The 120,000-nt window shown below is 50.4% G+C and overlaps 1 protein-coding gene across 1 annotated transcript; it reads right to left on the bottom strand.

Moving 5' to 3' along the window:
* Positions 1 to 12,354: 12,354 nt before the first annotated feature.
* LOC144946673 (lysophosphatidylcholine acyltransferase 1-like) lies at positions 12,355 to 83,663 on the bottom strand. Its single transcript, XM_078875751.1, has 12 exons — positions 83,301 to 83,663; positions 75,888 to 76,030; positions 52,566 to 52,780; positions 34,305 to 34,417; positions 32,999 to 33,059; positions 32,471 to 32,529; positions 27,562 to 27,596; positions 23,842 to 23,896; positions 21,690 to 21,772; positions 19,860 to 19,982; positions 17,308 to 17,443; positions 12,355 to 12,793 (listed from the first exon to the last, which is right to left on the bottom strand). The coding sequence occupies exons 1-12, from the start codon at positions 83,472 to 83,474 to the stop codon at positions 12,629 to 12,631; spliced, it is 1,362 nt and encodes a 453-aa protein (XP_078731877.1). The 5' UTR covers positions 83,475 to 83,663; the 3' UTR covers positions 12,355 to 12,628.
* Between the last annotated feature and the right edge of the window lie 36,337 nt (positions 83,664 to 120,000).

The raw sequence follows: 120,000 nt of genomic DNA, 5'->3' as shown, positions 1-120,000 counted from the left end.
CGACCCCCCCCCCCTGGTCTAGCTCCTGCCATAGTAATGTGGAACTTCCATCGCTGGCTCAGGGCTGTCGCCCTCACCCCCCCATGCTCATTTGAGTGGAAACCAACTCTCGACTTTTTAGGCATGAAATGATGATTTCCGCCCACTATTCGAGCGTCACGATTGCAGATTACGATTCGATCCAATGACAGAACAACTCTTTGTTTGGCCAATGCGCGTGTGTGTTGGTGGCTAAGAAAAATTTCGCTCAACTACATAGACCCCCACAGGCAGCGTACGGACACAAGACTTAGATTATTGAGGTGGCCAGGCGATCAGAGGTCAACAGTGCGGAGCCCACACAGCTGAATAATCAGGTTTCGAATCTGGGTTCCAGGCGTCTGTGATGAAACTGGGTTCTCAAGGGCAGTGAGATGATGGGTCTCAGGCCAGTCACGAATGACTCGCATAGAGACCTACAGACTCACACAGAGACCCATAGACTCACACAGAACCCATAGACTCACACAGAGATCCATAGACTTACACGGAGACCCACAGACTCACACAGAGACCCATAGACTCACACAGAGATCCACATACGCAGAGACCCAGAGACACACGGAGACCCAGACTCACACAGAACCCATGAGACTCACACACAGATCCATAGACGCACACAGAGACCCAGAGACTCAAGGAGACCCAGAGACTCACACAGAGTCCCATACTCACACAGAGACCCATAGACTCGCACAGAGACCCACAGACTAACACTGAGCCCCACAGACTCACACAGAGACCCAGAGACACACGGAGACCCAGAGACTCACACACAGACCCATAGACTCACAGAGGCCCATAGACTCGCACAGAGACCCATAGACTCGCACAGAGACCCACAGACTCACACTGAGGCCCACAGACTCATACAGAGACCCATAGATTCACACAGAGACCATTAAGACTCACATAGATCCACAGACTCACACAGAGACCCATAGACTCACACAGAGACTCAGAGACTCACACACAGACCCATAGACTCACACGGAGACCCATAGACTCACACAAAGACCCATAGACTCACACAGAGACCCATGGACTCGCACGAAGACCCACAAACTCACACGGAGACCCACAGACTCACACAGAGACCCATAGACTCACACAGAGGCCCATAGACTCGCACGGAGACCCACAGACTCGCACGGAGACCCACAGACTCACACGGAGACCCATAGACTCACACAGACAAGAGTTGTGATCAAACCGGGTTCACAAGTGCGGCGAGCTGACGTTCTCAAACTGAGTAATTCGCGGTCTCATTTTGCGACGGCCCATCGCGGCGGCACGCAACGGCATCCTCGTTCCGAGTGACGTGGCGGGGGACCTTGAACGTCCACTTCGAGTGCAGCAGCAGCAGCAGCAGACGGCGGCGCGTGGTGCAGAATCCTGCGACGCTGTCTGGACTCAAACCGCGAACCTCTCGCAGCGAGTGCACCACAGCTGCACCGCGTCGCGCCATGATGAATGACCCCGGAGAGTAATGTCATGAGAGGTGTGCCCCCCCCCCCCCCGACCTGGCGTGGGTAGGAGATGCATGTGTCCAAAGCGGCTTCAGAAGTAGTTCTGTAACGGCAACTTCCGGGAGCTGTTCAACCAGACACCGGGCGAGAGGCGCTGCCACGCTGCGCCGTTCCTACTTGGCGCCGATAGGAATTAAAACGTGGGGAGGGAAATTGTTTTTTTACTGATAAAATAGTTTTTTTGGGTTAGATCGCGTAATTATAAATGTGTCGTTAAACCCGTCACCACCCGACATAGCCAATTAGTAAGGTTTGTGACGTAGACAAAACGTGCCAATTCGTTACGAGTTCAGCACCACCGGTGTGTGTTGGAGAGTAAACCCAATACAACATTAACGATTCGACGACTGTTGTTGTTTTTATAGACGGGGGGGGGGGCGGGGGGTAAATGTGACGTTGTCACTTGTGAGCCAATATGGTGCGAAGACCATAGGGGGGGGGGGTTAATGTCCATGAATTAGTGTACTGTATATCTATTATTGATTGGGTTATATCAACATACACAACCGTGTGTACTTCACGCATGCAAATGATGCATGCGCGTTAAGTATGTACATTCTGCCGTGATAAAAATAATTTTACCCAAATACACACGCGATTTTTAACGTGTAACCCCATCACAGGAGCAGACTTCAATCAACTAATGATCACATGCCGATGGGTAAAGGTGCAGTCCTGCAAATGCACGCTCACGTCACCGCTGTGACGGAAGGTTTTCGAGAGGGAGCTCTGGAGAGAGCCTCCACGGGATGTAATTTGGCCTACTCTTCCACGTTGGCCGATACTTTTTCTTTAGGAGAGGTGGGACTACACAAAATCGGTTATTATATATCTTGCAGGAATCCGATGAGCAATGAAGCTCTTTTTCACAGATATCCAGTAGTGGCGAGTCAGAAATGTTTCCCACCACCTCACATTTTACCCCACCAGTGACTTATCGTGTGGAAATTAAAGCTATGCAAATACTCTTGAGGGCGTGTTCATTCGAAATGTGGAGGGAAAACCCGGAGAAAAATCCACGTGACCACGGGAAGAGAGAGATGCAAGCTCCAAATATACAGCAGCAGGCGTCTGGGTTGGAATAGAACCCACGGCCTCCTGCATACAAGGCGAGGGAGTTAATATCCCCGCACTCTCAACGTCACAACCCAGGGTCCCATGAGCGTCAAGATGCATCCAAGGATAGAACGCCGCGCTTTCCGATCGTGATGATGATGATGATTTCCCGACACCAATAATGCGACACCGCCTTTGCCTACAGACACCTTATTTATTTTGTCACCACAACAATTCCCTTTAGCCGCGAAAAAAAACAAAAAGATACATCGTCGCGTAAAAAACTGGTAAGCACAGACTACACACGGACGAAACATCGAAAGGTATGCAAAAGGAACTCGTCACCGAAAATGGAGCTGTTTTTTTGTTTGTTGCACGGGTGGATGGGGGTGGAATTTTAAGGGGTTCAATAAACGAGACATGGAAGCAGTGGCACTTCGTGGCTCCGGGTTGAGGAGGCGACGAAATCCGTCTCGGGGTTTTTTTGTTTCGTTCCACTCACAGGTGACGAGGCGTGCGGGTGGATTCACGGACCAGCTGGAACGCGCTAGCAGTGGCTTCATCGATTTAAAGCTTCTTTCGTGACTGCAGGGATTCATCTTCTTGGTTCTTTCGGTAAAGTCACGTAGAAGGGAAATAATAAAATAAAAATAAAACATAATTCACAAGACATTCAGACTCTGTCTTCTCGACAGACCTGTTCTTCACCTGAGGACGGCTGCTTGCGTTGTGGCCGAAACGTCGTGAGAATTATTTTATTGTTTTATTTTTATTATTTTATTATTTCCATTCTACGTGACTTTACCGAAAGAACCAAGAAGAGTGGCTTCATCGTCCGTCTTGCACGGAGACCCCGCGGGCTCGCATGGAGACCCAAAGCCGTACACAAGATTCTAGATTTGAAGTTTTCGTGACTGCAAGGATTCATACTCTGTTTTTTTTGGTAATGTCCTGTAAGTAAATTTTTTAAATAAATTAAATCACGACGTTTCGGGCGCAACACAAGCGTGACACACTTAAGCGTTTGTGCTTTCGCTAAGGTGTCCCCACCTGCAGAAGGATGCTTGTTTTGCGCCCGAAACGTCGCGACTTAATTTATTGTGATTTTTTGCCTACATGACTTTACCGAAAAAACCAAAGAGTACGTACACAAGAGAAGAACCACAACTCATGCAGGGAACCACAGATGGACACGGCCTCGCACACAGACAGGGGAACCAGAGACTCGCACAGAGTAACATACGACTGCAATACACTGTGCCTTATCATCTGCACTCTCCACAACAGTTCAGCACCGGTGCGTCATCATCCCCACCACCACCACCAAGTTGCATTCATTCACATTGCGGCGACTTCATGAATCCATCTGCCCGTGTTGATCACCTGCGATTGGAACCCCAGCCAACCACCCACCCTCACCATCCATCCCCTCCAAAAGAAAGAAACGCCAATCAGCTGCTGCCTATTAACACTGCAGCAGTAACGGCGTGGCACCTGGCTGGCTGCAGACGCGTGTGTGTGTGTGTATATCTTTGTCTCTTTCTATGTATCTCTGTGATATCCGTCTGCTTATATGTCTGTCTATATGTCTCTGGTTCTGTGTTTTATCTCTCTCTGAAATTTAGCATTCTCAGGAAGAACGTAATCAACCAGGTAGGGTGTTGACTGTTATGTTATCCGACTCTCTGTTGTATTACATTCCATTTCTAAGTATACTAGATTTGTGTTTCTATTTCATTTATACCTGATGACGATTGCTTGTGTTGCAATCGAAACGTCTATGCTAGTATTTAATCTGTTATTTTCTCTTTATACCTGACTTTACCGAAAGAACCAAAGAGTAATTCCTGCAGTCACGAAAGCTCCAAATTAAGTTTAAGCTGCTTGGGACATCGATCCACGGAGTGTGAAGCAGCCCAACCCAACCTAACACCAACCGAGCGTGGAGGATTGGAGGGGGCTGCTTCGGCCGGTGCTGTCATCGCCATTCGGGTGGCGAGAACCTCCCTGCGGCTCGGGCACGGCCGCCACCACCACCACGGCTCCTCGTTTTCCCAACGCCGTGGAAAATATAAGAATAAAAAAAACAACGTTTACAATGAAAGTCCAGAGAGGGATAGAGAGATGAGAGGGGGAGACAGAGCACTGCATTCATGCGCCACAACAACATCGTCCAGGCACACACATTACGCGGCCCTCACTAAATAATTACAACCCCACCCTCTCTAATAGATAGATATAAAGAAACAGAATAATAACGCAAGGAAGCTTAAAAAAAAAGTTCATAAATTTTTTTGTTCCCTTTTCTGTTCGTTTGTTTCTGTTGTTGCATTTTTAGAGCGATACAAAACACGACACGTTGGACTGCCGACGGACGACACGCGGAGCCGCGTGTGACGTGCGCAGGAAGACGCGCGGAGCGCGGGAGACGTGCAGCGTGGCAGGAGGCGACAACAGAGCCGTCATCGCCATTCCAATCACGGGAAAACGAATTTGAACGAAAAATGATCACGAAAAATGATCACGAAAAACGATCGCGAAAAACGTACGCCCGTCTTAATAAGCGAGGGCAAATTCACGCGAGGACATCGTCTGCGAACGGCGTTGCTTTCCCCAAAAGTAAAAGTTCGGGCGTGGCGAACGAACCAAGACGATTCGTGTGCTTAGGTTTTTTCGGTAAAGTCACGTAGGTAAAAAATAAAATTTATAAAAGTAAAATAAAAAATCACGACGTTTCGGAGGCAACACAAGCTTCCGTCTTCAGGTGGAACCGTCACAGCACGATTGCTGTATCAAGTAAAGATATTTTTTTGATACGGCAAACTTGATACAGCAATCGTGCTGTGACGGTTCCACCTGAAGACGGAAGCTTGTGTTGCCTCCAAAACGTCGTGATTTTTTATTTTACTTTTATTAATTTAAATTAAATTTTTCACCCATGTGACTTTACCGAAAAAACCTAAGAGTATGAATCCTTGCAGTCACGAAAGCTTCAGATCTAGAATTAAGACGATGTGTCCGTGTAATATGTTAATGGCAATCACTACCAGCCCTTGTTCCACCCACTGCTGGGTGACCGAAGGACTAATATGTAATTGTTTCACAGAGGGATTTGTTTTGAGCGTACTTCACCAGACCAGGGCAGTGTGGGTTTGCTTAAGGGAAGTGCTGAGCTAGCAGCTGTTCAAATGCCACTCGCCAGCGGTGTTGGCCGTGGCCAGGAATCGTTGGGTTCATATGGAGTGTGCTGACTGCATGTGGATCGAAGTGTTTTATAATTGTATATGTTAAGTTTGCCGAACATATCGCGCCAATGAAATTCACTCTGTAATAACATCTAAGCATCCCTATGAGGTCAAGGGCTGTGTGTCACCAGCCTAAAAGTCTACCGCTCGTTTTCCACGTAACTTAAAAAAAAACTAAACTGTTATTAACCAGGTAGAGCCCGAGGAGCTACTATGGCTCGATTTTTAAATGCGACCTGGCCACGCATGATAGCTCCACTTAGTGGCTTATGTCATCATCGTCATCACATGTAGGAAGTTATAGCAGCAGCCAAATAATCTAAAAACGCACGTTTCTAAATGTGAAGGGGAAAACCGGAGGAACCCAGAGAAAAATCCACACGACCACTGAAAACAACATGCAAATTCCAAATACACAGGGCATTGTCAGGGTCGGGATTGAACCGACGACCTCCTGCATACGCGGCGAGGGAGATGACATCTCCTCGGGATACAAAGCCCAGTCGGAAGGTCGCCAGCATAACGCATTCACTGGCGACGAAATAGTTCACAATTTTCGCATCAATCCGGATAATCCAAAATTCGAGAGCAGATAAAAAAAAAATTAAGACGCTTCCCAAGAAAGTTTTCGAATCGACCCAAAGTCGTGCCGTTCGCACACCCCTCCCCCCTCCATCGAGCCTCGCGTCACGTGGTATCGGGTGACGTCACTTTTGCGAGCACGACGAACATTTTTGTTACATTAGCACGCGGTGGAAACGGTCCGGGACGCCTTCGTGAAATAATGTCAGGAACTATATCCATAGAATTCCCCTTCGTGTGTGTGTTTTTAAATCCAAAACTCATCCTTCCCCCACCCCCCCCTCCCCGTGTGCTAGTCAACGAGGACCCCCCCCCACCCACCCAGTACCACGACAACCCATGAGGTCGGTCGCACGCAGAGGTCGCAAACGGGTTTTGATTCCTTACCCGTACCCAGCCGCACCAGGGTCGCAAACGGGTACCCGTACCCGGCTTTACCCGTACCCTAACCGTATCCGGCTGGGTACGGGTAGGGTACAGGTATCGGGTACCTGATTTCGACCTCTGGGATGAAGCCATGTTGTAGGCGCGGATGGGTTGATTCTAGGAACTTGAATTGTGAGAAGAGACAAGATGTTGGGAAATGAGTGACAAACGGTTACTCACTGGTGACTCACGGCCTACCCGTACCCGTACCCGGCCGCACCAGGGTCGCAAACGGGTATCGGGTACCCGGTTGCGACCTCCGGTCGCACGCCATCAAACTCGAAAAACCAAAACAAATGGCACACGGGGCCCGGTCGAGGAGTGCGTTAAAGGTCAAGTCCACCGTGCGAAGTTAAAAAAAAGATGGCTCACTCTGCAGGAACACGCGTTTCAAGGTGATACCAATAAATACACTTAAAAAAAAGGATAAAATAATGTCACGATCCTTTTAAAGTGCTACATAAAGTTGGATTACATTTCCACCGTTGGCGACGAGTCCGTGAGCAACGCGTCAGCACAACGCCGTAAGTGCTGTAACATTGGGAGGTAAAACAAAAGGAAGAATTTAAACGAGAAATAAACGGCGCTTCGGAGACGAAATGCGCCGCGATATTTTCACGCCGTGACGCCGGCTGCTGCTTAGCGGTCGTCCTCATCGCACGTCCGCGGAGGAGAGCCGCCCTCAATAAATACGCCAACGCGGATTCGATCTCCGCTCGAGGGTAGAGGAGTCATCCTCTTCAAGCTGACGCCAACGGGCGCAACTTTGTTTAACACGTAGAATTAGTAGGAGGCGGCTTTCGTGACACACATGATGAATTAAAAGTTTTTTTTTTTGGGTTAAATCGCGCAAATATAATTGTGTCGTTAAACCCCGCTATAATGGTGTGCTGAAGTAGTAACTAATTAGCACGTTTAAGTTATCGTGACAGACCTTACTAATTCGCCGTGTTGGGTGGTGACGGGTTTAACAACACATTATTATTTACGCGATCTAACCCAATTTTTTTTCATTATCATTATCACAGCTTTCACTGCAACGATGTTGCCGAGTTAAAACGTCTCGTTTGCTTGTGCCGTTCTGCCCGGCGCGGGTCGCTGCGGTGCTGGGATCGACATTATCAAAGGTACAAAAAGGGCGCAGCTCCGTAATTGCTTGCTCAGGGTTCTGCTAGGGCAAAGACCTCCAATATTTGGCCTACTTCTCCCTAAGCCACTCGAAGCCAGACATCTTAAGCGGAGCGGGAATACCCACGCTTTTACCCACCACACGACTCGCTCTGGTGTAAGGAATTTGATCAAACAAATCGACCCCTGGATTTAAAGTTCAGCGTGCTACTAAAGCATTGGCCCAGGGGGTTAACAATTCACGGGAACTTTGTTAAAGATGATAATGTTGCCGTCATTTTGGTGGCAGCGTGCACAACAGCGTCGATCGACTAGATAAGGTCAAGTGGGGGGGGTCACCGATGACAGATTCAGAAATCACTCCCCACTGATGTTAGCCGGGACCTGGGAATCATCGGTACACACTGGTGGGACAGGTTTAGAGCGCAGTGCGCCAAAGACTGCAACAACCACTCCATGCCATCATGGTAATATACGAAGGCTAAAACTCCAACATGGAAGAATGTTGTTGTGTATCAACTCGGATATGTTGAATACGAAATCCGAAAAAAAGTAATAACACGTGTACATTTTCTTATTTTCTCCTGATTTCTATAAAATGCCTTTTTGTTTTCATAGGCCAAGCAGGGCTTTAAGGTGGCTAGATCTTATAGCAATGGATTCTTGAATCCATCCGTGCGGGGCTCTGAGTTTCATCACCTCGTACGCGGTGGGTTTTCTCTGGTTTTTTCCGATTTTCTCCCACACGAAGCCAAACCCTCTCTCACGGAATTAGAAATGACATCCCAACGTAGCACCGTCCCCACTCCTAAAAATAAGTCTTGAGACTCAGTGGACGCATGAAAGGCCTTGCCATCACAGGTGCCCATGCCCAGAGGTCGCAACCGGGTACCCGATACCCGTACCCTACCCGATACCCGGCTACCCGTACCCGGCCGGGTACGGGTACCCATTTGCGACCCTGGTGCGGCCGGGTACGGGTACGGGTAAGGAATCAAAACCCGTTTGCGACCTCTGCCCATGCCCTTGCCCGAATCGAGTGAGCTCCATTGGCTGGGCCATTCAGGAAAAAGAGGCCTTCTCCCCAGCCTCGACTCTCACGAATATACAACGCTCCGCACTGCCGACGATTCGGTAACGTGCAAAGCTGCATTCAAAAATAAAACGGCGACGAATTGACGGTTGGGAAAACACGCGATGTCGTGCAACGTTTCATTCGAATAGAAAAAAACACACCGCTGCGTGCAAGAAAGCCGGGCCTTTTCACTTCAGCCTTGTACATTAAAGATGCAACTTGGTTTAAAAAAAAAAAAGGGGCCCAAACTCGTGCTGTCAGAAAAGGCATTTTATAGAAAAAATGTCCCCCCCCCTAATTTTTTGTTTACATCCCCAAAAAAAATCACCAATATCCATAGTCCTGACAACTACCCCAACAAAAAAAGTATCAACCCGAGACTTATATATGTAGCGAGCTCCGTTTTAAAAACGCATTCCCATTTTCGTAATAAAAGTGTCACACGTCCCTTTTTCCGTAAAACGTTTTCGTAATTAGGCTGTATTTTATTGTTGCGCCGACCCAAAACGTAAGGAAGGCCGCCAAAGTTAAATTCGTCAATCGACCACGGCCGTATATAATATTTATACACGTGTAAAAAAAATGTTTCACGTACGTTCGAGATCACTGGGAACAGAGCGAAGGAAAGCCGTTTCAGCTTACCAACGAAAATAACCAACCACATGCATTTGGTCACTTTTGTTTTTGAAATTCCACGCTGCAGCCCGGCGCATTTACGACACGAAGCAACAAAGGGGGGGGGCAGGCTGCAGCAGCGCTGGGGAGTTCCGTGTGCGAGTCCAGTGTTGTGGGTTCCCGTTTGGGGCACGAGATAGGCTGAGATGTAGATTGAGGAATGTGTTAAGTTAGCCGGCTCATGTGTAACGCGTACAGCTTCCATTGTTTTTTCTCTCCCCTTTTATCATTGCTGGCTCACAGTTTAAGAAGGTAATCGCGTCTTAATAGCAAAATAAATATCTGCCTCCGTTCTGTGTCTCCAAATATATATTATTATTATATAAACGCTTCTCCGACGTTTTGCATCGCTGGCCCAATGTGGCGATGTTACTCGTGACACTGAATTTACGTCGAAAAGTTTATAGAGTGCAGCGCTGCAATCGCTTTGGGTCTTCTCTTCCATGCCAGCCAACCACTTCGGAGGAGTACCCTCAACGTTGTCCACACCAACACGTTGACCCGAGCCCATTAATACCGCTGGTTGGACAGATGCCGCGGGAGGAGGGGGGGAAGGGGGGTAATTTAAGAAACTAGCCGCGTTCGTTGAAACTGCCGCGCCGGGAAATTGAACCGGCGGCGACCTCCCAATTGCCGCTAACGCCGCTGCCGATGACTCAAGTTCATCGGCGGAATTTGCTAAAGCGGCTGAAAATATGGACTGGCTTTGCCATTCATGGGACTCGTCAGCAAACAGGTTTGTTAAATACTGTTGGCTTATTTTGCATAATAATTATTGTCATCATAATCGTATTTTGCCTGCAGCCAAGGCTTTCAATTAAAGCCGCCAGACAATCGAAGTGGGGGGAATGGGGGGGGGGGGGGTCGCTCCTTCTCCTCTGCTGCCCCCACATCTACAACTCCCTTCTGCCCCCAAGCGACACGTTCTGCCGACTCCCAGCCCCTGTTCAGGCTCAAAGAACCTTCATTCTTTTCCTCCGTCTACGATTGACTGCAGCCGTCGCTCGACACAGCGTCCTGAGACGGGAAAAGCGTTCAGACGCCGTTCGCGGCTGTGTTGCATTGCATTTGTGTGTGTGTGGCGACACAGAACGGAAGTTGATTTCTCTCAATATCAACCTCTGTAGTACATCTGGAGTGTAACTAGGAACGGTAAGAATCGGAGCTTCTGTTCTTCCGCGTAGAAAAATCGCCAGCTTGGTTACAATGCTGACGAAGCATTTTGTATTTCACTGTCCGTTTACTTTTTGTACATGGCATTTGCAGCAGCAGACACCTGAGGTAAAAATTTAATCCAAAGTCGTCGAATACGCGATCACGATTTGTCTTTGAGCAACCTCGAAACGAGCCGCTCGCGATCACGCACGCGCACACGCGCGCGTGACGAACGACAACGTCACATCACGTTCCGCAATCGCTCCCCGAGCAATCGTGCGCGGGCGTGCACGCGCTGCACGGACTTGCTTGCGATGCTCAAGATTTCGAGCGTACGTTTCATTGCAAACGTACGTTTAAAATACAGACGGAGTGGTATCGGTTCCCCTCCACAGCGAAACCCAAGCTGCGCATCGGGCGCGTGGCATTGGGCATCGCGCGTTCCAAGTGGTCTCCCTGAACCGATTAAACTATTAAAACTAAACTATTTTTTATTTTTACCAGGTAAGGCCCAGCGAGCTAAAAAGCTCTCTTTCAGAAGCGACCTGGCAACCACAAATGAAAGCTCAACTAAGTGGCTTATCATCGCGTGCAAATTTTTATAGGAGCCAAATACCCAAAATGCGTGATGATGATGATTCTAAATGTGAAGGGGAAAAACCGGAGGACCCGGAGAAAAATCCATGCGACCATATATAATACAGGCATCAGCGTCGGGATCGTATCCACGACTTCCTGCATACCAGGCGAGGGAGTTAACATCTCGCCATCGCGGCTGAGAGCCAGTAGGAAAAAACAAGCCATGCCGAGTCAGCCGTAGCTCCGATTCGGCTCGGATGTGCCAGTGGAAAAAACATCAGCGGTGGTCGGGATGTCGAGCCTCGGCGTAGGCCTCAGGTTATGAAAAAATAAAACGAAGAATTAAAAATTTAAATTGCAGACATCGTCGGTTTGCAAACAGGACCAGCCCTGGGAACATCAGACACGACGGATGAGAGTAGTAAAAAAAACGGCAACTCCAAAAACATCAGCCGGGTGCAGGAGATAAATCGCTGCGAAGCATCGCATTCCGGACAAAGTTTGGGACTCGATCCTGAACTGCGTAATTTGCCATTGTACAGCTCTTGCCCGCGTCGTTAATATAAGACCGTCCAGAGTAGGAAAACCTATTCTTTTAAAATGAATCCTTTAAGCAAAAAAAAAAAAAACTAAAAAACACAAAGGACTCGGTGGCGTTTGCACCTTTGCGTCATCGTCGCCGCTGCCGCTGTTGTTGTCGTTGTTGTCGTTTGACTCTTTAAATGAGAGCGAGCGCTCCCATCTGAAAGTTTAACAAACTTCGCGAGCGACGTTCAACGTGTAACATATTTCCATCCCCCGCCCAAACCCCCACCCAAACCAGCATCACCCCCAAACCCCCCCCCCCCCCCACCCCCATCGTGTAATATTTTTGCAAATTCCAGCAACAATCATTTTGCTTACAAATATAGAAGTACTGCAGATGTTTGCAATAACTAATAAATACGAATGAGACAAACGCGCGTCCCACTCGGCGCGCCCACATCTCCGTCTTTCGTCTGTCCAGCACGCACGTACGTACACACGCACGTACGTAAAGACATACACACATACGTACGTGCTTGCTTAACTACCCACGCACACCAGCTTTACGGCGATCGTGTGCGTGTACGCGTACGTGCGTGTGCGCGTGTGCGCGGTCAGACGGATTTCTTGTCGTCGGAGGGAGAGAAATCGGCGCAGGTGGTGGTCGAGACGCCTGGTACCCCGTCGCCAAGGCCCCCGCCGCCCCCCGTCTCCGTGCAGTCTCGGTGACCCCACAGACGGTCCACCGCTCGCAGGAGGTCCACCTTCCCATCGCCGTCCTAAAAGTGCGCACACCAATAACGTCATCATCACCGTCATCACAATCGCCATCATCATCATCATCACCATCACCCAAGTCATCATCACCATCGACACCAATGACAAAGATTCCCCGTATAGCCTTAACAGACTCTAGGGGCAAGTGCTGTTAGCGAGCACCTATGAAGGCCGGAACGGCACACGAGGGGGTGGGTGGCCAGCACCACGCCCGACCGCCTTTGTCTCCCCAGTGGCGATATTTACACAGTGCACAAGGTACTAATTTCAGGCTGAGTCGACCTAGGGGAGGCCCGGGACCGGTTCAGATAATCGTCACTGGTGTTGGCCGTGAGCGGGAATCGAACCCGGGTCGCCAAGTTCATAGCGCAGCGTAGCGCTAACCGCTACACTACCGCTCCCACCACTATCTTCACCATCACCATCATCACCATCATCATGATCACCACTGCCAGCGGTAGCGCGTTCGCCGCTCGTTGTTTAGGGGCCGCGCGATTCCAATCCGGCGGGCCGCCCTGGTTAGTACTGCGGGGTGTGCGTTAACCATGTGGTACGTGCTTCACACCGCACACTGGACATCCCCGTGACATCATTTGAACGGAGAAGGCCACTGCATTGCCGGCGTCACGGACAAACATACCAACATTTTAAACATTCCACTTCAAATTACTCAATTTGGATTACGCACGGCAAACGTTGCTCCCCACCATTAGAATGGTTGCGAACGCTAAACGTAATCACTAGCCATCATCGTCATCACCAGCAGCATGTGTTCTTTTCTGAGAATTGTTTTAAAAAGTTATTTGTCCGAGCCAACTTGTGTAACAGGGATTGCATTTTATTTCACATTGATTTGTTTTTATTATAATTACAATACTTGTTTACCCCCTATCATGGGTAAACAAGACAACGTATGTTCGTGCACCGTTTTCGATTTATTCTGACACGCTGTTGTTTTCGCTCTTACCTCCACTTCCCTTCACCGCCGTACTTATTTTGACGTAACCCTTGAAAATGAGACTCGTCACGTCCTGCATGCAGTTTCTCGCCGGGTTAAACCAAATTTCGATTCAAAGCTTTCGTGACTGCAGGGATTCATCTTCTTGGTTCTTTCGGTAAAGTCACGTAGAAGGGAAATAAGAAAGTAATAGAAATAATGATGTTTCATTTTAATTATTTTATTATTTCCCTTCTACGTGACTTTACCGAAAGAACCAAGAAGATGGTTAAACCAACACAAACTAACATACAGCACTCCGACCGTACTTCACCATGCCTTTTCGCATGCACAGGCCCTTTCTGTCAATGCCAGTGGCCTCCATCCACACCGTGCAGATCACGGGGGGCCGTCTGACCATACTTCACCATGCTGGTCAGGGCAGGAGATGAAGGCTGAGAGCATAGGGCTTGCAAGGCCTTACAAACACTGGCCACTCGAATGGTTTTAAACTAAACTTTAAAAATATATATATTTTACCAGGTAAGGACCAGTGAGCCATATAGCTTCTTTTTCGGAAGCAACCTGGCCACAAATGTTAGCTCAACGGAGAGGTGTATTATCACGTGGACATGTATGGCAGTCAAATACTCTGAATGCACGATGTAGACCCGAAGAAAAATCCACGCGACCACGGGGGAGAGACAGACAACGCAAACTTCAAATATACAGCAGCAGGCGTCAGGGTCGGGATCAAACCTACGACCTCCTGCACACCAGGCGAGGTAGTTAACATCTCCTAGCCACCGTGATGATGATGATGATGAGAAAGAGAGAGACACCGCAAACTCCAAATATACAGCAGCAGGCGTCGGGGTCGGGATCAAACCTACGACCTCCTGCATACCAGGCGAAGTAGTTAACATCTCCTAGCCACCGTGATGATGATGATGAGAAAGAGAGAGACACGCAAACTCCAAATATACAGCAGCAGGCGTCAGGGTCGGGATCAAACCTATGAAATCCTGCACACCAGGCGAGGTAGTGAACATCTCCTAGCCACCGTGATGATGATGATGATGAGAGAGACAGAGACACGCAAACTTCAAATATACAGCAGCCGGCGTCAAGGGTCGGGATCAAACCTACGACCTCCTGCACACCAGGCGAGGCAGATAACATTTCCTAGCCACCACGGCGGTTTGAAGGTCAACGCTGCCCTCTAGTGACCGAAATAGAAGTGACAACAGCAATCGATTCACGACGCTCTCAACCAGGGACCCGTAGCGTCTCTGCGGGTCGGTTGCCAACCCGTGGTCCTGCGAGCCTCCACGGGGGTCCGGGAGGACAGAGAAGACAAATGATAAATCATCGCCGTCAAGGCAATGTACCATTTCAAACAACTCGTGGCACATGTGGTGGTCTGCGAAATGTCTGGAGGTTCAACAGGGCTCGGCACGCTCAAAAAGGTTGGGAACCGCTGGCATCGCGGATCACACGCACGCCGAGACAACGCTCATCACCTCGCCCCTTCCGCTCCGAAACCAGTCGTGGAAATTCCACATTCCCACGGTAAGGGGGGGTGGGGCAAAGTCCGACCTATCACGTGACCAACTACTACAACTCTTGGAACCTCCCAGTTCAACCAGTCTACACAACAAAGGCTCATTCCTAGCAGCGTGCTTCAGCCGCACCGAACCTCACAATAATAATAATATCCAGGGCCTGCCTTGGCTCCTCCCACCCTCAACCAGTATATATACAAGGACTGTTTTCTTGGAATTTCTCTCACTTGATACAGCTATCGTGCTGTGACGGTTCCACCTGAAGACGGAAGCTTGTGTTGCCTCCGAAACGTCGTGATTTTTTATTTTACTTTCATTAATAAAAAATATTTACCTACGTGACTTTACCGAAAAAAACCTAAGAATACTACCATCCACCCTCATCCTCCTCCTACAAAGTGGCACTTAATTCCATCGACCGTGCTGCGACGATGCGGGTCGCAGCCGAGGGCCAACGACCGGCGCGCGACATTGACCGGCGAGTCTTGGCGCTTGTTCTGGGGACATTGATCGCGAAGCCACCCGCACAGCGCCGGCGCTTTAATAGGTGGCAGCGGAAGAGTAATTGGGATCGATCGAGACGAGGGGAGCGTGGAGATTTGATTTTAGATGAGGGGACAAACCAGCGAAGGAGTTGCAACATGCCGGGGAACGCGAGGCTTTCGTTTTGGTGTGCCGCCAGCGTGTGTAGTTGTGTGTGTCGGCGTGTAGGTGTGTGTGTAGGTGTGTGTGTGTAGGTGTGTGTGTAGGTGTGTGTGTAGGTGTGTGTGTGTTGGTGTGTGTAGGTGTGTGTGTGTAGTTGTGTGCAGGTGTGTGTGTAGGTGTGTAGGTGTGCGTGTAGGTGTGCGTGTAGGTGTGCGTGTAGGTGTGCGTGTAGGTGTGCGTGTAGGTGTGCGTGTAGGTGTGTGTGTGTAGATGTGTGTGTGTAGGTTTGCGTGTAGGTGTGTGTGTAGGTGTGTGTGTAGGTTTGTGTGTCATGTATAGGTGTGTAGGTTTGTGTGCAGGTGTGCGTGTTATGTGTAGTTGTGTGTGTCGGCGTGTAGGTTTGCGTGTAGGTGTGTGTGTAGGTGTGCGTGTTGTATGTAATTGTGCGTGTAGTTGTTTGTGTCAGTGTGTAGGTTTGTGTAGGTCTGTGTGTCGTGTCAGTTTGTCTGTATTTGTGTTGTGAGCAGTTGTGGGGAGCGTTAGTGTAGCAGTTATCTAGGAACTCGGCGACCCGAGTTCGATTCCCGCTCACGGCCAACACCGGTGACGATTATCTAAAATGGTCCTGTGCCGACTGTACGTCGACTGAACCTCAAATGAGCTCCTGGTGCAATGTGTCAACATCAGCAACGGGTAGAGACAACGGCGGCCAGTGCTGACTAACAGCACTTGCCCCAACAGTCTGTAAAAGGCTATTCTGGGAATCTTTGTCTGTGCGTGCGTGACACTGGCCTCACCGCGTCGTGCGTGCGTGACGCTGGGCTCACCGTGTCGTGCGTGACGCTGGGCTCACCGTGTCGTGCGTGACGCTGGCCTCACCGTGTCGTGTGTGCATGACGCTGGGCTCACCGTGTCGTGCGTGACGCTGGCCTCACCGTGTCGTGCGTGCGTGACGCTGGGCTCACCGTGTCGTGCGTGACGCTGGGCTTACCGTGTCGTGCGTGACGCTGGCCTCACCGTGTCGTGCGTGCGTGACGCTGGGCTCACCGTGTCGTGCGTGACGCTGGGCTCACCGTGTCGTGTGTGCGTGACGCTGGGCTCACCGTGTCGTGCGTGACGCTGGCCTCACCGTGTCGTGCGTGCGTGACGCTGGCCTCACCGCGTCGTGCGTGCGTGACGCTGGCCTCACCGTGTCGTGCGTGCGTGACGCTGGCCTCACCGTGTCGTGCGTGCGTGACGCTGGCCTCACCGTGTCGTGCGTGCGTGACGCTGGCCTCACCGTGTCGTGCGTGCGTGACGCTGGCCTCACCGTGTCGTGCGTGCGTGACGCTGGCCTCACCGCGTCGTGCGTGCGTGCCGCTGGGCTCACCGTGTCAAGGGTGCTGAACAGCTGCCGGAGGGCCTCCGTCACGGGCCGCTCCAGGAAGCGGGCAAACTCCTCCACGCTCGCCGGGGGAGCACGCGACGCCCGCGCGCGCCGCTCCACGCCGTTCTCTGCACCCAGGCTGACGGGCACGCACCAGTCATCGTCGTCATCGTCGCCATCATCACACGGCAGATGTCGCCATCTCCAACACCGATGGGAGACTGCTTGAGAACGACCCCAAAGGGCGATCGCGGTCGGCAGTCTCGGACGCTACCGCCTACGGTAGTCGCGCAGCTTCAGTCGGACCCACCGATTCACGCGGCTAATACGACACAGCCCCCTACGATGCTTCGGAAGCCACTTTGTTGAGCTATCGTTTGCGGTAGCCAGGAGCTGTGTAGCTCAGCGGGCCTCAGCTGGTAAAATAAACATGTATGTATTTTTTACGTAGTTTATCATTTCATTGTTACCGGCCACAAGTTGGAAGTCCATCTCGGACGGTATCGACCAGTCCAAACGTCTGCTCTGAGCTCACGGACGAGCAACGTTCGTCGAACTTGTTTCGCGCCGTACGCAGCCAACCGTGCCCATCGGAGGCGCGGGGGTGGGGGGGGCAAGGACAATAAACTAAACGCACAAAGCCACTCGTCCACTTTCCATCGTTGGCTGGCGGCGGTTCACGCGAATATCGCCGTGCTACGGCTCCGGCCGGTGGGACCTCCGCCCGCGTCGTCCCTGTCCCGGACAACTCCGCGATTAGATCGAGTGCCGAGGGACAACCGCTTGACCATCTGCTCTGGCCTGGTTTAGAGCATCTGCTGAGCTGGTAATCAAGATAATTGAGGCGTAATTCAACACTGGACTGTGGCGGTTAAGTAAATTATCGCATTAAATTGCGTTGGTGAGATGGAGGCAACGGAGGTGGGTAACAGGGCAACGGCGACGGAGCGCCGCTGTCGTGCGGCGCCGTCGCGGCCGCGTGTTAGAGTTAAAGTGCCGCAGCCAGGGTTAACCCCCGCTGGCTCCCAATACAATCCGGATCAATTTCAAGATCGCACGCATCCTCTGCTAGATCCTCCCATGGAATGCGTGTAGGTTGAACTTCTTTTGCACCGTACGTAGCCAACCGTGCTCATCGGAGGAACTAAACCCTGCCCCTACCTTTCCCCTCTCTCATCTCGCCCGACTCCCCTCCACGCACTCCCCTGCCTCTCCCATAGGGATGATAAAAATAAAGGTGTGTTACGTGCGCATCAGGGGCCTGTCACAGGCGCAGCGGAGGTGCGTCACTGGTGTGTGCATCACTGGTGTGTGCGTCACTGGTGTGTGTGTCACTGGTGTGTGCGTCACTGGTGCGTGCGTCACTGGTGTGTGCGTTCCAGGTGTGTGCGTCACTGGTGTGTGCGTCACAGGTGTGTGCGTCACTGGTGTGTGCGTCACTGGTGTGTGCGTTCCAGGTGCGTGCGTCACTGGTGTGTGCGTCACTGGTGTGTGCGTCACTGGTGTGTGCGTTCCAAGTGTGTGCGTCACTGGTGTGTGCGTCACTGGTGTGTGCGTCACTGGTGTGTGCATTCCAGGTGTGTGCGTCGCTGGTGTGTGCGTCACTGGTGTGTGCGTCACTGGTGTGTGCGTCACTGGTGTGTGCGTTCCAGGTGTGTGCGTCGCTGGTGTGTGCGTCGCTGGTGTGTGCGTCGCTGGTGTGTGCGTCACTGGTGTGTGCGTCACTGGTGTGTGCGTCACTGGTGTGTGCGTCGCTGGTTTGTGCGTCGCTGGTGTGTGCGTCGCTGGTGTGTGCGTCGCTGGTGTGTGCGTCGCTGGTGTGTGCGTCGCTGGTGTGTGCGTCGCTGGTGTGTGCGTCGCTGGTGTGTGCGTCACTGGTGTGTGCGTCGCTGGTGTGTGCGTCGCTGGTGTGTGCGTCACTGGTGTGTGCGTCACTGGTGTGTGCGTCACTGGTGTGTGCGTCACTGGTGTGTGCGTTCCAGGTGTGTGCGTCGCTGGTGTGTGCGTCGCTGGTGTGTGCGTCGCTGGTGTGTGCGTCGCTGGTGTGTGCCTCACAGGTGTGTGCGTCACTGGTGTGTGCGTCGCTGGTGTGTGCGTCGCTGGTGTGTGCGTCACTGGTGTGTGAGTCACTGGTGTGTGCGTCGCTGGTGTGCGCGTTCCAGGTGTGTGCGTCACTGGTGTGCACGTCACTGGTGTGTGCGTCACTGGTGTGTGCGTCACTGGTGTGCGCGTCACTGGTGTGCGCGTCACTGGTGTGTGAGTCACTGGTGTGTGCGTCACTGGTGTGCGCGTCACTGGTGTGCGCGTCACTGGTGTGTGCGTTCCAGGTGTGTGCGTCGCTGGTGTGTGCGTCGCTGGTGTGTGAGTCACTGGTGTGTGAGTTCCAGGTGTGTGCGTCACTGGTGTGTGCGTCCTCGGTGTGTGCGTCACTGGTGTGTGCATCACTGGTGTGTGCATCACTGGTGTGTGCGTCACAGGTGTGTGTGTTCCAGGCGGGCACGTCGCAGGCGTAGCGGAGGTGCGCCCCGCGCCAGCCATCCGGCGAGTGAGCGTACCGCAGCGAGCGGAGCAGCGCGTCCACGTCCGCCGTGGCCACCGTCTCCCGCGAGGCCTCGTGGCGGTCTCGCTGGCCCAGGTAGCTTTCCAGGGTCACGTCCGAGAGCGGCACGCGCAGCGCCCTGGCACGTGCGTACGCGGGCACGCGGTGACGCGGTGACGCGGTACACAGCGCGTTCGACAACCGTTGCCGCACGTCGCACGGGTTCGTAGTTCGAATCCAGCGGCCGCCCCGGTTATTAACCGCGGGTGCGCGTTAACCGCTTCGCAGCGGACGACAAAGATTCCATGACGTCATTCGCAAGGGGAGGGCATCGTGTGCCGGCATCGTCGGGGGTCCACGTTTGCCAAATTCGGAAATTCCACCGCAAATGACTCAGTTGGGGATTGTACAAAGCGTAGCACAGTACTCGGCACGGAGGAATGCATCACACAGCATGCAGCACATTGCACGGCACACAGCAGGAATCACACCGTACTCAGCACGGAGTGATGCAGCACATTGCACACAGTACACAGCGTGAATCACACAGTACTCAGCACGGAGTAATGCAGCACATTGCACACAGTACGCAGCATGAATCACACAGTACGCAGCGTGAATCGCACAGTACTCAGCACGGAGTAATGCAGCACATTGCACACAGTACGCAGCGTGAATCACACAGTAGACAGCACGGAATAATGCAGCACATTGCACACAGTACACAGCATGAATCACACAGTACGCAGCGTGAATCGCACAGTACTCAGCACGGAGTAATGCAGCACATTGCACACAGTACGCAGCGTGAATCACACAGTAGACAGCACGGAATAATGCAGCACATTGCACACAGCACACAGCGTGAATCACACAGTAGACAGCACGGAGTAATGCAGCACATTGCACACAGTACACAGCATGAATCACACAGTACACAGCATGAATCACACAGTAGACAGCACGGAGTAATGCAGCACATTGCACACAGTACACAGCATGAATCACACAGTACACAGCATGAATCACACAGTAGACAGCACGGAGTAATGCAGCACATTGCACACAGTACACAGCATGAATCACACAGTACACAGCACGGAGTAATGCAGCACATTGCACACAGTACACAGCATGAATCACACAGTACTCAGCACGGAGTAATGCAGCACATTGCACACAGTACGCAGCATGAATCACACAGTACGCAGCGTGAATCACACAGTACTCAGCACGGAGTAATGCAGCACATTGCACACAGTACGCAGCATGAATCACACAGTACGCAGCGTGAATCACACAGTACTCAGCACGGAGTAATGCAGCACATTGCACACAGTACACAGCGTGAATCACACAGTACTCAGCACGGAGTAATGCAGCACATTGCACACAGTACGCAGCATGAATCACACAGTACGCAGCGTGAATCGCACAGTACTCAGCACGGAGTAATGCAGCACATTGCACACAGTACACAGCATGAATCACACAGTACGCAGCACGGAGTGATGCAGCACATTGCACACAGTACACAGCGTGAATCGCACAGTACTCAGCACGGAGTAATGCAGCACATTGCACACAGTACACAGCATGAATCACACAGTACTCAGCACGGAATAATGCAGCACATTGCACACAGTACACAGCGTGAATCACACAGTACTCAGCACGGAGTAATGCAGCACATTGCACACAGTACACAGCGTGAATCACACAGTACTCAGCACGGAGTGATGCAGCACATTGCACACAGTACGCAGTACACTTCACACAGTACGTCGGCGCACGCACACAGCACACAAACAAACATGCACTCGCGGCGCGCGTCAGCTGCCCTTACCTGGCCATGATTCTCCGCACGTTGCTGCCGAAGAGGGTGGGGTCCCGCTTCTCCTCGTCGCTCGGGTAGTAGACGGGCAGGAACTGCTCGCAGCGACAGCACACGGTACAATTTCGATTTAAAGCTTCTTTCGTGACTGCAGGGATTCGTCTTCTCGGTTCTTTCGGTGAAGTCGCGTAGAAGGGAAATAATAAAATAATAAAATAATAAAACGTAATAAGATAAAATTCTCAGCTTAAATGTACGCTGCCAAGCTTGGTGGTGTTCATTCGGACGCTGTCTTTCCGACAGACCTGTTCTTCACCTGAGGACGGCTGCTTGGGTTGTGGCCGAAACGTCGTGAGAATTTAATCTTATTATCTTTTATTTTTATTATTTTATTATTTCCCTTCTACGTGACTTTACCGAAAGAACCAAGAAGAGCGCACGGCAAGGCACGCAGTGCACAGCACGCGATACGCAGCGCACAGCACAAGCCAGAGGGGTAACACTGCACGTGACAGCACACAGACAGGTCACAGCAGCAGCAGCACACAGCAAGACACACAGCCTGGTGACAGCAACAACACCAGCACATAGCAAGACACACATCACACGATGGCACACAGCCTGGTGACAGCAACAACAACAGCAGCACACAGCAAGACACACAGCCTGGTGACAGCAGCAGCAGCAGCAAGACACACAGCCTGGTGACAGCAACAGCAACAGCAGCACACAGCAAGACACACAGCCTGGTGACAACAGCAGCAGCAGCACACAGCAAGACACACAGCCTGGTGACAGCAACAGCAGCACACAGCAAGACACACAGCCTGGTGACAACAGCAGCAGCACACAGCAAGACACACAGCCTGGTGACAGCAACAGCAGCAGCACACAGCAAGACACACAGCCTGGTGACAGCAGCAGCAGCAGCACACAGCAAGACACACAGCCTGGTGACAGCAGATAGGCACACATCACACGATGGCACACAGCCGGGTCACAGCAGCAGCAGCACACTGGTGCTTGCGATGTCGCTTTCTGGTATTCCCACGGTGTGGTGCGTGGTTATGATTGTGGAGGAATTCATAGTGTGAGCCATTCGTTGTCGCCATGCGTAAATCCAGGCAGTGCAATTGAACCGATGAAAACAGAGGAAGTCAAACACATCTGTGTGGTGGGGGTACCACTCTTCCGGATTCATTAGGGCTACAATTTCGGCGAGATGATGAAAATGGTGAATTTGAACCCAAGGCCATGAAAGCTTGGACATGGAGATGCAATCACCACCTTAGGTCATTGAGACATCTGTGATTCAAGCCAAAAACTCGGTTATAATAAAAAAAAAACCTGTAAATTAAATGATAGTCGCAGTGCCAGTTTCAGCAGAGAAAGCTACATCGTATCAGATTTTTGGTCCAAAGCAAACAATTTAATTTTATTTGTTTAAGTTAATTTCACCTTCCCAAAGCTGGACAAATTAGATTCGTTTTGCTGTTGCCGGCGATTGGGCAACCGAGATCGCGACGTCCAATCGGATCATGGACAGAGGTCACGTGACTACCAGTGCGCAGTCAACCACTCAACGTTAGTGAAGCACACGCTTTTCAATGTTAATCACCGTTACTTGAAACTTAGAACTAGTTTTATTTTGCCAGCGACCAGGCCACAAATGATAGCTCAACGGAAGGAGCTCATCACGTGGGAAATCATTCTGTGTACGATTGAAAACGGGGCGGTGACTGCTCCCACCGCCAGCAACGATTGCCGGCAACAATGCAACAGAGCAGGAATAGAAGTAACAAAGACCTCCCTTGACAGAAATGTGCTGTTAGCCAACACCTAATTAAGGTCGGTACAGCGCACGAAGGTGGTGGTGTGGTGGTGTGGCCAACACCACGCCCGGCCGCTTTTGTCTCCCCAGTGCTGATGTTTACAGACCGCACCAGATTCAGAGATATTCTGTTTCTGACAGCGAGCGAGAATCGAATTAGGGTCGCCGGGTACGCAGCGCAACACGCTGATCGCTGTGCCACCGCTCCCTCCACAGCAGGGGCAACGCAGCCACGCACAGACACAGCCACGCACACAGACGCAGCCACGCACACAGACGCAGCCGCACACAGACGCAGATTGAGAAGAAGCAATTAAAGTGAATGACACACACCTCAATTTCAATGCGGTTATGTGGCTGGCAAAGAGTGAGCCACAATATCTGCAGGCTGCAAAGATCACGAGCCAAACACAACACGTTAGTGACGCGGCAATCACGAGTGCAGACGGTTAGACGGGGGCGCGTCGTTTTTAACAAAATAAACCATACATTTAATCGAAGCAATTACAGCACTCAAATAATATCAACATCGTGGTTTTCTCTGGATTCATACAGCATCTCTCCTGTTCACAGCAGAGGTCGCAAACGGGTTTTGATTCCTTACCCGTACCCGGCCGCACCAGGGTCGCAAACGGCTACCCGTACCCGTACCCGGCCGGGTACGGGTAGCCGGGTATCGGGTAGGGTACGGGTATCGGGTACCCGGTTGCGACCTCTGGTTCACAGCCCTGAGTGAGTCGTGGAAATTCTCCATTACTATGGCGGGGGGGGGGGGGTCAGCCTATCCATAGAACCACTGAAACATTTTTTTGGTATTTGCGGCATTCATATAGCACACGGTGATCATTAAAGTTTTTCACAAACGTGGATCATCTGCCAGTAGGTGGCGATCTTGCTGCATGATGTAACGCAATGAAACGCACAATGCGGTACTCGTTTAATTGAACCGGGAGTGATGATGGGCGAGGATTTCGGGATCTCACAGCCGAGTTGACACCGAAACACCAAACTCGAACCAATCGAACATGGCGTTTAAATTTAGTTTTCATATTAATTAAACTGATCCCTACGCAATAATAAGATGCAATTGAGCAAAGCATTGTGGGTCCGAATCGGAGCGTCGCGATGATTTGTGAATGCCGAATGGGAAAAGAAAAACAACTCGGTTTTTGGCAAGGCATGGGAGGAACTAAGTAAACTATTTTTTTATTTTACCAGGTAAGGCTCACTGAGCTATATAGTTCTTTTTCGATTTAAAGCTTTCGTGACTGCAGGGATTCATCTTCTTGGTTCTTTCGGTAAAGTCACGTAGAAGGGAAGTAATAAAATAATAAAAATAAAACATAATAAAATAATTCACGCTGTCGCCTCGACAGACCTGGTTTCACCTGAGGACGGCTGCTTGCGTTGTGGCCGAAACGTCGTGAGAATCATTTAATTATGTTTTATTTTTATTATTTTATTATTTCCATTCTACGTGACTTTACCGAAAGAACCAAGAAGATATATAGTTCTTTTTCACAAATGATAGTTCAACAAAGTGGCTTATCACGTGAAAATTTACAGCAGCCAAATACTCTAAATGCACGATTCTAAATGTGGAGGGAAAAACCAAAGGACACGGAGAAAAACCCACGTGACCACAGGGAGAGAGACACGCAAACTCCAAATATACAGCAGCAGGCGTCAGGGTCGGGATCGAACCCACGACCTCCTGCACACCAGGCGAGGTAGTTAACATCGCCTAGCCACCGTGATGATGATGAGAGACACTGCAAACTCCAAATATACAGCAGGCGTCAGGGTCGGGATCGAACCCACGACCTCCTCCATATCAGGCGAGGTAGTTGACATCTCCTAGCCACCGTGATGATGATGAGAGAGACACCACAAACTCCAAATATACAGCAGGCGTCAGGGTCGGGATGGAACCCACGACCTGCTGTATACCAGGCGAGGTAGTTAACATCTCCTAGCCACCGTGGCGCCACCTATTGCTGCAGCATACCTCTCTACACTCCCGTGTGTATAATAATCATCATCATCATTATAATGACTTTTATATACAGATATACCCAGGAAAGCCTCACCGAATCCCAAGACTTTTTCAGGAGGGTCCCGCTACATTGTGAAGTCGTGGCGCGTGTGCGAGCACGCTTTTGTTTTATAGTCACAGGAGGGAAACCGGAGAACACCCCCCCCCTCCCCGAGGAAACCCACACAGGAGCGGAGTCGGGGGTCGACACGACAATGTCAGCACCCCCCCCCGCACCAAACCACGCCAACGAGCGCGGCGAGGTACAGCCAAACAACCGCTCTACGACCGTGCATGGGTGCGGGAAGGCCTTCTCATCCAGCGGTGGACTGACAAAGGGGCTCCCCCCCCCCCCCCCCCCCCCATCGCATGACGTGTTACTTGACCCGGCCACCGTTATTGACCTCGTAGGTTCAGGAATGCCCAAGTCAGTGCCGGAATGGACCAGGTAGAGTCACGCGAACTTTCGTTGCGTTACAAGCGAGCGTGCCGAGTCGTGCCGCGTGTTTGTTCAGCACCACGTCCGACGTTTCGCCCCCCCCCCTGCTCCCCCGTTCTGGGGCATTCATCAGGAAATTAACTGACGAAAGCTCCCACCCAGCATGCGGAGTGAATCGTCCGATATAATCGTGCCAAGGCACCGCATCCATACACATCATCACATTAGCTTGAATAGGCTGTTGAGGAAAGTGCTGTTAGCGAGCACCTATTAAGGCTGGCGTGGTGTACGAGGTGGTTGTGTGGCCAACACTACACCCAGCAACCTTTGTCTTCCCAGTGCTGATGTGCTATACACGCCACACCAGATACTCATTGAAGCCTGGGTCGACTTAATGGGTGGGCCCAGGACCGATTCAAATATTCGCCACTTTAATCGGTCCGGAGCAGGAATCAAACTCGGGTCGCCGGGTTCGTAGTGAGGTGCGCTAACCACTACGCCACCACTCCCCAAAGACATAGGCGCATGCTCACGCACACTTAAACACACATGCACACATACCTACACACGCACACACGCACAAACACGTGTTTGGCACAATGTCCGACGTTTCGCTCCACGTGCTGGGAGCTTTTTCAGGAAATTAACTCACGAACCCTTTCCGAGACACGTGCAAGTCGCAGGGCGGGCGTCCCGTTCACCGCCGAATCTCGGAGCACGCGGCTCGGCGTTCGATTTGATTTAGAGAGACGTAGCAGCAGCAGCGCCGTTGTTTTTAAAGACGTTGTTACTCACCGCAGAGAACCGCAGCGACACGACCGCACTCCTCGATAGCTGGCGCTGAAACTGGGACACTCCCTCCCGCACGGCCTTTTACATCCGATTCCGGGACGTCGTCGGAATGGGAAAGACTTCAAACTCCCAGGACGCGGAGCGAAACGTCGGACATCGTGGCTGTATGAGCCGATGAAGTGATCGGAGAGCTGAGAATATTCTCAGTTGTTTACGGGAGTGGCTGGGCCCTCACATCCCATTGATATTCACAAACACTTCCCAACGATCAATGTTATTCAATTACGCACTCACAATGTATCGACTTTTTGTGGTTGTTTTTAGAGCGTGTGTGTCACATTCAGCCCTTCAGCGCCTGAGTCATACGCTGTCCAGGCTCAAGCTTGCTTAGCTTGCGAGACTTCTTCTCGGTTCTTTCGGTAAAGTCTACTCGACAGATCTGCTCTCCACCTGAGGACGGCTGCTTGCGTTGTGGCTGAAACGTCGTGAGAATTATTTTACTATGTTACATTTTTATTATTTTATTATTTCCATTCTACGCGACTTTTCCGAAAGAACCAAGAAGATGAATCCCTGCAGTCACGAAAGCTTTAAATCGAAACTTGCGAGACTTGTTGATATCGGGCGCTACCACGGGCGATTTGGGAACGGCTAAACATTAGTCGTTCTCATTGCGGTGCATTTGTGGCTGCGTAACTGCGAGTCTCCGAGTGGTACGGACGTGCAGGCTAAATGTGAACAAGTTGGCGCGTTTTGTGGGCGAGCAGTAAACATTGTTAAAACTCACGCCGTCGGTCCATGCCAAGTCCAAGTTATCGTGTCCTGCAATTAACACGCGCACACACAAACACACGCACACACAAACACACGCACGCACAAACACACGCACGCACAAACACACGCACGCACAAACACACGCACACACGCACACACGCACACACAAACACACGCACGCACAAACACACGCACACACAAACACACGCACACACAAACACACGCACGTACACAAACACACGCACACACAAACACACGCACGCACACAAACACACGCACGCACACAAACACACGCACGCACAAACACACGCACGCACAAACACACGCACGCACACAAACACACGCACGCACAAACACACGCACGCACAAACACACGCACGCACAAACACACGCACGCACAAACACACGCACGCACAAACACACGCACGCACAAACACACGCACGCACAAACACACGCACGCACAAACACACGCACACACAAACACACGCACGCACGCACCGGCGATTAGCTACGAAAGAAGTTCAACACACATACAAACAGACCAATACAAGTTCGATTTAAAGCTTTTGTGACTGCAGGGATTCATATTCTTGGTTCTTTCAGTAAAGTCACGTGTAGTTTTATTTGTATTATTTTATAATTTCCCTTCTATGAACCAAGAATATGAGACCAATACAAGTTGCGTAACGAGCACCCATTCAGGCCGGTACGGCACACGAGGAGGATGAGTGGCCGTCACCACCACGCCCTTTGTATCTACGCTGCCGATGTCTAAACATCGCAACAGGTACTCATTTGAGGCTGAGCTGATCTAGGGGAAGCCCATAAACCGGGAGCGGGAATTGAACTCGGGTCGACGGGCTCGTAGCGCAGCGCGCTAACCGCCACGCCGTCGCTCCCCTCCACACACGCGCACTTCGACGCACCGCTTACAAATGTTTTCACAGCAAAGGCAATACACGAGTGTGTACTAGATTTAACCACACACACGCAGAGAGCTGTTGTGATGGATGTTCTCATCAGTTACACGGGCCGTGGGTTCACGGGCTGTTCACAGGCAGGCTATTTGCGTCGACGGACGCAAAGCCATTATGTCACGGATATTGATGCGGGATCGGGTTTCTGGATTCCAAAATTACACCTCCCGCGTTTGCTCTTTGGTCGATGGGATTACGGTGACTACGCCACTCAATAATGCAACATCCCGGCAGCATCAGCAGCAAAGCCCCTTTGTCAAATCCACTGCTGGATGGAGGCTTTGCCTTACCATACTTCACCACGCTGGTCAGTGTGGGTTGGTATAAAGGGGGCGGGGGGCAGGGAGGGCAGGACCAGTTTTGACATTCACAAGCGGGTTTCTCTGGGTTAGATCACGTAAATATAAATGTGTCGTTAAACCCGACACAGACAATTAGTAAGGTTTGTCACGTAAACAAAACGCGCCAATTAGTTTCAGCACCAGCGGTGTGTTGGGGACTAAACCCACTACAACATTTATAATTCGAGTACTGTGACGTTTCGCCGGTAATTGCAACAACCAGCATCGTCAGGCGACAACCGGAGTTGTGGAGAGATCCTCATCCTGTTGCGGTCTTCAACAGAGAGGAGGGGGGGTAAATGTGACGTCATCACTTGCGAGCCAATCAGGTGCGCAGATGGGGGGGGGAGGTTAATGTCGTCATCTATATGACAATAAATATCTATCATTAGTTGGGGTCTTACTCTTTGGTTCTTTCGGTAAAGTCACGTAGGTAAAAAAATAAAAAATACATTTTTTTTTTTACTTTTATTTATTTAAAAAAAGTAAATTTACTTTTATTTTATTTTTCACCCACGTGACTTAACCGAAAGAACCAAAGAGTATGGATCCTTGCAGTCACGAAAACTTCAAATCTAGAAAGTTGGGGTATTCACAGTTAAGCCACATACATAATGTACCTTAGGTACGTGACTAATTTTCACATCGCTCACCGCTCATGTTAGCCGTGGTCAGTAAATCCAACTCAGGTTGTCGGTGTTCATAGCGCTCTGCACTAACCACCGCTCCACCATGGTAGTACTTACCCGTGCTTTATTGCAGTGAGCATTGAGCCGCCTAGGCTTATGCAGTCTATTTATTTTGCAACCGTGTTGACACTTAATTGTCACACAAGTGCCGGGCGCCGCTGACTCTCACTGCCAGTGTGGCCTGTAACCCAGCACTGTTGAGCAGAGGTCGCAATCGGGTACCCGATACCCGTACCCTACCCGATACCTGGCTACCCGGCCGGGTACGGGTATCTGTTTGCGACCCTGGTGCGGCCGGGTACGGGTACGGGTAGGCCGTGAGTCACTGGTGAGTAACCGTTTGTCACCCTTCTTGGTTCTTTCGGTAAAGTCACGTAGAATGGAAATAATAAAATAATAAAAATAAAACATAATAAAATAATTCTCACGACGTTTCGGCCACAACGCAAGCAGCCGTCCTCAAGTGGAGAACAGGTCTGTCGAGAAGACTTTAAGAAGATGAATCCCTGCAGTCTCGAAAGCTTTAAATCGTTTGTCACTCATTTCCCAACGTCTTGTCTCTTCTCACAATTCAAGTTCCTAGAATCAACCCACCCGCGCCTGCAACATGGCTTCATCCCAGAGGTCGCAATCGGGTACCCGTACCCGTACCCTACCCGATACCCGGCCGGGTACGGGTATCCGGGTATCGGGTAGGGTACGGGTACCCGTTTGTGACCCTGGTGCGGCCGGGTACGGGTAAGGAATCAAAACCCGTTTGCGACCTCTGCTGTTGAGGCAGCGTGGGGGGGGGAGGGGGTGTTGGATCGCACATAAATTCGTGAAACCACCTAAAGCGCTAGCGTGCGGGCTTCCTTGTGCAGGCGTTAAAAAACAACCAGGGAGCAGCTTTGATCTGCGATTCGAAATTAATGACGCCGTATTAAATGTAACATTATCATGATTATTATTATTCATCATCTCCCTAAACTTTCACCGTCTGACACTGTCTTTGCGCGATGTATGAGCGACCTGATGAGATAGGGTTTCTGTGCTGGGTGATGATGCGAATCTGCATTCAGATAGGCATCAGTGTGCGTTCACTTTCGGTAGACGCTGCGGGTTATTTTGCCATTTTGACCGCGTCCAAGAAAAATATCCAAGAAGGGGGGTAATGTTGTTCACCTCCATTTCCATGGTGAACTGAATGGCTGGGTTTTTTTTTACTGATTTACCATGTTGGGTGGTGGAGGGTTGCGACACATTTATAAATAACGCGATCTAACCCAAAAATCTTTATTATGAAGCCATTCTCTTTAAATTTTGATTTAAAGCTTTCGTGACTGCAGGGATTCATCTTCTTGGTTCTTTCTGTAAAGTCACGAAGAAGGGAGACAATTTTTTTGCTGTGGATTTCACACCTGATGATGATTGCTTGTGCTGCAGTCGAAACGTCGTGAGAATTTGATCGTTTGATATTTTTATTATTTTATTATTTCCCTTCTACGTGACTTTACCGAAAGAACCAAGAATATATAAGCCATTCTCTGTTAAGTTTTCCTCTCTTTCCAGTTCCTTCCATTTTTCCGAACAACAACATTTTAAATGTTCCTGTTGTTATTGTTGTTGTCCATCCTACGTAGATAGGTGTCCAAATCGTGCCAGTTTCCTTTTCATCGCTGCCTGCAACATCGGGTCGTCTTCTTCCACGTGCAAACCTTTTTCTGACTTACACATCGGTCACTCCTCTCAGTTGCCCATCGTATACATCACCATTAATATTATCGGTTATAAATACCTCACCGCACCCCCCCCCCCCCTCTACCAGGGCGCGCGTACACACAGCCGGTGTTGGTATCGCGTGTCGCGGACCCGTGGTGGCGCCAGAGTGACCACAATCACCGGCACTTCCCCCGCCTCTTTCGTTCGCTCCTCTTTCTTTGGCAGTGCCACCCACTGATTGAGGATCCGCTTCGAGGAGGACGCGAAACCCTCGATCGGCGCTGTGCTCCGAGACGAACGAAGGGCCCAGTGGGAGACCCACTGCTGGTCGGGATGCGTGTAAACGTGTGCGTGTGTTGAGAGATCAATTTAACACGTAGGCTTTCGCGACCAATATTATTCATAATATAGGTTTTTGGGTCAGATCGCGTTATTTATAACGACACATTTATAAATAACGCGATCTGACCCAAAAACCTATATTATGTGTTGAGAGATGTTGTGTTATCATGCTTCCCTCTCTGCTCGAGCGTTCACTCGGTGATCCTCGCGTGTACGCTCGCATGCGGACGCATGTTGAAATTGTTATGCACCGTGTGTAGCCAACCGTGCTAATTGGAGGTACGAGGGGAAGGAAAAACTAAACAGAAAAAGCAGTTTTAAATAAATGAGTTCTCTATCTGGATGATTTAAAAGTGCAAAGCTCCAGCGGCTTCCTAATATCGGAAGGAAGCGCGTTCCAGACGGACACTGCTGGACAACTGCCTCTCTCAACATCGTGTCGGTCGTGGATGGGGGATTATGTCACCATACTTCCCCACGCTGGTTGCTGCTGGTCAGTAAAGTTGGTGAGCACAGAAGTGCAGTGCGCTGCGACGGGATTGTGCCACGTAGCCCTCTGCTGCCCACGAGACGGGACCTGTAACCTATAGCACCTATTATGCATTGGCGGTGTCGAACGAAAATCCTTCAATTGTGGACGAGACCTTCCGGGGGGACATTCTGTACTCGAAGTGTGTGAACTTTATAGGCGCGGGGGGTTGATAAACGGATGAGTATTACGTGTCCTATAAAACACGCGCACACACACACACACAAAACAGGCACTGCACAAACGTATTGCGTTTCATATCACGCGATACCCACGGCGACAATGCACCTCGCTACAGAGGCTGCCTCTTGCCAGCGCGTCCGGAGATCCCGGTTTTCTCACCATTTTGTTTCCGTATCGCAACACCACCGGCTGGATCGGCACACCAGGAATGAAAGCGCCTGCACCAGAGTAAACAAAAGCATGAATGAATGAACGCATCAAAGGGTCAAACAAGTACTGTGAATAAAGAAGTAGAGCGCTGGCAATTGCAATGGTAAGAAGACAATCAATCAGATATCCTCATCATCAGCAGCCATGGTCAATCCACTGCTAGATGAAAGCTACCACCAAAGGCCCCCCCCCCCCTAACGCCACTGACACCACCTCTCACGATCCTGCGATGGATGCAACAGTCCTATCTCGTGTCAGCAAACGAGACAATTTGTCAGCTCTGGCAAGAATGGCCGTGTGGTGACGAGTGTGCTCAAACTGGCAACCCCCCCGCATCAACCCTTTGCAGCAGCGTGTTTACATGCATTAACCGCCTTAGACAAGCACTCACTATTTTATCATTATAAATTGTTTGGCACACGATGTTCAGCTGCCGTTCGACTCGTGGCAAGCGCGTGAATCGTCGCCACCCCTCACCTGGTTTGAACTTGATCAGGCAGGTCCTGTTGGTGCACGTTCCCTCTGGGAAGATCATGATCTGCGGCGAGAGGGGACAGAACAAGTTTCGAACAACAAGGGTTATTTATTTCCCATTTATTTATTTTAATCCGCACAGCTTTACTCTGCACCGAAATGCACAGGGGCGATCCGCTCTCTTACAGGGTTATTGTGCGCAAGATCTGCTCTTTCTTTGTCCTGACCTGTTTTTTTTTTTACAATTAGACGATCCTAAAACTCTGCGATGCGCGTCTGGATAGTCTCTTTAATAGTTCCCAGATTCTGCAAACAATTTGGATTGAATGTATTTCATGGATTCCCAACTAAGTTTACCTTCTCTCGGCAACTTCGTTCTGCCATGTCTGTCCTCGCTTAAACCGACTCCGTTAACGTCACTCAAAGTTTAAGCGTGTCATTTTTTGCAACGTAATTGCTATTGTCAAGTTTGGTGGGATTTTTATTTTTCAATCTGTAATCGTGGATTGCTTTGATGTCGTCTGCTGGTTGCGACTCCCTTGAAAGAAAGCTTCTTAGCACAATAAATGTTCTGACTCTACATCTCTGGCCTCTCTCTCTGCGTGCGTGCTGTGAAGGAGGGCCGTTGCCCGAAACGTCGCCCATTGCACACTTCCTATTTAAGGCCGCAGAGTTATTGCCTGTTCACGCCGCTGCAGGTGGGAAGGCCGGTAACCACTAAGCTCCCCCTGTGTTGTCCATCAGAGGATGATGAGGGGTGAGGGGAGGGGTAAGGAGGAGGAGGGCTTTGCGCTGTCGCGTAAAAAGGCCAAAAAAAATTCCAAAGCGCTTATCGGCTTCCAAACATTATTTAATGACCTGGGTCAAACGTAGGCAATTCCGCTGACATTTTTCCGGGACCACACAAGGCCGAGTTGGCAGCGGTACACTACTTTCGAGCGTATGTTTAACAGCGGCTTATGCCATCGGGTGTAACGGCTGCGTCTGATGAAAAGAACACGGTGAAGGCGGCGCATACACAGTCGTGGGGGCGTGCACGGGTATGGCTTTCCTGGCAGGAATCTATGCACTTTTTTGTTTGCATTGTTTGTTTGTTGTCGTAACTCGCTGACCCATCGCTACCGGAGATTCGTACCTCATTTGATTCCTCCATCGGCGTCCGCGCTGCCGATTCAACACTTGAACGAGGACAAACGCACGCGGGAAAGCGTTACAGAATCCACGTGCGTGCGTCGTTTTTCTTCCTTTTCTTTTAGCTTTTGGAGGTCGTGGTGGGGGGTGGTGGGGGGGGGGCTTGAACTCGACTCACCGGAGGCCACTTCCCCTTGGTGGCCGCTCGTCTCTTGATCTCCTCCACGGTGTTCCGCCGAGAGTTGGGGTCGTCGCGGGACACGAACACGGGCTGCACGTACTTGATGAGCGCTGTGGGCACACGCGCGGATACACACACAAGGGTACACATGAGGGTACACACAAGGGTACACACAAGGGTACACACGCGGATACACACACAAGGGTACACGCGAGGGTACACACAAGGGTACACACAAGGGTACACACGCGGATACACACACAAGGGTACACACGCGGATACACACACAAGGGTACACGCGAGGGTACACACAAGGGTACACACAAGGGTACACACGCAGATACACACGCGCGGATACACACGAAGGTACACACAAGGGTACACACGAGGGCACACGCGCGGATACACACGAGGGTACACACGAGGGCACACACAAGGGCACACGTGCGGGTAGAGAACACAGGCTGATATCCATCCAGCAGAGGTCGCAAACGGATTTTGATTCCTTACCAGTACTCGGCCGCACCAGGGTCGCAAACGGCTACCCGTACCCGGCCGGGTACGGGTAGCCGGGTATCGGGTAGGGTACGGGTATCGGGTACCCGGTTACGACCTCTGCCGTCCAGTGCTCGCAGAGCTGTATTGGCTTCCGGTTGCGGAGGGAATGCGTTACAAGTTCGCACTCATTACACACAAAGTGCTTGCCACAACCAAACTTGCGGATCTCGTCAATGAGCGTAGATCGTCTCGTGAACTCCGGTCACCCTCGCAGCGGCAGCGGCGGCTTTTGGCGAGCCATCGAACAACGACGGCCACCGCATCCGCGTGGCGCTTTCAGTTGTGTTTCTGCGGTCGTCTGGAACGCTCATCCGATATTAGGAAGCACTTATAAATCATCATCTCGTTGATTTAATATTATTTGTTTCTTTCGGTTAAGTCACGTCTAAAGATAAAATAATAAATTAAATTAAATAATAATTAATTTATTATTTTATCTTTAGACGTGACTTAACCGAAAGAAACAAATAATAATTCCTGCAGTCACGAAAGTTCTAAAATTAATCGTTGATTTAAACCTGCTTTTTGTGTTTAATACGCTGTCCTTTCTCCGCACCTCCGATTAGTACGGTTGGGCTTACGTACGGTGCGAAAGAAGTTCGACTTACACACATACACGAGGGTGATACAAGAAGATCGCCGAGTGAGTACGCGAGCAGAGAAGGAAGAATGACAGACCACAATCGAGGCAACGGACAACATCTCCTGCACGCTGCAGCGCTGTGAACCAAACGAGCAGAGTTCGATTTCTGACCACGACTAACATGACACGTTTAAGTCGCTCATTCATTATTGTCCGTTGGGTCAGATCGTTAGAGTAAAATACGTTGTAAACCCTCCTCCGCCCGACACGGGAAATCAATCAAGTTGTCACGTGACACAAACGTGCCAAATTTATTGCCGCTTCAGCACCCCGCTGGTAATGTTGGTGAGCAGTCTCGCAACATCTCGCTGCCAGTTACAACCAAACGGGCACCATCAGGCAGTCGCCGGAATTGTGTACAACACGCATTTTTCTGAGGCGATGTGACAGAAAAATCGATCCTGAATCACAATATCGCAAGGCTTCGTGTTAAATTAAAGTTGTTGTTGTTGTTGTTGCAATTTTGGCACCTGGCTGGATACATTTCACATCTTCCATCCCCCCAAAGCTCCTTACGGACGCGGAACGGAATTTGGCAGCGTCGAGTGACGTCCCATCACAGGGCGTCCGTCTCGCACAGACACAGCCGGGCTGCTCAAGGCAGCCGTCAGCAAGCCGCGCTGACCAGCGTGGCCAAGTGTCGTCACATAGCCCTCACGACCTCATTGGGGAGGGGTGGGGGGGGATGGAGGGGAGGGGTGGTGGTGGGGGATGGAGGGGAGGGGTGGTGGTGGGGGATGGAGGGGAGGGGTGGTGGGGGATGGAGGGGAGGGGTGGTGGAGGATGTAGGGGAGGGGTGGTGGGGGATGAAGGGGAGGGGTGGTGGGGGATGGAGGGGAGGGGTGGTGGGGGATGAAGGGGAGGGGTGGTGGGGGATGAAGGGGAGGAGTGGTGGGGGATGGAGGGGAGGGGTGGTGGGGGATGAAGGGGAGGGGTGGTGGGGGATGATGGGGAGGGGTGGGGGGGGATGGAGGGGAGGGGTGGTGGTGGGGGATGGAGGGGAGGGGTGGTGGGGGATGAAGGGGAGGGGTGGTGGGGGATGAAGGGGAGGGGTGGTGGGGGATGGAGGGGAGGGGTGGTGGGGGATGATGGGGGAGGGGTGGTGGGGGATGGAGGGGAGGGGTGGTGGGGGATGATGGGGGAGGGGTGGTGGGGGATGGAGGGGAGGGGTGGTGGGGGATGATGGGGGAGGGGTGGTGGGGGATGGAGGGGAGGGGTGGGATGAAGGGGAGGGGTGGTGGGGGATGGAGGGGAGGGGTGGTGGGGGATGATGGGGGAGGGGTGGTGCGGGATGGAGGGGAGGGGTGGTGGGGGATGAAGGGGAGGGGTGGTGGGGGATGAAGGGGAGGGGTGGTGGGGGATGGAGGGGAGGGGTGGTGGGGGATGGAGGGGAGGGGTGGTGGGGGATGAAGGGGAGGGGTGGTGGGGGATGGAGGGGAGGGGTGGGATGAAGGGGAGGGGTGGTGGGGGATGGAGGGGAGGGGTGGTGGGGGATGATGGGGGAGGGGTGGTGCGGGATGGAGGGGAGGGGTGGTGGGGGATGAAGGGGAGGGGTGGTGGGGGATGAAGGGGAGGGGTGGTGGGGGATGGAGGGGAGGGGTGGTGGGGGATGGAAGGGAGGGGTGGTGGGGGATGAAGGGGAGGGGTGGTGGGGGATGAAGGGGAGGGGTGGGATGAAGGGGAGGGGTGGTGGGGGATGAAGGGGAGGGGTGGTGGGGGATGATGGGGGAGGGGTGGTGCGGGATGGAGGGGAGGGGTGGTGGGGGATGAAGGGGAGGGGTGGTGGGGGATGAAGGGGAGGGGTGGTGGGGGATGGAGGGGAGGGGTGGTGGGGGATGGAGGGGAGGGGTGGTGGGGGATGAAGGGGAGGGGTGGTGGGGGATGAAGGGGAGGGGTGGGATGAAGGGGAGGGGTGGTGGGGGATGAAGGGGAGGGGTGGTGGGGGATGAAGGGGAGGGGTGGTGGGGGATGAAGGGGAGGGGTGGTGGGGGGTGAAGGGGAGGGGTGGTGGGGGATGAAGGGGAGGGGTGGGATGAAGGGGAGGGGTGGTGGGGGATGAAGGGGAGGGGTGGTGGGGGGTGAAGGGGAGGGGTGGTGGGGGATGGAGGGGAGGGGTGGTGGGGGATGATGGGGGAGGGGTGGTGGGGGATGGAGGGGAGGGGTGGTGGGGGATGATGGGGGAGGGGTGGTGGGGGATGGAGGGGAGGGGTGGTGGGGGATGAAGGGGAGGGGTGGTGGGGGATGATGGGGAGGGGTGGGGGGGGATGGAGGGGAGGGGTGGTGGTGGGGGATGGAGGGGAGGGGTGGTGGGGGATGAAGGGGAGGGGTGGTGGGGGATGAAGGGGAGGGGTGGTGGGGGATGGAGGGGAGGGGTGGTGGGGGATGATGGGGGAGGGGGTGGTGGGGGATGGAGGGGAGGGGTGGTGGGGGATGATGGGGGAGGGGTGGTGGGGGATGGAGGGGAGGGGTGGTGGGGGATGATGGGGGAGGGGTGGTGGGGGATGGAGGGGAGGGGTGGTGGGGGATGATGGGGAGGGGTGGTGGGGGATGGAGGGGAGGGGTGGGATGAAGGGGAGGGGTGGTGGGGGATGGAGGGGAGGGGTGGTGGGGGATGATGGGGGAGGGGTGGTGCGGGATGGAGGGGAGGGGTGGTGGGGGATGAAGGGGAGGGGTGGTGGGGGATGAAGGGGAGGGGTGGTGGGGGATGGAGGGGAGGGGTGGTGGGGGATGGAGGGGAGGGGTGGTGGGGGATGAAGGGGAGGGGTGGTGGGGGATGAAGGGGAGGGGTGGGATGAAGGGGAGGGGTGGTGGGGGATGAAGGGGAGGGGTGGTGGGGGATGAAGGGGAGGGGTGGTGGGGGATGAAGGGGAGGGGTGGTGGGGGGTGAAGGGGAGGGGTGGTGGGGGATGAAGGGGAGGGGTGGGATGAAGGGGAGGGGTGGTGGGGGATGAAGGGGAGGGGTGGTGGGGGGTGAAGGGGAGGGGTGGTGGGGGATGGAGGGGAGGGGTGGTGGGGGATGATGGGGGAGGGGTGGTGGGGGATGGAGGGGAGGGGTGGTGGGGGATGATGGGGGAGGGGTGGTGGGGGATGGAGGGGAGGGGTGGTGGGGGATGAAGGGGAGGGGTGGTGGGGGATGATGGGGGAGGGGTGGTGGGGGATGGAGGGGAGGGGTGGTGGGGGATGAAGGGGAGGGGTGGTGGGGGATGATGGGGGAGGGGTGGTGGGGGATGGAGGGGAGGGGTGGTGGGGGATGATGGGGAGGGGTGGTGGGGGATGATGGGGAGGGGTGGTGTGGGATGAAGGGGAGGGGTGGTGGGGGATGAAGGGGAGGGGTGGTGGGGGATGAAGGGGAGGGGTGGTGGGGGATGGAGGGGAGGGGTGGTGGGGGATGATGGGGAGGGGTGGTGGGGGATGAAGGGGAGGGGTGGTGGGGGATGGAGGGGAGGGGTGGTGGGGGATGAAGGGGAGGGGTGGTGGGGGATGAAGGGGAGGGGTGGTGGGGGATGATGGGGAGGGGTGGTGGGGGATGAAGGGGAGGGGTGGTGGGGGATGAAGGGGAGGGGTGGTGGGGGATGGAGGGGAGGGGTGGTGGGGGATGATGGGGAGGGGTGGTGGGGGATGAAGGGGAGGGGTGGTGGGGGATGAAGGGGAGGGGTGGTGGGGGATGAAGGGGAGGGGTGGTGGGGGATGGAGGGGAGGGGTGGTGGGGGATGATGGGGAGGGGTGGTGGGGGATGAAGGGGAGGGGTGGTGGGGGATGATGGGGGAGGGGTGGTGGGGGATGGAGGGGTGGTGGGGGATGAAGGGGAGGGGTGGTGGGGGATGAAGGGGAGGGGTGGTGGGGGATGGAGGGGAGGGGTGGTGGGGGATGGAGGGGAGGGGTGGTGTGAGAGACTGTTTGCAGGACACTTGCCAACGTGGGTAAGAATCATTCAGCAGAAAGCCGTTTTATAGTTCAGTGCATCGCATACTCCGACGACTTTTAAATGTGCACGTCTGTACGGTAACGCACACACTACACACACGCCAACACATTTACAGTAACACACGGTTGTTGTTGTTGTGTTATCGAGGTTTTCACAAGCCGAGAGCCAATCCCTGCCCTGCAGCTCCGTCCAGACCAGTTATCCGCCACTCCCCTACGAGTCCGACTCGCTGGAGCATCACCGTGGAGTGCACCGAACACTCCAGGGCAGAGGTCGCAAACGGGTTTTGATTCCTTACCCGTACCCCTACTCGGAACCGTACCCGGCCGCACCAGGGTCGCAAATGGGCCGGGTACGGGTTCCCGTTACCTATCCGTACCCGTACCCTACCCGAAATGAGTGACAGACGGTTACTCACCAATGACTCACGGCCTACCCGTACCCGTATCCGTACCCGGCCGCACCAGGGTCGCAAACGGGTACCCGTACCCGGCCGGGTATCGGGTACCCGGTTGCGACCTCTGCTCCAAGGTCTGCACCAGAAGGGGTTCCGCAACCCACTTGCTGTACCGCCACGTGTCTATTGAAACCTCCGTTCGTCCCTTGAGATGGAGCATCCTGCACAATGGCTGGCATCGCGTTTCTGCCAGTAGGGGGCAATGTTGCCACGTACAGTCCCAGTTATGTTTTTAAAAATAATTATTAATTAAGGTTGATTTTTTCTGAACCGAGATTTTCTTTTTTTTTATACCAATTTTGGAGAAACCCATTAGGTAGCGAGGGAGAACATACAAACTCCACGCATGAAAATGCCCGAGTCAGGAATCGAACCCATGCCCTTCTCGCTGCGATGCACGACGAGTTTCAACACCGTGCCACACTAAGCCCGCCTGAGTCCGGAACATGCTGGATTATCAATGCACACTAACGCACACTCACTCACTCTCACTCACTCTCACTCACAAAGACAAAGATCCCCCATATAGCCTTAACAGACTGTAGGGTCAAGTGCTGTTAGCGAGCACCTATGAAGGCCGGAACGGTACACGAGGGGGTGGTGGCCAGCACCACGCCCGACCGCCTTTGTCTCCCCAGTAGCGATGTTTACACACCGCACCAGGTACTCATTTGAGGCTGAGTTGAACTAGGGGTGGCCCAAGACCGGTTCAGATAATCGTCACTGGTGTTGGCCGTGAGCGGGAATCGAACCCGGGTCACCGGGTGCATAGTGCAGCACGCTAACCGCTACACTACCGCTCCCCCACTCATTCACACACACACACTAATTCACTCTCACTCATTCACACACACATGAATTAACTCACACTAACTCTCATTCACACACACACACTAACTCACACTAACTCACACTGACTCACACTGACTCACACTCACACACACTCACACCTCACACACTAACTCACTCACACACTAACTCACACTCACACACACGTCATTTTTCAAAAAGTATTATTACGGTGTTATTGAGTGCAGTCATTGGTTACCAGCCTCTGAGATTGCATCTAACTTGACGAAAGCTCTGGCCTTGAACCAAGAATGGCAGGAGGAGAGGGGGGGGCTAAACGGGGCTCCCCGCGTCTCTAACAGCAGGCACTGACAATCAGTTCCCTAAACCATCGGAGACCACAGCCGTTTAAACGTTGAGGAAGGAAGCTTGCAGGAGGAATGGCTAAATAATGGATGCCGGAAGCCAACGCGATAACCACTGAGAACGTTGCGGCTAAAAAATATAGAAATATTTACATATAAATATTTATATGAAGGCGGAAAGTGCCGGAGTGTAATGTTTATCACAGGAGACTGGCAGTCTCGCAGTCACCAGTTCGGTTCTATCTCCCGCAGGGGCATTTGAAACATTGAAGCACGGTGGCTAGGAGAGATGTTAACTACCCCGCCTGGTATACAGGTGGTCGTGGGTTCCATCCCGAGCCTGACGCCTGCTGTATATTTGGAGTTTGTGTGTGCGCTCTCTCTCATCATTACGGTGGCTAGGAGAGATGTTAACTACCCCGCCTGGTATACAGGTGGTCGTGGGTTCTATCCCGAGCCTGACGCCTGCTGTATATTTAGAGTTTGCGGTGTCTCTCTCTCACTCTTTCCCTCCCCGTGGTGGCGTGGATCTTTCTCCGGGTCTTCTCTTTTTTTTTCCTTCCACGTTTAGAAACATGTGTTTAGACTCAAGGGTATTTGGCTGCTATAAACGTCCACGTGATAAGCCACTTCATTGAGCTTTCATTTGTGGCCAAGTCGCTTGTTAAAAAAACATATATATGTAGCTCATTGGGGCCTTGCCTGGTAAAACAAAAAGTTTTAAAATAGTTTATCTTAAATCCCCCCCGAGAGCCTCCGTCCACTCGGCAGTATAATTGGGTTCCACCACGGTCAGTCGATCTCACGCGGTGGGGGTAGAGAGTTGGGAACTCCCACCTCTGCCAGGACATCCAGCTGGCGCGGACAAGTAGGCCAAGTGCCCTCTAGATGCGGTTTCTCGAGAGCTGCCACTAGCGGAGGAGGCGCTCATGTCAGCAGTCGTGGGAGCAAGCAGTTGCAGGGCTGCACCTTTACCTGACAAAGCAGGCTCCGGATCGCACGCGTGAGAGGTTGCACGCGACGCGTGTTTTTACATGCCGCTATTTAACGACTTGTATCGATTCTGAAGCCCACGGTACATGCATAGAATCATGTAAGAATCATAGTTTGTCCGATTTAGAACAGATTAACGTCGCTCTGTGCCCCCACCGCCCCCCACGACACAGGAGGCACTACCGTTCACTGCCGTGTGAAAGAACGAGGGAGTGATTTGTGAATCGAATCCTGAGCCCCGAATCGATTTGCTGGAGGTGGCGAATTGTTCTGCTCCTCTTTGTAATTTCTTTCCCCGACTCTATCCCCATTGCTGCTCTCGGCGTCACGTCACAATACGAAGAATCCGTGCGGATGTCTCGCACGACAGCGCGACGACCCGTTACATCGCGTTGGAGAACAGCCTCGTGGAAGTGGATGTGGCAGAGCCACGTCCGAGATCCCTTCTTCAAGAGAGCTGCCGGTTCACCGCACGGCAGCGAGCGGCACTTTCCCACTCGCCCTGCCACTGAGCGTGATGTTCATCACGTGACAGTCAAACCGATAACTTTGAACTCGCAAGAGCTGGAGTGTTGGCAAATTAAGTGCCGTCGTAAGTGACTGGGCCGAGGACCATCGGCACTTGAGAACCTATACTTTTTGGTGTATCGGTAAAGTCAAGTAGGTAAAAAATAAAATAAAATAATCAATTAAATCACGACATTTTGGAGGCAACACAAGCTTCCGTCTTAGCGTTAAGACAGAAGCTTGTGTTGCCTCCGAAACGTCGTGATTTAATTTAGTTGTTTTCTTTAATTTATTTTTTTACCTACGTGACTTTACCGAAAAAACCAATAAGTATGAATCCTTGCAGTCACAAAAGCTTCAAATCTAGAACTTGAGGAACCGAGTTTCATCGCAGCCTGGATTCCAACCCATGCCGCTCGGCAGTGTCAGGCTCAGGGCCCCGACCTCCGAGTCACCAGGTCACGTGAATGTTCCACTCTCTCAAGTTTCAGTTCAGAATTAAGTAGGAATAACTCAACCGATTGGAATCCAAACGGGCCTGCGTTTAGCCGTAAAAAAATACGGCAGTTTCCTGTATTACAAAACGGAGTCGTAGCTTTTTGTTTCTGCAATAGCCTGCTGCTGGCGTCGTGCAGCCCGAATGAGTTGTGTTGCTTCCACAGCGGTGGGTGGAGAGGTGCTGCTTTCAAAATATAGGTGTTTGGGTCAGATCGCGTTATTTATAAATGTGTCGTAACCCTCCACCACCCAACACGGCCAAACAGTAAAACATGTGTCACGTTTTCAAAGGACAAATTAATTGACTTCTTTAGCCCACCGGTGTGCTGAAGAGAGGATCAACAGCATTTTAAATTTGAGTAGTACGACGTTTCGCTGATACAATCAGCTTCATCCGGCAAGAATGGTGAAGCTCTCCTGTTAAGACCGGAAGCAACAGGAGAGCTTCACCATTCTTGCCCGATGAAGCTGATTGTAATTATCAGCGAAACGTCGTACAACTCAAATTTAAAATGCTGTTGATCCTCTCTTCAGCACACCGGTGGGCTAAAGAAGTGAATTATTTTGTCCTTTGAAAACGTGACACATTTTTTACTGTTTGGCCGTGTCGGGTGGTGGAGGGTTACGACACATTTATAAATAACGCGATCTGACCCAAAAACCTATATTATGAATAATATTGGTCGCGAAAGCCTACGTGTTAAGGTGCTGCTTTACAGTGTAAACGGTGCGGCACTCTGGACTTGCGCACCAGAGGTCGACGGCTCGACTCCATCTCCCGGCGTGGCGATCGAAACAACAACGATGGTGCGAGTTCCTTAAAATCTCTCCCAACCGCCCTCGGTCCGCACAGCAGCGTGAATGGGTTCAACCAGGTCTCGTGCGGTGAGGGTAAAGTGTGGGCAACAACCTCGTCTTACACAAGACGTCTGGTAAGACAGAGAAAGAGAGAGACTGGGAGAGAGAGAAACAAACAGGGAGACACGAGTGAGAGAGGGGGACAGAGTCGGGTGAGAGCGAGGAAGCCCGGATACAGAGACAGACGAGGCAACGCAAGAGAGGGGGAGAGACAAGGCGAGATAGAAAGACAGCCATGGCAGCAACTGGGAGTTCACTTTTAATATCGCGAAAGTCGCACAGCCTGGGTGCGATTCTTAAACGTTACAAATTAGCTAACAGAAGAGTGTAGCCTGACACTCGTAACTACACACGAACCCACAACCTCCAACTAAGAGCCATTGTTGGCGACAGAATTTACACTGCGGATAAGTGGCGGCGATAACTAATTAGTTGAGAGACAACGTCCGTCACGCTGGACACGAACAAGCTAAATAAATTAACGCTGCGCTTAACTCTAATAACCATTCACTTGACATGGCACGATCACATTACGGGTACACGCACACACGAAGCTATGAACTGCTCTGGATTTAAAATAGAAATGTTCCAAGCCCATGGCTTTTGTTAACGCAGGAATGTACCACTATCATACTGGCCCCACGGTGGGGGGTCAGATAACATAAACCACCTGCCATATGTGGAATATGGAACACTCCACTCGATACTGTGATTCAATGGAGCTGTCGTGGTGTGATTAATGGCTAGCGCATTGAATCGCTGCCAGCGGTGCGACGGGTTACGCACGCCGGGCTTGCGATCCAGAGTTCGCCGGCTCGATTCAATCTTCCGGCAGGGCAGTTCAAAGAATTCGGCAAGTTTCATAAATAATCCACCACCAACCGCCTGTGTCCACCCAGTCGGTATAAAGGGGAGCACCACGGTTAGTCGGTCAGTCGGCAGGTCGCGTGCATTGGGGTCAAGTGTGGGTGCGTCCAGATCTTCCATCACGTCCGGTCACCAAAGAAGAGTAGACAAAGGCCACTTCAGGCAGCAGTGGTGTGAGTGAGCCATTGGAGGCTTGTGCCTTTACCTGCCCACCGATTGGACGGTTTGAAAACCGGGCGGTGAAGTTTCACGTCACAACCCACCACGCTTTCAGCTGGGTTTTATATCAATTTGTTTGAATTATTTAATCGCAAAAAGTGCCATGGATTTGAATAAAAGTTAGGTTTGATGACCGATACTTATATACGCACGCGCATCTCTTGCGATGTCGTTGAACTGCGTATAATTTTGAACGCAGGCGATTGAGTTTTTAACTCGAAGCAAGCCACGAGCGACTTCTTTTTCTTTTCCGGACACGTCGGGAGATAAGGCGATGGACGGACGGTGGCCAAGAATAAAAAAAACAGAGCGGCAGCCAAGAAAAGGAATGCGCGCCGGAGAAATCACGTCATCATCGAGGAGATGGAGCGATGAAATCAGTTCCTGGATAAGCAGGTGCCCTGCGGATTGTTGGATCGAAGCACCGTGAGAGGAGGTGGTGGATTGGGTAGGCCTTCATTCAGCAGTGGATTGATAACGGATAAATAATGATGACACATTTCACGTAGTCACAAATGTTATACCACGAGTATAAGGAGCGGTGGCGCAGCGGTTAGCGCACTATGCTATCAACCCGTTGGAAAGTGATATCTGAACCGGTCCTGGGCCTCACCCCTGTTAACCAACCCCCAATGACCAAGGTGGTGAAGTATGGTCAAACTTCCCGCGTGACTGACACGACTTGGGGGGGCTTCATCCAGCAATGACCTGAGAGAGGGCGATGTAACCAGGAAGGATATTGTAAAACAATCCATTAATCACGGCACACAAAGCCTATCGTGCCTATTAAAGATAAACATTTCTCGTTTGGAAAATGTGCTACTCATATCATTCATTATTTACCCGTGAAAGCCTGAGTCCGAAGAATTTTTTTCAGGAGCGTCCTGCTGCTACACGGGGATGTTTGGCCATCACCAATGGACATTGTGCGGCGTGTGATAATTGGTTTTTTACCCTTCTACCTGGCAACAAAACTGACACCTTTTTTTTTACAAGGAGTCATGTTTGCATAGACCACAATGCCTGCAGTCATAATGCAAACAAAAAACATAACTCTGATAATGTATGCACCGTCCTTGAAGTTGATTGGTCCACACCCGAGACAGCTTTCCTTAGAGCCTAGTCTCACATGGGTTGGACCAGATGACGCCAAAAGGCGCACAACTCAAAGACAATGCACCATCAGAGTATGAGAGCTCGGGGTAAGCATTTACACCATTGGTACCTCATTTGCCAGTAAAAAAATATGATAATTGTTTTTTTACCCTTTTATCTGGCAACAAAACTGGCACCTTTTTCTATGATGGTGCAATTGTCTTTGAGTTGTGCATTGTCTTTGAGTTGTGCGCCTTTTGGCGTTATCTGGTCCAACCCATGTGAGACTAGGCTCTAAGGAAAGCTGTCTCGGGTGTGGACCAATCAACTTCAAGGACTGTGCATACATTATCAGAGTTATGTTTTTTGTTTGCATTATGACTGCAGACATTGTGGTCTATGCAAACATGACTCCTTGTAAAAAAGGTGTCAGTTTTGTTGCCAGATAGAAGGGTAAAAAAACAATTATCATATTTTTTTACCGGAAAATGAGGTTCCAATGATTGTGTGCGTGTGTTTATAGCTATGGGCGGGGGGGGGCATACAGACCACACACAAAGGAACCCGAGTGAGGAATCGAACCCAGAACTTTCTTGGTGTGATGCACAAGTATTACACTATACCATTGTTATCTTACCAGGTAAGGCCCACTGAACTACACAGCTCTTTTCGGAAGCGGCCTGCCGATCACAAACGATAGCTCAACGAAGTGGCTTATGATCACGTGGAAATTTATAGCGGCCAAGCACTCTGAACGCGTGCGTAGTGATGTCGATTGTAAATGGAAGGGAAACCACAGCGCCACCCGTGCCACCCAGACGCGTGGAGGGTTGCATTCCTTGGATTTACATTGAGAGACAGGGGGGGGGGGTGGGAAGAGGAACACGTGGATTTGAGAACGGACACAAATCAGAGACGTCACGTTGAGAGTTGAGAAAAGCAGGCGGGCTCGGCCAGGACCCGTGCCGTTAAGAGAGAGGGCGAGTTGGCCGATGGGCGAGACTCGTCAAGGAATGTCAGACAAAGGATGGGAGGGGGGGAGGGCGAAACCCATCTGAGAGGATCCCCACCACGCAAGCGGAGCAATTAAATCGTCTCGGGCGCAGGTACCCGGTGGATTATAAAAAAACGCAAGCAATGGCCTTCATCCAGCAGTGGATTGATCATGATTGACGACGACGAAGCTACTCAATAAATGAAATTCGCTCAAATTGTAAAAAAAAAAATTGTGAAACAAACACAGCAGAGGAACAGCTGACGTAGGAGCAGATCTTTGTCCTGCTTCAGCAGTTCTCCCGCTGTGATCGTCTCACGTGACGACGGCTGCTTGTGTTGCGATCGAAACGTCGTGATCTATTAACTTTCTACCTTTTTTCGATTTAAAGCTTTCGTGAATGCAGGGATTCATCTTCTTGGTTCTTTCGGTAAAGTTACGTAGAAGCTGTCTTTCCGACATACCTGTTCTTCACCTGAGGACGGCTGCTTGCGTTGTGGCCGAAACGTCGTGAGAATTGTATTTTATTATGTAAAAATTTTATTATTTTATTATTTCCCTTCTACGTGACTTTACCGAAAGAACCAAGAAGATGAACTTTCTACCCACGTGACTTTACCGAAAGAACCAAAGAGTATGGAGATTCCTGCAGTCACGAAAGCTTCAAATCAAGATCGTACTTTCTATCCCGACTTCTCCTCGACGGAAACAGAGTGGCTGGCCGGCCGACTGACCGAATCATCGCGCGCACAAATGCGAGCATCGAGGCCTGGAAGAAAGTGCGACGTTGAGTTTTTGTTTTTCTGTTGCAATCGAACAGTTGGCAGCGGCGGGCGGGGGGGAGGGGGCAGATTACAATCTGGCCCAATCTGGCAACATTGGCCACCCTGGCAGTTGCACAGCACCAAGCCCAGAGATGTACACACTCGGGAGCTTGACCCCAAGGGGGGAGGTCAACCTCCTCGAACGTGCAGTAATAACCAGGGCAGCCTGCCGAATTCAAACCGCGAACCTCTGCTATCGAAACGCATCTAACTTCCGGAAAGCCTCCACACCTACACGTGGGAAATGAAGCCGACTTGAGTGGCCACTGAAACATTCAAACACACTCTCGACTCGGAGCTCTGCTTGGCATCCGAGGTCGCAGGAGATCTGGGTGAATTTTTTCGCGTGTTTACTTGGTCGACCTTTCCGCACCCCCGGTTGGCACGTACGTTGGCGAAAGAGGTTCAACGTACGAAGATATGAAAGTGAAAATGCCCCGACGTGCCGAGGAGCTCCAATGAAGGCGAATGCTTTTTGCCAGCGCTGTTTTGACCTCGTGGATCGGGATGTGAATTGTCGAAAGTGTGGAGTTGAGTAGCGAGTCGTAGTCTGTGTGTGTGTGTATATATTGTGGGGAGTGGTGGTGCAGTGGTTGCGCGCTGCGCTACGAACCCGGCGACCAGACTCAGATTCCCGCTCACGGCCAACACCAGTGACGATTATCTGAACCGGTCCCGGGCCTCCCCTAGGTCGACTCAGCCTCAAATGAGTGCCAAGGGAATATCGTTACTGGGGAGACAAAGGCGGCTGGGCGTGGTGCTGGTCACCCACCCCCATCGCGTGCCATGCCGGCCTTCATAGAAGCTCACTAACAGCACTTGCGCCAACAGGGAGGAGTACACACAAACTAGACAGAGAAAGCCGCCAGTGTTGAGAATCGAACCCAGGCCGTTCTTCCTGCGAGGAGCGAGCGTTACCACTCGTGCCACCCTGTCGCCAACACGAGTCGTGGTAGTCAGTGAGGCTCTTCGGGATATATATGTACCACTAGCTTTACTACCCGGCTTCGCCCGAGACTTGCGTGACATCACAGATGTGACGTCACCGCTCACTTGCCGTGCAAAATATATCCAATATTGTGCCCCCCCCCCCCCCTCAAAATACAAAAGTCTATTTTTATACTTTTTGCATTGTTTACAGTCTGGAAACTGCCCACATGGCAACTTTCAAGTGTGTTGCATGTTGGGAAGTATGCAAAACATTTCCAACAGACACACATTCACAAATTTCCCTTTTTTATATATATAGATGTATGTTGAACATCTTTCACACCGCACGTAGCCAACCGTGCTAAACGGAGGTGCGGTGTAAAGACAACAAACTAAACACAAATAAGCACTTCTGAACAAATTCGTTTTCAATCCAGATAAAGACAAAGGCCATTATTGTAATTATCATCATCATCATCGTGACTTTGATGGCATTCTGCCGAGTGGAGCCTGATGCTATTTTCTACCCATCCCATGTGCTTCCCATCGTCGTGCGTCTTTACGAAAATGCTGGAATGTGTTCTGGACGCGTCCCATCCTTGTGACGTGCCATGGCGCTGCGCCCCACCAAGACGATCGTCCGTATCGCCTCCAATAACAGCCTGTCGGGGCAAGCGCTGTTAGCGCGTACCTGTGAGGTCGACACGGCATACGAGGGAGGTGGCGGCGTGGCAAACAGCACTGCACCCGGCCACCTTTGTCTCTCCCCCCACTGCTGATGTTTATACACTGTACCAGGTACTCACTTGAGGCTGAGTCCACCTAGGGGAGGCCCAGGACCGGTTCATATCATCGTCACCGGTGTTGGTGGCCGTGAGCGGGAATTAAACTTCAGTGGCTTGGTTCGTCGCAGTGTGCTAGCCCCGTTGCACTACGGCTCCCCAGTACCACGCACACACGTGGACAAACACACGTGGACAAACACACGTGGACAAGCACACGTGGACAAGCACACGTGGACAAACACACGTGGACAAGCACACGTGGACAAGCACACGCGGACAAGCACACGCGGACAAACACACGCGGACAAACACACGCGGACAACACACGCGGACAAACACGCGGACAAACACGCGTGGACAAGCACACGTGGACAAGCACACGTGGACAAACACACGTGGATAAGCACACGTGGACAAACACGCGTGGACAAACACACGTGGACAAGCACACGTGGACAAGCACACGTGGACAAACACACGTGGACAAGCACACGTGGACAAACACACGTGGACAAGCACACGTGGACAAACACGCGTGGACAAACACACGTGGACAAACACACGTGGACAAGCACACGTGGACAAGCACACGTGGACAAGCACACGTGGACAAACACAAGTGGACAAACACACGTGGACAAACACACGTGGACAAACGCACGTGGACAAACACGCGTGGACAAACGCACGTGGACAAACACGCGTGGACAAACGCACGTGGACAAACACACGTGGACAAACACACGTGGACAAACGCACGTGGACAAACACGCGTGGACAAACACACGTGGACAAACGCACGTGGACAAACACACGTGGACAAACGCACGTGGACAAACGCACGTGGACAAAGACACGTGGACATACACACGTGGACAAACACACGTGGACAAACGCACGTGGACAAACACGCGTGGGCAAGCACACGTGGACAAAGACACGTGGACATACACACGTGGACAAACACACATGGACAAACGCACGTGGACAAACGCACGTGGACAAACGCACGTGGACAAACGCACGTGGACAAACACGCGTGGGCAAACACACGTGGACAAACACACGTGGACAAAGACACGTGGACATACACACGTGGACAAACACACATGGACAAACAAACGTGGACAAAGACACGTGGACAAACACACGTGGACAAACACACGTGGACAAGCGCACGTGGACATACACACGTGGACATACACACGTGGACATACACACGTGGACAAACACACGTGGACAAACAAACGTGGACATACACACGTGGACATACACACGTGGACAAACACACGTGGACAAACACACGTGGACAAGCACACGTGGACAAGCACACGTGGACAAACACACGTGGACAAGCACACGTGGACAAGCACACGTGGACAAACACACGCGGACAAACACACGCGGACAAACACACGCGGACAAACACACGCGGACAACACACGTGGACAAACACACATGGACAAACACGTGGACAAACACACATGGCGCTGTGCCCCGCACACGCAACGCCGCCACCACCGCCGACGCACTCGATCGATTAACCACGACGCCACGGCTCGTGCTCACAGCCTCTACCGGCCGCGGTGGCACGGGGCCATATCTCCGAGCATCCAATGGACGGAGCGATGGTTACGTAAAGGAGTCTTCCAAAGAGGGTAACCGCCAGATGGTATGGCGCCGTCTTCATGATTCTACATCGAGGTGGTTGTGCCGGACGATTGCGTCAGGATTAGCAGCGGAGTGGTGAATCATCACTGCTGGGATGATGCCTCCTCCTCCTTATTTGTGAATTGGAAAATGGGAGTCGTTACGATTTACGGCTGTTCGATTTACGACGACTATCCACATTTACGATGTTTATATAATAACGGCACCGTGAATCGATTCTACAGAAACTTGATTTAGGGCGCATCTTCCGACACGACTTCGAACGCATGTGAACAGAGTCTGTCTGGTTTCTGACGTGACTTTGGCATGGAGCTTTTGTTCTTCTCAAGTGGTTTTGTGGATGATTTTCACCGCTTAAACCCCGTTAAAATTCGGCTGATAAAAGGAAAAAAATAACACCGCCTCTACCGCCTACGGGACAACGGGCGTTCCGGCTTCACGACAATCCCATTTACGACGACGCGGGGTTTCCAGGAAGCGTTGTACCGTCGTGAAAACGGCGACCGCCCATAAGCCCCGAAGTTCCGTGGCCGAGTCCTGTGCGGTGACCGCAATCTCCGCACGCTGCCGGAGAGAGATTTACATTTTCCACTCGCGCATCTAGTACGGGCATCTGCTGCCGTGGTTTGTGAAGATGTGGTTTAGGGTTATAAGCTGGTAAAGGCTCGTGACGGCCATATTAGACCATAAGGGGATGCCTCTATAACGACCCGGCGAGGATTTTAGGGCCGAGTTGTTCTCCCCTTAAGCACCCTGGACGATTTACAGAGACCCTGGAGGGCAACCTTGTGTTGGGGGGCCCTGTTAGTACGTGCCGATCGCTTCACAGCGGCACATTAAATGTCCCCGCAATGTCACTCGCTAGAGCAGGCCATTGTGCCGGGGTCACAGTCCATATTTAGCAAAATTCGAAAGAATTACACCTTAACTGGAATGAAACATAGCAACCATCACCCCTGCCCCCCCACCCCCCAACTAAGAAAACTTGGCAGAGCCTTCTGGAAAAAGATTCATGGGACTCGGAGAGCCTTTCCTGGGTAAACAAGCACAACAATGGTAATAATACGAGTAAAATAATACTCGCTTGCTGTTAAAACTCACAGTTGTTTTTGTTATGGGACCAAATTCGGCTAAGCGGTGTTACAGGTCCCTGTTAAGACTGTGAGTCGCCCCTATAGGAGCGTGACACTGGCACGGTCTTACAGGTCACATGGGGAGAGGAGGATGAGGAGCAGGTGGAAGAGGAGGATGAAGAGGAGGAGGAGGAAGAGGAGACTCACTGCCCCAGATGGGGACCTCCTGGCTCTCGCTCTTGGCCACGATGGAGGACATCCCCATGGTGACGGGGATGGCGTCGAAGTATGATGAGTGCGGCGCCACGGCAACGATGGGGGCCTCCTCCGTGGATGCCGGGCGGCCCTTCACCTTGACCCAGTGGAAGCCGCCCACGAACCACAGGCCCCGCATGATGCTGATGAGCGGGATGTCGAGCAGCCTGTTGACAACGGCCACACGGAGAGGGGGACTCAGAGAGCGTCGAGCGAACAAGAGCTTCGTCGCTCGTTGGGTTTCTACCAAGATAAAGCTCACGATTCTGTTACCGATGCAGGTGTTACAGGCTACGGAGATTCTCGGGTAGAGAGACAAACGAGTCGAGCCGATACAGGCGTTACAATGCGTATTGAGACATGTTGAACTTCTTTCGTACCGTACGTAGCCTACCTAATTAAACACAAAAAGCAGTTCTAAAGAAATTAGTTTTCAATCTAGATTTAAAAGTGCATTGCTCCAGTGGCTTCCAAATACTAGAAGGAAGAGCGTTCCAGACGGCCACAAAAGCGCACGATCCGTTGACCGTCTTTCTTCTACGGAGATACTGGGGTAGAGAGACACGGGTTGTACCGATACTGGTGTTACAGGCTACGGGTATCAGCACAGAGACAAAAGCCCACCCCTATAAGTGTTGACAGGCTTTTCGGTCAAGTGCTATTCGCGAGCACCTATGAATGCCGGCACAGCACATGAGGGGGTGATGTGACCAGCACCATGGCCGGCCGCCGTTGTTTCCCCAGGACTGATGTATACGAACTGCACCAGGTACTCATTCAAGGACGAGAATGATCTAGAGAAGGCGTCAGACCAATTCAGATATTCGTCACCAATATTGGCTGTGACCAGGAATCGAACTCTGGTCAGCGGGTTCGTAGCGTAGCGCACTAACCACTACACCACCGCTCCCCCACAGATAGACAAACACAAGCACATGAATACACATGCGCACAAACACACAAGCATCCCCTACCACTGAGCCATGCTATGAGTGAGCACCTACTGTGGCAGGCACGGTAGGTGTGTAACTGGGGTGCCACAGTGGCGAGATGTTAGCTCCCTTGCGTGGTATGCAGGAGGTCGTGGGTTCGATCCTGACCCTGACGCCCATATATTTGGAGTTTGCATGTCTCTCCTCGTGGTCGCGTGGATTTTGCTCCGGGTCTTCTGGTTTTTCCCTCTGCTTTTAGAATCATCACTCGTTTAAATTACTTGGCTGCTGCTATACATTTCCACGTGACAAGCCACTTCGATGAGCTATCATTTGTGGCCAGGTCGCTTCTGAAAAATAGCTACATAGCTCAGTGAGGCCTTAGCTGGTAAAATACAAATTGTTTAGGTTTAACTGGGGCGGCCGACAACACACGACAACAACAACCACCGCCGTTCACCACTAAGTGGCGGTGATGCCACTACAGTGTCTGTGCCAAGCTAGGTGCACTTTGAGGCCACGTGAAATGTCAAAGGCCCGCTGGCAGGAGGTCACGGAACAGACCCAGGTGCCATGAGTTGACTAACTGAGATGACTGACAGATGCTCCATCTGTGCACCCACTGTGTCAATTATACCGTTAATCCACCCGACGCTCCACTCATTGTTGTGAGCGTCGTTCATCTGCCCGATGTAGTTCCCCTGCCTTTCGACAACACACAAAAGACAAAGATCCCCCTTGTAGCCTTAACAGGCTGTTGAAGTAAATGCTATTAGCGAGCAGCGCCTATGAAGGCCGGCACATGACACGAGGGGGTGGTGGTCAACAACCATGTTGACACACCGCACCAGGTACTCATTAGAGGCCGAGTCGACCTAGGGGAAGCCCAGGACCGGTTCAGATAATACGTCAACTGTGTTGACCATGAGCGGGAGTCGAACCCGGGGTCGCCGGGATCGGAGCAACAGCGGTGCGCTAACCCCCGACGTCACATCGGAACGCGTGCTTTAAAAAAATAAAACGGCACGCCCGGGCAACATCAATCGATGCCGCATTAATATTATACAAGCAGGGCCTCTTAGTGCACGGGGGTCAATAAAGTAAGAGAGCTCCGTGGCTCTGCCCGGCCCTACGGAGGCTCAGAGCACTTAATAAGTCAGCTTTCATTAAAACACACACTCTCGTTAAATCACACGCACCCGACCTCGAAGAACAATTACACAGCCGGGCTTCCGGGGTACCTTGCATGAACCTAGGAGACAAAATAAAAAAAAACGTAATCCACCCGAGGATTAGCGGTGTCATTATTTACCCGTCCGCTCCACAGACCCTTAGCCCCCCACGTGCCCCCACCACCCACTCTTGAGATTCAATGAATTGTCACAATTCGAATGTTCAATCCAATGCTTAATAGCCCACATGCCAATCCACTGCCGGACCGAATGGCTCCCCCCATGCCGGGCTGGCTGGGTCATCTCGATTGCTTGCCCATACTTGGTCAATTGTAGATTTGAAGTTTTCGTGACTGCAAGGATCCATACTCTTTGGTTCTTTCGGTAAAGTCACGTAGGTGAAAATAAATAATAATAAGAATAAATAAATAAATAAAAATAACATTTTATCTAAATGAAAACAACTAAATTAAATCACGACGTTTCGGAAGCAACACAAGCCTCCGTCATCAGGTGGGACAGCCACAGCAAGAAATAATTTGCTCCGGCAAATTGTGTTGCTTCCGAAACGTCGCGATTTAATTTAGTTATTTTCATTTTTATTTTTATTATTTTATTACGTTATTTTATTATTATTTTATTATTATTTTCATTTTCACCTATGTGACTTTACCGAAAGAACCAAAGAGTATACATACTTGGTTAGCGCAGGGAGCAGTAAAACAAAATTGATTGCCGCACAGCGTTCCGCTGCAACACAACACAGTTTCGCAGCCGACAGAAAGTAATGCATGGCGGTCACCCATGTAAGCGCTGACCAGGCCCAAACCTGCTGAGCTTACGAGATCTGATGAGATTGGGCACATCTGATGGAGGGGGGTGGAGCGCACACGGTCTTGGGAACCGGTGAAGCATTCTTGGGAAAACCATGGCCATCTTCTTGGTTATTTCGGTAAAGTCACGTAGAATGGAAATAATAAAATAATAAAAAATAAAACATAATAAAATAATTCTCACGACGTTTCGGCCACAACGCAAGCAGCCGTCCTCAGGTGGAGAGAAGGTCTGTCGAGAAGACAGAGTCTGAATGACTCTGAGGACGGCTGCTTGCGTTGTGGCCGAAACGTCGTGAGAATTATTTTATTATGTTTTATTTTTATTATTTTATTATTTCCATTCTACGTGACTTTACCGAAAGAACCAAGAAGATGAATCCCTGCAGTCACGAAAGCTTTAAATCGAAATTTAAACCATGGCCATATTCAAACTATTATCGTCACCGCCACAAAGTCACATTCCCAACACGGATTTTAATGACTGCCGGCAATGTTTCATCGACATCCGCCAGGGAAGACGGCGATTTAATTGAAATAATTTAAAGGGTACACAGGTGCACGGCCCCGCAATCGCTCGCTTACGTTAACGCCGGAGGGAAAAAAATGGAAGCTACAGCGAATCCCTCTGAGGGCATTTGGTCTACTCTTTCAACACTTGCCTGATGTTTTTGAAGGCGGTGGGAGCTACCCACACTTTACCCCACAACGCGTGGTCAACACGTGCATGCTGCTGGGTGGAGAAAGACGACGGGAGATGGGGGGGGGGGGATTTGAGAAACCTGCACAATCACGAAAAACTGGCGGCCTCTGTATTGCGAGCCCAGTGGGTGAAGCATGAAAGCGCTGTGGAGGTCTTCTTCTTCTTGTCGACGTACGGCTGATATAGATGCAGAGCAACGACTACAACGGCACATTCGGGTGGGCAAGCCAGATAACCGCGTATCATCGTCGCGATGTCTCCACCGTATTAGTGGATAGGGCGGCACTGCGTCGCTGGACGTCGTACGGTCTCTGTTCTGGACGATCACAGTCGCACACTACTACTGGGAGAGTTTTTCATTTTCCATTTGTGCTTCAGGTATCCGCATCTGCCGTGGTTTGTGCAGGGGGGATGCAATTTAGGGTGGACCATGAGCTTCGTAGCAGTAAAAGCCAGAGTGGCAGTGTAATTGAACACGTGTAAGGAAAGGTAAACTTGGGTGAAGCCTTGAAGGGTCAATACCCAGTACAGATGCTTTGTTTGCTTAAAACCCTGTGTGTCACGGGAGAATATTTGCATGTGCCACTCCAAGGAAGGAAGGAAGGGAAATCCTCACATGCACACCATGGACAAAGATCCCCCGTGTAGCCCACATAGACTCTCGGGGCAAGTGCTGTTAGTGAGTAGCACCTATGAGGGCTGGTAAGCGTGCACAATGGGGTGCGGTATGGCCGCTCACGACGCTACGTACGGTGCAAAAGAGGCTCAACATACACACACACGCACCCCTGGTTTGCTGATGTTTGCGCAAAGCACCAGCCCCAGGACCGGTCCAGATGAGATAAAAAAGTAATGACAACACTTCAGCTGTAATATAAATAGATACGTAATTTAAGTTGCTTGGTTTATGGAACAGTGCGCTCACCACTGCACTAAGCAATGTACACACACACATAGAACAGACACCACGACTCAAATGCCAACAGCCCAGGGCTATCCTCCGATTGCTTTGTGAGCTACCAATGGCAGCGCCAACTGCGGCGCCACCGTTCCCAAGACACGCACGCACGCACACACGCACGCACGCACACACGCACGCACACACGCGCACGCACACGCACGCACACACGCGCCATACACGCACGCACACACGCACACACACACACGTACGCACACAAACACGCACGCACAAACACGCACGCACACGCACGCACGCACACACGCACGCACACACGCACGCACTCGCACACACGCACGCACTCGCACGACTCAAATGCCAACAGCTCGGGGCTATCCTCCGATTGCAACACGAGCTCTGAATGTGTGTGTGCATGCGTTTCGCACCGGGCAGTACACCCCCGCCCCCCGCCCGCTGCATGTGTTTGTATAATCCTAAACGGTGGAGGCGGTGGGGAGAGAGGGGAAACACTGTATGGATGATGCCTCTTCCTGTGCGTTTGAGCTACCAACGTTGCGCTGCCCCCCACCCCAGCCCCCGTACCACCACCTCGTCGCGTCAGTTCTCTACTCCTCTGCCAACAGTTCTCACGCCGCCGCCACCGTCTCTCCCGCCGAGTCGCGACCGACCGACTCTTCTGCTTTTGTTCGGCTTCTGTTAGATGCAGAGCTACGACAAACGGTCTCACATTCAGGTGGTCAAGGCAGACAACCGCGTCAGCAGCAGCGGAGTGCGTCGACGCGGTGTCTCCCTCGTATTCGTGGATCGGGAATTGTGCCACGGTGGCTAGGAGATGTTAACTACCTCGCCTGGTACACAGGAGGTCGTGGGTTCGAACCCGACCCTGACGCCTGCTGCTGTATATTTGGAGTATGCGTCTCTCTCTCTCTCTCATCATCATCACGGTGGCTAGGAGATGTTAACTAATTCGCCTGGTATACAGGAGGTCGTGGGTGCGATCCCGACCCTGATGCCTGCTGCTGTATATTTGGAGTATGCGTCTCTCTCTCTCTCTCATCATCATCACGGTGGCTAGGAGATGTTAACTACCTCGCCTGGTATACAGGAGGTCGTGGGTTCGATCCCGACCCTGACGCCTGCTGCTGTATATTTGGAGTATGCGTCTCTCTCTCTCTCTCATCATCATCACGGTGGCTAGGAGATGTTAACTACCTCGCCTGGTATACAGGAGGTCGTGGGTTCGATCCCGACCCTGACGCCTGCTGCTGTATATTTGGAGTTTGCGTCTCTCTCTCTCTCTCTCATCATCATCACGGTGGCTAGGAGATGTTAACTACCTCGCCTGGTATACAGGAGGTCGTGGGTTCGATCCCGACCCTGACGCCTGCTGCTGTATATTTGGAGTATGCGTCTCTCTCTCTCTCTCTCATCATCATCACAGTGGCTAGGAGATGTTAACTACCTCGCCTGGTATACAGGAGGTCGTGGGTTCGAACCCGACCCTGATGCCTGCAGCTGTATATTTGGAGTATGCGTCTCTCTCTCTCTCTCTCATCATCATCACGGTGGCTAGGAGATGTTAACTACCTCGCCTGGTATACAGGAGGTCGTGGGTTCGAACCCGACCCTGATGCCTGCTGCTGTATATTTGGAGTATGCGTCTCTCTCTCTCTCTCTCATCATCATCACGGTGGCTAGGAGATGTTAACTACCTCGCCTGGTATACAGGAGGTCGTGGGTTCGAACCCGACCCTGATGCCTGCTGCTGTATATTTGGAGTATGCGTCTCTCTCTCTCTCTCTCATCATCATCACGGTGGCTAGGAGATGTTAACTACCTCGCCTGGTATACAGGAGGTCGTGGGTTCGATCCCGACCCTGATGCCTGCTGCTGTATATTTGGAGTATGCGTCTCTCTCTCTCTCTCATCATCATCACGGTGGCTAGGAGATGTTAACTAATTCGCCTGGTATACAGGAGGTCGTGGGTTCGATCCCGACCCTGACGCCTGCTGCTGTATATTTGGAGTTTGCGTCTCTCTCTCTCTCTCATCATCATCACGGTGGCTAGGAGATGTTAACTAATTCGCCTGGTATACAGGAGGTCGTGGGTTCGATCCCGACCCTGACACCTGCTGTATATTTGGAGTTTGCGTGTTCTCCCCGTGATCGCGTGGAATTTGGCTGCTCTAAATTTCCACTTGATAAGCCAAATCGTTGAGCTATCATTTGTGGCCAGGTCGCTTCTGAAAAGGAGCTATATAGCTCAGTGGGCCTTACCTAGTAAAAAAACAGATTTTTTAAATAGTTTTTCTGTTGTACGGTCTGTTCCAGATGACCACAGCCGCACATTACTGGGAAGTTTTCCATTTTCCATTTGTGCATCAAGTATCTGCACCCGCCATGGTTTGTGCACTGGATGCGGTTCAGGGTGGACCATGGAGCTTCGAGTAAAACTAAAAAACGGAGACCTTCTGCGTTGGGACTTTCACAACAAGGTGTTCGTTTGCGAGTTCTTTTGAACTACCGACCGACTAACCCGCACCGCTCCTCACTCAACGAAAGTAAATACGATCCACAAATTCGTACAAGGCGGCGTCTTGATATCAGAGTGGCGTTCGGAGCGCGACGTGAAGCCACGTCGGACCGTATTTGACTGTCGCGGAGATCCACAGCCTCGCGTAGAGACCCAAGGACTCGCACCCAGGTTGCCAGACTTGCACAGAGACCCGCTGATTTTGTATGTACGCATGTAGAACTTCTTTCCCAGCGTACGTAGCCACCCGTGCTAATCGGAGGTGCGGGTGGAAGGACAACAAATTAAACTCAAAAAGCCGACAGATAGAGACAGATCCAAGACTTAAATAGAGACAGATCCAAGACTTAAATAGAGACAGATCCAAGACTTAAATAGAGACAGATCCAAGACTTAAATAGAGACAGATCCAAGACTTAAATAGAGATAGATCCGAGACTTAAATAGAGACAGATCCAAGACTTAAATAGAGATAGATCCAAGACTTAAATAGAGATAGATCCAAGACTTAAATAGAGATAGATCCAAGACTTAAATAGAGATAGATCCAAGACTTAAATAGAGATAGATCCAAGACTTAAATAGAGATAGATCCAAGACTTAAATAGAGATAGATCCAAGACTTAAATAGAGATAGATCCAAGACTTAAATAGAGATAGATCCAAGACTTAAATAGAGACAGATCCAAGACTTAAATAGAGATAGATCCAAGACTTAAATAGAGATAGATCCAAGACTTAAATAGAGATAGATCCAAGACTTAAATAGAGACAGATCCAAGACTTAAATAGAGACAGATCCAAGACTTAAATAGAGATAGATCCAAGACTTAAATAGAGATAGATCCAAGACTTAAATAGAGATAGATCCAAGACTTAAATAGAGATAGATCCAAGACTTAAATAGAGATAGATCCAAGACTTAAATAGAGATAGATCCAAGACTTAAATAGAGATAGATCCAAGACTTAAATAGAGATAGATCCAAGACTTAAATAGAGATAGATCCAAGACTTAAATAGAGACAGATCCAAGACTTAAATAGAGATAGATCCAAGACTTAAATAGAGATAGATCCAAGACTTAAATAGAGATAGATCCAAGACTTAAATAGAGACAGATCCAAGACTTAAATAGAGATAGATCCAAGACTTAAATAGAGATAGATCCAAGACTTAAATAGAGATAGATCCAAGACTTAAATAGAGATAGATCCAAGACTTAAATAGAGATAGATCCAAGACTTAAATAGAGATAGATCCAAGACTTAAATAGAGATAGATCCAAGACTTAAATAGAGATAGATCCAAGACTTAAATAGAGATAGATCCAAGACTTAAATAGAGATAGATCCAAGACTTAAATAGAGATAGATCCAAGACTTAAATAGAGATAGATCCAAGACTTAAATAGAGATAGATCCAAGACTTAAATAGAGATAGATCCAAGACTTAAATAGAGACAGATCCAAGACTTAAATAGAGATAGATCCAAGACTTAAATAGAGATAGATCCAAGACTTAAATAGAGACAGATCCAAGACTTAAATAGAGACAGATCCAAGACTTAAATAGAGATAGATCCAAGACTTAAATAGAGACAGATCCAAGACTTAAATAGAGACAGATCCAAGACTTAAATAGAGATAGATCCAAGACTTAAATAGAGATAGATCCAAGACTTAAATAGAGATAGATCCGAGACTTAAATAGAGACAGATCCAAGACTTAAATAGAGACAGATCCAAGACTTAAAAAGAGATAGATCCAAGACTTAAATAGAGATAGATCCAAGACTTAAATAGAGATAGATCCAAGGACATGCATACAGGCACGTGACAAACTGCATCTATGGATGCGATAAACATGCCGACTGCTGCTATACAGTGTTCTGAGATGAGGTTCCATTCCAATGCTAAATACATCCACATTGCGTTGTATTCCTCGTCATAGAGATCCATAAACTCACACAGAGACCCATGGATTCACAGAGACACCCATACCTACATGGAGACCCATAGACTCGCACAAATACCTACGACTGACTGCGTCTCCCAACAAAATACCCATCGTTTCATATTAGCCATTTGAAACACGGTTGCATTTGAGCTCGGCATACATACATATGTTCTATTGTATTGACCGAGTGAGATACACAGCCTCCCACAGCGGCCCATAGACTTACATAAAGACACAGACTCATACGGATACCTGACTTCACCGCTATTTCGATTCACATTGTATTGCGCGAACTCACATTGAGATCCACAGACTCGCATCGAGACTTCCTCGACAAAACAAAGAGCCAACCGTTTCATATACAGCGTCTGAAAACTAGACAGCATTTAGAGGCTAAATAAAACGACGCTGATTGCATTGACAGCCGCATAACATATACAGCCTCACGCAGAGGCTCACTGATTCACGCGGAGACCTCTCGACTTAAACAAAGGACCGCCCCCCACATAGACACATAGAATCGCGTACAGGCCGATGACCAAAAGTCGCCCCCTATAAAATAAACATCCCCGAAGAGCACTCGCACGTGGGTGCTGTGCAAATCCGCAATGCCTTGCGAACCGTTGCTTTGCAGGATGCAAAACACCCGTTCTGTTGCCGGAAAGGGCAAAGCCTATTTCTCCTATTTGTTTTCACCACTGTGATACTGACAAACAAAGGTCCCACAGATATCACTGCTCAACCCGAGCTAGTGATGCTTTGACAGTTGCATCGCCACTTGGGCCGTTCACCTTTTGGCGCTCTCTGGCCTAACACCGGTGGTGAGGCAAGGCCATAGAGAAGGCTGTCTCTTGGTGTAGGCCAATCAGTTGTAGGCCAATCAATTGGCTGCTGCAGCTCCTTACTATTAAAATTTCCCTCCCTTTTTTCTTTTTAAAACATAATAAAATAATTATTATACTAATAGGGTGTTTCCCCTTTTTTCTGGCAACAAAACTGACACCTTTTGCAAGGAATCATGCTTACATTAACCACAATACTTGCAGTCAAATGCAAACAAAAAACAATACTCTGATAATTTATGCATTGTCTTTGAAACTGATTGGTCCACACCAGAGACAGCTTTCTTTAGAGCCTAGTCTCATATGGTGTTCGACCAGATGACGCCAAAAGGCGCACAGTTCAAAGACAACGCTATTAGTATATTTTGGTACTGGCAAAGGAGGCCCCAAAATAATTATTTAATTATGGTTTATTTTTATTCTTTTATTATTTCCCTTCTACGTGACTTTACCGAAAGAACCAAGAAGATGAATCCCTGCAGTCACGAAAGCTTTAAATCGAAATTTCCCTCCCTTTATTACTGCTAATCCTACTTCCTCCCTTTATTACTGCTAATCCTACATAATACACGAGCATAATGACTTTGACCCCCCCCCCCCCACCACCACCTACACATTTCACAAGTAGTGACTAATCCCAGATCTGCATTTACCATAAATATGCTAAATTCCTCTGTTGATATGTAAATTCCTTTGTCAAGGCGCCCTTCCTCCTCTAACCCCTGCTTAAATATACGCTGCCAAGCTTGGTGGTGTTCATTCGGACGCTGTCTTTCCGACAGACCTGTTCTTCAACTGAGGACGGCTGCTTGCGTTGTGGCCGAAACGTCGTGAGAATTGTATTTTATTATGTTTAATTTTTCTTATTTGCCTTCCACGTGACTTTACCGAAAGAACCAAGAAGAAGAAGAAAATGCATACATTACACTGTGTAACAATTTGTTCCTGGGTAGTAAGTGTTATTTCCTAATTGCCCATGCCTCAAAAGCATATAAAATGGCTATTATTCCACACAATCTTTGCTTTTGTGACCAGGACAGTGATATTTAGAAATTCACATATTTTCCAGAACATTCCAGAGAGATTCAGTGCTGAGTAAACTTGGAGTAACTTCTAGAACATTCTAGAACCTTCCAGTAATATAAATAGTAGTATAATACAGGGGCCTTAAGCCCACCAGTTCAGTTTAGTTCCAGCTGCCTAAGTGGATACAAATCTGCATTTTTCTGAGATGGCATCGAGAGGCTGCAAGCATCCGGCAGACGCATTTTGCGATGTCTGCGGCCAATTTTCTCAAGACAAGAGCGAAAAAGTACTCTGTGGAAGCATCTGCTAAGATGTGCGAGGCCTGCAAGGCATATTTCGGCATGCCGAAATATGTGCGAGGAGTGGTGGTCGTGGTCACTTATGCCTCCACCGAAGATGAACATCAGTAGAGGGATGCAGGCAAGGCCGATGAGACAGATGCCTTCGATGACCTCCTGTTATAGGTGCTAGCTAAAGTGACCCCTCAGAATAGAGTCATCATGTTGGGTGACTTTAATGGTCTGGAGTAATTGGAAGGCATGGGCCAGATCAGCTCAATAACAATGGTAGAAGGCTGCTCTACTTGTGTGCAGCCAATGGGCTTGTAATTACCAACACGCTGTTCGGCACATCCGCACATCATGGATGCACGCTGTTCTGGCATCGGCACATCCACACATCATGGATGCACGCCGGGTCCAAGTAAGAACATCTGCTGGACTATATAGTGAAGGAACAGCGGATGCGGGCCCATGTCCTTGACACCAGGGCCTACCGTGGAGCTGATCTGCCCACTGACCATCGACTTGTCATCTGTAAGATGCGTCTGCCATTCTTCCACTCCGGTGGTGGGTGTACACCCAGGACCCCATTCAAACCCATAGTGGCCTAGTTTCAGCTTGCTGATTAAAGTTGAAAGCGAGAACTTCATCATCGCTTGCAGCTGGAGTTGGCATCGTCCCCCACTCCTCCTGATGTCGAGGGGAATTGGGCGAGGTTTGGGAATGGCTCATGCAGCTGCAATGGCTGCGTTAGGTACACGGTCCAGACCTCCCCAGAGACCCTGGCTGACGGAGGAGGTGTTCAGGCTGTCTGATAAAAAGCGACAGGCCCACTCTCATCGTCTGTACCAGAGGAATTTCCATCTGGTACAGATACAATGGGAGGCTGATCGATGCCCAGGTGTGGTAAAGGGATGGCTCCCTATTGGTCTACCATGTTACGTATGCCGATGATCTGGTAATTCCTGCTCACTCAGAGGAGGGTTTGGAGGCGCTGCTGCTGAAACTGGAGCGTGCCACTAAAAGGTGGGGACTTACCATCAGCCCAACCAAAACTAAGCACCTGCCTGGGTATTTTGTACCATCAGACACTCGACCCCCAGAACTCTCAATTGGTGATGGGGCAGTTGAGGGGAGAGTGGAAAGTTTCCCATACCTGGGCAGTGTACTCATGACCAGCTCCGGTTTGACAGCAGAGGTCTCACTCCAAATCAGTCGAGCGGCATTATCTTTTCATTGGTTGCGTAACGCTGTTCGGAAGTTAACTGGTCTGTCGCTCCACACGAAGCTTCAGGTCTTCTCGGCCACAGGCATGTCCTTCCTTCTCTATGCTTGCAAAACATGGACCCCCGTAATGAAACATCTTCACCGGTTAGAAACATTTAGGCTGGCCTGCCTACTATCCATCAAGGGTTTAACCTGCAGGCTGGATTGTGTGAGGAGCTCACAAGTCCTTGAAAGATCTGGACAAAGTCCCATCGGTGAGTACAGGAGGACGTGGAGCTGAGTGGACTTGCCGATGACTGGTACCAGCGGTGTCAAGATCGGCCTCTGTGGAGGAGGCTCGTGAAGGACGCTACTGGGCAGTTGGAGGCAGTCGCCCTCCAACAACAACGGAGGGCAGAGGAGCGACGCTCAAAACAAAGAACGTAGCACCGGGCGGCTAAAACACAGCAAGTTGGCACAGTAGGGGGCACAGGTGGTGCATCGGCCGGTCATCTCAGTCAGTCAACCCATGGCACCTGGGTCTGCCCCTTGACCTCCTGCCAACGGGTGTTCAACACTTCACGTGGCATCAATGTGCACATCACCTGGCACAAACGCTGTGGTGATGTCACGCCATTTAGTGGCGAATGGCGGTTGTTGTTGTGTGTAGTTTTATGGGAGCGGTAGTATAGCGGTTAGCGTGCTGCACTACGAACCCAGCAACCCGACTTCGAATCCCGCTCACGGCCAACACACCAGTGACGGTAATCTGAAACGGTCCTGGGCATCCCCTAGGTCGACTCGGCAAAAATTGGTACCTGGTGCGGTGTATAGTAGACATCGCCACTGGGGAGACAAAGGCGGCCGGGCGTGGCGTTGGCCACCCACCCCCTTCGTGTGCCGTGCCGGCCTTCAGAAATGCTCGCTGATAGCACTTGCCCCAACAGTCTGTTAAAGTCTTAATTTTAGAACTTTCGTGACTGCAGGAATTATTATTTGTTTCTTTCGGTTAAGTCACGTCTAAAGATAAAATAATAAATTAAATTAAATAATAGAATACGACGTTTCGATTGCAACACAAGCAATCATCATCAGGTATAATGAAATAGCGACATAAAATCTAACCAGAAAACTATAGACAGACATATTAGCAGACAGATATCACCAAGATACATAGCGAGAGCAACACAGGTAACAGAGAGGGGTGATCTCTGCCTGTGTCCTCTCTTTAGATTGTTCACACTTAAATTCTAACTTAGCAATCTTTGAAATACGTAATCAACCAGGCTATGCGTTAATTGTGTGTTGACCGACCCTCTGTGTTGTATTACATTACATTTCGATATTTTACTAGGTTATTTAATTTTAGTGTGTCCTTCTCCTGATTTTCAGGCTTGCTTGCCGTGCCATCGCATTCGCAGCACCACGTCTGTTGACCACTCATTGATATGCTAATTTTTTCTCTAACCCTCCTCCCTCTCTCTGCTTCCGCCCCCCCCCTCTGTCTATTTAAGGCCACCACACAGAGACGATCACCCCTCTCTGTTACCTGTGTTGCTCTCGCTATGTATCTTGGTGATATCTGTCTGCTAATATGTCTGTCTATAGTTTTCTGGTTAGATTTTATGTCGCTATTTCATTATACCTGATGATGATTGCTTGTGTTGCAATCGAAACGTCGTATTCTATTATTTAATTTAATTTATTATTTTATCTTTAGACGTGACTTAACCGAAAGAAACAAATAATAAGTCTGTTAAAGGCTATACGGAGTATTTTTGTCTTTGTGTAATTTTAACATTTTGGGAGTGGTGGCGCAGTGGTTAGGGCATTTACCCTACAAACATGAGTGGAGTGGCCTGCGTTGGAATCCCGGCCACGGCTAATGTCAGTGCCTACACGTGTGTGGCTTCATCTCCACGGCTTAACCACAAGCACACCGCTTGCATCCAAAGTCAGTGATCCGCATCTCACGCGGGAACAGCGGTGCTGCCCATCTTCCGTTTACAGCCCTGACCAATGGTGGAAATTCCTCATTCCTATGACGGGGCCGAGTCTATCCACCACAAAGTTGGTACTTGACTTAAAGCTTTCGTGACTGCAGGAATTCACATCCTTGGGTCTTTCGGTAAAGTCACGTAGAAAGGTTGAAATCATTTATTTTCTTTGAACCTATCTACGTGATATTCTTGGGTTTTGTCGGTAAAGTCACGTAGGTAAAAAAATTTAATTAATAAAAGTAAAATAAAATAAAAATCACGACGTTTCGGAGGCAACACAAGCTTCCGTTGCCTTCGAAATGCAAGCTTCCGTTGCCTCCGAAACGTCGTGATTTTTATTTTACTTTTATTAATTTAAATTTTTTACCTACGTGACTTTACCGAAAACACCCAAGAAAATGAATCCTTGCAGTCACGAAAGCTTCAAATCTAGAACAATATACGTGACTTTACCGAAAGACCCAGGAATATAAAGTTGGTCCTCATCCTATCGACCCCGGAGGGAACGACGATGGTACGAGTCAACCCGTCCACAGCCACCCAGGATGTGATCCCACAACCTTCAGACTTGCGAGCCCCTGGGCCCTGCTGCCGAGCCAATCGGCCGGTGACTTTAATCTCGAGCACGCTTCCACGCGCGCGTCGCGAGCGTAAGAATGCATTTCAATTGATGAGCCGATTCATCGTCACATCCTAGCTCTCATGCATAAATAATCACACCGCACACGTACGGCTCTTTTGTGTCAACGCACGCACGAATGAGGGTGTACCGCCCTCCCCCACCACCTCCCGCCCCACCATCCGCCCCCGTAGCGCGAGTAGTGGGGGTTCTTTGAACATACTTCACCGCAATGGTCACTGCGGGTGGGTGAAAACTGGGCAAGGGAAGGGCGCACACATTCGGGAGCATGGGAGTGCAGTACAACAATGGATTTGGCTTCATTCCCCCCTTGCCAGCCACAACTTATCCATGAAAGCCACGCACTGAAATTATGTAAGACAAGATGATTACTAGGATCCATGTCTTAATGGGGAGGGTCTTTCCCTCCTAACATCAGGCAATTCACCAGCATTGGCTTTAGCGCGGCTGACTCTGCCTACGAGACACTGAACGTCCCCCGCTCCCAAGCACTGTCGCGCAGATTCTCAAACAGCGCGGCTGCACCGGGACGATGCCGTTAGGGACCCTCCGCCAATCGTGTCCTCATGCACGCATGCGTGCAAAGACAAAGATTCACCGTATAGCCTCGACAGACTGTTGGGGAAAGTGCTGTTAGCGAGCAGCACCGATGAAGGCCGGCACACGAGGGGGTGGGTGGCCAGCACCACGCCCGACTGCCTTCGTCTCCCCCAGTGGCGATGTTTACACACCGCACCGGCTACTCATTTGAGGCTGAGTAGAACTAGGGGAGGGCCAGCACAAGTTCAGACAGTTGTCACTAGAGTTGGCCGTGAGCGGGAATCGAACTCGGGTCGCCGGGTACCGTAGCGCAGCGGCGCTCACTGCTTCCACACTACCGCTGCGTGCGCACACACGCAAGTACACGCGCACGTACACGCACGTACGCGCACGTACACGCACGTACGCGCACGTACGCGCACGCCAAGCCCATCTCAAGGAGCAAGGGCCCCCGAGAAGAACGTGCGATGGACATTTCAGGGCCCCTGACCTTAAACAACACGGGGCGAGAACAGCCTCTGGAATGTGGCCGAACGTGTATTGTACAAGAGCGCGAATTTTACACGGCGCAAGACCAACGATTCCCCAACTCCACAACCCGCCAAGGGGTTTGATTTATTATTTCTTGCCGTGTTTTTTTTCCTTTCCACCCACCACGATCCACGGCAGACGAAAAGGAGATGAACGAGGTGGGTCGGCGGTGCCGCGTGCGATTTGAGAGATGTCTTCATCAATCGCCGGAAGAGGCTAAAGGTCAACCAGGGAGGGCATCTCACGATGGAATCGATCGGGAGGTTAAAATGGAATATCACGAGCGTGCCGCACGCGTCGAGATCGTGCGTGTGAGAATCGATCTTTTCTTTTTACGATTTAAGCCAGCGTTATGCAAATCGCGAATGCTAATGTCGCATCCAAGATTAATTACAGCCCTTTGTCAATCCGCTGGGGGATGAAGGTTTCCAACATGCCCTTGTCGGTCCTGGGCTGGGCGGGGTGGGGGGGGCAGGGAGTGGGCAAGGGGGAAGACATCTTGTTTGACCATACTTCACCACGCTGGTCAGCTCGGATTGGTGAAAGTGGGGTGCAGGACAATGGTATCGAAGTCAGGTGACCAGACCGAACCAGGCAGCCAGTGTTCTATTTAAAGGATTGAAACTATTTTGTATTTTACCAGGATAGGCTCACCGAGCTATACGGCTCTTTATCAGAAGCGACCTGCCCCACAAATGATAGCTCAACGAAGCGGCTCATCATGGTGACAAGCCACGTCATTGAGCCGGAGGACCCAGAGAAAAATCCACGCAACCACAAGGAGAGACATTCAAACTCCAAATATACAGCAGGCGTCAGGGTTGGGATCAAACCCACGGCCTCCTGTGTAATAGGCGACGAAGTTAACATCCCGCCACCGTGGCTCCCCGGCTAAGACGGCTAACAACAGTGGCGGGCGAAATCTTTCCCCGTTCCCACCACCCACCCCAACATCCCCCCCCCCTCACCCTCCGCCACCAGCTCCCAGTCACCAACCGGCCATGCCCAGTTTGGTGAAGTTTGGTCTGGCAACCCGCATGACCGTCAAGGCGTGGGGTGAGGCCTTCCTCCGGCAGTGGCTTGGAAAAGGGAGCAAGCGGTGACTTGGTACGGTGAATTGGTACGGTGAATTGGTACGGTGACGCAGCCCCCAGCGGTGACGCGGCGCTCGCTCGCTGCAGAGGAGCGCGGTTCGAATTCCGGCGACCGCCCCGGTCAATATTACCGTGGTGCGTGTTAACCGAAAACAATACTTACTTCTACTACCACGAGCCATCCGCCGCACGGTGGACGTTACACATCCCGCGACGTCATTCGCAAGAGTCGTGCAATTTGTGCGTCGTGGGCCAAATTTCGTCCAAATTTGAAACAGTTACACCGCAAGAAATTCGTCGATTTTCATTACACGTAGGAATCATCACTCTTCACCGTGAAAACTTGGTGAGAGTTATGAGACTCACTCAAGCGCAATGATAATATTAAAGGAAAGTATGATATTCATTACCAAAGATTGTTTTTTTATCGAGGGTGCTTATTAAGGGGACCCTGTAACACCCTTATGAAGTGTACATGAAACGAAAAAAAAATGTACGTTGTGTTTTCCGCAAAATAAACACTTTAATATTTTGACGTTGGAGAGACGGACGGATGTATAAAGGAGAGCTATTGTCTGCTTATCGGTTTCATTCTCAAGAGTGGTTCTCCGTGTGACGTTGCCATGGCCCTAATCACGGCATCGGAATTACCCGCAGTTAAGTCGTAAACTGAGAGCGACTGCCTCTACCTGGCCATGATGATCCCCCGCGTTTCTATGCAGTGTGCCCCGAAGCACAAATAATAATAATTCGCTTCTGTGACCGATTGCCACCAAAGGGTTAAAGTTCACTGGCAAAAAAAAAAAGTTTGCACTTAAAGAATAACCGCAGCGTAAGACACAATCGCTCTGGACACGATAACTCAGCCTGGGAATGGTTAACCAACCCCCCTTTTACTATTTTCTGCAATGCGTTGCGAAATCCCTTCCAGTTCGTTTTTATTAAGGGACGGTCCACACGAGGTACGCTTTGTAACAATTCGCCTAACCTCGTAAATTCCGAATATTTACGGTTCGCGGCGGCAAAGATTCAACGGTGAAAGGCGCAGCCCTGCAAGTGCTTTGGCTGACCTGACTGCTGGCCAATAACAGCTGCGATTATTCATGAACTTGTCCTGGGGCCTTCCCCTAGGTCGACTCAGCACTAAATGAGTAGCTTGTGCAGCGTGTGTGTGCAAACATTTGCACTGGGGAGATAAAGGCAGCCGGGCGTGGTGCTGGCCACCCACCCCCTCGTGCACCACGCCAGCGTTCAGAGGTGCTCGCTAACAGCACTTGACCCAACAGCCTGTTTAAGGCTATAGGAGGGGGGGGGATCTTTATCTTTGTCTTTAATATCATTGTGTGTGTTCATGTAAACATTCAAGATGCGCTTAACTGACACTCCAGGTCAGGACATTTCTCTTCCTCAATCTCTCTCTCACTCCTGGACTTTCGAACATTCTCTCATCTTCAATAGCTCACTATGGAACACGATTTTTGTTCCTGGGTAGTAAGTGTTATTTTCTCATTGGTTATGCCTCAAACGTATAGAAAATGGCTATTATTCCCTAAAAACGTTGCTTTTGTAACCAGGACTTTATGTGAAGGAATGACACAAATGCACACCACGTTATCTCTTTGAAAATATGTACATTTCAAAATATCAGTGTCCTGGTCACAAAAGCAAAGTTTGTGGGGAATAATCGCCATTTTCTGTACTTTTGAGGCATAAGCAATAAGAAAATAATACTGACAACCCAGGAACAAAAAAAACATTTATTGTTACACAGTGTATATCCTCGTCACCCAGCTCAATTCAAACAACTCGTCGCCTGCTTTGCATAACACTAGAGTTACGAGGTTATGGCGAGCCGCTGAGATATAAGAATTAAAATATGAATTCATTGCATTATCTGTGGCGTGCCCTATCCCTTGAAATCAGACACTGCCTCAACAACTCATTCATTACGCTGCAGGCACAGAGCTGTATCCGCTCACCTCCGTAGCACGCCACCGTATTCACTTGAAAGCGCGTGGCATTTGAAGTTAAGTGGAGTTAAATTTGTTTAAGCAGGTGAAAACGCAAGCGATCAGGTTAGCAACCTGGGTCACCCACATCTCATCATCGGGTCGATAAAATATTGAATTTGACTGGGCGACTATTGAATGCACAATCGAGCACGAGCGTAGAACATTAACAGGCTGATGCGCACACCTCCTTCACGAACGGGAAATTAAAGAGACAAGCCACAGTAGTGTGACTGTGGCCATGCGACCCAAAGTATGGACCACAGAGCAGAGGTCGCAAACGGGTTTTGATTCCTTACCTGAACTCGTACCCGGCCGCACCAGGGTCGCAAATGGGTACCTGTACCCGGCCGTACCCGTACCCTACCCGTACCCGGCCGGGTATGGGTAGGGTACGGGTATCGGGTACCTGATTGCGACCTCTGGGATGAAGCCATGTTGCAGGCACGGGTGGGTTGATTCTAGGAACTTGAATTGTGAGAAGAGACAAGACGTTGGGAAATGAGTGACAAATAGTTACTCACCAGTGACTCACGGCCTACCCGTACCCGGCCGCACCAGGGTCGTAAACGGGGACCCGTACCCGGCCGGGTACGGGTAGCCGGGTATCGGGGTAGGGTACGGGTATCGGGTACCCGGTTGCGACCTCTGCCACAGAGTAACACGCACAGTGGTCTGCGCTCCTTCAACAGAGTAGTAGGAGGAACAGCAAAACGACAACAACTCTCTCTAGGCTCCTCTAAGGAAAGCTGTCTCGGGTGTGGACCAATCAACTTCAAGGACAGTGCATATCATCATTATCAGAGTTGTTTCTTTTTGTTTGAATTTTGACTGCTTGTGTTGCGGTTATTGCAAACATGATCCCTTGTATAAAGGTGTCAGTTTTGTACCAGTTGAAAGGGTAAAAACCTACTACTACGACAACTCTCTCTCTCTGCTGAAGCCCTCTCACCGTGGGTGGCTAGCAAACCTCGACATTGTGATTTAGCTCCTGAACATATTGCCACACGCTAGAATATAATACTGTAGTCGGTGGTTCAGAGCCCGGTCAGGAAACAAATTAATTGGTGATAGTGCATCGGAAGTGGTGCACAATGCATAAATAACAAAAAACGAATTCGTCAATAACACTGCGGCCTTAAATAATACATGTATAAATGAGGCTAGATCTTATCTGGAACATAACCGCGTCCCTAATCGATAGGATGGCTTTGATGAGGAGCGTGATAGGCCGTGGCCTTCCGAGAGGATGTCAATGGATGAACGGCAGCTTTGAACCTCTCCAGCAAAAGCGACATCACCGCCGTGGCTGTCGTTACTTCCGTTTTAAGGTCCTTGCGAAAATGTCACGACCACCACCATTATCATTATTAGCCATAATCAATCCACTGGTGGATGAAGGCCTCTCCAAACCCTGGCCATTTCACCAACAACCCTACGATGCTAGGAACCAGGCCTGCACCTCCACGGGAGTGCATTTCAACACTCCGTCTCCCGGAACAACTTCATCGATTCACAAAACGGGATTGTTTTCCCGTCAACGGCCACCGCTTGGATCGCGTGCAGTCGTTTCAACATTAGTGACAGCATCCCACTTACAGCTCCCTGTAATTTACAAGTAATCCTTCAGGTTAAGGCTCATCTCCGCTTAAAACTCATCCGCCACTTGGTAAATGCCTTCCTTTGATGACGTGTAAAAGGCTTCACGCAATTTTCCGCCGTGGGATGTGTCCATATTTTTGTTAAATAAATATTTCACATAACAAAGCAAAGCGGATACCAGGCAAACATGCGTGGCTCTAAGAATGGTGCGGGCAAGGAAGGGAACAGGTGCACACGCCGTACAAATCGCTGCGTTCACTTTGACATTTCTTATTTCACATATATTTGTTTATTATCTCGGGTTACATTGCGTCCGTGCTTCCGGCTTCGTTTCAGCAAACAGGGAAAAAAAAAATATGTCCAGTCCAAACTTCCTGCGGCTATGGTCGGAAGACATCGCCGCCGTGCGTTACGAAAATTCCTTGGAAGTTGACGTTGTAGAACTACTCCTGAGGTCCACTTTAAAAAAAACACAGAAGGGGCCTGCCCCTATAAAACTGTTCATTCACGTGACTGCTGCCCCATACTTCCCCCAGGGACTCATTGGTAAAAAAGGCCCCAAAGTCCTCCCTGTGGCTGCCCTGGGACTTATTGAAGGGCTCCATCACCCAGAGAATGCCCTGGGGGACTCGCTGGTGCCCCCAGGGCCATCGCAGCTGTTGTTGTTGGAAAATGAAGCGAATTTAACCCCCATGAAGCCTGGAGACCTGAATGGAGTTCAAAAGAACTCACAAACCCCTGGGTTTTATCTTCTACGAAGCTCGTGGTCCACACTAAACCGCATCTGCACAAACCATGGCAGACGCGGATACCTAATGCACCAATGGAAAGTAAAAAAACTCTCCATCAGCGTGCGACTGCGGTGTTCCGGAACAGACCGACAACGTATAATGACGCAATGCCCCGATCCACAGATACGAAGGAGACACCACGGCGATGATACACTCCGTTCCTCCTGACGCCGGTTATCTGGCTTCGCCACCTGAACGTGAAATTGCAGTCCTTGCTCCGCATCTTACATCAGCCACACGAAAGAAGCAGTTTGTGTTGTCGTTGGGCACCCGGTTGCTCCATGCCGCGCGGGGCAACCACCTCTCTCCCGTGTTTCTCAACAGTCGTGCACTTCCCCCGACATCCGTTCTACTCTCAGTTTTGTGGTTTGTTTCGATTTAGAGCTTTCGTGACTGCAGGGATTCATATTCTTGTTTTTTAGGTAAATTCGCGTAGAAGGGAAACAATAAAATAATAAAAATATAAAAAATTAAATTCTCAGGACGTTTCGACTGCAACACAAGCAATCATCATCAGGTGTGAAATCCACAGCAAGAGAATTTTATTTAATATTTGAATTATTTTATTATTTCCCTTCTACGTGACTTTACCGAAAGAACCAATAATATTCGTCTTTATTCATTTACATTCTCTACATCGACGCGTATGATTATTTTGAGTCTTGATTTCAAGCTTTCGTGACTGCAGGGATTCATCTTCTTGGTTCTTTCGGTAAAGTCACGTAGAAGGGAGATAATAATACAATTATACAATTTTATTATGTTTTATTTTAATTATTTTATTATCTCCCTTCTACGTGCCTTTACCGAAAGAACCAAGAAGATGGTGGTTTGTTTGTTTGTTGCTATAAAGGATCTCTCAGATCGCATTGGCCCCCTACGCCACCCGGGCGACATGTAAGAAGCCCTTTTTCCACTGGCGCACGCGAGCCGAACCAGAGCAGGTGCCCTCGCGGTATACGTGGTGTCGCCGCCGGCTATTTTGCCGGGCCGAGACAAAACCAAAACGCGTAGTGCTGGACTCACAAAGACGGCACCACCAGCGTCGCCACTCGCTCACCGCGTGCCGCTATTAGCATGGTTGGCTACGTACGGTGCAAAAGAAGTTTAACAAAGACAAGACAAGATCCCCTGTATATCCCTTAACAGACTGTTTGGGCAATTGCTGTTAGCGAGCACCTATGAAGGCCGAAACGGCACACGAGGGGGTGGGTTGCCAGGACCACGCCTGGCCGCCTTTGTCTCCCCAGTGGCGATGTTTACACACTGCACAAGGTATTAATTTGAGGCCGAGTCGACCTAGGGGAGGCCCAGGACCGTTTCAGATAATCATCACTGGTGTTGACCGTGAGCGGGAATCGAACTCGGCACGCCGGGTTCGTAGCGCAGCGCGCTAACCGCTACACCACCGCTCCCCGCAATTAGCCTAGTTTGGCTACGTACGCTGCAAAAGAAGTCCGACATCAATATTTAGAAACACGTCACCACCACATCGCCCCCTACACGCGTCGCTCGCCGCGCGTGACGCCACCGGCACGGCACGGCACACGGCTTCCGCAGTGGAAAAAAAACCCGCCGGGCCGGCGTGTCCCGGTCCGCGCCGGGCCGGCCCGGCACTCGGCACTCGGCACTCGGCACTCGGCACTCGGCAAGGCACTCACTTGAGCCACCGCGGGAAGGGCTGGTCGGCGTTGGCTTTGGTGCGCCACAGGCTGGCCGCGAAGGCGAAGGGCCAGGCAAGCAGCATCATGAACGCGGCGAGCAGCAGCCGGATGGGGAAGAGCGTCACCGACATGAGGCCGATCTGTCTCGTCACACACACACAAAGACAACCGTTCCCCCCATAGAGCCTTCACAGACTGTTGGGGCGAGTGCTGTTACCGGAGCGCCGATTAAGGCCGGCAGGGCACGGGGGGGGGGGGGGGGTGGGTGGGACAGCACCACGCCCGGCCGTCTTTGTCTCCCCAGTAGCGATGTTTTTTTTTATACACCGCAGCACATACTTATTTGAGGCTGAGTCAACCTAGGGGAGGCCTTAGACAAGTTCAGATAATCAACAATCGTCTTGGCCGTGAGCGGGAATCAAAATTGGATCACGGGGTTCATAGGGCAATGCGCTAATCACGACCCTGCCGCTGACGTGTCTCACACACACACATACGCACGGACACACGCACGCTCGCGGACGCACACACGCGCACATACACACACACACACAAAGACAAAGATCCCCCGTATAGCCTTAACGGACTGTAGGGGCAAGTGTTGTTAGCGAGCACCTAACGGTACACGAGGGGGTGGGTGGTCAGCACCACGCCCGACCACCTTTGTCTCCCCAGTGGCGATGTTGACACACCGCACCAGGTACTCATTTGAGGCTGAATCGACCTAGGGGAGGCCCAGGACCGGTTCAGATAATCGTCACTGGTGTTGGCCGTGAGCGGGAATCGAACCCGGATTGCCGGGTTCATAGCGCAGCATGCTAACCGCTGCACTACCGCTTCCCATACACACACACACGTCCACACGCACCAGGGGGGCAGAGGTCACGACGCGCCACAAGTGCCCGCGAGGACATCGGCAACAACGTTACGGCCGCTTAACGGCCATCAGGGCTGTTTTACCAAGCAACCGACTCTTTGTAGAAGCAAATATAGCTGTAAATAAATCATTTGAAGTTTCAACTTCTAAGCTTTCCTTTTACTAACGGCTCACAGGGCATTTTGTTACCACGTAAATGGGGGTGGAAATGGAAATGAAATGGAATTCGTCGTGCAGTCCATGTTTACTGGCACCCACTCAAGACACGCACTCACTCACCTCCGATTAACACGGTAGGCTACGTATGGTGCAAAAGAAGTTCCACATAAATACATATACACAAAGACAAAGATCCCCTGTATAGCCTTTAATGGACAGCATACGAAGGGATGGGTAGCCAGCACCACGTCCGGCCGCCCTTGTCCCCCCCGTGCTAATGTTTAATACACCGCACCAGGTACTAATTTGCGGTCGAGTCGACCTAGGAGAGGCCCAGGACCGCTTGAGATAATCGTCACTGGTGTTGGCCATGAGCGGAATCAAACTCGGGTCGCCAGGTTCATAGCGCAGCGCGCTAACCACTGAACACGCTCACACACTCCCAGCCTGAATAATAATATTTATTTATAAATACAGTGATGTTGCGTAGATTTGTACTGACCACAGTTTTCGCACGGGGACACGGAAAACCGCAACGAGTGAGGAGGAAGGCAGCCAGAACCGGCGTTACCAACAATTGCCCAAGCTCTGGCATCCTGCATTAAGATGCCCGGCCATCACCGAAACATTCGTGCCTCCGGCGGATTCAATGAGAGGCCTTCGAACCAGCAGTGGCATGAGCAAGCGAGGTTGGCAGGGCTGCACCTTTATCACATCGAACAGACGGAATCAGGTGCGATGCAGAGGTCGCAAACAGGTTTTGATTCCCTACCCGTACCCTACCCGAAATGAGTGACAAACGGCTACTCACCAGTGACTCACGGCCTACCCGTACCCGGCCGCACCAGGGTCGCAAACGGCTACCCGTACCCGGCCGGGTACGGGTAGCCGGGTATCGGGTAGGGTACGGGTATCGGGTACCCGGTTGCGACCTCTGGTGCGATGTCTGGGTCTGGACGCGCGCGCATCGCGTCTCCGCGTCATCGCTCGCAGGACGCACAGTCGTCGACGCCGCCGCACTCAACGCTCGAACCCACGCTGGACTCCTCTCGCGCCGTTACGTAGCCAAGCGTCGTGCTAGTCGGAGGTGCGACGATTCGAGCTTGGCCACGCGTGCCGGCCGTACTGCAACGCCTGGAACTGCGGCGCGTTGGATGTGCTGACACCGCGCTCATTCATTCATTCATTCGCACCGAGGCATGCGCCGCGACAAGGAAGTAAATCATGGAAGAGCAATTCGGTAAAAACGCGCAACTCTATTAATAGCCACGAGTACAGTAAATTAATCAAACGTGCTGAAACGGCAACTGCTCTGGGAAAACCGATAATCTTTCACGTGCAAATGTCTGTGAATTAATTAATTACCAGCAATGGCACCGGGGAAAAAAACGGACGTCGTAAGTTTGCATTATGTAAAGTCATCGTTGGCCATTGTCTATCCACTGCTGGACGAATGCCCTCCCCACGCTGTCACCATCACTCACGGTTCACTGCTGCTGCCATCCCATCTTCGCTCCCAGCACATGAGCCGATGTCATTGCTCCATCTACCCGGCGGTCGTCCTCTTGGCACTCCATTCTGTGCTCTGGCTGCTGTTCCGTCACCAGTCTCGCCCATCGGCCATCGTCCCATTCAGCGGAAGATTAGGCCAAAGTAGTCTCCATCTGGAGCTCCCTCTGGGGGACAGAACCTTACGCCGGCAGCGGCGTGCGCCACACATTGCGAGGGCTGCTCCTTTATCCTCACACCCATGTCGATACAAATGCATTACATGGCTATACGCACGCCAGCGCAAGCCACAATGGAAATTAGGGCATCGTGAATACAACGCCCTGCCCTGCAGCGAACAACTACAACTGTCTGTATTCCAGTCGGCACGGACAATACCGTGTTGATGGTAAGGCCAACAACGGTACTGCTCGTGTGCTTGGCAAGAATTCACGGTGGCATCGTTCATAGGTCTCAAGAGAAAACACCCGGTGAGGCCCGGTGGCTCTGCAAGCCGGCGCAAAACTCACAAATTACTTTTGATGTTCAAGTTGGTGATGTTGATTTATTGCGAAACACGTGTTTGTCATTCTGTGGATGACTTTGGGAACTGGAAGACGCACAAGGACGACCGAACAAGGTAGTATGTAAAGAAATGTACGTCGAAAATAAATTGGCGTTTTCCAAAATAAAAGTGCGTGCTTGCAATTGCACGGTGAGAGAGCATTCCACGAATCAGAGAACTAGAGATGCCGGTCTAAGACACAATATTGACTGTAAAGAAAAGTAAGTGGGCTTGGGCAGAACCCGTTTTGGCTAGAAGGGGCGTTGGCCGTGGTGGTCTAGACTAAACTCGAACTAAACTATTTTATTTACCAGGTAAAGTCCACTGAGCCGTAGGTTCCTACCAGTATAATTAATATACAGTTGTATAATGACACACGAGTACAATAATAACAATCATTGTATAATGCGCATTCCATCCTAGCTTGGGTGCCACGCTAACAAAATCAACGATCACCAAAAGAGCGCAACGTCGACCCCGGGAGTGCTGAGCAGTTGGGAGCCAAGGGTTGGTGGATTGCGCAGACATCCTTCATATTCACAGACTCAATGCGATAGGAGCGAGGAGGTGGCCAGGGCATTGCATTACAGAACATGGGCTCCTTAACTCATCTGTGTAAGCGTTGGAGTGTTTATGTCCTCTCATATTTGTGGTCGGTTTTTCTGGATACTCCAGTTTCATCACACGCACACACACAGACACAAACGCTCCTTAGAATGGAATTGGCCAGACATGGGGTTTCATTAGATAAATGACTAATATTTAAAACAAAATTATAGATGGGACGATGAATCAATTAACTTTATTAATCAACTGAATATTGCAATCGACCACTTATTTAGTGGTCGGTCACTAGGGCCCCTTTAAAAATATCTGCCAACCTTCCTGACTATCGAAAGGCAGGAAACCCCTTAAAAGCCACGTATGGTGTGGCACAGCTAAAGATGTTGATGACATTACCAAGCCATGCCCGTCACCTCCCGTCCAGCGGCACACGAGGAACGGCAGTAAGATTTCCACCCCGCCAACCCCCAAACTATATTTCATGTTATCCGATTTGGCCAGTAATGGAACGATAATCGGTTGAGTAATCGATTACTTAAGCAATCGGATTAGACCAGATCAAAAAAATATTCACTTGCACACAGCCAAAGAGCGAGCGTGCTGCCAAAGGGTTTAGTAACACGAATCATCCTTCGAGGATATCGGGCAACTCTTGACGGCATCAACACAATGTACACCTCGTTAATTTGTCTGTTGCGATGGCTTTCATCATCATTAACGGATTCGAATTACACTGCGGCAGGAGCAGTTGGAGTTACTATATTAAAACTGCATTAAGATAACGCTTGGCTTCCACTTGAGCCTTAATTGCCTAACTCTAGTTAATCATTAACACTGCAACACAACCCGGTGCAGATAAAAGCGTTTAAGTTTACAACCTCCTTGACAGCCGTAGAGATAAGGACCATTTCACTCTCTGCAGATGCCTTCCTACACATTCATCATCACCATCATCATCAGCCATGGCCAATCCACTGCTGGATGAAGGCCTCACCCCCCCCAAAGCTGTTGCCACCTCCCAACGACCCTGCGATGGCAGCAAATCCATCACGTGAAATGATCTCCTCCGCCAGTGGACGTACTTCTCGGACCGCGTTGCGCTCCTTGACTGCCGCTCCGTAACCGTTCTCTGCCCCTTGTCCATCATCCCGTCTAGGCGTGACGCGTCCTGCCCACGGCCGCTCCTCACTTTGCTTGTTAGTTTGTGTGATGGCATCGTGAACCTGTGAAAGTTCTCTGATCCCGCGTGTTCCTCTTACTGCCTCGAAATTTAATGGCCAGACGTCGCGGCCTCTCTACCAAGCTCTTTTTAGTTTTAGCGCTTTTAAATATTTGTTCCGCATTTTTCGTTAAGGACCCACGTTTCTGGGAGCCATATGTCATGTGCACACTGCAAGTGCCAATATGAACAACGAATTATTGGACTTCTGGAGCGAGTAATGTAAAAATTCAACACTCATAACTGCACACATCTGCGCCGTATTTGACGTGTACATTGCACCTCCGATTAAGCACGGTTGGCTACGTACGGTTTGAAAGAAGTTCAACACACGTACATCTTTTGTAAACCTCTTTGTTCAAATCACTGCGAAATGGAAAACTAAAAAAACGGATCAATGTGCGACTGTGGTCACCCAGAACAGACCACGGGACGTCTAACGTCTCAATACCCAGTTCACGCACACACGAAGGAGGCATCATCGTCATTGTCAACACACTCCTACGGAGGGAGCTGGTAGGAACGTTGGGTTGCTAGGTCAATGGCCAGGGTCAACGGCGGCGTGGTGTATTCCGCAAATATGGCCGACTGTGAGGGCGGGCACAAGCCGGCGTGAGTAGGTGAAACGTTGAGTTTTATAAGGGCACCACGGGGTGACCAGCTCCCCCCCACCCAGCCCACCCCTCCCACTCTCCACCCAGCCCCACCCTCCCCACCCAGCCCCTCCCCACCCAGCCCCACCCTCCCCCTCCCCACCCAGCCCCACCCACCCCCTCCCTCCCCACCCAGCCCCTCCCTGCACGACGGACGGACGGACACAATAATCCCCTGTGGGCTGGTGTAACCAGGAGGTTCCTACCAGTATAACAGCGATGCTCTGCTACTCCCCATGGACTGATCTGGCTCCACCAACTTCATGTAAAACAACAGCTGTTGCTCACCATCATCAACATCATCCAAAAAGAGCCCAAATGCACCCGACGCTGTCAGATCTCGAGAAGCTAAGCAAGGGTTGAGCCTGCACAGTGCTCGAATGGGCTACCAGTGTGCGTACAACAGGTGCTATCCAGGGCAGTGCGGAAAATATCCATTGTTGAACTGCACTTCTACGCTCCCACATCTATGCTTGCCACCTTCGCCAAAACCTGACTGACCGGTGGTGTGGTGAAGCATGGCCAGGTGTCTATGAAGTATACCAGGTATCGATTTAAAGCTTTCGTGACTGCAGGGATTCATCTTCTTGGTGCTTTCGGTAAAGTCACGTAGAATGGAAATAATAAAATAATAAAAATAAAACATAATAAAATAATTCTCACGACGTTTCGGCCACAACGCAAGCAGCCGTCCTCAGGTGAAGAACAGGTCTGTCGGAAAGACAGCGTCTGAATGTTTAATTTATTTTTATTATTTTATGATTTCCCTTCTACGTGACTTTACCGAAATAACCAAGAAGATATAACCAGGTGTCTATGAAGTTTGGCCAGGTGTCTATCAAAGGCTGGGTGAAGGCCCTCCGCTTAAACCGTGCTGATCGTGAGTGCAGTTTGACCATACTTCACCACGCTGGTCGACGCGGCGAGGAAAGCGACGAAAGCCTCCCAAGTTATGATTTAATCCCGGAATTCATTTCGGCTGCAACTAAACTGTACTGCACACAAACGCAAGCCCATCCATGCAATATCCAGGCTCAAACCCGCTTAGCTTCTGAGATCTGAAGGCGATCATATACACAACTATAATGAGTGTCGCATTATAATTACACATTTTATTTTACATATGATGACTTAAACTGTGGCGTAAATCGAAATTGTATTTTAAACGGACTGTATGATTTATTGTACGCTAGATATAAATTGTATTAAACTGTAAACTACAACTGCGCAATTAGGATTATATTACGAACCCTAAATTGAACTGAATTATATAACACAAATTGTGTTTAATATTTAATTACAAACACAATTTTTTTTACCTACTGCATAAAATATTTATTACGTTAAATTGCAAATACCTAAATCTCTGACAGCACAACTGTATCCATTTCAATAAAAAATATATATTTTTAATTACATACAAAAGAGATAAAGCTTCAAAAGACAAAACACAAATTATCAACAGGTAGGGTAAGTAAAACTAAATCAAACTACATTTAATTTCTACAGGTAAACACAAATAACGATGAACAGAACCATATATACAGATTGTTCGCCTTGTGATATTATTAAACAAAATAATAGTGTACATAATCTAAATTATGTTACTGTTCATGCAAATCGCACAATGTGATGCATTTTTTTTTGTAAATCTGAATAACATCGCAAATAAATATAACACAAAACCGTAAGGACATTTCAACAGCAAAAAAAAATCCCAATTTTGTAAATTAAACAAAATAGACAAACCACCAAATTACACACCACCAACACCAACACGTAGAGTGAACGGATGTCTACCCGGGCGAACGAAAACGCCACGCGTGAACAAATCACAAAACAAAATAAATAAAACAAAAAAAATTACAATCCACTATGAGCTTACGCATATCTTGTCCGCGCGACTGAATTGGATGACGTGCTCGAAGGGGTGGAGGTCGGGACACCGGCTCTCGGATAGCGGCTCCGCGGGGTTGGGCGCGCCGTCCTCGGTAGGTGCCCCAGGGCCGACCGTAGGGCCTACCCCATCTCGGCCTCGGTGTCTCGGCGTCGCCTCCATGCGGGAAGATCAACGGATCCCGAGGAGTTGGTGGTGGGGTGGGGGGGGGGACAATGATTGCTTCAGCTGTTGATGCTTTTGCTGGTGGCCGTTGAGGCTGCGCGTCTTGGTCGTTTGTTGATTTGTTTCGAGATTAAAATTTTTGTTGGTTCCCTCTCACAAACCCCGGCGAGGTTCTGAGACCCCCGCGGTCCGGGTCGCGCACTGCGCATGCGCGCGGGGGGTGGGTGGGGAGGGTTTGCACCGAAGCCGGCGTGCTTAAACGTAGCACGATATTCAACGCAGCGCGCGTTACAATACGTACAACGCACAAGCGCGACGAAATCCCAATTAATAACGAGTCGCGAAGCGAACGAAAAATAGGCAAAGTCGCAGGTCCTGCAATTCCCTACTCGTTGGTTGAAGGGGGCCTTCCACCAGGGGGAGCACCAGAGGCAATTTCGTTCACTCCCTTGACAGGCGTCTTGGATTACACTGGTCAACAAAAAAATAAAATAAAATTCTGGCCTGGACTTTTGCAGCTGTTTAGACTAATTTCAGGGTGCTGATTCCAAATCTGATCTCAGATTTGCTCTATCACATCTCGTTGTTATGCTATCGACATACCCCATTTTCATTGATTTTACCCGAAATTAACTCTGTCACTTATGATTGCAAGTTGTTGCGAGTCAGTGACTGCTTTAGTGTTAAAATATGGTGCTGTATTTTTAGGATAGTGTGTTTATAATATAATTTTATGTAGATATCCACATTTATTTAATATTTTTCTTCTGCAGTTTTTATTTGAAATGCAATATTTGATATCTCAAAAACCTGATGTGATAGACAAAAACTGATGCCAGATTTGGAATCAGCACCCCAAAATTACCTTAGGACCGTTGGAATACCTTATGCCAGAAAAAAGTGTGTTGACCAGTGTTATTGTTACCCACCACATTTCACCTGCTGTGCGTTGTCACACTGCTGGGTGGACGAGTGTGTGTCACCACTGTGGAGGAGGCTCATGAAGGACGCTACTGGGCAGTTGGAGGCAGTCGCCCTCCAACAACAACGGAGGGCGGAGGAGCGACGCTCACAACAACGAGCGGAGCGCCGGGTGGCTAAAGCACAGCAAGTTGGTACAGTAGGGGGCACAGGTGGTGCATCAGCCAGTCATCTCGGTCATCTCGGTCAGTCGACCCGTGGCACCTGCTGGGTCTGCCCCGTGACCTCCTGCCAGCGGGCGTTCGACACTTCACGTGGCCTCAAGGTGCACTTGGCCTGGCACAAGCGTCGTGGTGACGTCACCGCCACTTAGTGGCGAATGGCGGTTGTTGTTGTCACCATTGTGAATGGAACCGGCCACGCGGCGGCGCGTTGATATTGTTCCAGCTGCGTGTGACAGGCTGCGGCATGGACACCGTGCAGGTGAACGTCTTGAGTGTGCACGGGGAGGACGCGGCTGCAACGCCACCCAAAATAAGTTGAAAATAATATTCCTCGGGTCTTTCGGCAAAGTCCACGTGGATCTACGTGAATTCATGCAGTCGCGAAAGCTTTAAGTTTAAGATTTAAGTTGAAAAGCGGCACGCTAAGGGGCCGTCCATAAATGACGTCACGCACCTAGGTGGGGGGGGGGGGTCAGATTTTTGTGACGATGTGTGACGAGGAGGGGGGGGGTCGAGAAATGTGACGTCACATCAAAATGCGCAACTTTAAATAAATATAGAATTTACACCACTGGAACCTCATTAGCCAGTAAAAAATATGATAATTTTTTTTTTACCCTTCTATCTGGCAACAAAACTGACACCTTTTTTACAACTTCAAGGACAGTGCATACATTATCAGAGTTATGTTTTTTGTTTGCATTATGACTGCAGGTATTGTGGTCTATGCAAACATGACTCCTTGTAAAAAAGGTGTCAGTTTTGTTGCCAGATAAATGGGTAAAAAACCAATTATCAAATATAGAATTGTTCTAACAACACTAATTGTTATAACAACACTCCTACAATATCAGAGTGCAGCGCCGCATTAAATACGCACTACAATGACAATAGTTTAAAGCGATTTGAAGCATTTTTATTATCAAAATGGAAATATAGTTTTCGGGAGGGGGGGGGCAGAGCTTTGTGACGTCATATTTGAGGGGGGGGGTCTGACTTTTTGTGACGCCGTGTGACGAGGGGGAGGTCCAAAATCGTCCAAAATCGCGTGACGTCATTTATGGACTGCCCCTAAATCATACGGGCACTTTGAACAACCGGCACTCTTTATCTCAACCGCTGTCACGTGATGTGCAATTTTTATAATTGCTGTAAAGCGCCTTGGAATAAGGCGCTATATTCATCTACAGTATATGAGATAAGATACGATATATATTTTGTAAGTTTTGCTGGCTGGCTGGATGAACGGTCACGTTACCCCAATAGCTACGACTGCATTAAGTAAATAGTCAGTTTAAAACGTAGGCTTTCGCGACCAATATCATCCATAATAGAGGTTTTTTTTGTGGGTTAGATCGCGATCTAACAGGAACAACACCCTCTATTAAGGTAAATAGTCGTTTGACAATTTAAACAATATATTTTTTCAATGTAATTCTCCCCATGCCCCGCGGTGTTAAGTGCAGTATCTTACTCTTTTCCACTCTATATCTCTGGCCTCTTCTTGTATGTGCTCTGAAAAAGGGCCATTCACCGAAGCGTCACCTATTATGTATTTCTTTTTAAGACCACACCTTGAGTATTAATGGCAAATGTGTCAGTTTTGTGGTGAACCTAAATGTTGTTATTTTACTGCCCAATGCATGACTCTCGGCGATTTAGATGACTCTACAGAAAGAAAATTAATAATCGTGATGGCTCTTTAGTTAACATTTAGTTGCATTTTTAGAGTCGTTTTTATTTCTATACGAAACAGTCTGCATCAGCAGCAGGCCATGCTTTCCCACCTGATGACGGACGCTTGTTTTGCGCCCGAAACGTCGTCATTTAATTTAGTTGTTTTCATTTATTTCTATATATTGTTGGTGCACGGTGATCAGCGAAGATGTGTTAAGAGTTGTGTGCATATTCAACTTCTTTCACACCGTACGTAGCCAACCGTGCTAATTAGAGGTGTGGGGGGAAGGGCATCAAAACTAAATACAAAAATCAGTTCTCAAGAAATGAGTTGCCAATCTAGATGATGATTTATAAGTGCATAGCTCCAGCGGCTTCCTAACATCTGAAGAGCGTTCCAGACGGCCGCAGAAGCGCATCTGAAAGCGACACGCGATGCGGTGACCACCGCCTTTGTTCGACGGCGAGCAGCCAAAAGCCGCTGCTTGCGAGGTTGAGCGGATCCATCTTCTTGGTTCTTTCGGTAAAATCACGTAGAAGGGAAATAATAAAATAATAAAAATAAAACAATAAAAATAAAACATGATAAAATAATTCTCACGACGTTTCGGCCATAGGTGAAGAGGACGGCTGCTTGCGTTGTGGCCGAAACGTCGTGAGAATTGTATTTTATAATGTTTTATTTTTATTATTTTATTATTTTCCTTCTACGTGACTTTACCGAAAGAACCAAGAAGATGAATCCCTGCAGTCACGAAAGCTTTAAATCGCAGGTTGAGCGGAGTCTGCGTGACGATGTGTATGCTCCTTAACGAGATCAGCGAGGTATCGTGGTTCACTTATAGCAAGCACTTTGTGTGTGTGTAAGGGGCCGTCCATAAATGACGTCACGCACCTGGGGGGGGGGGTCAGACATTTGTGACGAGGTGTGACGAAAAGGGGGGCGGGGTTTGAGAAACGTGACGTCACATCAAAATGCGCAACTTTAAATAAATATAGACAACACGTTCTACTTAATTAAATATACTTTTTAATACATGTTTTCTCCTACAACATCAGAGTGCAGCGCCACATTAAATACGCACTACAATCACAATAGTTTAAAGCGATTTGAAGCATGTTTTATTTTCAAAATGGAAATATGGTTTTGGGGGGGGGTAGGGGGGCAGAGCTTTGTGACGTCATATTTGAGGGGGGTCTGACTTTGTGACGCCGTGTGACGAGGGGGGGGGGGTTCAAAAATCGCCCAAAATCGCGTGTCGTCATTTATGGACGGCCCCTAACGAGTGCGACCTCACATTGTGTTTGTTCAGAAACCGAAAACCCAATGCAGCTTTGCGAGCACCGAAACGGACACGTTTGATGAAAACACGAATCTAAAACATCTTATTACTACGTCGAACACTGCTCCATGATTGGGATGAGACTGTTAAAGGCCGACTTGATGGACGTTCATTCTATACCCAGCCGCAATAACCTTTTGAGTCTGTGACGATGAATCATCGATATTCTTGGTTCTTTCGGTAAAGTCACGTAGAAGGGAAACAATAAAATAATAAAAATATAAAACAATAAAATTCTCACGACGTTTCGACTGCAACACAAGCAATCATCATTAGGTGTGAAATCCACAGCAAGAAAATTAGAAAAAAGTGGCGGTTTTTTCTTAACAAAGATGGCCTCGTCCATCTGACCAACTGCCAAATCGCTGTCCGTGGTGCTGACGTTAAGAAAAAACCGCCACTTTTTAAAAAAAACTCTTGCTGTGGTTTTAACACCTGATGATGATTGCTTGCGTTGCAGTCGAAACGTCGTACGAATTTTATTTTTTTCTATTCTTATTATTTTATTGTTTCCCTTCTACGCGAATTTACCGAAAGAACCAAGAATATGAATCCGTGCAGTCACGAAAGCTTCAAATCAAGATGAATCATCTGTCCACGAGCGCTCTCTGGTGATAAAGGCGGGGATTGTGAGACTAATACGTCCTTGATAAACAATTGCTTCTGCACAGACTCCAACGGGAGGCACAAACCAACAAACGGCCAGCAAACAAACAGCGCTGTCAAATTTCGATTTAAAGCTTTCTTGACTGCAGGGATTTCCCATAAATATGCTAAATTCCTCTTGATATGCAAATAATTTTGTCAAGGCGCTCTTCTTCCCCCTCCAACCCAGCTTAAATATACGCTCCAAGCTTGGTGGTTGCATTATTCACCTGAGGACGGCTGCTTGGGTTGTGGCCGAAACGTCGTGAGAATTATTTTATTATGTTTTATTTTTATTATTTTATTATTTCCCTTCTACGTGACTTTACCGAAAGAACCAAGAAGATGAAGCGCTGTCAAAGTTCAGCAGTTTTTTCTTGCCGTGGTTGTCCCACCTGATGACGATTGCTTGTGTTGCGATCGAAACGTCGTGATCTATTGTTTTTCTACCTACGTAACTTTACCGAAAGAAGTAGAGATAATATAAAGAGTTTAATGCGTTTCTTGAATCGAGTTAGTTTATTATAGCATCTTCGGGAAAGATACACAGAGACGGCTGGTTCATCATCATCAATAAAAATCATTGCGTTACCTTTGATATTATCTCCCTCGCTTATAGCACAAGGAAGGAGGACCCGGGTTCAATCCCGGACCCTGGCGATGTCTATTGTGTATTTGTAGTCCGCGTGTTCCCTCTCTCCGCGTTCGCGTGGATTGTTCTCCGGCTTCCTCTGGTTTCGCCCTCCACATTTAGAAACAAGGGTGGGTAGAATAATACATAGTGTAATATTACGTAAATATGCTAAAATTCCTCTTGATATGCAAATTATTTTGTCAAGGCGCTCTTCCTCCTCCCTCCCAGCTTAAATAGACGATCCAAGCCCAGGACGTGTCATTCAGACTCTGTCTTATCGACAGACCTGGTCTTCACCTGAGGACGGCTGCTTGCGTTGTGGCCAAAACGTCGTGAGAATTATTTTATTATGTTTTATTTTTATTATTTTATTATTTCCATTCGACGTGACTTTACCGAAAGAACCAAGAAGATAGAAACAAGCGGTTAGACCAGGGGTCGGCAACCAAAATAACAAGAAGAGCCATTTCTTTCCAATTCGGTACAAAATTCAGTATTTCAAGAGCCGCAATGCATCCGAGTACAAACTGTACATACGTACATATCGTCAAGAAGCAGCCCGTAAAGAGCCGCATGCGGCTCTGGAGCCGTAGGTTGCCGACCCCTGGGTTAGACGATATTGCCGCGACTTATACATTCCCATATACCAGGGGTGGGGAACGTCCGGCCCGCGGGCCGTACGAGGCCCGCGAAATCATTTGGGTCTGGCCCTGCCAAGGCTAACCGCAGGCGGGACTCGAAAGTCAATAAATCTAGGAGCAAACCTGGAAAAGCAGTTGCGAGTAGCAACATCATCATCAACACCAGCTAACATCACACGCCTCGCCAAAGAGAAGCAGTTCCATCTCATCGCATTAGGGATGAGTTAATTAAATGTTTGACCAAATATAACGGGCTACATTTTCAGGTTGATAATTTTGTATGGCCCGCCGAATGATGTTGTAAATTTCCAAATGGCCCTTGGCAGAATAAAGGTTCCCCACCCCTGGCATAGAGCATGGTCCAAGCAACTCGCCCGGTATGCAGGAGGTCGTGGGTTCGATCCCGACCCTGACGCCTGCTGCTGCATATTTGGAGTTTGCGTGTCTCTCTCTCATCATCATCATCACGGTGGCAGGAGATGTTAAATCCCTCGCCCGGTGTGCAGGAGGTCGTGGGTTCGATCCCGACCCTGACGCCTGCTGCTGTATATTTGGAGTTTCCATGTCTCTCTTTCATCATCATCACGGTGGCTAGGAGATGTTAACTACCTCGCCCGGTGTGCAGGAGGTCGTGGGTTCGATCCCGACCCTGACGTCTGCTGTATATTTGGAGTTTCCATGTCTCTCTCTTTCTCTCCCCGTGATCGCGTGGATTTTTCTCCAGTCCCTCCGATCTTCCCCTCTACTTGTAGAATCAACATCGCGCGTTTAGAGTATTTCATCCGCTATACATTTCCACGTGTTGGGACGCTTCGCTGAGCTATGATTAGTGGCGAGGTGGCACTCTGAAACAGAGTGCTACATCGCTCAGAGGGCCTTCTTCACCTGCTTAAATAAACAGAGTTTTTAAAACATCAAGCTACGGGCAGAACACCGGAAATTGTACGAACACGAATGCGCTGCTGATTAATTGCATCACACGCGACTCTTTAATTATACACGCACTAATATAATTACCAATAGTTTCACACAACTGCTGTCGCGCAGTTATTATCACGGAGGAAGGCGCCGCTGTGTTTTAGACACAACCTGAGTCCTAGTCGTCCAACAGCAGGGGGCGATGCTGCTGCTGCTGCTGTCATCACAATTGAGTCATTCGCAGGTAATTTTGAGGAAGTTGACACATGTAGACCGTTAAATCAACGTCAGGTCATCTTTAAGGCTGCGTGTCAGTCTTGAGACTGTCTGTCAGTGTTGAGACTGTGTGTCAGTGTTGAGACTGTGTGTCAGTGTTGAGACTGTGTGTCAGGGTTGAGACTGTGTGTCAGTGTTGAGACTGTGTGTCAGTGTTGAGGTTGTCTGTCAGTGTTGAGACTGTGTGTCAGGGTTGAGACTGTGGGTCAATGTTGAGACTGTGTGTCAGGGTTGAGGCTGTGTGTCAGTGTTGAGACTGCGTGTCAGTGTTGAGACTGCGTGTCAGTGTTGAGACTGCGTGTCAGTGTTGAGACTGTGTGTCAGTGTTGAGACTGCGTGTCAGTGTTGAGACTGCGTGTCATTGTTGAGACTGCGTGTCAGTGTTGAGACTGCGTGTCAGTGTTGAGACTGCGTGTCAGTGTTGAGACTGTGTCAGTGTTGAGACTGTGTGTCAGTGTTGAGACTGTGTGTCAGTGTTGAGGCTGTGTGTCAGTGTTGAGACTGCGTGTCAGTGTTGAGACTGTGTGTCCGTGTTGAGACTGTGTCAGTGTTGAGACTGTGTGTCAGTGTTGAGACTGCGTGTCAGTGTTGAGACTGTGTGTCCGTGTTGAGACTGTGTGTCAGTGTTGAGACTGTGTGTCCGTGTTGAGACTGTGTGTCAGTGTTGAGGCTGTGTGTCAGTGTTGAGGCTGTGTGTCAGTGTTGAGGCTGTCAGTGTTGAGACTGTGTCAGTGTTGAGACTGTGTGTCAGTGTTGAGACTGTGTGTCAGTGTTGAGGCTGCGTGTCAGTGTTGAGACTGCGTGTCAGTGTTGAGGCTGTCAGTGTTGAGACTGTGTGTCAGTGTTGAGACTGTGTGTCAGTGTTGAGACTGTGTGTCAGTGTTGAGGCTGTGTGTCAGTGTTGAGACTGCGTGTCAGTGTTGAGACTGTGTGTCAGTGTTGAAACTGTGTGTCAGTGTTGAGACTGTGTGTCAGTGTTGAGACTGTGTGTCAGTGTTGAGGCTGTGTGTCAGTGTTGAGGCTGCGTGTCAGTGTTGAGGCTGTGTGTCAGTGTTGAGACTGTGTGTCAGTGTTGAGACTGTGCGTCAGTGTTGAGGCTGTGTGTCAGTGTTAAGACTGCGTGTCAGTGTTGAGACTGTGTGTCAGTGTTGAGGCTGTGTGTCAGTGTTGAGACTGTGTGTCAGTGTTGAGGCTGTGTATCAGTGTTGAGACTGTGTGTCAGTCTTGAGACTGTGTGTCAGTGTTGAGACTGTGTGTCAGTCTTGAGACTGTGTGTCAGTCTTGAGACTGTGTGTCAGTGTTGAGACTGTGTGTCAGTCTTGAGACTGCGTGTCAGTGTTGAGACTGCGTGTCAGTGTTGAGGCTGTGTGTCAGTGTTGAGGCTGTGTGTCAGTGTTGAGACTGTGTGTCAGTGTTGAGGCTGTGTGCCAGTGTTGAGGCTGTGTGTCAGTGTTGAGGCTGTGTATCAGTGTTGAGACTGTGTGTCAGTCTTGAGACTGTGTGTCAGTGTTGAGACTGTGTGTCAGTCTTGAGACTGTGTGTCAGTCTTGAGACTGTGTGTCAGTGTTGAGACTGTGTGTCAGTCTTGAGACTGTGGGTCAGTGTTGAGACTGCGTGTCAGTGTTGAGGCTGTGTGTCAGTGTTGAGGCTGTGTGTCAGTGTTGAGACTGTGTGTCAGTGTTGAGGCTGTGTGCCAGTGTTGAGGCTGTGTGCCAGTGTTGAGGCTGTGTGTCAGTGTTGAGACTGTGTGTCAGTGTTGAGACTGTGTGCCAGTGTTGAGACTGTGTGTCAGTGTGTCAGTGTTGAGACTGTGTGTCTGTGTGTCGGTGTTGAGACTGTGTGTCAGTGTTGGGACTGCGTGCCAGTGTTGAGGCTGTCAGTCTTGAGACTGTGTGTCAGTGTTGAGACTGTGTGTCAGGGTTGAGACTGTGGGTCAGTGTTGAGACTGTGTGTCAGGGTTGAGACTGTGTGTCAGTGTTGAGACTGTGGGTCAGTGTTGAGACTGTGGGTCAGTGTTGAGACTGTGTGTCAGTGTTGAGACTGTGTGTCAGTGTTGAAACTGTGGGTCAGTGTTGAGACTGTGTGTCAGTGTTGAGTCTGTGTGTCAGTGTTGAGACTGTGTGTCAGTGTTGAGACTGTGTATCAGTGTTGAGACTGTGTGTCAGTGTTGAGGCTGTGACAGTGTTGAGAATGTGTGTCAGTGTTGAGGCTGTGTGTCAGTGTTGAGGCTGTGTGTCAGTGTTGAGACTGTGTGTCAGTGTTGAGACTGTGTGTCAGTGTTGAGGCCGTGTGTCAGTGTTGAGGCTGTGACAGTGTTGAGAATGTGTGTCAGTGTTGAGACTGTGGGTCAGTATTGAGTCTGTGTCAGTGTCTGTGTGTCAGTGCTGAGGCTGTGACAGTGTTGAGAATGTGTGTCAGTGTTGAGACTGTGTGTCAGTGTTGAGTCTGTGTCAGTGTTGAGAATGTGTGTCAGTGTTGAGACTGTGTGTCAGTGTTGAGTCTGTGTCAGTGTTGAGGCTGTGTGTCAGTGTTGAGACTGTGTGTCAGTGTTTGTGTGTCAGTGTTGAGTCTGTGTGTCAGTGTTAAGACTGTGTGCCAGTGTTGAGACTGTGTCAGTGTTAAGACTGTGTGCCAGTGTTGAGACTGTGTCAGTGTTGAGTCTGTGTGTCAGTGTTGAGACTGTGTGTCAGTGTTGAGACTGTGGGTCAGTGTTGAGGCTGTGTGTCAGTGTTGATGCTGTGTGTCAGTCTTGAGACTGTGTGTCAGTGTTGAGGCTGTGTGTCAGTCTTGAGACTTTGTGTCAGTGTTGAGACTGTGTGTCAGTGTTGTGTGTCAGTGTTGAGGCTGTGTGTCAGTGTTGAGGCTGTGTATCAGTGTTGAGACTGTGTGTCAGTGTTGTGTGTCAGTGTTGAGACTGTGTGTCAGTGTTGAGACTGTGTGTCAGTGTTGAGACTGTGTGTCAGTGTTCAGGCTGTGTGTCAGTGTTGAGACTGTGTGTCAGTGTTGTGTGTCAGTGTTGAGACTGTGTGTCAGTGTTGAGACTGTGTGTCAGTGTGTCAGTCTTGAGACTGTGTGTCAGTGTTGAGACTGTGTGTCAGTGTTGAGGCTGTTTGTCAGTCTTGAGACTGTGTGTCAGTGTTGAGGCTGTGTGTCAGTCTTGAGACTGTGTGTCAGTGTTGAAACTGTGTGTCAGTGTTGAGACTGTGTGTCAGTGTTGAGACTGTCAGTGTTGAGGCTGTGTGTCAGTGTTGAGGCTGTGTGTCAGTCTTGAGACTGTGTGTCAGTGTTGAGACTGTGTGTCAGTGTTGAGGCTATGTGTCAGTCTTGAGACTGTGTGTCAGTGTTGAGTCTGTGTGTCAGTGTTAAGGCTGTGATTCTGCGTTGTATATTTCGCTCAAACTTCGCCGACCCTGCTTGGAGGAGAGGGGGGAAGGGGGGAACACCGCAGCGATCATCTTAAATCAGAGACCTCCAGTCGCAGAGGGACATCACATGGCTTGAGCAGACGGAGTCAGAGGTTACATTCCTTGCGGGAAAACACGACACCGGCATTTTTCCGTGGGAAATACATTTGGGAATTCCGCACGAAAGCTCCCACGCTTCATGTTCGGCAACGAAAGTCGACAATGTTTAGCGCTTTCACTTTGAATGATTTACATTTTCATCATCGTCATCCACAGCTGCAGCGGCGGGAGAAACACAAGCAACAACAACATCATCATCATCATCACAGAGTGGCAGGCGAAGGAGTTTTCACTCTTCCAATTCTATTAAAAAATATATACTCTTTGAGAATTACGCACAAAAAACTCCGACGCTTAGACATTCGGCAACACGAGTTGACCATGTTTCGCGGCGTTTTACTTAAAATTATTTGTCTTTTCATCACCATCATCTGCCGCCGCCGCCGCAGCAGCAGCAGGAACAAACACAAGCAACAACATCGTCATCATCATCGACATCATCACGGAGTGAATACTCCTTCAGAGTGAATACTCCGTCGGCTGGCACTTCGTGATGATGTAGATCAGGGGCGGGGAACCTTTTGTCTGCCAAGGGCCATTTGGATATTATTAGCATCATTCGCGGGCCATACAAAATGAGGGGCTGGGTGGGGAGGGTGGGGATGGGCTGGGTGGGGAGGGGCTGGGTGGGGAGGGTGGGGCTGGGTGGGGAGGGTGGGGCTGAGTGGGGAGGGTGGGGCTGAGTGTGGAGGGGCTGGTCACCCCGTGGTGCCCTTATAGAACTCAACGTTTAACCTACTCACGCCGGCTTGTGCCCGCCCTCACAGTCGGCCATATTTGCGGAATACACCACGCCGCCGTTGTTGACCCTGGCCATTGACCGAGCAACCCAACGTTCCTACCAGCTCCCTCCGCAGGAGGAATGTGTTGAGACTAACAAAAAAACTCAGCACCGTTCGTCAATGACACAAAATATACAAATATAGAATAGTTGACGTTTAGAGTAACGACCCTGCTTCATGGCGTGCCATGAAGTAGGACCATTGCCCGAAACGTCCGTTATTACTGTAAATCAGAATCTGCATTTATACTGCGGGAGGAATCCGATGAGCTGTGAAGCTCTTGATTTCACAGATGTCCAGTAAGGGGCACCGGGTCAGAACGTTACAACAACAAACAGCACAACAACACGAAAGTACGAGAAAGGTAAAAAAAATCACGCAAACGCAAACAAATTAAACGAAACCATCCCCATCCTACCAGGCAAAACCCACCGAGGTGTTACCCAACTACGCGCAGTCGTGAGAACGTGTGCTACAACAATTGACAACCTTTAAATCATTCTAGATTTGAAGTTTTCGTGACTGCAAGGATCCATACTCGTTGGTTCTTTCGGTAAAGTCACGTGGGTGAAAATAAAATTAAAATAACTAAATCACTATTTTTATTTTATATTATGTTCACCTACGTGACTTTACCGAAAGAACCAAAGAGTATGGGACCTTTAAATAAAACCCACCAAACGATGTTCAGCATCATTGTACGAACTTGGCTTTCCTTTGAACTCCCAGGATTTAACCCGTTTGCCAACAACAATGTGCACTTTCAAAATAACAAAAATAAAACACATGAGACTCGACCTTTAGGGCAATGGCCCTCCTTCACAGCACATTATTTTAATAATTAATAGGACGTTGTCTATGCCTGTGCACCACTGCCAAAGCAGTATAACCGCATTCTATGTTTTACTTATCAGCAAGGCCGTAATTATAATATATATTGGGGGGGACCCATCCCCCCCCAATATATCGCTATAAAATAGATTTCTGTTGATATGATTGTGGTTACGGTTGTACTTTATTAATCCCGAATCTCTGCCATTACATACAATGAAACAAGAAAAGGTAAAAAAATAAAAAAACAGAGCAATGTCATACAATACACTATTAGACATTATTGTAAAAAAATAATTATGTGTTAGTGAAATTTGTTAATATTTTAGGCAGGAAATTCGTTTTAAAATTGAGATTTTTTTTTTGGGTTGAAACCCCCAGACTCCCTAGAAGAGTTGGTCCCCGCCAATGTTGACTCCATGGCTACGGCCTTGCTTATCAGAATTTAGAAGTGAGGGGGGGTAGGTAAAACCTTTATAAGCTGAGCCCCCACCAGAGCAACCCGCACCCCACCCACCCAGCCAGCCACGAGGCTGCATTACAACGCACGCGCAGTGGAAGTTTCTTATTGACCACTAGGCTGCATCCTTGGACCAAATATACTCGCTGGCTGTTTGTTCTCGAGCCCATTTGGCTGGGCGGTGGTGGTGGTGGTGGCGGTGGTGGCTACGCTGCTGCTGTTGTTGCTGTTGCTGCTGCTGTTGCTGCTGCTGCTGTTGCTGTTGTTGTTGTTGCTGCTGCAGCTGTTGCTGTTGTTGCTGCTGCTGCTGTTGCTGCAGCTGTTGCTGCAGCTGTTCTGCAGCTGTTGCTGCTGCTGTTCCTGCAGCTGTTGCTGCAGCTGTTGCTGCTGCTGCTGCTGTTGTTGCTACTGCAGCTGTTGATTCTGCTGCGGTTGTTGCTACTGCAGCTGCTGCTGCTGTTGCTGCTGCTGTAGCTGCCGCTGCTGTTGCTGCTGCTGTTGCTGCTGCTGTTCCTGCAGCTGTTGCTGCTGCTGTTCCTGCAGCTGTTGCTGCAGCTGTTGCTGCTGCTGCTGCTGTTGATTATGCTGCGGTTGTTGCTACTGCAGCTGCTGCTGCTGTTGCTGCTGCTGTAGCTGCCGCTGCTGTTGCTGCTGCTGTTGCTGCTGCACGTGGCTTGCCTGTACTCGAGCACTGTGGAGGCAGCAGCGAGGGTTGTTGGATCACACGCAGATGTTGTTGTGAAACTCACCTTCCTCCCCGTGGGCTTCTAGGAGGTGCCATGCCAGTGGCGCGCAAGGAGAAGGCAGTACAGCAAGTGTGGACTAACGTGCATCTGTTTCAATCTATACGGGGATGGTGTTGCCGGGAATCGAACGTGGGTTTCCGGGTTCAATTGCGCAGTGCGCTAACAATTGCGCCACCGTTCCCCACGTATCTGCACACACGCTACACAAATGCAATCATCCTCCCTTGTAGCCTACATGGACTCTTGGGACAGGATGCTGTTAGCGAGCATCTATGAAGGCCGGCACTTCGCGTGTTGTGGTGTGTGTGGTGTGACCAGCGCCACGCCCGGCCGCCTTTGTCTCCCCGGTGCTATCTCCACACGCCGCACCAGTAACTCAGGTTGATTGGCACTGAGGTTGATTGGTTTCACTCACAGGGAAGGGGGGGGGGGGGTGAGCCTTAATTGTTCAACGCCCCACTCCTGGCCGCCTTTGTCTCCCCAGTGTTGATGTTTATACAACTGCACCTACGCCAAGACCCCCCGCCCTCCCACACGCACGCACTCACACGCACACTACAACGATTGTCCTTCACAGCGTCACCAATGTCCCACGTCTCTGTGGTGATGAATGTCCCCTCGGTCAAGAATTGTGGCGTTCCGACCACTCCGTGACATCTCCCCCCCCTTCACCCCCACCCCGTGCCCCCCCCCCCCCTCGTACCCCCCCCCCCCGTGCCCCCCTCTCTCTCTCTCTGAGCCTCGTCACACCTCTCTCCTCCTTCCCAGCAGCCCCCCACCAATTCCGAGCTCATCATATATTAATCACGCTCTCGTAGCGGGAGCCGGCATTGCCCCCCCCCCCCCTTAATTCTGAAGTGGTTTGGATATTCATTTACACTATGAGACCTCCTTTACCAGTGGCAAAATATAGTAGTAGGTTTTTACCCTTTAAACTGGTACAAACACTGACACCTTTATACAAGGCATCATGTTTGCAATAACCACAACACAAGCAGTCAAAATGCAAACAAAAAGAAACAACTCTGATGATGATAATTATATGCACTGTCCTTAAAGTTGATTGGTCCACACCCGAGACAGCTTTTCTTAGAGCCTTCATTACACCAATGCATATAATTATCATCATCAGAGTTGTTTCTTTTTGTTTGCATTTTGACTGCTTGTGTTGTGGTTATTGCAAACATGATGTCTTGTATAAAGGTGTCAGTTTTTGTACCAGTTTAAAGGGTAAAAACCTACTACTACGGTTTGGATATTCATGCTCTTAACAACAATAATAATAATCTCACGGAGAAAGAATGAAAAATAAAAACCGCAGCGAGATTTGGCACGGCAATTGTTGACATCGGGCCCGGGATCGAACCGCCGAAGAGAACGAGGGAAGGACGGAGTGGAAAGTGGAATGTTCTGGCTAATTACCTCTGCAGTTCTTTATCGACCATGAACTATCCACTGCTGGATGCAAAGGCGTTCCCGGGCAGTTGGCCACAACTTTCGCAACAAAAAAAGAAATCCTGCGGTGCGACGCTGCATCTGGCTAACGTTTCACGCGAGGCGATTGTGTTGCTCCGTCTCATTTGGTGGGCGAATTTCATTCGGTCCGCGATGTTAATGGCCAAGGCTCACAAAGAGCAAGAATAACACACCTGTCGGATTTAGATTTAAAGCTTTCGTGACTGCAGGGATTCATATTCTGGGTTCTTTCGGTAAAGTCACGTAGAAGAGAAATTTTTTTTTTTTTAAATATTAAACAATAAAATTCTCACGACGTTTCGACTGCAACACAAGCAATCATCATCAGGTGTGAAATCCACAGGAAGAAAAGTTTGTTTTATATTTGTATTATTTTACTATTTCCCTTCTACGTGACTTTACCGAAAGAACCAAGAATATTCGTCTTTATTTATTTACATTCTCTACATCGACGGGTATGATTATTTTGAATCTTGATTTGAAGCTTTCGTGACTGCAGGGATTAATATTCGTGGTTCTTTCGGTAAAGTCACGTAGAAGGGAAACAATAAAATAAAATAAAAATATAAAATAATACAATGCTCACGACGTTTCGACTGCAACACAAGCAATCATCATCAGGTATGAAATCCACAGCAATAATTTTTATTCAAATTTTCTTGCTGTGGATTTCACACCTGACGATGATTGCTTGTGTTGCAGTCGAAACGTCGTGAGCATTGTATTCTTTTTTATTTTTATTTTATTGTATTGTTTCCCTTCTTCGTGACTTTACCGAAAGAACTAAGCATACCTGTTGGATTAATATAGTTCTCTTTCAAATGCCGCGGGGGCCTCAGAGAATCGGACTAATGCAATTGTAGGATTATTATAGTTCAGCGACAATGCCCGAGGCTCACAGAGGCAGGCATATGCGAGTTAATTGTGGAATCCCCCCTCACCCCGTATCCCAGAGCCGTGCGTTGTTGTCTGAATGTTGTGTGAGTGCGAGGCAACTGTCTAATGGGCACCGCGCATTCACAAAGGGAAAGGTTAGCGCTCATAAAAAATGCAACCTGAAATTATATTCCGCGCACGGCGAGGCCACGTACGGGGATCTGGGATATGAATTACAAACGCACATTTCGTAGACACGTGGAGGCGCGCACAGATAAAGATCCCCCGCATAGCCTTCGACAGACCCGTCAGGGGCAAGTGCTGTGAGCGGGCAAGCCATTTAGGCCGGTACGGAACACGATGGGGGTGGGGTGGCTAGCGCACGCCACGCCCGGCCGCCTTTGTCTCCCCAGTGTTGATGCTTCAGCACACTCTCTCCCAGGTACTACATTTTAAGGCTGAGTAGACCTAGGAGAGGTAAAGGTCCGGTTCAGAACCTGAACTCGTAGTGCAGTGCGCTAATCACTGCTCTACCGCCCCCCTAATATACATACACAGTATGTGTGTACATACATACAAAGATAAAGATAAAGATCCCCATATAGCCTGGAACAGACTGTTGGGGCAAGTGCTGTTAGCGAGCACCTATGAAGGTCAGCATGGCACACGAGGGGGTGTGGGTGGCCAGCACCACGCCCGACCGCCTTTGTCTCCTTAGTGGTGATGTTTCCCACACCTCACCAGGTACTCATTTCTTGTTCATGTTTTTGTTTTTTTGTTTGTTGCGGTTGCACCCGATTCAAGAGCCGAATGGCTCATAGGGCTATACCTAATAAATGAAACTTGAAAATGAAACTTGAAAATATACAGCAGGCGTCAGGGTCGAACCCACGACCTCCTGCATACCAGGCGAGGTAGTTAACATCTCATAGCCACCGCGGTTAGCAACATCTAGAGGCCAGACAGCGGCTAATGCCGTGCAGAGCTTTGCCCACGCGTAATCTCTGGCGTCCTGCCGTGAAGAAGGAGGACTACCCGAAACGTCGCCACAGTATAATTAACAAACGTGTTGAGTTTGTGTTGTTGTTGTTGTTGTCGTCGCACTAAGTGTGGCTTTCGTATTGTAAATAAGTCACTATCATAATTAGGATAATTCGACTCCAGGGCAGCTTGCGATGGCTCTGCCAAGGTACGCACACGATATCGGACTGTGCGCTTCCCGGAATGTCGCCCCACGGGACAATTATAGCAGTCGCGTGAATAGGGGCGTATATTCTATGTATATGTATTAAATATACAATTTGTATGCTGACGTGTGACACCGGCAAAAAATATATATATTCTCTCTGCCGTGGAATTGGCCTCCTTAGCCCGATATTAAGCAAATGAACGGCGAGTGATTGAGTAATGAATAATACACAAACGGGACATGAATATTTGACGTGCTTTGATTGTGCATTTTATGCGTTGACAACAAAGACAAAGATTCCCTGCAAATAGCCTGAACAGACTATTGGGGCAAGTGCTGTTAGCGAGCACCTATGAAGGCCGCAACGGCGCACGAGGGGCTGGGTGGCCAACACCACGCCCGGCCGCCTTTGTCTTCCTATTGGCGATGTTTACACACCAGGTACTCATTTGAGGCTGTGTCGACCTAGGGGAGGCCCAGGACTGGATCAGATAATCGTCACCGGTGTTGGCCGTGAGCGGGAATCGAACTCGGGTCGCCGGGTTCGTAGCTACACCACCGCTCCCCATAACAAGTACATACAGTGAGGCAACAAGATAAAGATCCCCCGTATAGCCTTATTAGACTGTTCGGGCAAGTGCTGTCAGCGAGCACTTATGAAGGCCGCTCGTTGTTGTGAGCGTCGCTCCTCTGCCCTCCGTTGTTGCTGGAGGGCGACTGCCTCCAACTGCCCAGTAGCAGCAGCAGCGTCCTTCACGAGCCTCCTCCTCCTCCTCCACAGAGGCAGATCTTGACACCGCTGGTACCGGTCACATCCTTCAGCACCACACCAATCCATCTCATCTCTAACTCGTGCATAAATACACACGTAGACACATAGCGACAAAAATAAAGACAGAGATCCCCCTTATAGCCTTACCAGACTGTTGGGGCAAGTGTTGTTAGAGTCAAAAATAAAGACAAAGATCCCCCGTATAGCCTTAATAGGCTGTTGGGGCAAGTGCTGTTATGGGACCCCTATGAAGGCCGGCATGGCACACGAGGGGGGGGGGGGGGTGGTCAGCGCCACGCCCGGCCACCTTTGTCTCCCGAGTGACGATATTTACACATTTTAAACTGAGTCGACCTAGAGGAGGCCCATGCACGGTTCAGACAATGGTAACTGGTGTTGACCGTGAGTGCGACTCGAACTCGTGTTGCTAGGATCGTAGTGTAGCTAACCCCTACACTACCGCTCCCCAGCACTACACACACACACAATCACGTACACACACACACACACAATCGCATAGACACACACACACACACAATCACGTAGACACACACACACAATCACGTAGACATACACACACAACCACGTAGACACACACACACACAATCACGTACACACACACACACAATCACGTAGACACACACACACACAATCACGTACACACACACACACAATCACATAGACACACACACACACAATCACGTAGACACACACACACACAATCACGTAGACACACACACACACACACAATCACGTAGACACACACACACAACCACGTAGACACACACACACACAATCACGTAGCCACACACAACCACGTAGACACACACACACACACACAATCACGTAGCCACACACACACACACAATCACGTAGACACACACACACACACACTAATTCAACTTTAATCAGCCTTGCTAATGGCTAAGTGAGGACAGACGAGCAGGTAAGTGCACCTCTGGGGTTCAGTGCTGGAGGTCGGGGAAATGTAAGGAAGTCTTTGTTCGCGTGTCCCCGCGAGAGGTAATGTTTTATCCAGAGTCGCCACACATTACGTTCATTCACCAGCGCCACGACCGCCTTTGTCTCCCCACAGTGCTGACGATAAAAAAGAACAACACAGCAGGCGCTCGTTTACGGCCGAGTCAACCTAAGCGAGGCCCAGAACCGGTTTGTGTGGTCACACCGCGCGGCTTCGTGAGCCGTGCCGGCCTCGACAGGTGCTACTCGCTAACAGCACTTGCCCCGATCAGTCTGTTAAGGCTATACGGGGGAGCTTTGTCTTTATCTTTGTCGCTCACAGCACTTGCCCCGAAGACGGCCTTCTGTGAGCTCCACGGGGGCATCTGCGTATTTGTACCCATCGGTGTGGCCACGTGTATGTCAGTGTCCATACGTCAATGCTTATGTATATCGTTTATTATAAAATTTGAATCAAAGTTCCTATGATTACTGTTGTTACATTGTGTTTTATAGCTTTATTTTGGTGATTTCGAAAACATGTGGTTAAGCCATGTTTCTTGCGGAAGTTGCGGAGTTGGCCTGATAACTTTCATCTAAATTGTCTTATGGTTCATATTCTTGGTTCTTTTCGTTAAAGTCGCGTAGAAGGGAAATAATAAAATAATAAAAATAAAACAATAAAATTCTCACGACGTTTCGATCGCAACACAAGCCATCATCATCAGGTGTGAAAAGCACAGCAAGTGGCGGTTAAATGTTGACTTGCATCACGCTGAAATTTTTGCACACAGCATTGTAATACGGTGTTTTTTTTTCTTTTTCTGGAAGATTTGCTGGTTTATCCCAGGATGTTTCTGTTGCGCGTCGTCGCTTTAAGATGCTCTCTGCTCATATTTGATTTGTTGCGGTTGCACCCAACTCTAGAGCCGCATGGCTCGCAAGGCGATACCTAATAAATAAAACTTGAAACTTGAATGCGTCTGTGTACGGTGCCGTTCATGAGGCTGTAACACCAGGTTGTTTCCTGTCCTCTCAATCCTATGACCTGCACTGTTTCATTGCTTTTATGGCTTTATTTTGGTGATTTTCGAAAAGTTTTTCGGTTTGGCCATGTTTGTTTGTTGTAGTACAGAGTTAGACTGATGGCCTTAATCTAAGTTGTCTTGTGGTTGTTGTTGTTGTTGTTGTTTGACTTGCATCCCACTGGGATTTTTGCACACAGTGTTGGTGTACGGTGCTTTTTCTGCAATATTTTGCTGCCTTTTCTTGGATTTTCTGTTTGCACATATTCACTTTAAGATGTTTTTTGTTCATGTTTTAGTTTTTTGTTTGTTGCGTTTGCACCCGATTCAAGAGCCGAATGGCCCACAGGGCTACACCTAATAAATGAACTTGAAACTTGAAACTCAATCCGGAGCTCACCTGGTTTAATAAAGTACGGCGATATTTTGCCTGCAAACCGCACGATACGCCACTAGATGCCGATGTTGCACCGCAAAAAAACCGCACGCGTATTCCGCTAAATAAAAAAAAACGCATAATATATATCCAGGTCCGTACTATGCTTTAGAACAATGCCGATAGAAAGAAACCAATGACACCAGTCCGCTTACTTTACACAACAGCTTGAACGGTCTCAGTGTAATCTTCATCAGCTATCCACAGCTGGATGCCGATCAAGGCGATGATGTCTCTGGCCCTCCGTGTTTATCTAATCCGCGCTTTCCGCTGTTTCTCAGTGCAATCATCATCATCATCATGGTCCATCCACTTGTGGACGAAGATCAATGTGAGAATGTCTCTAACCGGCATGCGTTCTCTAATCCAGCGGTGGGAAACATTTTTTTCTGCCAAGGGCCATTTGGATATTTATAACATCATTCGCGGGCCATACAAAATTATCAACTTAAAAATGTAGCCTGTTATATTTGGTCAAACATTTGATCAACTCAGCCCTAATGCGATGGGCTGGAACAGCTTCTCTTTGGCGAGGCGTGTGATGTTAGCTGGTACTGTATTGATGATGTTGCTGCTACTTGCAACTGCTTTTCCAGGTTTGCTCCGAGATGTATTGAATTTCGAGTCCCGTCTGCGGTTGCCTTGGCAGAGCCAGAGCTCAAATGATTTCGCGGGCCTCCTACGGCCCGTTGGCCGGACGTTCCCCACCCCTGCTCTCATCCATCATGGTCCATCCACTGCTGGATGAAGCTCAATGTGATGATCTCCAACCTGCGTGTGTCCTCTTATCCACGTGTTCCTCTTCCCGTCTTTAGCAAGCATGCACCTTCCTGTTGTGTGGACCCATGGTTCCATTGTGTGAACCCATTGTTCCGTTGTGTGGACTCATTGTTGTTGTGTGAACCCATTGTTACATTGTGTGAACCCATTGTTCCGTTGTGTGAACCCATTGTTCCGTTGTGTGGACCCATTGTTCCATTGTGTGAACCCATTGTTACATTGTGTGAACCCATTGTTCCATTGTGTGAACCCATTGTTCCGTTGTGTGGACCCATTGTTCCATTGTGTGAACTCATTGTTGTTGTGTGAACTCATTGTTGTTGTGTGAACTCATTGTTGTTGTGTGAACTCATTGTTGTTGTGTGGATCATTGTTACGTTGTGTGGACCCATTGTTCCGTTGTGTGGACCCATTGTTCCATTGTGTGAACTCATTGTTGTTGTGTGAACTCATTGTTGTTGTGTGAACTCATTGTTGTTGTGTGGATCATTGTTACGTTGTGTGGACCCATTGTTCCGTTGTGTGGACCCATTGTTCCATTGTGTGAACTCATTGTTGTTGTGTGAACTCATTGTTGTTGTGTGAACTCATTGTTGTTGTGTGGACCATTGTTACGTTGTGTGGCCTCATTGCTCCTTTGCTTTTCATTACCAAGTTAACTTTGTATGAATCACCACACCCTCCTTTTGTTCAGCTATACGATTAATCTCAACTAAAATCGAATTAAACAATTTTTATTTGACCAGGTGAGGCTCACTGAGTTATAAATCTATTTTTCTCAGAAACGACTTGGTCACAAATTTTAGCTCAAGCAAGTGGCTTATCTCGTGGGCATATACAGCAGCAGTCAAATTTTCTAAACGCGTGATGTTGATTATAAATGTGGAGGGGAAAACTGGAGGATCCGGAGAAGAATCCACGCGAACGCGGGGAGAGAGAGAGAAACCGCAAACTACAAAATATACAGCAGGCGTCTGGGTGGGTATCGAACACACGACCTCCTGTATACCAGGCGAGGGAGTTAACATCTCCTAGCCACCGTGATGATGATGAGAGAGACACCGCAAACTCCAAATATACAGCAGGCGTCTGGGTTGGTATCGAACACACGACCTCCTGTATACCAGGCGAGGGAGTTAATATTTCCTAGCCATCGTGATGATGATGAGAGATAGAAACCACAAACTCCAAATATACAGCAGGCGTCTGGGTGGGTATCGAACACACGACCTCCTGCATACCAGGCGAGGGAGTTAACATCTCCTAGCCAACGCAACTTCAAAAACCGTCATCGGTTCGCTCCCTGCTCTTGCGCGGTTTGTATCCCTCCCATCCCCTCGCGAACTTATTGTATGTGACCTTTGCTTTAGCTAGATATATAAAAGCATTCATACAGGTAGGAACAACAGGTTCCACACTGCCCACCAGGGATTATTTGTCTGTCGTGCACGAATGCGCTGTCCAACCAAGTTCCTACCTGCCCACTCCGAAGGAACGTGTTTTTATTTTTAATTCTGTTTGGACGAATCGCTGCCGTTGAGTTTCGTGTAAATAATCTTCTCATCTTATTCTTGTTGCTGCTGCTGCTGTTGTTGTTTCGATTGAAAGCTTTCGTGACTGCAGGGATTCATATTATTGGTTCTTTCGGTAAAGTCACGTAGAAGGGAAATAATACATTAATGAAAATTAAACATAATAAAATTCCCACGACGTTTCGATTGCAACACAAGCAATCATCATCATCTTGCTGTGGTTTTCACACCCGATGAGTACCTGTTGCGTAAAATCATCGCCACTGGGGAGACAAAGGCGGCCGGGCGTGGTGCTGGCCACCCACCCCCTCGTGTGCCGTGCCGGCCTTCATAGGTTCTGCTCGCTAACAGCACTTGCCCCAACAGTCTGTTACAGGCTACACGGGGGATCTTCGTCTTGTGTGTGAGTGGAGTGCGTGGAGCAGTGGGGGAGCGGGGGCCATCCAAGTTCGATTACCACTCACGGCCAACTACTGACCATCATCTCTTGTAGGTCGACTCAGCCATAAAACAATCGTACCTGATGCCATTGTTTTTATGCGGAGATATCGGCGGCCAGGCGTGGTGTGTTGACCTTAATAGGTGCTCGCCAACTGCACTTGCACTAACAGTCTATACGGCCGGCTGTGTGAGAGATGATTTGTCGAGGTGGTTGCAAGGTAGTGTGCACGGCGACACGAACCTGACCATCCGAATTCGAGTCCCAGCTACGGCTAACATCGTGAGAATGCGATTGGAGATTTTTGTCTTTTGTGATGCCAGTCGAGAAATAATACTGGTAGGAACCTCCTGGTTACACAAGCCCACAGGGGATTATTGTGTCCGTCCGTCGTGCATCCAAAAATGGGAGGGGTGGGGCTGGGTGGAGAGGGGAGGGTGGGGAGGGGCTGGGTGTGGAGGGGCTGGGTGGAGAGGGTGGGGAGGGGCTGGGTGGGGAGGGTGGGGCTGGGTGGGGGGGTGGGAGGGGTGGGGCTGGGTGGGGAGGGCCTGGTCACCCCGTGGTGTCCGTATAAAACTCAACGTTTAACCTACTCACGCCGGCTTGTGCCCGCCCTCACAGTCGGGCATATTTGTGGAACACACCACGCCGCCGTTGACCCTGGCCATTGACCGAGCAACCCAACGTTCCTACCAGCTCCCTCCGCAGGAATGTGTTCCTGTGTTCGCTAACAGACGTTTGGGCCGAGCGTCTATGAAAACCACCTTTGTCTTCCCAGTGCTGATCATGACCGTGATATTCATCCGTGACTGTGCCGATGTATGTGTGCGTTGAACTTCTTTCGCACCGTACGTAGCCAACCGTGCTAATCGGGGGGTACGATTTTGCATGGACGCTCTTTTACCAGATTAATAACAACACCGTCGTCAGCATCATCACTCTTATTAGATGTAATCGTATTTAACGCAATAATGAGCACACACACAAGAGACAAATATCCCCCGTGTAGCCTTTGTCGACAGACTCGATAGGGGTGGGGGGGGGGGTGACACAAGTGCTGTTAGCGAGCACCTCGTAAAGTTGCCATCACATGCAACGAACTACGACCGGCCGCCTTTGTCTCTCCGCATTCGCTGACGTCCGGTGCGGGATGATTGGTCGCCGACGTTTGGCTGAGAGTGGGAATCGCGCTCCGGGTCTGGAGGGATTCGCAGCGCAGTTCGACAGCAACACACAAAGACAAAGGCAAAGACCACCCGTATAGCCTTCAAAAGACTGTCGGGGCAAGTGCTGTTAGCAAGGACTTCTGAAGACCGGAACGGTGCACGAGGGGGGTAGGTGGCAGGAACCATGCCCGGCCACCTTTGTCTCCCTAGTCCCGATGTTTACACATCCACGAAGACAAATACAAAGACCCCCCGTGTAGCCTTAACGGAGTGTTGTGGCAAGTGCTGTTAGCGAGCACCTGTGATGTTTACACATAAATATTATATAACCACAAAAACACACACATAGGCGCGCACACACAGTCTAAACATTATTGACACACGTGCTTACAATACAAGTATTAGGTTTGTCATATGGACTTTAATATTTGTGCGAAGGGATTGTGTTTTCTCTCTCATAATCTACAGAGCCGCAATCTGTGATGCGAGGAATCATAATCCTGGGATGTTATCCCCTACCCCCGTGCAATATTGGATATACCCTCAACCACAGTAATGAATGGGGATGTCTATGATTATGTATGTGAAATATTGCGTTCGTAAACGGGCCCAAAAACTCATTTTCCAACTGCGTATTATATTTTTAATATTTATATATATTTCTCAGCCAGCGCGAACGTACGAGACAAAGGCTGTCGGGCGTGGTGCTGGCCACCCACCCCCTCGTGTGCCGTGTCGGCCTTCATAGGTGCTACGCGCTAACAGCACTTGCCCCTGCAGTCCGTTAAGGCTACATGGGGGATCTTTGTCTTTGTTGTGTGGGGAAGCGGTGGTGTAGCGGTTAGCGCGCTGCGATACGAACCCGGCCATCCAAGTTCGATTCCAGCTCACAGCCAACGCCAGTGACGATTATCTGAACCGGTCCTGGGCTTCCCCTAGGTCGACTAAGCCTCAATTGAGCACTTGACGTGTGGTGTATAAGCATCATCACGCGGGGAGACAAAGGCGGCCGAGCGTGGTGCTAATCATCCAACCCTTCCCTCCTTCGTACTCCGTGGTGCTCTTGAAATAGGTGATTGCTCACAGCACTTGCCCCAGCGGTCCGTCGAAGGCTATACGGGCGATCTTTACCTTTTGTTCGTCGTGCCTCCGAATCAAATGGCGCGTAGACTTTTTTTTTCTTTTGATTTTTCATATTTTCTTAATTCTCTCTCCGCCCCCCCCCCCTCCCCCCCAATGTATGGCATTTGCAGCAAATTAAATAATGCGTGGACCATCCGAGATGAGTCGTATGGCTTAGGGGATCATCTCTTGTAACTACAAATCTACTTTTGCGGGAGCCGCAATTATTTAAGCAACCGTGGGCCACTGTCACCCCGCCTTGTGACGCTCGTGGCGAGGTGTCACGTGGTCTGCAATCATCATGTGGAGGCAGCGGCGGCAGCAGCAGCCAGGGTTGGTGGGTCACACACACACACACACGGATGTCGCGTGTGCGTGTGTGTGAAACTTCCCCATCTCGTTGAGCATCGGCGGAGGGTTGCCGTAGATATATTTTACCATCTGTACGGGATAGAGTGTTGTCCCCTCTCGCACGCGGTTGTTTACTCCGGCTGCTTCAGTTTCCTGCGACATGAAGACACACATTCATCAACATCTTGATATATAGAGAACCGCAGAACTTGGGGGGGGGGGGCAGAATTTGTCGCCGGATCATCGCGTGGTTGCAGCTGCTGCCTCCTTCTGGCGCCTCTGAGTCGTCCTCTCTCCCTCTGAGTCGTCCTCTCTCTCTCTGAGTCATCGTCTCTGTGTCTGAGTCGTCCTCTCTCTCTCTGAGTCGTCCTTTTTCTCTCTCTGAGTCATCGTCTCTGTGTCTGAGTCGTCCCCTCTCTCTCTGAGTCGTCCTTTTTCTCTCTCTGAGTCATCGTCTCTGTGTCTGAGTCGTCCTCTCTCTCTCTGAGTCGTCCTTTTTCTCTCTCTGAGTCATCGTCTCTGTGTCTGAGTCGTCCCCTCTCTCTCTGAGTCGTCCTCTCTCTCTCTCGGAGTCATCGTCTCTGTGTCTGAGTCGTCCTCTCTCTCTCTGAGTCGTCCTTTTTCTCTCTCTGAGTCATCGTCTCTGTGTCTGAGTCGTCCCCTCTCTCTCTGAGTCGTCCTATCTCTCTCTCTGAGTCATCGTCTCTGTGTCTGAGTCGTCCTCTCTCTCTCTGAGTCGTCCTTTTTCTCTCTCGGAGTCATCGTCTCTGTCTGAGTCGTCCTCTCTCTCTGAGTCGTCCTTTTTCTCTCTCTGAGTCATCGTCTCTGTGTCTGAGTCGTCCCCTCTCTCTCTGAGTCGTCCTCTCTCTCTCTCGAAGTCATCGTCTCTGTGTCTGAGTCGTCCTCTCTCTCTCTGAGTCGTCCTTTTTCTCTCTCTGAGTCGTCCTCTCTCTGAGTCGTCCTTTCTCTGAGTCGTCCTCTCTCTCTGAGTCGTCCTCTCTCTCTCTCTGAGTCGTCCTCTCTCTCTGAGTCGTCCTCTCTGTGTCTGAGTCGTACTCTCTCTCTGAGTCGTCCTCTCTCTCTCTGAGTCATCGTCTCTGTGTCTGAGTCGTCCTCTCTCTCTCTGAGTCGTCCTTTCTCTCTCTGAGTCGTCCTCTCTCTCTCTGAGTCGTCCTCTCTCTCTCTGAGTCATCGTCTCTGTGTCTGAGTCGTCCTCTCTCTCTCTGAGTCATCGTCTCTGTGTCTGAGTCGTCCTCTCTCTCTCGGAGTTGTCCTTTTTCTCTCTCTGAGTCGTCCTCTCTCTCTGAGTCGTCCTTTCTCTGAGTCGTCCTCTCTCTCTGAGTCGTCCTCTCTCTCTCTGAGTCGTCCTCTCTCTCTCTGAGTCGTCCTCTCTCTCTCTGAGTCGTCCTCTCTGTGTCTGAGTCGTCCTCTCTCTCTCTGAGTCGCCCTCTCTCTCTGAGTCGTCCTCTCTCTCTCCGAGTCGTCCTCTCTCTGCCTCTCTCTCTCCCTCTGCGAAAGCGAGCGAGCGAGCGGAAGCCGTGGCGACGTTGTCGCGAGCCGTCATGCTCGTGACAATGCGCAACAATCTAAGTTGTCTTATGAGAATTATTTTATTATGTTTTATTTTTATTATTTTATTATTTCCCTTCTACGTGACTTTACCGAAAGAACCAAGAAGATGAATCCCTGCAGTCACGAAAGCTTTAAATCGAAATGTCTTATGGTTGTTGTTGTTGTTGTTTGACTTGCATCCCACTGGGATTTTTGCACACAGCGTTGGTGTACGGTGTTTTTTTCTGCAATATTTTGCTGTCTTTTCTTGGATTTTCTGTTTGCACTTAGTCACATATTCACTTTAAGATGTTTTTTGTTCATGTTCTTGTTTTTTCCTTGTTGCGGTTGCACCCGATTCAAGAGCCGACTGGCTCACAGGGCTATACCTAATAAATGAACTTGAACTTGAACAGTTGCCCAGGTGAGTGAGGTCGCGGTTTCAAACTTGGGGAGGGGGGGGGGGCTCGCTGCGGCGTCCACGAAGCGCTCGATCGCCGTGCGACGAAGCCGATTCGCCGTCCGCGTCGGCGGTGGACGTTCGTCTTCCCCCTCGACACGGGCGGGTGGCGTTGCGTGCGCTGCCGTCACCGTCAGAAATTGGGCCGGTTTTGGAAAAGGAAAAAAATATTTAACGGCCGCAAAAAATTTGCTCGCTTGGGATTACGCAGCGGCAGCGGCGGCGGCGGTGGCGGAAAGTGAATGGTTTTACTTGTTGGCGGACTGCATCCGTCTGTGAAGCATGACGTCTTCTTCCTTCGTATGTGCGTTGAACTTCTTTCGCGCCGTACGATGCCGAACGTGCTAATCGGAGGCGCGGTGGTGGTGGTGGTGGTGAGACAACGAACCAAACAGACTTGAAAACAGTTCCATAGAAATTAGTTTTTTTTATCGAGATGGTCATTTAAAAGTGTATCAGCTCCGGTGGTTTGCTGCGTGATAGCTCCGCGCAATAGCAGCGGCGTGGATCACACATGTATGAAGCTATTACAACAATAATAACCATCATTATTCTAAATAGGTATTTATTATAAAGGCGAAAGGGGGGAGGGTAATGGGGCTACCCTCACCGCCTTCATTGGTAGCCGAAGTGCAAATCAAGTGGGGGTAGGGGGGTGGGGGGGTGGGGGTAGGGGGGTAGGGGGGGTGGGGGTAGGGGGGGTGGGGGTAGGGGGGTGGTGGGGATGGGGGTGGTGGGGGTAGGGGGGGTATTGAGGGTAGGGGGGGTGGTGGGGGTAGGGGGGTGGTGGGGATGGGGGTGGTGGGGGGTAGGGGGGGGTATTGAGGGTAGGGGGGGTGGTGGGGGTAGGGGGGGTGGTGGGGTAGGGGGGGTGGTGTGGGTAGGAGAGTGGGAGCGACCGAGTGCTAGGGCCGTGATGACGCGGCTTGCTAGATTTGTCTTCCTGTATTGCCGCTAACCGCATGGCAACAACAACAACAATAACAACAACAACAACAAACCCCGTAGAAACCGGTTACCGATTTGCGGCGTGTATAGAAATGTCCAGAAATAAACGTAACGTCTTCATCTCTCTCGCGGGATCCTTTTTTGCGCCTATCAAAGTATGTAAAATAATAATCGGTTTGACCATTTCTGGCAATGAAGCGGGAGTTGTGTTAAGATGTTCAAACGCCAAATAAAAACCTTTCTGCAATGAATTAAGGACTGCAATAAACACATTCCTGCGGAGGGAGCTGGTAGGAACGTTGGGTTGCTCGGTCAATGGCCAGGGCCAACGGCGGCGTGGTGTATTCCGCAAATATGGTCGACTGTGAGGGGCAGGCACAAGCTGGCGTGAGTAGGTTAAACGTTGAGTTTTATAAGGGCACCACGGGGTGACCAGCCCCCACCCCACCCAGCCCCACCCAGCCCCTCCCCTCCCACCCCCCCACCCAGCCCCTCTCCACCCAGCCCCTCCCCACCCTCCCCTCCCCACCCAGCCCCACCCCTCCCACCCCCCACCCAGCCCCACCCAACCCCACCCTCCCCACCCAGCCCCTCCCCACCCTCCCCACCCTCCCCACCCAGTCCCTCCTCACCCTCCCCTTCCCACCAAACCCCTCCCTCCCCACCCAGCCCCTCCCTGCACGACGGACGGACACAATAATCCCCTGTGGGCTGGTGTAACCAGGAGGTTCCAACCAGTACCACCCACCCTACTTGTGGCGAACATACATACACACACATACACACACACATACACACACACACATACACACACACATACACACACACATACACACACACACATACACACACACATACACACATATACATACACACACATACTCACACACATACACACACACATACACACACATACACACACACATACACACACACATACATACACACACATACACACATACACACACACATACACACACATACTCACACACATACACACACACATACTCACACACATACTCACACACATACACACACATACACACACATACACACACACATACACACACATACTCACACACACATACTCACACACATACACACACACATACACACACACATACACACACACATACACACACACATACATACACACACATACTCACACACATACACACATACATACACACATACATACACACACATACACACACATACACACACACATACATACACACACATACTCACACACATACACACACACATACACACACACATACACACACATACACACACACATACACACACATACATACACACACATACTCACACACATACACACACACATACACACACACATACACACACACATACACACACATACATACACATACATACACACACATACACACACACATACACACACACATACACACGTACATACACACACATACACACACATACACACACATACATACACACACATACTCACACACATACACACACACATACACACATACATACACACACATACACACACACATACACACACACATACACACACACATACACACACATACACACACATACATACACATACATACACACACATACACACACACATACACACACACATACACACATACATATGTAGGGGTGTTAGAGAGAGAGCCCGTTATGCATGGCAGCCTATGGTAAACAAACACAGTAGGCGGGGCTACATGTGTGCACGAGCAGGTGCCCTCTGCGACGTCCGCGCCAGACACCCTGGGGGGTCGATTCGGTCATTATGATCCCCCGGGGCCCCACCCCTCAGGGAGGGGTTGGGTATAAAAGGGGAATGTATCGAAGGGCTCGGGAGTGATGTTGAGCTAAAGGAGAGAAGACGGAAGACGTCTTAGAGAGAGCCCTGGACTCCCCCTGGTACGCCGTCCTTATCAGGACCGCGCAGGCTCGAGCCAGTGGCGTGGTACCAGGGCCAGAGCCAGTGCTGGTCTGGACTTTGGGTACCGGGCCCGACTGACCAGTGTCGGGCCAAGATAGCCTCCCCTAGCCCATTAGTGGAGGACTCAGAGGCAGGCTAGCGTTAGCTAGAGAGGTGTGTCCTCAGATAGACGGGTGAGGGGGCCGATACCCCCTCAAATGTGTATGTCACAACGTTGGTGTTAAATAAACAAGTGTGCCTCCAACTCCGGTGTGAACGAGTCGTGAGCGTTACTACACTACATCTGGCGTCAGAAGTGAAACAAAGTACGAACATGGATACACGCCGGACGACTCGAGTCGGGGTACCAGAGGCAGAAGACACCACTGCAGTCGGAGGGCCCGAGACGGCTGAAGATGCCATCGACCAGCCGGGGCTGGGCGCATCCACGCCACAGCAGCTGGAGGAAGGGGAGCCGTCGATGGAGGGGCTGAGGGAGGCGCACGCGAAGCTGACCGAGCTGCTGTACGCCGCAGCCGCCATGCTCGACACCATCACGCAGCTGGGGGCTGCGGGACCGCCACGGGGCAACGGCAGCCGACGATCACAGCGCCTTCCCGCCATTTCCACGGAGCAACATTTTGAAACTCCCGCCATCGCTGCAGCTGCTGTTGAGGGCGTGGCCGCTCTAAGCATCGCGTCCAACGGCGGGAGTACAGTACCTGCCGCGTCACCACCAACGGGCGGAACGTCACCACGGGTGCGACCGGCGATGCCATCGCTGGTTCGTGCCGACGCTGAGTTGAGTGAGGCGGACGAGGGAGTGCGTTCTTCCTCTGCAGCCGCTGCCTTACATCAGCGGCTACCTCCACTCAAGGAATTTGTGGGCGAGGATGGCGACTGGGGCGGCTTCCAGCGGCGCTTCCTCGCTCACCAGGAGATGGCACAGTGGACAGACGCCGAGGCTCTCCGCGCGCTGCCAGCACTTCTCGACAGCGACGCCCTCGCCACTCTAACATCGGCTTCGAAGGAGAGGCGCTCCACGCTGCGGAAGGCGATGCAGGTGCTGTCGGCGGTATATGGTCCACCATCGGACTGTCGCCAACTCTTTTACGATCGCCAGCGGGGGACGAAGGAGTCGCCCCTGGCGTACCGCACAAGCCTCCTGGCACTGGCGAAGGAGGCCTTTCCACGAATGGATGACGAGGGTGTCGACGCCATGGTGACAGAGAAGATACTTTTGCTGGCGGACGACTTAGACATCGTCATTGTCGCACAGGACGATGCAGAGATGTGCTCCCTCCAAGCGGCCCGTCTTCTCCACGCAAACCTGTCCTCTCAACGACGGAAGGCCAGCAAGGCGGCGAGCGGGCGTGCCGTCGCTGCAGCCACCCTCCCGGCGGAAGAGGTTTGCGCCATCGACCATCAACGGCAGCATGGAGCGGGAGTACGGGAGGACCGGGCCGGTTCAAGCCGTCTACAACATCCATCGTCGTCACCAGCGCTTCCACGCTGTTACAACTGCGGCATCCGGGGCCACGTCGCCTCGGGGTGCCGCTCTCCTGGGCAGCGCAGGACGACACCTCAACGGGACGCCGGCCCTCGTCACAAGCTCCACCATCATAATCCGGCGAGTCGCGGCACCCCTCATGCTTGGCCCACGCACACGCCCGTCACACACTCAAACACCGCAGCGAAGGGGGGGCCAATATCGCGTACCATGGCACCAACACGCACCGCTCTGGGTACTCAGATTGAACCCAGCCAGTGGTCCGTGTTGGCCCATCGGGTTGTAGCCGCGTCGTCAGGGTCGTCGGCCATTGTGGGTCACATCGATGGGGTCGAGGTGCGCATCCTGGTCGATACAGGAGCATCGGCGACCATTATTTCGGAGTTGATTTATAACATTCTCCCTGCCCAAAGCCGTCCTTTGATGCCTGTTAACGTGCCATTCTTTGCTGCTAACGGGGGTTCACTTGGCATCATCGGACAAATTCGTGCCCAAATTTGTGTCGGGGATATTAAATTGTCTGGGCCGATTTTTGTTTCCTCCTCGCTGGCGGTTCCGTGCCTGCTGGGGACGGACTTCCTGGCCAAAATGCCGATTAGGATATTAATCGACCAGGGATGCATTGAGCTCCCATCGGGCCGACGCATGGCGTTTCTGCCATCCCCCGCTACGAGCCGGACGGCGTTCGCGACGGTGCCGGCGTTCGTAGATAGAACGATGCGCGTTCCTCCGGGGGCGCAAATGTTGATTCCTTTGAAACTTCGGCGGCCCTTCGCTAAGGGCATTGGGGCTCAAGGGGTTCTGTTGGGACCGTCTAGGGCCGGGGTCAGTGGACCTGATTTACTCCCGGCCCAGACCATAGTGAGAGGGGAAGGAGAACCCTTCATCGCGGTCCTCAATGTGGGCTCGCAGACGGTGGTGGTCCCACAGGGGACCGTGCTTGCTCACGCAACGCCGGTGCCCTGTGAGGAACCCGTCGCGAGTCATGTCGGCGCTGTCCCTGCACCGCGACCACATTCGGACAGCGATGAAGGGTGGCTCGAGGCGCTTTGTGCGGGATCGACGGACCTGTCAAATTTAGAGCGTCAACGTCTTAAGACACTACTAAGGGAATTTTCCGACGTTTTCAGTCGGGATAAATACGATTTGGGCTGCACTAATCTGCTGCGTCACCATATTGATACGGGTGACAGCGCGCCAATACGCCAGAATCCTTTTCGGTTGAGTCCCGCCGAAAAGGACCATGTCAAATCGGCTGTTGATGACATGCTAGCCGCCGACATCATTTCTCCCTCCAACAGCCCTTGGGGAGCGCCGATCGTCCTGGTTAAGAAGCAGGACGGTTCGTTGCGGTTTTGCGTTGACTTTCGGCGCCTTAATAAAATTACGGTTGCCGACGCATACCCGCTCCCACGGATGGACGAATCGCTTGACGCCTTGGCGGGAGCGCGATTCTTCTCCACATTGGACTTACTTTCGGGATTCTGGCAGCTTCCTCTGGACGATGATTCAAAGCCTAAAACTGCTTTCCGTACTCCGCACGGCCTGTTTCAATTCAACCGGTTGCCGATGGGCTTACACTCAGCGCCGGCAACTTTCCAGCGGTTGATGGAATTGGTTTTGGCTGGATTGCAATGGGAGTCGTGCCTGATTTATTTGGATGACGTTATTGTCTTTGGCAAAACTTTTGATGAACATCTCCAGAGGTTGCGGGCGGTTTTCCTAAAGATGCGGGCTGCTAATTTGAAATTTAAGCCCCAAAAATGCCATTTGTTACGCGAGTCGGTGCGTTATTTGGGGCACATCGTGGGACGCTCAGGTATTTCTACCGATCCCGCCAAAACGCAGTGTGTAAGCTCCTGGCCGACTCCCACCTCAGTGGGAGAGGTTAGGAGTTTTATTGGGTTTGCGTCGTATTATAGACGCTTCGTCGCTAATTTTGCGACTATAGCAAAACCCCTACACGCTTTAACATCAAAAGGGGTTCGGTTCTGCTGGGGTCAGGAGGAGGAAGCTGCTTTTTGCTCCCTTCGGGACGCTTTGGTAAACGCTCCTCCCCTGATTTACCCTGATTTTTCAAAACCATTCTTGCTCGACACCGATGCGAGCAACACGGGTATTGGGGGCGTGCTCTCCCAGGTGGTTGACGGCGTGGAACGTGTGGTTGCGTACGGCAGTCGGGTGTTGTCTCCAGCGGAGCAACGATATTGTGTCACCCGTAGGGAACTGTTGGCAATTGTCCATTTCATCCAACAGTATCGCCCATATCTGTACGGTCGGCATTTCACCGTCCGCACAGATCATGCGGCACTGCAGTACGCCCTGAGGGTTCAACAGCCATCGGGACAATTGTCCCGATGGTTGGAGGTCCTCCAGGATTACGATTTCCAAACCACATACCGTAAGGGCGTTCGCCACACCAACGCGGACGCTCTGTCGCGCTTGCCAACCACCTCCGAGTGTGCATGCCTCCTGGGGTCTGGACGTTGCAGACCTCCAGGGGACACATCGGTTCCTGTCTTGGCGGCCGCCAACGACGACGATACAGTAGTTACTAATTCGATCGAACAACAGGGCAAAGATTCCCTGTTGGGGTTGCCCGTCATTGACTGGGGGCGCCTCCAGATGGAGGATGTCTCCCTCCTCGGGTGGCGACGTCGCGTTGGCGGTGCGGCGGGGGGAAAAAGAGGTGGTTCCGACGCATGGGAAATGTGCCAAGGCCTGCTGATGCATTGGGACGGGAAGTCGCGTCGACATCGGCTGGTGGTCCCTACTGGGTTGCGGGGCAGGGTGGTATGGGCCGCTCATGAGCGCCTCCTACACCTGGGGACCCAAAAGACTCTCGCCTTGCTGCAACTTGATTTTTATTGGCCTGGCATGACGAGGGATGTTGGGGATTTGTTGGGATCATGCCCTCGATGTGCACAACGCAAACCGCCGGCACGGGAGTCTAACCCGCCCTTGCAATCGATCAAAGTGTCCAGGATAAACGAGCTGGTCGCTCTGGACATTTTGGGACCATTCCCCGCCACCCCCAGGGGGAATAGATATTTGTTGACTGGTGTCGAGTATTTTACACGCTGGCCTATGGCCTGGCCTCTGGCCAACCAGTCGGCAGCAGCCATCGTGGAGGCCTTTGTTCAGGGTTATGTCCTGGACAAAGGTGCTCCGGAGAGGCTGCTGACCGACCAGGGCAGAAATTTTTCCGGTAAACTACTCAGACAAGTCTGTGATCTCCTGGGCACAAAGAAAATTCGGACCTCCCCATATCACCCACAAACTGACGGGATGGTCGAACGGTTGCATCGCACCATCACGTCCATGTTATCACAACAAGTTTCGGACTCGCAAACGGATTGGGACCTACAAATTCAGGGGGTCTTGGCGGCGTACCGGATGGCACCCCATGCAGCTACGGGGTTTTCTCCCTTTTACCTCATGTACGGCCGAGAACCAGACCCGCCTGTTCGTGCCCAGTTGCAGATCCCCGTGCCGCAGGGAAAAACTAATCTGGCTGACCACGTTAAATTTAATCTGGACAAATTGACCGAGGCACGGGATGCTGCAATGCAAAACTCTGACCTCCGTCAGAAGGCGAATGAGCGCCTCAGATTGAGTCGAGCGCACATGCTGCAGTGGAAGCCGGGGGACAAGGCATGGCTGCACTGCCCCCAGGTGCCACTGGCAACCTCCTCTAAACTGGTGCGGCCGTGGCGGGGCCCTGTGGAAGTGGTGGAGGTGTTACGACCGCAGTGCGTGCGCATCAAGTGGGGGAAGCGGCGATGGTTCGTGCACCCCTCTAGGTTAAAACCCTTCTCTGCGATACACAATCACACTTCACACGCGCGTGGCCAAGCATGTGGGGGGTCGGCCGACTCGCTGGGTCCGTCTCCGTCGCTCTCACCTAATGCCTTGCCGGCTGTGCCACCTTCAGGTGCATCAGGAGTGACGGGCTCACGCCCGATCACCCCTCCTGCGGATACCGAGGGTCACGCGGAGTCGGATGAATGCTCACCCCAAGACGGACAATTGCCACCTGATGGTCCGCCACGCGCGGTTACCCCGTGTGTGGGGCCCGCTGCAAGGACGCGCGCTAAAATGCGCAAACTGTTGTGAGGCCGGAAAATGTGTACATAGCTGTTGTGTTCATTGGATGTTGTGTGGGTGGTGTGTTCCCCACTCCTCGGATGTACATATGTTGGCTTCACCGTGTGCTGTGTGTGCGTGGTGGGTTCCCTGCTGATTGTATATAGGCTGTTTTTTTTACGGAATTCGTATTTATTCGGGGGGGGTGCGACGGGTTGTTTTCTCATCTTGCTGTTGCGTTCTTGTTCTGGTTCCTGTTATTGTTCAAAAATAGTGAGGCACACGCGCGGTCAGGGGG

The sequence above is a fragment of the Lampetra fluviatilis genome, chromosome 42 (genome assembly GCF_964198595.1).
Source record: "Lampetra fluviatilis chromosome 42, kcLamFluv1.1, whole genome shotgun sequence".
Lineage (NCBI taxonomy): Eukaryota > Metazoa > Chordata > Hyperoartia > Petromyzontiformes > Petromyzontidae > Lampetra > Lampetra fluviatilis.
The sequence above is the reverse complement of the archived record's forward strand: the minus strand, read 5'-3'. Positions and strand labels throughout refer to the sequence as shown.

Coding starts and splice junctions, on each gene's coding strand:
- LOC144946673 (XM_078875751.1), bottom strand. CDS start 83,474: ATGGAGGCGACGCCGAGACACCGAGGCCGAGATGGGGTAGGCCCTACG. Junction 52,781..75,887: donor CCCTTCCCGCGGTGGCTCAA/GTGAGTGCCTTG, acceptor CGTTGTCAACAG/GCTGCTCGACATCCCGCTCA. Junction 12,794..17,307: donor TGTTCAGCACCCTTGACACG/GTGAGCCCAGCG, acceptor GCGCACTTTTAG/GACGGCGATGGGAAGGTGGA.